The sequence below is a fragment of the Cyanistes caeruleus genome, chromosome 4 (genome assembly GCF_971803275.1).
Source record: "Cyanistes caeruleus chromosome 4, bCyaCae1.hap1.1, whole genome shotgun sequence".
Lineage (NCBI taxonomy): Eukaryota > Metazoa > Chordata > Aves > Passeriformes > Paridae > Cyanistes > Cyanistes caeruleus.
The window spans coordinates 61,876,644-62,019,137 of record NC_141704.1 but is presented as its reverse complement, the minus strand read 5'-3'; the positions used below and the strand labels follow the sequence as shown (position 1 = coordinate 62,019,137).

The 142,494-nt window shown below is 41.5% G+C and overlaps 4 protein-coding genes across 11 annotated transcripts; 3 read left to right on the top strand and 1 right to left on the bottom strand.

Annotated features, from left to right (window-relative positions):
- Positions 1–1,755: 1,755 nt before the first annotated feature.
- Positions 1,756–28,801, bottom strand: SULT4A1 (sulfotransferase family 4A member 1). Of its 2 annotated transcripts, XR_015285727.1 has the most exons (8): positions 28,378–28,801; positions 12,036–12,166; positions 10,558–10,638; positions 10,327–10,453; positions 8,268–8,362; positions 6,745–6,883; positions 5,062–5,191; positions 1,756–3,431 (listed from the first exon to the last, which is right to left on the bottom strand). XR_015285727.1 is itself a non-coding variant. In XM_086885173.1 (7 exons), the coding sequence occupies exons 1-7, from the start codon at positions 28,544–28,546 to the stop codon at positions 3,319–3,321; spliced, it is 855 nt and encodes a 284-aa protein (XP_086741299.1). In that variant the 5' UTR covers positions 28,547–28,790; the 3' UTR covers positions 1,756–3,318. The 2 variants fall into 2 exon arrangements, 1 of the variants encoding a protein (XP_086741299.1); XM_086885173.1 differs by lacking the exon at positions 5,062–5,191 and having other exon boundaries at positions 28,378–28,790.
- Positions 28,802–50,780: 21,979 nt separating this feature from the next.
- On the top strand, positions 50,781–67,746 carry LOC111923366 (1-acylglycerol-3-phosphate O-acyltransferase Pnpla3-like). 3 transcript variants are annotated; one of them, XM_086885167.1, is made up of 10 exons: positions 50,866–51,150; positions 55,981–56,213; positions 56,597–56,662; positions 57,073–57,183; positions 59,316–59,525; positions 60,580–60,640; positions 62,708–62,926; positions 63,267–63,399; positions 64,580–64,696; positions 65,556–67,746. In XM_086885167.1, exons 1-10 carry the CDS (start codon positions 50,964–50,966, stop codon positions 65,845–65,847), a joined length of 1,629 nt encoding a protein of 542 aa, XP_086741293.1. In that variant the 5' UTR covers positions 50,866–50,963; the 3' UTR covers positions 65,848–67,746. The 3 variants fall into 3 exon arrangements, with proteins under 3 accessions (XP_086741290.1, XP_086741292.1, XP_086741293.1); XM_086885164.1 differs by lacking the exon at positions 57,073–57,183 and having other exon boundaries at positions 50,781–51,150; XM_086885166.1 differs by lacking the exons at positions 57,073–57,183; positions 59,316–59,525 and having other exon boundaries at positions 50,815–51,150.
- Positions 67,747–68,626: 880 nt separating this feature from the next.
- SAMM50 (SAMM50 sorting and assembly machinery component) lies at positions 68,627–83,369 on the top strand. The gene is made up of 15 exons (XM_023919110.2): positions 68,627–68,838; positions 70,553–70,663; positions 71,717–71,818; positions 72,270–72,357; positions 72,924–73,030; positions 74,931–75,061; positions 75,262–75,349; positions 75,816–75,944; positions 76,590–76,661; positions 77,713–77,799; positions 79,108–79,178; positions 79,570–79,637; positions 80,447–80,593; positions 81,664–81,805; positions 82,552–83,369. Exons 1-15 carry the CDS (start codon positions 68,818–68,820, stop codon positions 82,595–82,597), a joined length of 1,410 nt encoding a protein of 469 aa, XP_023774878.1. The 5' UTR covers positions 68,627–68,817; the 3' UTR covers positions 82,598–83,369.
- Positions 83,370–89,348: 5,979 nt separating this feature from the next.
- On the top strand, positions 89,349–141,899 carry PARVB (parvin beta). Of its 5 annotated transcripts, none has more exons than XM_086885168.1 (13): positions 89,349–89,655; positions 108,977–109,066; positions 110,925–110,995; positions 117,524–117,626; positions 121,060–121,200; positions 121,553–121,668; positions 126,717–126,775; positions 128,387–128,406; positions 129,639–129,700; positions 130,888–130,956; positions 131,869–131,970; positions 135,000–135,072; positions 138,865–141,899. In XM_086885168.1, exons 1-13 carry the CDS (start codon positions 89,541–89,543, stop codon positions 138,939–138,941), a joined length of 1,098 nt encoding a protein of 365 aa, XP_086741294.1. In that variant the 5' UTR covers positions 89,349–89,540; the 3' UTR covers positions 138,942–141,899. The 5 variants fall into 5 exon arrangements, with proteins under 5 accessions (XP_086741294.1, XP_086741295.1, XP_086741296.1 ...); XM_086885171.1 differs by lacking the exon at positions 89,349–89,655 and adding an exon at positions 101,523–101,543; XM_023919111.2 differs by lacking the exon at positions 89,349–89,655 and adding an exon at positions 106,488–106,592.
- The last annotated feature ends 595 nt before the right edge of the window (positions 141,900–142,494 follow it).

Here is a 142,494-nt window from a genome sequence, read left to right as displayed (position 1 = left end):
CAGCACACATTTGCTTCTGCTGTCTCTGCTCCGTGGTGGCCATTCCTGGCAGAGAGACAGCGTGGACAGCTGGAGGTGGCAGTTTCTCAAACTATTCGAGCTTGCACTGCCAGGGCTTATCATCTCTGCACAGAGAGAACTCCAGCAAAAGTTGTTGTGTGGCTTTACAATTTTGCCCATGGATGAAGTGTCAAAATCCAGAAAAATTATGCTGGCATAGTACAGTTCACACTAAAAGAACCTAATGTTCCTGCATCAGCTCTTCACCCTTTTTAAAACCACCTTATGGTCAGGAATCCGGCATTGATAATAGTTATTCTGGCATGTCAGGGTTCTAAAGCACAAAGACTTGCCCTGCATTTTTGTAAATTTTTCACACATTCATTTTTACAGACCAAAGAGCTCAGATGCTGCCAGGACATTGGATGTTACATGCACCCAAGTGTGATTCAAGCCTGGGAGCTGTAAGGACGAGTTGTTCCAGTCTGCCTGTAGAATTTGCCATCACTCTCTCATCTTCAGGAGGGGTGATTTTTAAGCTGATAGACCAGAGCACAGTGGCATCAGTTTTCTTGATTTCCTTGCCACTCTCTGAGGCTAAACCAGCAGTTTGTACTGGAGTACGACTTGGCACTCAAGGTCTAAACCTCATTCAGCTGAAACCTAGGTATGTTCTATTTTTTAAAAAATGCTCATTTTTGCTGATTCTCTCTCCATTGCCAGAATGAAGCTGATTACTGGGTGCATTTCTGTTCTGCATGACACACACTATGTCAGCTAGAGAAAATACTCATCTGCACATGTTTTATGATTCAAACACTAGATGACACCAGTCTGCAGATCCTGCAGTTAAGAAATCAAATGGATTATGTATAATTTGTATCATAAAAATTATGTGTCATAACCATAGTGAGGTTACACATCATCATTTCTATGTTGTGCCCTTCCCACAGGTGTGGTCACTGGGTTTGGGATTTTTTTTTTGTTAGTTGAATCTTGGTTTAACCTTTTTTTTTTTTTTATTTACTGAAGCAACAAATTCTCTCTTTAAACCTTTGCTGGTAAAGCTTTTCCTTCAGCAGCTCACCAAATTAGAATGTTGAGGGGAGAAAAAAGAAACTCTCTTGGTTTTCAGTTATTTTTGTTCTTCTTTTGCAGTGCTTTGGTACCAATGAGGCATTTTCTCCACAGACAATTTGGGCCAAGGGGTGTCTGTGTTTGTGCAGAGTCTTGGTAACATTGGGCTGAGTCCTGAAAGTTCAAGTTGTTGAAAAGAGGATGGAGCTTAACTACCTCTGGATTTTTATAGAAAAACTCAAATCCTTTCAAGTACCAGAGATACAAAGGTAGAATTTCAGCACAGCTAATGTGGCCTGGCAGCTGGTGGCCCTCTGCACAAGCAGTGGCGTACGGATGGACCTGGCTGTTAGAAATGTGCTTGTGGGACATTCCTGCCTTTGGGCATCAGCTGCAGCAAAGGAAAGTGGCTCTGGGAACCAGAGCAGGATTCCCTGGTGTCTTCAGAAATGTTAGATTGTATTGCCCATACATCCTTGGGATTAAGCAATTTAAGTAGATTTTTTTGTGCTAATGAAATTTTCTTCTGACTCTAATCTGCAGGAACTGAAGGGGAATTTTGTCTTCCTCTTGTAGCAAGAGGGAATTCTCCTTCTCCCGTGTTCTCGCAGTTTGTTTTAGTTTGTCTGCAAAGACCACCTGGCCTGAGATGGAGGCCTAGAAAATGAGCAGCCACAATGCACAGAACATATCTTTTATTCAGTAAGCAAGCAAGCACAGAAGTATAATGTGTAGTGCTTAATATTCATACAGTACTAAAAATATAAAAATAGAAATAAAATTTCACTGAAAGCATTTTCACTCACAAATATACAGGGAAAAGTGCTGTCAAGCCACATCATGCTACACCACTTGCCAGTGCTGAACTGACAGTTTCCCAACAGAACTGAAACACTAAAAACTAGTCTTTCCTCAGTTTTTGGTGAGCCTGAACATTTGACTAGCAAAAATGGGCCTCCTGCAGCTGAGAACCTAAAAAGCATGGGTGTCATTACATAATGGAACGATAAAATAATTTGTGAGAGTTCTGTAGCGATAGTAGCCTGCTTCAGGCAGTTTATGTAGAGATGAAAAAAAAGATAAGAGAAATAAACTTGAATCCTGATTATAATCCAGATCAGTCATGGCTAACAATTCCTGGAACTTATTGTGCATGGATATTTGTGCAATACTCCCACCTGCTGGCATATCCATCAACTCTTCTCCTCGGATGCTGCAGTTCCCTTTTCCTGCTTTAGTGGCACAGATCTTCCCCTTAGGTCTGTTGGAGTCCAGGAGTACAACCCATAAACACTTCTAGGTGCCCTCACCTTTTAGAGGAACTAAAGGAGCTTATCCAGCACTTTAATTTCTGGGGTTGCCCCTAAAGGGAGAAATTCACACAGCAAAGTGACATGGGTTGAAGACTGGTTCTTCAGGAAAGTCCCTGCACCAGATTCCTGGCTTTTAAGCCCCATTTTGAGGGAGTGACCTAGAACTAAGGGCTTAAGAATCATCTATCTGCTGTCTGTCATCTATCAGCTCCAGCTCTGCATGGAGCTGAACTGCCTGCATTAGGAAGCCAGCTCTGAGCTGTGTCCATAAAGGCATGGGTGGGATTTGGGATCAGGCTGACAATCACAGCTGTAAATCAGAACAAGCCCTGTCTTGCAGAATGTGCCAGTGCACAGAACCTACTCAAATCACGCAGATAAGGGTGTGCAGAACCTAATGTGAACCCCACTTGGATCGGTTCCTATTTTGGAATGGGATTTATTTATACTTGGTTATACCTGCTATAAAAATAAATGTGACAATTAACCCCTGAGATCATTCTAGCGTACCGTTTTGGCCTGTTACTTGTTTCCCTCAGAAATAAATTTTTATTTGGTTTACAGATGTTTATTTAGGTTCTAGTGACAAGCTTTTATAAAACACATTAAATAATCAATGTGGGGCTGAAAAGGTGTACATTCTAGTTGCATATATGATACATACCTTATACGTATATAATACATTCCATAACAGCTGAATGTTCTAGTATTGTCTGGGAAGTTCTTGCATGTGGACAAAGGACTTAAATACTAGAAGATAAACAGCTGTTCAGGATCAAAGATAATTGTATCTGATATGGTTTACTTAGATTGTTTTTCTTTCTTTAAATTTTATTACACATAATAGCTACAATAGTTTGTCCAGCAAGTAATAAATGAATGCATAAAGCACTTTTAGCTATATCTGGATATCATATGCATGCATTTTTTATAAATAAAAATCAAATGTGAGGTCACATTTTCCCATCTTCTGTTTATAAACTAAATCAAATTTCTCATTCATTGAAACAGTGAAGATGTCTTTCCATAGCCCAACTCGTCCTGAAACACAGAAAAAGAAGACAAGTCAGAGTGGATGTAACAGGACACCAAATACCCACAGCCTAATTGTGCAGGGCACCAAGTATCAGCTGTGAGATTCGGATCTGTCTGGGCTTTCTCTAAAAGCTTAATGAGACCTAAGGCTGTTCATTGTCTGGCACAATTATTCTGGCACTACCCTTGCAAAGCCTTTCAATAAAACCATACACATCTTCAGCTGCACCAGCCCAGTGTTACACAGGAAGAATTCAGATTTTTCTGGGACTTTACTCTGGCCTTAATCAGAAATGAACACAGATTTTGGGTTGGGTGTTCACTTAAATGTGGATTTCTGCTTTCAGTGCAAGCACTGGCTGTTTAATAACTCCAACAGCTAACAACACATTTCAAAATCACAGTGCCTCCAGCATCCACTGCTTAGAGAACTATCCAAAAGGTAAAGGGAATGTGGGGTACAAAACTGACTGTTGGATTGTAATATTTTCGCTGCTAATTTCTATTATTTTATGTCTAGAGATAAGTCCAACAGATGAATTTCCATTTCTCAACATGGAGATTTGTTTGCTAAATAAAAGTTTCTAAATATGAAAGAGAACAAGTGCCATGCACTCAAGTTGTACCTCTGACATTTTAATTTTGAACACAAGGAATAGGAAGCTTTTGGGGAATGCAATATGGACAGTGAACACCTTCCTCATATGAATTAATCTATGGAACCCAACCAATAACATAATCTGTGACCCTGCTGAACCCTAACAGCCAAAGGCAGCAACCCCTTAACAACTGTTTTGATGCTGCCCAAAATATATTTAACTCAAAGTCATCCAGGGTTACTTGTGGCTGAATAAGCCCAAAGGAATAACTAGACTGAGAGGCTCAATTAGCTTCTCATTTATGCTGGAGATAAAGACAAAATCCAGACTTCTTCAACTGAAATAAATGAAAGGAGAATTGGGACACTGCTACCAGAGTTTAATCATAACAGCAAGAACAAAGCTACATGCAGGGAGCTTAATTATGCATTTAATGCATAAGAAGAATATCCATTTACTTCAGTTACCATTGCTTTTATGAAGCAACTTTGTAGTTGAGACAAAACACAAAACTGTCTGAAATATCTACATATTATTTATTAATGTGATGGTATAGCATGTGTGGCAAAGGCCATTTCATGAAATTGTGGCTTTTCTATAACTCCTGCAGGTATGAAAGTGTCCTGGTTTCTTTTCAGGATCCAAAGACCAGAATAACCGGACACTGAAAATGCTGTTTATTGTTTTCACCAAATTTCTCATGTATTTTTAAAAAAATAAATTAAGGAAATGTTACAATCATAAACATCTGATACTAAGTTAAATTTTGCTCTGGCAACTATAACTGCAAAAACTGTAAAATTTACAGCATGAAACCTGTTCATGAAACCCTGTATTTCCCATACAATAATGATAATAAAATATTTTTTTCCTCTTCTTGGTAAAAAAAAAAAAAAATATTCTATTTCTGAGTCTCCCTAAAAACATGTATGGACAAATGACAAGTTTTACAAATGACATACATACACTGTGGATTATTTGTAACAATTTTTTTCTTTTTATCATATGAATTGATAGCTTGTCAAAAAGTCACCCACCTGGTTTATGATTTGAATCATGCAACTGCGTAAATTAGGATGTGATAAGAGTCAAACACAAGTAACAAATCTAATCATTGTTCTGCTTTCACAGCAGTTCAGGGTTATCTTCAGAGTAAAGATCAATGTGCTAAAAGAAAAAAAAATGAAGAACTAAAATAAAGCAAAATAATAAAGTAAATGTAACTAATGACAAATTAAAAAATTTGAAACAAATTATGATCAGCTGTCATGTCACCATTCTTTGTCACAGAAACAAACAGAGAAGGAACAAAGCACTTCTAATGAAGCTACATTCTGGAGTAACAAAATATTGCAAAAGCCAAAGACAGCAAAGAAAAGAAAATAAGGATATTTATACTAAAAAGCACACAGCGAATAAATGACAAAGAATCACATTAAGTGCTTGTAGCTCCCTTCCTTCTCTATTACAACATTAACGCTTCTTTCCAAAACATTTGTAGACAGTAGATGCAAGAGGCTATATGTGGGCCAACAAGAACACAGCCCTGCTGTTTGCAAAGCTTTGCTCCCACATGAGCACTTTATCCAAGGACCGTGGGAGGCCCCAACAAAATATGCGATAACTGAATAAATAACCAGCTAGCACAGAATTAGTAGTCAAGAGGGACTGGTAATATTTGGCATTTTCATCAGAGATATGAAAATCATTATAAAAATTACAGCTAGTATAATTTGCAGATCACATGAAGACTGGCTGAAAGTGGTAGTATGGAAAGGGCTCCTACACACAGAAATCTTAGATCAAAGTATTCCTGTCATAATCCCTCAGTAAGGGATAATAACATGCAAATCAATTCCTCTGAGAAACTTTGTAGTCATGATAAACATGTGCTTCATGTGTGATGCTGTATCATAAAGTGCAACCACTGCTATGGGTAGAAAACAAGGAAAAGTTCCAAATAGAACTGGATTAAATTAGTGTATGAAGTGATTTTATGTTTGGATAAGGCATATGTAGGGATAACATAGGAACTGACCATCTTGACCAGGTTCCCCCACTTTTAAAAGTGATGTAGAGCAGCACACAGAAGATAATTTGAGGGATCTTAGGTTCACTCTTATGCTTCTCGAAAGCAACTGAAAGGACTTGATTTAGGACAAATGTATTAACAGATCACACGGCACCTTCTGGTGCCTAGAGAAAGAATCTCACCAGAATAAACATCTGGAAGATAAACACATTTTAAACAGCTGAGGTAGGAAACAAAAATAAAAAGCTTATAAGGGAAGCTGTGGTTCCTTGTAATTTTATTTCTTCCAGACGAGAAATGTCTGCTATTCTAGAAACCTGATCTACTTAAACCCCAGGGCTCAGGCAAGGATAAACCATATGAGATGGTGTGGGCTTTGGCAAGCCAAAGGTCAGAAGGAGCAGGGCAGAGTTTTCAGCATGAAGAGCTGAATCCATCGAAGCAAGACAAAGACTCCCTGACAGAGTGGTTTGAAATGACACTGTTGATCTTGGATTCTTACACCCTTTTCAGTCACTTCCACCTAACCTGACTTCAAAACAACACAGCCCTGAGATTGCACCAACAATCAGTTCCCTCCCATCCTTTAAATGGCAATATTTTGCCAACATCTAACTCACCCTGGGGGTTACAAAGTTGCTTCTTGCAACTTCTCCAAGAAGCATTTTTCTGTGAGTTTTAAACATACCCCTGCCAACAGGAAGAGCCTCTGCATTACAGCACTGATCAATGAGTTGATGGCAGTGTTCCACCATGGATTCCAGCTGAGCTTTGTCATAAGAAACTCCTAAGAACCTCACCAGCTGCTCAACCATTGTTGCTAGGTCCTGTAAGAAAGCATTTAAAACCCAGGTTATTTCACAATATTTAAAATCACATTTTTAATGAGTTTAAATATTTCAAAGTAATTATATCCTGGTGAGTGTGAAAAATACAAGTTCAGAAGTTGTAGAAACACCATTTCCAATTTGCTGAAAAAAAAAATAAATACGTTCTGATTAATTGGGTTAACACAGGTTGGCAGCAAGCATGGCCATGTAACCTTCAGATGCTGGAACATGGAACGACTGAAAAGTAATTGTGTTGCTTCCCACTACAGAGAACACCCCACCCTTGACTGATCCCTTTGGAATACCAGTGCATTTCAGAGGACTTAAAAGTTACTTTGATTTTGACCTTAGTCAAATAAATGACCAGAAATGTTAGGAGAGCCCTTCTTCCTTTGTCAGCTTCTGGGACTGCATTTATGTAGATGGAAGGATCTGGGGAGGTGGCTTCTGAAAACAACCATGAATTTACATCTCCAGAATTCCAGGGCTCCTCAGTATGAGTTGCAATGACAAAACATCAGGAAGCAGGAGGATGCTGTGATGCCACCAGCTGGTGAGCACAGGTAGGAATACATTAATTATTCAAAACTGTGGGATTGAAATAATTTTGACTAAACTTTACTTACTCTGATTATATCACACCTTCTTTTAGAATCCCACTCCATCAGAAGGCACAGTGAAGCTGGAATTATAATTTACCCAGCTTCACTGAATCTTGTCCTGATTTTTTCTTTTTACAAGTTTAGAAACAGGAGCTGGGTTTTTTCTATGTTTGCATTAGTTTTCCAGTCAAATAAACATTCTGAAGTACTTTCACTAGCTCTCAAAAAGATATTACTGCAGTAAGAAATATGCACTATTTCCACTAGACTTCTGATTTAAGTGGATTTATTAGCCAGCATACTGTAAGGACTCAATAATTATATCCACATTACGCTACATGATTATATCCTCATTGTTTTCAGATTTGTTTATCAGAAAGCACTAAGAACAACCAAATAATCGCAACAAATGCCAAATAGGACAAAATAGTGTTTATTTATTTTTTCCCTCATTGATACAGCACATACAGCAAGACATTTCTTTTAAATGAATGCCCAGGGCTGAGTGTAGCAAGTACTGAACAATTTCACATCACTGCCTTCTCTGCAAGTAGTTCAGTGCCTATGGATGCAGGCAGATTCCCCAGTAAATTAATATGGATAGGAAAGTGCCTAAAGTCCATTGAAGCTACGGAATTTTTAAAGCCAGAGCTTTAAAAATGGAATGAGTAATTAGGGAGCCCAAATGTGGACATAAGAATGTAATTTTGTGCTTTATGTATTTTTAAAACTAGGATGCTAAATGTGATTAAAACACCATTTTGCTACATCTAACCTACCTTATGCATGTCTTCATACTTGAGAAAAAGTACATTGGCATCCATGTGGTGTTCCCAAAACTCTTGCACATGTTCAAACCACGAACCATATCCTACTACAGAAACATTATGATTGGCATGAGGAAAATGAGCACTTTGGTTATTAAGTAGTTTTCAAAAAGGAAAAAAAAATAAAAAAAGAAAAATTAAATAACTGGAGTGGTTCATAGCCGCAGGAGAGCAGTGTCTCATTTTGACCCATGTAATGGGGGACCTAACCCTCCCCCCAAATCTTTACACATTTGTTTTCCAGTTCTCTGACTAAGTCCACATTTGTACTGATATCAGTCAGTTTATGTGTCTCTACAGTTCAGACACTGGTACTTGGTACTTACAATCTCAAGAATCTCTTTTGTTGCCAATATTAGAAAACAATCCCATGAGAAATGTAATCTGCAATTTTTCTCTGTTACCAGTGACTAATTCCCACAAAGTACTTCACATAATCAATGTAGGAGTTAAGAAAATAAGGAGTTTTTAAATTCTTTCCAAATACTTTTTAGTCAATTATATCTTTTCAGCAAAGCAGCTATAGGAAAATTAAAAAAAACCAATTTTTTTAGGTTTGTATTTTGAGGCCACCTTTTCTCTTTGAAAAAGAATTGTTTCATTCTGGTAGCTGGAATACTGATGTATTACCTTCATGCATCCCATTCTTATGGAATGGGAGTAACAAAAATGGAGTCTTAGTGACTTTATAAGAATTGAAAATTGGCCAATTGGCCAAGCTGAATAAAACTGTTTTCCTATGAAACTGATCTCTTCGTTGACTGGACGAGTGGACAAAGAGATCAATTTTGAATTACCAAGATTCTGTTGAAATGTAAACATTCAGCTAAATGCTAAATTCACTGTATTAAAAACATCTCATTTGCACAATGATGGCCATAGAACATGTTGTGATGTTTTATTGGCTCTGGGAGGTTGTGATAAAGTCAGGTGGCTGCTACAAGATAAAGAGACAAATAACTTCTGGGACACTTACATGGAAAAGAGTGCCCAACCTTTCTATCTTAGAAGACCTTCTAATGTGTCTTTCTTATGTCTCTGGTCTAGAAGTTCCTGATCAGGGGCTACAGGCAAACTTTCCATTCTCAGGGAATGCAAATGGAAAACTGAAGCTGGGCTGGAATGGGAGGAGAGCATTATTCCTGCTCAAGCTTGCAGGATAAGGAGCAGCAAAGGTTTTTTAAGGCCTGTTAAATAACCTCCATTGGTAGGCTTTACTTTTTTCTTCCCTTTGGTATTACACAGCTCCTTCAGCATCAGCTCCCCTAAATTCCAGGTTTGCTGCTCGGGATCTAGAGGAGATCCTGCTCTCAGAGCTCAGGGTACCTGGTGAATTCTTAGTATCACATTAAGGTATCAGAGGAGATATTGCAAAGAAAAAAAAGGCAGCAAGAATTTTTTCTCTTCTTTAGCTAGAGAGCATGGACAATCCCTTGGTATTTCATTCTCCTCACAGAGCTGCATTTTTCAGGCCACAGCAGCCTGCAGCTGCCTTCTCATGGGTTCTCACTCGAGCTCAGTGGTGAACTCCAGATCAGGCCCATGCAAACTAGAGAATTTTGTGTTAACTTGCAAGGTATGAACTTTGAGTTTTTGACATTCTGAAATTTAAACATTAAAGAAATTACCAGGAAAATAACCCCAAACCTGGGGAGCAGAAACACTCCTGAGAAGTAGCTGATAACTGAAATTGAATGATGCTGTGAATATTCACCACTTTTTGGGCAGTACCTGGCAATCTGCAAACTGAATTTTAGAAGAGTAGACCAGAGTTTTGCTCTAGTTCAGGTGGAAAACTGCTGAACCCAGGGGGTCAAATACTGTAAGGCAAATATTTACAAAAAGCACAGTTCATAGTTTGCATGGACAAATCTCAATCCCCACAGTGCTATCTGTAGCAACCTCGTTGCTGTATATGCAAAACAAATGCACCTTTATCCAGTTCACTTCTGTACTTGCAGAAGGAACGTAGAGATGAAAATAAATGTGTGCAGAGAGAACAGCTCCTTACACTTGTCATTCATAAACCTTCTGCAGAACTCCTGAAACGTTCCTCTGTAGCTCATGGTCCTTAGGGAGCGGTGGAACTGGTAATAAGACACCACCAGGTCTTTGGGGTTTCGAGCCATGTATATTACCTGTGATGGGGGGAAAATTATCTTATTGAAAGCTTTTTCCTCATCCCAAAGCACTCACACAACTGCTGCCAGCAGAGTTAAAACAAACACGAGCTCATTTTCACCTTTGAGTTGCCGTTGTGGAGGTCTGAAGGCAAAAACCGATAGGGGAGGTGGCTTTTGATGAGTCGCGGGGAGGTCAGTTCCTACAATAAAGCAGAGAGAATAGTTTCCTATTGAGCACTGCTTCAGGGAACATCCTCAGCTGTCCTGAACTGTCACACTTGAGGCCCTCTGCTGCAGTGACTCCCATTCACAAATTCACTTCCTAAAATTAACAAAAGTTCGGGGACTCAAAATCGGGTCAGGGAGTCACATCTGGCTTTTAAATATCAAAAGGCTGGATAATGTGTTGGGGGTTTTGTAATTTTGGGGTTTTATCCCTTTTGTTTTCAAAGTACTTCCATTTGCAGGACCTTCTCAGAAAAAGAATGTAACAGTTGAAGATTCTTATCAAACTCACTTTATTTCCAGTGATGCCTCCACTAAAAATCCTTGATAAATATTAGAAGCTCTGAAAACATGACCCCTAACTTCTTCCAAGTTTTACCTTTGCATTTTATTTTATACTTAGAATTTGGCCCAAAGCTTTATCTGAGTGTGCAAACATTTTTCAAATAATATTTTTTCTGTAATTTGATACAAAATTCTCATGACACACATCATGCTCTGCTATTAAAAATGGAATAAATCCATATTGAATCAAGCTGCTAGCACATGGCATAGATAAGAATGTGTAATCTCAAACTAAACCTCTTACTGTTGCCACCAGTTTTTTGCAACAGGATAGCACTGAGGTCTCACTGGATTAGGCATCACAGATGAAAAAGAAGAGCAATCTTGGACCTCTAAATACTCTCAGCTTGAAGTAGGCTGAGGCTGCAGTTGTCATTGACCACAAGCAGCTTAATTCTATCCCTGCCAGTCTCAGCTTGCTCATTCCAAGCAGCACTGCAGCTGTTACAGGATGGTCCTGTATAGTTTTCCTAATAATTCCAAGATGTTTCTCTTTCAGAAGTGGTTGCAGCAAGGCCAGGATCACACTTATGTGCCATGCAGCTGGACTTCAAGGGATTCTTAATAGCATGGAATTTTATGCAGGATATTCCAGACCCCTCAGACTACACCCACAGTGCCTGTAGAGAGCCAGGATCTGTGGATCTAAAGATCAAGATGTCTAAATTCAGAGCAGTGGGAATACAGATGCATGGATATCTGCATTTTTAGTTACTCTTTAACAAATTCAGGGAAGGAATCACAGCAAATTTGCCTCATTTGGTCAGTTCCTGTCTACATAAGCAAGAGAGGCCTGGAACATAGATTCAGAAAACCCACTGTCAAGATATTTAGGACATGGAGACACATTTAAAGTATTAAATAGAACACAATGAAACTTAATAAAAGCAATTTAAAATAACCTAATAACACTCTGAATCAATGCAACATTCTGAACAAGTCCAGTGATGAAAAGGAGAAGGATAAACATGGAACCAAGGAAAAAGTCACCCAAATGCTGGAAGACTCTCTTTGCAATAAATTGTACCTTGATGATGTCCAGACCGGGCTGAGGGTACTCTAGGACTGGGAGTTGCTCATCTATATTCATTAGTCCAATCTCATCTGGATCAGCTCCCTGACTCACTAGATACACCACTTCCTGCAGCAAGCCTGTGCCTGCATGAACCAAACAATGAAAGAGAACAGATTGTATTACAGTTCTTATCTAAACACAACCATATGAAGGGAGACCTAAACAGAGAAATAATGGCAACTTTTGTCCTCAACAATCTGCTGTGAGCTAAATCTATTACTACTGTTTTAATGTAGTATGTCAGCTCTCTTGGTTTTATTTTAAATACATGTAGGTCTTTCATGCAAAAGACCTGAGATTTTTTTCTTCACTAACAATTTAAATACACATCTGTCTCCAAATCACTTAACATGTGAATTGAAATGCATTTAACAAAAGGTTTTACCTCTGTAAATGTTACCTTGGCAAAACACTCCTACTTCCATTTTAGAAACTAAAAAAAAAGGTGAACACAAGTCATCCAAGTTCACAAAATGCACTAGTGGCTGTGCAGAGAAACCTTTATTCTAAATCTTAGGCAAGGCCCCTGTTACATGTGATTTGAGAGTCTATTTATGCCTCCAGGTTATGGAGTGGATTAAGCCCTAACACATCCACGCACAGTGAGTCAGTCACAAGCTTTAGAAGCCTCAATTATGCACCTCTCCACACTCTGAGGACATTTACAGTGCAACCATTAGATATCATGGCACTTTGGAAAATTAATAGATACTTCAATTACACCTTTGGACAGGGAAATTATTTCAAAGTGACTTTATCTTCAGGCAGGTAGGGAACCCTCAAAACAGAGATATTTGACAGAGAGTTAAGAAGATAAAGGCTCTTGGTGAGATGGAGGAACATGTGGATGCTAAATGAAAAAGCAAGCAGGGAACAGAGCCTGTGTGAAACTCATTCTGACCTGAGAAAGCATAAGAAAGAATCCAAACAGTCCTTGGTAAAAGACAACAATCTTTACAGGCGTTATTTAGGAAACAATCAAGGGGTTGTGATCCACTTAACCAATGATGGTGGATGTGTTGCTTTAATAATCAATGAGAGTTTTATCTCTTGGACCTTCTAGAACATGTGTATAAAAGAAGATTAAGAATAATAAACTTTGCTCTCTTGGACAATGCAGCTAAGAGAGTCATGTCATACTGCTTTGCCATTCCTAATACAGTGCAATAGGAGCTGAATGGGGAGATATCACAGTGAGCCAGAGGAGGGACCCCACATTTTGGATGAGAAGTCCCAAGGATGTGGGACAGCCTGGAAACTGCAAAAGACACACCTACTATTTATGAGTTGTGAGCAGAAAGGGAAATGAGACCAGTATTTATTCACTCTCTCTTGTTGCCTGAAGGAACAAGTAATGGTTCCAGAACTGGTTACAAAGCCCAAGACTGCTCCTGCATCCCAGTCCTTGGAATGATGAGCTGTAAACTCTGAAATCATGACCATTAGAACTTGAAAATAATTTGAGAGTTGCAGGTCACTTGTAACAGTCACTAGTTAATTTATTTTGACTAAAAAGATAATATACACAAACAGGCACCTTTATACCAATCCTGTCTGTTGTTCCAACACCAAAAGAAACCGCTATTGTATCATTATTCTGGTTCTTTTTAATCTGAGACACAAACAGTTAAGTGAGACCAATGGTTGGAGTGAACACAGCCTGGATACAGTGTGAAAGAACACACACAGAATTGTTTTGGATAGCAAGCACTTCAAGATTCCACTGTTCCCCTACTGATTGATGGGTAAATTAAAAAGGTTTGAGACAGGAAAAAAAAAAAAAAAAAAAAAAAAAAAGACACTTTTACATTATCATCACCCACAGAGACAGCTGTCACACACTTAATACACACTTGTCCCCATGGCTGTTCACTCTACATTTTTAAGTTCAAGCATATATTGTATGCATTAAAATTAACATTCATACAGTACTTTAGTATCAGTCCTTGTGAGTCTGAATGAGCACAACACAACCCTTGTTCTCATTAAATATTTATTCTGAGTGGAAACACCCTGGTTCTCCATAATTTATTTCTGTATTTCCAATTCCACTTGCAAAGAGAAATGCTATTACAGCAGCCCTATTTCCATAAAAGGAAAAGAAATCACTCTGTGGGGATACACAATAAACTATTTTTTCATTGCTCAGCTGCTCTCTAGGCAAAAAGCTGCCATCGCTGTTGTGCCTCTGAATACAGAAGGGGCCACAGGGTTGAGGCAGAACCACACTGAAACTTCAAGAGAGCAGCATGTTCCCTACCAGCTCTTCACAAGACCCACCAGAAAACTTAAAAGTGACAGACAGGGAGCACAGTCCCCATGGCCTTACCTGGTTCTTCTCAAACCTGTGGCTGTGCACCAGGCTTGGCTTGACTGCCGTCAAATCCACTGAGAACTGTGGAGGTGGGAAATTACATATTTCCCAATCAAAGTGGGAGTTTTGGAAGCTCAAAAGTTTCCATCTAAAAGTGTTTCCACCAAAACCAGTGATACACTGAAAGAGGAATCCAGTAGGCTGGAATTTCTCCTCCCTACACCTGCAGCAGTATCACTGATTTCAACTTCCCTCACCCATGAAATCTGTGCTAGTTTTCTCTTTTGTCAGTCACTGCATTAGCCTGATTTTCTCCCACATTAGCACTCAAGCTACTGTACTTGGAAATTCAGGATTTTAATCAAAATGAAAACTAGGGAATTAACTTTTGAGGGAACAGTGATTTTTTTTTTTTTTTTTTTTTTTTAACTTGTCACCCTTAATTAATTATTATTTACCACACACACACACACACACACACACACACATTCCAAAAGCTCCAGGAAAAAAATTATCATTAACCTGGTTTCCTGTTTAAGAGAACAAATTAAAGCATCATATGCTTATTTCTTTAAAAAGGAAAAAACCCAAAAAGCTTTTATATGTATTATTAGATATTGTATGACCTCCTCACATCTCTACTAGGACTAAAACCAACTCAAATTAAATGTATCAGAGCTAAATGTTCTTTTGGTTTAGAAAGGATGACTTAACCTAGCAACAGGCAGCCCAAATTCCAGACCTGGCTGCTAGGGCAACATATTCAACCCCAGGAACACCAGCTGGCTGAAAAGCCAAATAAAGTGGGATACTGGGATCCACAAGATGGAAAGCCCAAGCCTAGACCTGGGCTAGCAGAATTTATTAAAATGCCTTAGTATGATGGGATGTGAGTTTTCTGCTGCAGCCGCATCTGTGTGTAAAACATACAGAAATTTGCCATTTGACCCAGCTGACTTAGTGATCTCTGTGGAGATTTGCAAGAACCATCATTCTATGGATGGAAGGTAGAGTAAATTCCTGAAACTGAGATTATCAAAGGCGATTATGTGAATAACGCCAGCAATCCCAGTCTATCCCAAAACCTGGCCAGATCTAAATGTCTCAGAGACTTTTTTAGTAAAAGGGAAATTATGATATCTGCTGGACATAAAAAAAGGTGAGGCAAGCTAAAGAAAATAAAAAGAAAATAGAAGTGTGCAGAGCTTCTCTCTGTACTTCCTAGATTTCTGGCCCTGCTGAGGCAATGGTTGTTGTGCATCTCTGATATCTTCACTGCTTCCTGCCTGTGCTGCTGAACACCTGTACATATACGTGCACACCTCACTTGGGATGGTACAGAAGGATAAACACAACAGGATAACACACTGAAAAACAGGTTTAGCTGCCAGCCTTTGGACATGGGGCACAAAATGCCACATTAATAAGTTCCCAGCAATTTTACCCTGTCTTCTTTCATCTGCAGCATTTCATTTGAGAGGAAGACTGCTCACCCTGCTACCTCTAAGGTCATATTGCCAAAACAGACATGGAATTCATGAACACTTTTCCAATTTCAGTTAAAATGAGGGCAGTCACCATCTGAGGAACTTCAGTGCAAAGTTTCTGAGAAATGCTCTTCCTGACAAGCTCCTCTGCTCTGTCAATACAACACCCCAGGAGAACACAGAGTGTTCCAGTTTATCACACAATATCTGGAAAGAGAGGGGGTGGGAAACAGCTGCGAGAAGCTACTGCCTGCCAGAATCTGCAGGTCTTTAGGAGAATTTTTAAATTATCTGTGAGTGTGCTGGTGGGGATGCGCTGTGCTTTCCTGTGCTACCTATTGACACACAGAAATCAGGACTCATTAAAAATCCCACCACATCACAGAAGTCCCTGTGAGGACAGGAACGCTGTTCCCTTTCCATGGCCAATGCCATGGCAATGCTCAGCAAGAACAGTCAGACCAGGGCCACTCTGCCTCTGCTCATCAAGAGCTGCTGCAGTAGCATCCAGGCAGCAGAGGGACAGACACGACTTGGGAACACCACAGCTATTCCTTCTGGCTTCTGTGTGTTAGATGCCTTCCAGTGTCAAATTTAGTCACTGTAGAAGGGAGAAATATTCTCTAGTGCAGATATTCTCCGGCTTCCCTCAATTCTTTCTGGCCACTGGCACTCCTATGAAGTCATCAGACATCATAGATGTGTTCAAAGTGAAGTGGCAGATGTAACACTCTAAGGTTTCTGGTGAAATTTTGCTTCTCTATATTGTTTCTAAGGCAGTTTCTTTCAGTTTCTTCTCTGTTATCAGCTAAGACAGGACAAACCTGCAGCCCAAGGATGCAAAGGCCTTTGGTGTATTGCCTTTATTTGCCCCTTGTATGGAAACCACATGGAAAATTAAAATAAAGAAATACTAGCACTAGTAATCTAGCAATCCAAATTAACTGTATTTTGGTTGATCTGCCAGTGCTTGACCAAATTTTGGCTAATCCAATGCAGCAGATCCATTATGATTCATATCTTTTTTATAGCATTGGTAGATGCAAGTGCTCATTAAAAGTGAGGGCTGCTAAAGCTGCCATACTGGTCTGTAAGTGCTGTACAGCTGAGCCTCACACTGTTCTTCTAATTGCCTGCTAGCTCATTCCCCCTTGGCTAATTTCAGTGCAAATCTGCAGGTCAGTATGACAGATTCATCCCCACCCTAAAATACTGGAGGGAAAATTAGATTTTTCCATTAGAAGAAAAAAACCTCAAATTTCCAAAACATTAAATTATCTCCTCTTGAGGCTTCTAATACTGAAGTTCTCCTACACATTCAAATTCCACCCGGCTTAAGAATAGAGGTTTTTATTAACAACTAGGGTTTTAAATATAAAAATAATACATATACCTTGATACCATAGTTTCCAATTCTTCTGTCTTCCTAAATGAGACTGGGGATTCAGAATAAAGACTGAAATTGTGATGTTATATTGCCACACTATTTTTTTTTTTTTTGACTGACCGATTAAATATTTATTAGAGGGCCCAAGGTTCAGAAAGGTCTGAATACTCGTCTTCTAAGACTAATGCCCCTCTTATGTGGCCTAAATGCCACACAGTCAATACTGATCGGTCAAGGGAGTCTGTGGGACACAAGGAGCCTGAATTCAGATTTTCTGAAAGGGGACAACTTAAGTAAGGCTGGATTTAAAAGAAGTGTTAAATACACAATTTCCAGCAACATTGAGTAAGCACAGAATGATTTTAGATCAATTTGATTTTTAGACTTCCTAATCATTTATTTTTCTGCTTGCAGCTACCAGCTTTTAAACCAAAACCAACAAGCTAAATTCTGCAGATATGGGTCCATTAATTCTGAGTTGTGTTTTGAGTATGTTTTGCCAGAGGCTATAAACAGCACACTATGAAAACCTTATTCTATTTAGGAGGAAAACCTACTTTCTGTATGGTAAAAATGCTGTCACTGAACTGTTTACACACACATATTATCCACAGAATTATTGCTGTTATGTCCAATACAGTATCCTAAAGCCCTGCTTTAATGAACTGGTTACAAAGCAGGGCTATTTTTGGCTAATGCATTAGTGCTATTTTTTTAAAAAGCTGTCTGAGTCATGATTCTCCCTTACATTAGCACACTAAGTACTCAATAGAGGACAGGACAAGAAGTGCATATCGACCAGAAAGAGTCTGGGACTTGGCTCTGACAGCTGGGGCAGCCCCACTCCCACACAGTGAGACAGGCAGCCACTATTGCCCACACCAAACACCAGCTTGGAGAAAAACACTTCCTTTGGAGCATGCTGGGTCCTAAAACTGGAGCAACACTAGTAAATAAAACACACCAGGGCCTGTTCTCTGGGAGATTCGTGGCACAGCCAAGCCCACACCCAGAGAGATCGATTCCCTGAACAAGAGCAATTCATCTGTCACTTTCTAGCAGAGGTCTCTTGCTGAGGAGAGCTGGCAAATAGCCTTTCTTTTCTGTCCTTGTCAATAATCCACAACATCCTCAAGTGCTCTGCAGCAAGGGCTTGGTAACAGCTCTAGGAACTTTGAGTCAGGTCCACAGATCTACTGTTAAAAACATCATCAGGCCACAAGTTTGCCTTCCTTTGCCTTCTGATTGAAGAGTCATGATCTGTGTCTTCAAGCTTGTCCTGACATCCATGACTTCATTATATCCAGGTGTCCTGGATTTTGTCACAGGTCCTTCACAGACAGCTGCTACTGGTTGCAGTACTGGTTGCAGTACTGGTTGCAGAGACATCTCTTGGTACCAGATATTCAAAGGGAAATTGTTTTACTCTTCTCTTGAAGCTTTAGCTGGGCTGTCCATATCTGTGGATGCTCATCCTGGCTTGCACCAGGTATCATCCCTAATGAAGTAACTTCGCACAAACTGCTCCAATCCACTTAAAATTAGCTTGGCCAAATGAGCTGAAGGAGTTTCTACTTTTGTCATCAACTTACGTAGCAAATTTTGCATAGGACAAACCAGAATCATCCACCCAAAATACTCTGCGGGTTGCTTTTCTAGCAGGAATGATGAAGAGCAGGCTAAGGGCACTAATATTCCCGCACTAGCACAGACACCTGTAAAAGCAGACATCTGCCCATATCCTTAGGTTCATTTTTCTTCCAGTTTCTACTCACCAACCAAACACCATTGTAAAAGTGAGCATGACATCCATCACACTAAAACAAAAAACCGTAACATAGAACATGCAGGAACATAGAAATAACAGATAAACCTGCTTGCTATGACAGAATGACATTTCTTTTCACCCTTCCCATATCTAGTCAAGGCTGAGCAGGTCTAAAGCCAACACAGCACATTAAATCGTTAGCTCAGTTGGAGCCTGCCCTCCTGCATCCTCTGGCAGTTCCATTCTCCCATCGTTTTAGAGCCTGTATCAAAACATGCCAAAATTGCATAGTACATTACCCCAGCAGGAGCTCGCAAACTCCAGCTGAAAGTCTTCCCACTGTGCCTAATTTCCCTTAGTTTTCACACAGTGTACCAAGGACAACAATGCAGGAAAGAACTTTGCTGCAATGACAAGTCATTGGGTTTTAAAATCATGCTCAAGGACTTCATTACATCGAAAAGAACTGCATAGTTACCCTCAGCTCCATTGATTTCTAGGATAACTCTATCAATCTCTGTTCTGGTCTACAGTCATAATATGGTCTGTGGGTAAATGCAGAGCTTCACAGCAAGCTCTGCTGACTGAGGTAGGATCAGAAATCAGGAAACAACAGGGCACCTCTATTTAGGCACTTTTGTTGAGGTACATCTCATAGCCTTGGCTGTGAGCATACTCCTCTCCCCATATAATAATGTCAGATGTCTGTCACTACACAAAATGCAATTCTCTGCCTCAGTTTCAACCCCTTCCAGGGAAATTGTTAGGCAAAACCTCCCTGCACATTAGCATTTGCACGTATCAGGTGGTCAAGTTTCAAGCAAACCAATAATATAATGTGAAACAGCTAAAGGTACAGGTTATACATTTAATAAAACCCAACACAACCTGTCCAGTCAGCTATTGCTTGTCTAAGGTCAGGGAGTAAAGCATTTTGTCCCACACAGAATCCCACTCACTAAGTAAAACCATTCTTCTCAAGGTACCTATGTCCCCACTCATTTAGCTGAACTGCAGTTTTAAGCCAGCTACAGGCCTTTCCATTGCTGCTCTTCAGAATCAGAAATGGAAAGAGATCTGTTTGGGAGTATAAAAGGGGATCAGCCAATCAACATCACCATGGGTTTGATGCCTAAAGATTTTAGCTTTTTATACATTTTTCGTATATTTGTAGCTTTGTGGACCAATAATACATGGTTATATAGCTCCTGGTATTTTTCCTATCCTTTCTTTTAGATTTTAGAGTAATAACCTAATCTTCTAACACATTTCTGAAAGACTGGTTTTCAAGAAGACACACTTCAAGGACATTTTGTTTTCCAACCAGAATCTGAGAAGACGCAACAAGAAATGGGGCACAGAAGCCTCTGGACCAACTCTAATGTGGAACAACCTGGGGGGAAATTAACCAACTACTCTTCTAACTAACTCTCTTCTAAACAACCTAATCAACTTCTCCTAACCAACTGCTCTTCTAATTGGACAATATTTGTTCGATATAATAATTTTTGAAACTTAGAAAAAATGTAGAAATCTGATGCTGGGTGTGCCCATAAACATGGGGGAACCATATAAAGACCTGCTTTTTTATCTTACCATTTTAATACTGTAACAAGGTTTTCCCTTTGAAATCAGGCAACAGGTTTACAGTATTACAGCAAAATAGTTGAAGAGAAGACACTTTTTCTGACAGAAAGCACTGGTAATCCCATAGAAGCACTGACACTGATCGTTACTAATGTGCATTTCAGCTCTGCATGTAGGGAACAATCCAGCTTCAGAAGTGCCTATAGCTGTTCTGTGCTACTTTGGCAACCCTGACCAGCAGTAAACAGTCTTTTAACTGAATGGTTAATCTGTGTTTCTCATTGCCTTGCATCGGCAGGTGGGCAAGAGGCCAAAGGCACCTGGGCTGTGCCAGCCATGGTGTGGCTGCAGGGCCAGGGCAGTGACTGTCCCTGTGCTGGGCACTGCTGGGGCCACACCTCAGATCCTGGGGCAGCTTGGGAACCTCAGGACAAGATGGACATTGAGGGGCTGGAGCGTGTCCAGAGAAGGGAATGGAGCTGGGGAAGGGTTTGGAGCACCAGGAGGGGCTGAGGGAGCTGGGAAAGGGGCTCAGCCTGGAGAAAAGGAGGCTCAGGTGGAACCTTCTGGCTCTGCACAACTCCCTGACAGGAGGGGACAGCCAGGGAGGTTAGGCTCTTCTGCCATGGCTCCAGCAAAAGAATGAGAGGAAATGCTTAATTCAATTTCAGACCTGCAATTTACTAGTTTCTCTGCAAAAATATATATGGTAGGTGTTTGCCCATAAGAACTGCTTACACTCATATATGAAAAATTCTGGTAGAGAAGAAATACATCCAGTGGAAAATATAGACAAAAAGATCATATGATTTATCCCAGGTCACAGAATCTGCAGCAACAAAGTCACATTGCATGCCCAGTGTTCCGAAGCTTGCATTGCTTCTAAAGCAGCATTTCTGGGACAAAACAGGGTCTAGTTCCTTCCCCTCAGCATGGGGTATGAGTCCCTAATATACACAACAAGAGAAAAGCCTTCATTTAATAAGACTGCATAATAAGAATAAAAAATGAAGCATTTTGCTTCCTTACATTAATATCTTCACTGTGACAAATGAACATTAACATGAAATGAGAATGACTGGCTGGTGGGTTTGGCTGATCTACATAATTTTCTAATTCTTTAGTCCTTGAGGTCATTATAATTTAATACAGTCAATAATGATCTCACATGCTCAGAATACACTTTTTACCCAGGGTAAAACCGTTTTTCTTTTTTTTTTTCCTATGCCTGTTTACAGAGGAAAAAACAAGTTGATTTTTGTGCTACTTAACAGTGGGGAAGCAATTATGCTACATTTGCAAAAGACCCAGCAAAACCTATTAGATAACTGGAGAATTCTTTCTCTTCTGAACCATTTGTTCTGCCTCTAGTAACATCTCTTCACTGGTTTGATAAAAGGGTCATGACAGAAACACTGCTATCTAGATAATAAAAGGAGTTTCCCTTAACCACAGATCTTTTTTTTTCTCCGCTTTTATTTCAAGTTTGAGGCATACAAGGATCTATTCAATTCTACTCACATTGAAATCAAGTCAAATGCATCAGTGGCAAACTTAACATTGTCTTCAATTACTTTTTTTTTTTTAATATAGTTTTATTTATAATTTCTTTGCCTAGCAGCATTTAAGAGTGAGTCAATATCTGAAGGTATTTTGAGGTATATATAAATAAAAAGATGGACCCATTTCAGAAGGACTCACAAAGCACAGGAACCCAGTGGCTCTAACCCCCAGAAATATTAATCTACAGGAGTCACTTTCTGCACCTGAATGGTCCTCAATGGAGTGAGTTTAAGCTGTGGAGTATTTACTCTTCTCAGCAGTGGAAGGAACATGATTTCAGTCATCAAGAGCATGTAATCAGATTCAAACATAGATCCTGTCCACCAGTCTCTAAAGAGGCAGCTCACAAAGCATATCTCTATCACACACTGCAGTTTGCTATTCCCTTCCTGCTTGAAAAAGAATTCCATTCATTCTGGCCAGCTGGTATGGGAATTGATGCACATTCATCTGTCATTGAAACAAAACAATATCTGAGCTTTATACATTGCTTAAAGAAACCAAGTAACTGTGATGTTACTGTCAGAGAGAAAAGGTTACATGCTCTATTCTGATTTTAAAGATATCAACTCATTCACCCAGATTCATGAAGCTAACAGAGGTTTCTCATCATTCCACGTTACAGAGCATAATATTGCTTCAAAAAACAGAGGTGAAAGGAAAAGAATCCCAAATGTATTTCGTGTAAAAATTTGATTTTTAAGCCAACCTCATGATTTCTTGAGGCGTGCTTCTGGGCCAGTTACATTTGCATTAATTCTTTAAATGAAAGTGGTTAAAGCCCAAGGCAACAAAATTCTGCAGAGGTTATAGCACTATAAATCCAGCATGGCAGAATCTGGCTCTTTTGCCACTGCAAAGCTGTTGTTATAAAATAATGCCAACAAAACTGCTGGGAGGAGTTCCATATGAGAACACTGGAAATTAAGGCAAGTCAACCAATTTAACACATATGGATGCTTGTGTACCCTGAGGAGCCTTTGCTACAAAGGCCACTCAGACCTTCCACTAGGAGGGAAACCTCTGCAATTCACTGCAGCTGCCACACGTCCCTCTGACAGCTCCCAAACAAATCTTCCACAGCTCAGGAACATCCTTGGGCAACCTTTCAGCCTGATTTTTCCTCTCAGACTGTGCAAATCAGGACTGACTGTCAGCAGTGTTCGACCTGTGCACATCTGGGTATCTGCAGCCATGTGAACTTAGTCAAGCAATAATACTCTGTATATTGAATAATAAGACTGTTACTGTGAAGTACAGTAATACCAATCTCACCTGTAAATATAACCTCATTGCAAGGAGATTTTTACAGTCTGTGGAATACATGAAAAATGGGATTGAACAAGATAAACAAAGCAAGATTTTGATATGCTTACTCGATACATTTTCTTTGTAATGTATTTCTTTACTCAAGGTTTTGCCAATCTGTTTTAGAACATGGTCCCACAAACAGCTAAGGTTCATTGGAAGGGGAAGAAACAAGATGCCAAAGATAAGAAATCCTTAAACCAACTTCATAGCCAAACAAAAAGCATGTATGTCTACACCTCCAATGGCTCGAGCCTCTCTTTGTCTTAAGTGTAGCAACTTTTCAGTGCCGAGTCTAATCAAAGAATCTTTTTGATGAGCTGAAGTCTATTACTTTTACTGGGGAATCAGACAAACAGGAAAACTACTGTTTATATTGTACCCTCTGTATCCCACAGTTTAACAGTTGTCCCTGTCATAGTTGTTTGACAGTTGTTCAATGCATTGACCATTACAGACTGGTCAATAAATCAAACAACTCTTTCATCATAACAGAAGAAAACCCCAAAGCACACAGAGTCCCTCCCCCCAGGGATCATGGGATGAGAGAAATGAGCCATGGAAGAATGCAGAGACTGTAAGAAAGAGCAAGGACAGAGCTCCTCCATGAGCCAGGGAAGGGACTCGCACAACCTGGTGATCCAGCAAGAGGAAGTGTTGGATTCAGGAGTGCTAGAAATAGGAGGATAAAAGAGGTGTGCACACAGTGGGAGAGGCACTCAGAGCAGAAGGAGAATGGAGAACACAGCCAGAGGCATGACCTGTACACACAGAACCTCTCAAACAAATGATGAAGTAGACAACTCAGACTGACTTTCCCTGGTTCGATTCACCTAACACCAGAGGTGAGTGTGAAAGAATTCCAAAGAGGAGAACTCAGTAAATATACACACATGAAAGCTGTTCTTGGAATGACCCACAAACTCACTACTGGCACTTCATTAAGGCAAAGGTCTAAAGCCATCATATTCCTTAACAGCCAAAGCGTAGTTACAAAAATCCAGTGCTACAAGGTAAATTGAGAATCTATAAAAAGACACACCCAGACAGGTATGGCCATACAGTAAGGTCAACAGCACTTGCTCTTTTGACCCATTGTCTGGCACCAAATGCAAGTTCTCATGAACTGCCTGGACTTGAAGCTGGTATTTGCTCAACAATTGGCACCTTTTCACATATAACTCCAAAAAAATTATTTGGCAAAATAATCACCATGGGAGAGAGAGCTTCATTATTAATGTAAACAGCTCGCTTTCTCAAATTACCAGTTCTGCAAAATGCAGGAACTTGTGGGTTTTGACCCAAGAATGCAAAGTACACATTCATGTAGAACACACACAAGGTGATATTAAGGGAGCGGCTGTGCACCACTTCTGAGTAAGGACATGGACAGATCATGCCCAGTCAGGGTGACACTGAAAGACACAATAAAACACTGGGTGAACCTGAACTAAACACTACACTTCAGGGACTGATTTAATTCCACTGATATCATTGATGTTAGCAAAGAGCTAACCTGGTTCTTAGCACGGTGACTGAGGGAATACCATGAAAAAAATTTGCTTCTCCATTAATTCTGTAGCTTAAGTTCAAAGATGAGAATTTCAATTTTCAGGTAGGGTACAGGAAATCCACAGGATGAGAGGGTTCAATGCAAGTTGTGACAGACGCACAGTGCTCCCTATAAAGAGTGCATCTGTAATCAATGGCATTCAAATGGGATCACGTTTTATCCTGCTAATATGTGTCCCAGCCTGCTCACTCTACACTACAAAGTTACATGGGAGATGAAACTTTTGGCTTCATTTCTTCAGTAGCACACCTGATTTTAAATTATGTGTCACAACAAAAAAGGTTTTCTATAATTACAGTACTCCCATATCTGCAAACATAGACACACATTCATATATCTGAGTCTCTGGCTTTTAGGCATAAAGTTTCTCATAGTCCAAAAGCTCCCAAAAGCTGTTACCATTGATTGGGCACAGGTGTTAAGAATAATTAAAGATATAAGGGATATCATTATTCAGCTATCCGTCAGTGGAAATCACATTAAAGCAGAGTCACTTTCCATTAGGCTTATTACATTACTGCCAGTAAGCCCACTGGTACATTTCATTTTCTACCATTATTGGAACAGTTTCTTCCTGGGTCACTCCCAATTTACCAATAACTGCAACTATTTCCAAGCACCACCTCCATTTCACGTTTGGAGCTGCATTGTCTATTCCTGCAGTGTACAGAGTCTTCCAAATGGCTTCCAGACCGCTTTACCAGTCCTGGCCCTATGAGCCACTTGTGGATTTTCCTTGCCAGGTAAGCCACCATACGGTCAACAACTACTGCTGGAGCCTTCTGCTTGTAGCCATAAGCTCTGGCCTCTCACACATCCAGCACACAGACTTGTTTGGGTATTTCCGCAGTTTGAGCAGATGGAGAGCTGCTGCTACACTGAACAAAGCTGATTTTCTTAGGAACAAGAAAAAAGTTTTCTGTTGGACCTCTTTGATATTGGTGCATTTTTCTTTCTTGAAGTATTGTTCAAACACGGTATTCACTAGGTAAGTGGTCCCTGCTGTGTTCTACCTCTAAGTATTACCAGAACAAGCTGAACAGTTTCACCCCAAATAATTACATTTTGTGTATGAAATCTGTTTTGTGAGCCTGTGTTTTTACATTACATTTCATTTTCATAATGAAAATTCTGTTTGGGTCCAGTAAACAGAAAAATCTTTGTCAACACTATAGAGAGGCAGAAAGATGAAGTTCAAATTAGGGTAATGGGCTTCTGGATTTAATCCCTGGCTTTGCTGTAGACTTTCGGCATGACCTTGGCTATATCAGTGGGAACCGTCCTAGGGAAGCCCAGTTTCTGCTGCCATGCCTGTCCCTAGCCAGCAGCCCCTCTGAAGTCCTAAATAAGCTGTAAGTCACAGAGGAGCAGCTGAAAAAACAAGCTTCCAAGGGTTTTGGTAGAGTTTGGGCTACAAGAAGGTGGAGCTTGAAGATGCTATTATTGTCCAGAGCCTATTCCCTCAACAAGGACATCAGATTACTCACCACCCAAGCATTCTCTTTCCTGGCCAATAAAATCCTATTTTGATCTCAAGGCTGCTCTTCCAGTTAATCCACACAATACTGCGCCTTCAGTTTCAGTGCCCCATTTCTCACCCATCTTATCCTTCTCCCAGTGGCTGCCAGTAAATCCTCTTGTAGCATCTCCATACTTGGAGAGGGCAGTTCCCTGCCACTGGGGCCCCAAAAAATCTAATATTATGTTGCTATTTGCACAAAACAGCAAATTAAATATGATTATGCAAGCTGTCTTTCCACAGCCAACTGTCTAGCCATCAAAACTAAGCTATTGCCAGCTATTAATGATATTGTGGCTGGCTGGCTGAGATTGGCTTAACAAGATGCCACTATAAAACTGGAATGCAATTCTAACACAGGAACATTGTAGCCTCAGATTCTCAAAACTGAAATCTTAAACCACAAAGAATTTAACGGTGCTGGTGTTGCATGCTATAAATCTTGAAGACAGTTTAAAAGACCAATTTAAATGTAGCTGTCTACTCCTAATCCTAGTATTTTGAGAGCTACATCTACATATTTTCTCTATGTGTTATCTGTCAAGCTCTTGCCAATCTTTAAGAGCATAGTTAGTAACAAAATATCAAAAAATGTAAAGACAAATGCTTGAAACTGCTTGAAAAATTATAAAAGCATAATAGATGCTACATGGTAGAAATATGCAAGCTTGAAACAGCACACCAGGAAATTGAAAAGCATTAGCCATTCACACAACAAAAAATGAAGTAAGTCAGAGGCCTACAATACCGAAACATCATTTTACAATGACATTTACAGAGCTGACATCTGTTATCTCCAGTGGACTTTGGATTTCCTAGCTAGAGATCATCTCATTGTGAGGAAAAAAGTCACTCAAGAATGAACTTACAAAAGAGTTTATCTGATTTTATCAGGTGGGCTATAACACTCCCATATTGTCTATCTCTTTGCAGGCAGCACTATATCCATGATAATTCTCTTTAAATGTTTTTGCTTGGAAACAGAGAGGATAAGAAATCAATATATACGACATTGCAAGCAGACACACAAACGGTGTGCAACAGCCAAAGGACGCATTTACTGGACAAAACATTCACTTGTACTGCAAACAGGAGGCCTTTCTGGTGATTCAGACAGTGCAGAGAGAACGTACTTGGAGCACATGTTCTCCCAGAGCGATCTGGGCAGCTGCCTCGGGAGTGCAGCACGCAGAGAAGGCTGTGGAGCAGACACCAAACCTGTGCACCACAGCAGACATTCACATTGATGCCACAGACCTGTTCGACATCTCTGCTGAGCGAGATTTCCCCTGCCCGGAGCAGCATCGTCGTACTCCAGCGGTTCGGGATCACCCAGGCGGGGTCACCGGGGCAGCGCTGGGCGCCGGCGTGTACCCACCTTCCGTGGGTCCCCCACAGAACCCCCGAACCCCTTCGTGCCCGGGACAGGCTCTCAACTCTGCAGAGCTGCGGGAGCTGCCGGGCGCAGAGCACCACACCCGGCCCCAGGGCGCCATCCCCGGATATAGACACAATCTCTGGATACAGGACACTCCATCCCCGGCCCCAGGGCTCCATCCTCGGATACAGGGTACCATCCTTGGACACAGGGCACCATGCCCGGGCACACCCGTGGTGGAGAACGGGCTCAGGCCTCGCCCCCACATCCCGGGGGGCACCCGGGGCACCTCCAGCCCCCGCTCCCTGCCCCGGCTGCCCTGCGAGCGGGGGAGAGGAGGAGGACGACGAGGAGGAGGAGGAGGAGCCGCCCCACCATCCGCGGCAGCCCCGGCCCGCCCGCCCGCCTACCTGATTTGGGATAGGTGACGATCCAGACGTCGCTGTCCCTCACCGGGAAATTGGCGATCTCCTCCATCTTCCCGCGGCAGAAGGGCGGCAGCCGCACCCCATTGTACTCGAAGTACTTGCTCTCGAACTCGCAGGGAGTGCTGGGGGTCTCGGCCTCGCTCTCCGCCATCCTCTTCCCTGTGGGCCGCGGGGGAGGCCGAGGTGTGCGGGCCGCGGGCGCTCCGGCGGCAGGGAGGGAGGGAGGGGTGGATGGATGGATGGATGGATGGATGGAGGTGGGGAGGGAGGAAGGGAAGAGGAGGGGAGGGAAGGGGAGGGGAGGGAAGGGAAGGGGCGGGCGAGCGGAGGGCGCCGCAGCCCCGGCCCCCGGCACAGCCCCGCGCACGGCGGGCGGGGGCTCCGCGCACGGTGACGTCATTGCGGGGCAGCCGCAGCCGCGGCCGGGCTGGCAGGGAAGGGGAGGGATGCAGGGATGGATACAGGGATGGATGGATACAGGGATGGATGCAGAGACGGATGGATGGTGCCCTGCTGGCCGCACCTCCCCACTCTCCTCCAGTCACGGCAGAGGCAGCGGGGGTGGAGAGAGGATTGCCGCCATCCCCATTTCCAACCAGCCTACGGCAGTGCAGGTGCTGTGGCAGTGCCAAGGCCTCAGAGAGGGCAGGTGGAAGGCTGGGGAGTGCAGGGGAGAGGGATGAGCCGCCAAATGCACCAGGGGCTCATCCCCAACCTTGCACCAAGACTAGGCACGATCTATGACAGGGGCATGTAAGACAGAGAGAAAGGGGAGCACACTTACTGCTTTTTCAACAATACAGATTATTTGTTCCTTGCACCACTCCTGTTTAAGCCCGCACCTGCTTTCCACACAGGATGCTCTTTATCCTGGTTCCCTCATCCCTTGGATGCCACCTCTGTGTATCCAGTGGGGTAACAGATTTCATTACAGCCCGGGGCATCTTTCAGGTGGGGTTCAAGCCCCAGCACTCAGTGGTACCCAACACATATAACCTCCCTTAAAATGTGCTTGTGCTGCCAAAAGAAAGGCTGGTGTGGCTGTCTGGTCTCGCATGAATGAAAAGCCAGCAGCATTTCAACAGAATTAAGATATCCCTTAGTTCTGGAAGCATCAGTGAAGATCTTTCATTTTGTTTACTCTTACTTATAACAGCTGCTTTATTTTTTAATTTCTGTGATGGCACTAAAACACAGCAGAATTTCTTTAAAAGCTTCAAACCATCTGTAGCAGATCTCTTTCATTTGAAAGAAATAAAATAAGCATATAAAGGAGCAGCAAAGTAAGGGAAGAAGGTTCAGTTTCCTGGAAAATACACGTCTAAGTACTAGAGAGTAAATTACAATAGCTAACTTCAATTGACTTTTCTAAATTGTGGAATTTGTGTGTTCTGTCAAATTCTGTCTTCTACAGAAGCAACCTCGGGAAAAGTAGCAGCTCAAATGGCTGAGCAGTAACTGCTTTCAGGCTTTGTAGACCTATCCACCAGAATGCATAAATCAGTGCTTTTACTGTAGTTTACTTATATCTGTTCATACTAAAAATAAACTGCAGATATTAAAGCTACGGTTAGGGCAGGTGGGAAAAGTATGTCCAAATCTAACCTCAAAAATATTATTTCATTGACTGAAAATGCTTTGCAGGGATGTATCAGGAGAAAAAGTAACAACAACAACAAAACACCCCCAAAACCCAACAATATAATGTTTTAAATGAAAGAGCAATTGTAATGTGGCCAAGAAAGCAAGTCCCCTGGATTAATTGCACTTGGGATGACTGTCTCTGTGTGGCATGTGCAGTAAGTGAGGATGTTGGAGCTGTAGTGCATAAATTGCAGAGCTGATGTATGCATGTGGATATTAAACATAAGGGCTTAATGCCTGTGTGCAGATCACTGGCCTGGTGCTTACTCAGATCTGACATACCTGGGTATTCTAAGACAACTGAACCACAAAGTGCATGGAAGCTGTTCAGGAACTCCCTGTTAAAACCGACTGCTGTCAATAGATTCATCATTCACAAACAGGGTGAAGCTGGCAGACCCTCATTCAGGTACCCAAGAGTTTATGCAAACAACCAGAGGATGATCCAGTGTTAAAGTGAAATAAAAATCAAATGTGCTGTAGCAGATAACCATCCTGGAATGTTCACTTACCCTCAAAAAAGGCAGGATTCATAGAGTGAATCAGAATATGTAGCTTGCAAAGTGATGGAGGTACAAAAACTTCAGATTCACAGTGATGTAAACTGGGACCAATCTCAGCAGACCCATCTTTGTATGAAACTTGGCTAAGAGGAAACTACAGAGTAAATCTTAGAGGAAGAATGAGACATCAGCCTTGGGAAAATACTGTCATTTTCAGACTTGTAAAAGTAGAATTTAACCCTGGAAAAAAAAGCCTGTTTGTTCCTGTGCAGCTTTTCTATGTCTGTATTTCTGTGGTCTGTCACTACACAGAGCATTCCTACACCTTTGTAATCCTGAAAAGTCAGGAGTGTCTCCCTGCTGCTGCTGCTGCCAGATGTGCCTAAAGCTGAAGATACTCTAAAGAATGTCCCTGTCTTGAGGTGTGTGCACACTGATGCTCACACAGAGTTTCAGCTTTTGAAATACATCTGATGAACAAAGCTAAACCTGGCAATATTTTGCCTTGCATTTGTATTAAAGCATGGTAATAGAAATTTGCATCAAGGCTGGATGGGCATGTTCACAGAAAGATAAACTGCACAGGAAGGTGAAAGCTAACTGCAGTTCATCTTTATACATGACATCTCATGAAGGCTCCTGTAGGTATTACATGAAGCTAATGTAGTGTTACCCTATAACAGCACGTGATGTTGTATTAATGCACCAAGTTGGTGTTTGCAAAATGCTGCTGCCTGCTGGCCACTGGCATTTGGTCAGTGAGGACACATGAACTTTCAGGAATGTTTCTCACTGACTCACACCAAATGTGAGCCACAATCATGGGAGATTTGGGCACATGATCCTAACACAGCATTTAATTCTTCTGCTGTCAGTGAGGATGAGAATCAAGCTGTTAATCAGCACTCACCATCTTTTTTTTCTGTTATATGTACCTGTAACCAGGAATGAGTGCTCTGGCCATATAGCAAGGATGTTAAGGAATATGATCCCTTTCCTGCTGTCTTTCTGATTTTGGTGTAACCTTAAATAACTCAGTCTCCCTTGGCTTTAACTTCCACCTGTCAAAATAGTGCAAGGATTGTAATCAACCTCAGAAAGCTGTCTGAAGACAAATCTCTTGCCTCCCATTACCTAATCACAAGACACATGGTCTTTCTAGGAGACAAGATCAATGCCAATCATGATTTCTTTGATGTGATTCTGATCAATGTGAACAGGATTCTAGGGTTTGTATTTCTCTCTGAAATGTTCTTGGCTGGTACTTGACAGAACCAGTTGCTGAGTGCCCCGGGCTGTGGGAGTGTTACACTCAGTGTTACTCAGTGTTACATTCAGGAGGAATGCAAATCACTCGCTGTGGAGCTCTGAGGCAGGTCCTTATCAGAGAATATCTTCCACAAATTTACAAAGTTCCTAAAATTATACCCTAGAACATTTCAGGTTCAGCAGACTCAGATCATGACTACATGTAAACATCATAACACCACCCTTCCCAACAGGCCAGGCAGGGACTTCCAGACAGGATGAGCTTGCTGTACCACCAGCTTCAACAGAGTTAAAAAACCACGTAATCCCTTTGCATCATGTACATTGTGCAAGAAATGAGGGCAGGAAGACAAAGATATCAGCAATGAAAATATACAGCAAGTTGATTTCTTCAAGGGAAAAACACTGGCGAGGCATTGATATTTTCAGTGCCTCAAACCAAGGATCACATGAGACGAAGATGAGCAGTGAATAAGTCAGCACTGCTTTGATTTCCTGAAAGTTCAAAACTGCAGTTTTTGTAGACCCCCAGCACAAACTGTGCAATGGTAATTCCACTAGAGAAGATGATATGGGATACCTTGCATACCTTAATATTGCATAGCTGTAATTATTTTCTCCACTGGGCTTTAGCTATCTGCACATTTCTGTCTCCATTCCATACTCCTGCGGTGTTGAATTTTTGGCTATTTTTAATATTGTAATTAATTTTTTCAGAAAACAGGCACATTTTTAATTTGGGATAATTTTTGTTGCTTAGCTGTTTATGGCTGGGACTAAGCCATAAGGAAAGAAAACTTCCAACTCAATCTTCTCTAGTTCTGATTGGAAATATTGATAATGTGCATAACTGTAAGTATTTAGTGCACTAGGAAAGGCAGATGATTGAGTGGCTTTTGGACATGCTAATTTCTTTCTTGCTGCATAATAAAGGTTGTGGAGCTATCTCATGTGGAGCTAATTTATTTTTGAGGTACCTGATGTGAGCAGTAATGATTCAGTACCACACAAAAAACCAAAACCAAACCAGTTCTATGGGGGTTTTGTGGTTGTTATGATTGCAGCACCACAGGAACTGATAGGAGGTGAACAGTATGTGGCTGCTTTAGCCTTGTGGGCTGAGAGTTATTTTTCATTCTGAATTTACCTACCTCAAAGCAAGCTGGTTTAGAAGTAACACAAGCACCTAATATTGTTCCTGATGAGAGACAATGAGAAAACAGTAATTTGTATTATACTTCTAAAAGTATGAGTTTGAGTAACATTTCTGATTATATAAGTCGATTGCAGACAGGATAGCTGTTAGCACTTGAGAAATAGCAGCCTAGATTTTTTCCCATGTTTTGCTGAGGCTTTTTGGTGGCACCCACTGTAGAATTTTCAGGATGTGTCTTCTTTTTGACCATGCCTGTTGCTCCTTGTGCAAAGTGCACTCCCTGGAGTCTTGTGTGGCATAGGAAGGGAGAAGGCAGGCTCCTCCTCTCCTCTTGCCTGTGCTGCTTTGGGCTGGAGTGGAGTTTCCTTTCCAGGGGCTGGAATGGGGCTGTGGTTTGGAGCTGTGCTGCACACAGGGCTGGTAACACAGAGATGTTGTCATTGCTGAGCAGGGATTGCACAGAGCCAAGGCCTTTCCTGCCCCTCAGAGCCTGCACTGGGGAGGGGCTGGGGCTGCCTGGGAGGTTGGGAGGGGACACAGCCAGGACAGGTGATCCTGACTGACCCAAGGGGTGCTTCAGACCCTGTGACATCATGCTCAGTGTGTAAAGGGGCAGGAGGAAGAAGTGTGGACATTCGGCATGATGGTGTTTGTCTTCCCAGATCACTATTCCACAGAGCAAAGACAGGATCCTGCTCTCCTGGAGGTGCAGAACACCTGCCTGCCCATGGGAAGCAGGGAATTAATTCCCTTTTTTGCTTTGCTTGAATGTGAAGCCCTAACTTTTCCTATTAAGATGTCTTTACCTCAACCCATATTTTTCATCTTTTACCCTTCTGATTTACTGCACAATCCCACTGGTGGGGGAGTGAGTGAGCAGCTGCCAGGGCCTTGGGTCCAGCTGGGGTTGAACCATGACATTACCACAAAAAGTCTGTTCAATAAGGAGCAGGAAGAGATGTGAGTAATGCCTACAGCATCACCTGCATGAGGATTGCATAAGGCATGGAGGGAACAACAGTAGTGTTGTCAGGAGTGGCTACTAAAAAACCTCACTGAACCTTCCCTGTGTGTAAGGCACCACAACTGGTTCCGTAAGAGCAGCAGTGTTACTTCACTGTGCCCAAGAATCTGTAAGAGGTTAATAACCACATTCTACTGCACGTTTCTGCATGCCAGACTTCAAGACTACTCTGCTCTGCAAGTTCTGAAGTGATGCATAAGTGGAAAAGAAGGCTTTTTGCCTTCTTGCCTTTTTGCAACTTGCACTTGCTGTGTTTGGGAATTAGGCAGTTCATCCTTCAGCTGCCAAATCCACAAGCTGACTATTACAAAGTTAAAACCATTCTTGGTTCCAGACCACCTCCAGCTCTACTCTAATCCTGATACTTACAGCTAAGAATATAGTTCTTCAGACAATCAGTCACGAGGACTCTGGTACAGTACCTGCTGGCATGTGGTAGTATCATGACTTTTCTGGATACATTATCAGCTGAAAGTGCTCAGAAATGGTTCAGATGTAACATGCCTTCTGCTAAAGGCTGCAGTCACCTCCTGTGAGTGGACCCATAATGAGAAGAGAGGTCACAGGCCTTCAAGGGTATGTAATATGTTCAGGTGTAACATGACTTATCTTACTCAGACTCATTAATTAGGCTGACAAATTATGTGTTTTTCTTACACCATACATTATAACTTCAGTTTGTCAAATATAATTTGGAGCCTTTGGAATATAGGTACCTGTGATTATTTCTACTTACTTTTATAATCACAGTTTAAGTACTGAGTGTTAAGAGAGCACAGGTGCTGGGTTAACAAAAAAAAAAGGTTACAAAACATTAAGACTGCAATTTAAATGCTCAGTCCTGAGTCTTTTCTCATTCATTTCCATGGGACTGATCATGGGAATTAGGGATGGAAGGTTAGTGTCTAAAAGGAGGACCATCACAAATCAGAGGTATTCCAGCAGGGAGAGAATTGTTCTGAAGTTTAAGCATGGCAATGGGAAATAGATGTCTTAGTTTCTAATCCCAGTTTTGCTCTAATTTTCTTGATGTTTCCATTCAAGTTCTTAAACCTTCTCTTTCTGTACTTATAAAATGTAGTGAATATCTTAGTGTCTTGGAGTCTTTTTTAAAAAACATGTAGATGTGCTTATGGATGTGGTTTAGTGGTGGTCTTGGGTGAGAATGAAACCCACCCATGCTTCCTGTGGAAGCTATGTGCTAGAAAATTTTGGCTCTTGCAGTAGGGAAAATTCAGAGGTGCAGCTCAGGAGTCTTAGGCTTCTTCCCCCTGGTGCTACAGAGTTCTGGGGTCATTGGCTGGCTTATAGTGTTATGGTTGTGATCAGCCTGGGGTTTAGCATCCAGCTCTAGGGCCCTGCAGGTAATGCTTTTTCATTTAATTTGTGGTTTTCATTTTCCTATTTGTTCTTAAAAGAAACACTTTAGAGAGTTTCTCAAACTGCCTTGAATTGCCCTGAGTAGTCATAACAAATACTGCTCAGGCTACAACTGAAGGTCTGCTACAAATAACTGATGTTCTATTAAGCAAAATAACATATAGAAATCATGAAAGATTCAGCTCTTACTGAATCTTTGCCAATACTTTGAGATGGGTAGCAAAGGAGATTTCTTTGGATGCCTTTGAGAAATCAACATGAAGTAAGCCAGAAGCCAGTCTCCCAGGTGCTGTATGGTCCAACTTTCATAACTCTTGCTTAAACTATCCTTTAGTTACCCTGTTGCATTTACAAAAGCCAGGCACATGTCAAATGGGGTTATGGGAATTTAGCAAGAAATTCAGCCTGCCAGACTGAAAATTTGACTTGAAAGGGAGTGTTTCTTCTTGCCCAACAAACTAAGTCCATTTCTAGTTCTCTTACATCTGGCGTTGATTTCACTTGGTTTATGCCAGCATTACATTCCATGCTGTTACATGTAAATGAAGCTGGAAAAATATTCATAAGCTACAACGATTTGGCTTAATAGGTCTGGCTTTGGAATTGAGAAACCAGCACCCACATTGCCTGTGTATGTGCCTTCCAGCTACTCTGAATGTAAATTCTCTGTTGGGAATAGGACTGCGTTAATCTGTTCTAAATCTGCTTTACAGATTGATGCTGCTGTTGTCTTCACAAAGGAAAAAAACATAGGGAAAAGGAAAACAATATTTACTGGACTACTTGTCACCTTTTAATTGTAAATACTATTAACACCATCTACTTCTTGCTCTATGACAATTTATGTCAGCTAAATACTTGAGCATTATGTTTTTCCTCCTGTAAATGTCTAGTGAGGTATTGCCCATTAGATCATGAGAAAACTTAGTTTTAAGTGCAAAGCCTCAAGCAAAAATGATTAATTTGTTTAATTTCTTGTGGTTTGCACAAACTGAGGGAGCAGTTAGGTCTTAGTCTGCTTTTTGTTCCTTCTCTGTAGAGGAAGGCAAAAGAGAATGAGGAAAATAGAAGCTATATTTTGATACACTAATAATAATGAATAGAGAGGCAACATTCTGTGGTCCTCTCTATCTGCTGTTACATAGAAAAATCAAACTACTCAAGTGCAGAAAATGGACTATGAGTCAAACAATGTTCTGAGATTTTAACTGGATCTTATGAGCTGCAGCAAGGATTTTTTAATTAGTACGTAGATTGTACTTGCAGATTCAAATATGCTTGAGATACATGGCTCAATGAATTAATGAAAATTACATTATTGAATGCAATGTTCTGCCCTATAGCCTGTTTTCTGGTATTTTTAAGAGTTGTTTCAAGATTTAAAGGTCATTTTATACAGTCTTCTGTTGCCCTGAAAACTCAGCTTTTGAGCTTGCTGACATGGTTTTCTAAAGACTTTCCCAGGACAGTAACTGTAAACATAGATATGTGTACATTCTTTCTGTTACATGTCTTACGATGGGCATCTCTCATGGCCAGTGCAGTGGGAAAGTGTTATCCTGACCATCCAATCCCTGGCCATGGTCAGAAGCCTATAAATCCTGGGAGGAAAAATAAACTCTCTCTTCTTTTCACCATACCTCGACCTGTGTCTGTGTGATCTACTCATCTTCAGTGGCAACAGTCTTTCTCTATATTTTACCCTTTTCTAGTTGCGAAATACACATTTGACAAGGTTGGTTGCATAGGTTTGCAGCATTCCTTTGAAGATGTAGCTTACTTTATCATTTCAGGAAACTACAAATTAATCAAACTTACTTGACATCAGGAATCCTTTTGGAAAAAAAAAAATCACAGAATTAGGACTGTCTCCATCTCAATTAAAGCAGATATTTTGTGTACATTAAGTTTTAACCATTTCTGTTCTGAAGCAGTGACAGCAGATATCCCAGATCCCCCAAAAAGCTGAAGAACAGTTTCAGATGGCTGTTCCACCATACTTTCTCTTTGTCAGTTATCTCCCCATCTCCTCCTTTTCCCTAAACTCAGTTGTTCATTCTTGCTAATTTGCTTCTGTACCAGCTTCTCAGTTGTGTTGTTTTGGCTGCTTCTGTGGCTTCTCATCCATGTTACAAAACAGACCACAATGACAGAGGATTGCAGTCTCCTGTCAGATCAGAGGTTTTATTGGGAGGAGGAAAAAAAAGGTGTTGACAGCAAGGGCTCTGATAGGCAGAATATCAATGGATAAAATACAGAATTTATACAGACCAAGGTTTAAGAAAAGCAGAAAAATATCTGTATTAGGAGCATCCTCTCATAGAACTGGTCCCTGTTGGAACTACAGGGCACTGTTTCTTTGACCTAGACTCTGTGCACTACTGATGGGCCATAGTACAGGGAAACCCACAGAAATCTGGTTTTCTTGGAGGTAATTTCATGTCCATTCTATCTGGGGAAAGTAAAAGGATTTTATAATCTAATACTTAATTCGTAGTACATGGTGACCAGGATGAGAATACTGAACGAATCCCCTAGATTCATTAGGGAGTGGCATGCTGTGGATTCAGTCAAGAGATCTGGTAAATTTTAAGGACCACTTTGGTCTGGTGTAATTTCTTAGGAAGGGAAAAGGAATTATATTGTAGATTTAAGCAGAAGACTGAGGCTGAAGCTCTGAATTCACTAAAGCCATAAATACAATAGATAACAAGAAAGGGAATGGATTAATCCTCTCAGCAGGGGACATCACAGCCAATTCATAGGACAGGGAGATGAAGGAATGTCTTATCAGTTTTAGTTGCATTTTGAAAGGCTTTTTGAGAGGAAATTGGGTTGTGAGAGGAAATTGAGGATAAAGGATCTAAAACTCAGGATGAATAAAGTGTTTGTGAATGTGTGGTGTGAAGGGTTCATACAACAGGCCACCATCTGACACTAGACCTCTTATACTTCTAGGATTCAACAATGAGTGATTAACAGCTGGACTTTTCCATAAAACTATATGCTCTTTCTGTGGGACATTGAATTTAAATGTAGATTATATGAAATTGTGTTTTACAAAGTTTCTGATAACTTCAAACTTATCTAAAGATGCTTTCAAACTAATTACACTGCTACCACCACCAAGTTAGAAACTGATCCAGGAGCAGTGATTTGCCTTTACATACTCCTTAAAAGAATTATAGAATTAATCTTTTTGACCCATCGGTAGTTACCTATATGAAAATACTTTTAGCTGTAAACTCAACAAATCTCTTAATGCGTCTTTAAGAAGACATCTATGTAAAGTATTTTTCTGGATTTTTAATTTTCCATGGGTCAGACAGCCTTTGGGTATTGTTGCTTTCACAACTTGCCCCTGACAACAGGAGAAAGCCCCATGATTATCAATGTTGCCACTTTGAAAGCTTTTTTGGCCAGATTAGTGTGATCAGGGTTGCAACATGTGCTGGAGGAAGGCTGGAGGGCTGCCTGGAGTTCAAACAGCAGGACAAGCAGTCTGCTGCCTACAAAGGCTAAGAGCAAAGGAAAAGGGCAAAGCTTTCAAGGAAAGGCAAGGAAAAGGGGGGTATTCAAGGGCACCACAGCACACAGCTGTCAAGGACCTCCTGAAGAAGTAACCTCTCCACATGTCTGGTTAGCAAATAGAAACGTGAAACTTTAGTTCATTTGCTCCCTATTGTAATCTCAATTATGTTACTAAACATGCTTCAACCTCTGTAACCATGAGACATGAAATGCAAACATGAGCATATACATATAGAAAAACTAACATAAGCACCAAAATACAGTTTTAGGTTTGTCACTTCATCATAGGAGTTTATAAACTGAGGCTTTATTTTTTCACAAATTTAGCATCAATGGTTTACCCACATAGGCACATTTATGCTTTACATTATGCATTACACTTTTCTAACCTTGGTGTCTGCTTATATTTTGCAGCCTTTTTCTGAGTACCAATGTATATATATGTGTGTATATATACATATATACATATATATATGTGTGTGTGTGTGTGTGTGATACCTGTGTATCATTTTTTGTGGTATAATAGAGGTAGACAAAGCCACTTGAACATCTGTGAGTCTGTGAGTCTGTAAGAAATAACAAAATATGTGACTTTAATTATGCTAGAGAAACAGTTTATCCTGATGATACACTGAAAGTTCTTGTCTATAAGGCATGATTATTTAGCTGAATTTTGAACTGCCCCTAGGAAATCATGCCAAGCTTCTAGTTCTGCTTGGCAAATTTAATGCAAAATAAAGATTAACACTACTAAGTGTGTTGCTTTTTTGTTTTCTGAATTTGCAGAACTTGGGCTTATGCTGTTCTTGGCAACAAATAAGATTAAAAGAGGTCATCTAAAGATAAGATTGCTTATCTCAACTACGTATATTCTTTCTTCCTTCTAGTCTCCCAGTTAATCTTCACTTATACTCTGGATGCCTTGCATTGAGCAGGGAGGGCAGTAAAGGAGTTGTGTTTCTTCTGAACTAGTGTAAATTATCTCCTCCCTTCCACAGAGAGCATCCAGAGATGACGGAACACTTCAGCTGTGCTAGGAAACTGCCTTTTTCTTGAGATTGGAGAATAAAACCTAAGAACTTGCTAAGGGGAATTAATCCTCTGCCTGCACGTACTGCAGTCTTCATGAGCTTCCTGTGACATTGCTGTGAATTTTGGAAATAAGTATTAGCCTCGTCTCTTGTGCAGCAGGTTAAATATTATCCCCTTTCTGAGATGGCAAAGAAGGGGTTGATCTGCTGGCAGTCAGAATATCATCTTTTGCTGAAAGCAGGAGCACAGTTCAGTTAAATGTAACAGGGACTGCTCTTTGGGTGTGTGCACATCTAGGAGGTCTCAGTGGAAATCAGTGGGCAGCAGGCAAGCAGTGACAGTGTTCTCTGGAAAAGGAGTGAATCAAATTAGGAAGTTTTCTTTTTCGGAACTTGTTCAGTGAGATCAAACTTCGTGCTTTGCTTTTGAAATAGACTGAAGCAAATAACCTTGTTTCTTCAGCTGACCAAAGTCAGTATTTAGTTAGGGAAAGTATATAAATTCTAAAATGGTATTTACTCCTATTTTTGGAGTATTATTCATTCCACGGGGGTCAAGTAAGGACAGATATATCACTCTGGGTAAATGTGAAGTTAAGAGTTTCTCTGCCTTTACCAGCTAGGAATTAAGATCAGAGTCTGTCTGTTTCACAACATAACTGACATCATGCCACAACCAAATTCCCAACAGCAAGCCAACATTCAGCAGCTGGGAAAGAAGTCAAGGGAATGGGGAGTAAAGGCAAGTGGTGTGACATGGTGGCCTAGATTCCTAAATTAGAAGGGGCTAGGGAAGGAGAGAAAGTTATTTTGTGCCTTTCCATTGCATGAACAAGAACTTAAGGCCTGAGAAGATGACAATTACTGTTTTGTATATAATTTAAGATGGTTAAAAGTGTAACCAGCATGGCCTTCAACAGCATTTCTCAGAAGGCAGATGTACAGACATCAGGGGCATCTCTCTGGGATATACAGAGAACAGACTGGGTGGGTAAGAATGGCCAGGGCAAAAAGCCCCTGCCCCTTGGTCACTCTTGTGACCAAGCACAGCCAGAAACTGCAAAAGGTTCTGGACTTGTGAAAGAACAGGCGCAGCAGCAGCCTGGTTCCAATGGCCATTTTTGGGGAATGGCAGAGGACAGAGGTGGAGGTCAGTCCCTCTCCATGTCAGAACCAGCTCCCTGACCCACTAAGCAGCTTTAGCTGTCACGCTGCTGTGCTCTCTCTCTTGCACAGCCAGGAGAGGGAAGCAGGGGCTGCCCGCAAGTCACAAAATATTTGAAAATGTGCCTCAGCACCCACAGCCTGTCCTTACCCTGCTGTAAGGCTACAGACAGAACCAAGCCACCAGCTGGCTCATGCCAAGGAGGCAGAGCCTCCCTCTGGTACCTGATTACCCTCTCCAATTCAGCTTTCTAACTCAGCTACCTGTTCACTTTTATCTTTCTGAAGTTAGCTAATAGTGTTGGATAAGCCTAAAATCAGAGAAGTGTAAGGACAAGGAAAGGAAGACAGGGATCATACAAACATGGAAGCAGAGGAGGAAGGAGCAGAGCAATTGAGAGCAGGACAAAGGACAAAAGAGATGAAACATAAAGTAACAGGAATTGAAAAGTCCTTGGTCTTCCAGCAGAGCAGAGCAGAGCTGGGAAGGATGTCAGGACAGGATGTCTCCTGTACAAATTTTATACTGTTTTTCTTACTGGAAAACATCACTGAAGTAAAAGGGAAACCCTCCAAATAAAAGTATTATTCAAGCAGAAAAGTTTTGTAAACCAACTCACCAGGAAATTTGAAAAGTGAATGCAGTGATTCACAGCAGTTGAAGATCTTGACCTGGAAATTATTTTTAAATCCTAATACCAGTATATAGGGAGTTGTTGGCATTTCAGCAACTGGTAATACTGGGAGTCCACAGGAGCTTTCTTGCTGATTGTAAATGACTGAATCACTGAGGTTGGAAAAGACCTCCAAGGTCACTGAGTCCAACCTGTAACCAATTCCCACCTTGTGACCCAGCCCAGACCTGGCATGTCCAGTCTTTTCTTGGATGGGGACTCAACCACCTCACTGAGCAGCCTCCTTCTGGTGCCTGACCACCCTTGACATGAAGAAATTCCTACTGATGTCCAACCTGAACCTCCCCTGGCACAGCTTGAGGCTGTTTCCTCTTGTCCCTGTTCCCTGGGAGCAGAGCCTGACCCTCCCCCAGCTGTCCCCTCCTGTCAGGGAGTTGTGCAGAGCCAGAAGGTTCCCCCTGAGCCTCCTTTTCTCCAGGCTGAGCCCCTTTCCCAGCTCCCTCAGCCCCTCCTGGTGCTCCAAACCCTTCCCCAGCTCCATTCCCTTCTCTGGACACGCTCCAGCCCCTCAATGTCCATCTTGTCCTGAGGTTCCCAAGCTGCCCCAGGATCTGAGGTGTGGCCCCAGCAGTGCCCAGCACAGGGACAGTCACTGCCCTGGCCCTGCAGCCACACCATGGCTGGCACAGCCCAGGTGCCTTTGGCCTCTTGCCCCCCATGGCTCCTGTCCAGCTGCTGTCCCCAGCACCCCCAGGGCCTTTCCCAGCTTTCCAGCCCCTCTGCCCCAGCCTGGAGCTGCAGGGGTTGGTGTGAGCCAAGGGCAGCACCCAGGACCTGGCCTTGTTGACCCTCAGACCACTGGCCTGGGCCCATGGATCCAGCCTGTCCAGATCCCTCTGCAGAGTCCTCATATCCTCCTTAAACTTCTTAGGATTCCTGGTTAAGTGGGGAGTTGAACAGGTTCTTGGTTTCTGCTGTACTGATTGTTTGCCTAGTAAAAAATTGGATCATATTTACATGAAAATAAAACCAATCAATCCAGGTGAAAATTAGACCAACCAAAGGAGTTGTGTATTGTTCCCTACACCATTTCATCAGCTCTCTTGAAATGCTTGATCCCTTGGCATAAAATTTACCTATTTTTAAGGTTGTGTCTAAATTTTCTATGCAACATTTGGGTACAATGGTGAATTCTTCAAAATTTACAGCAGCCAGGGCCTTGCACAGGTAGCTGCTTACCTGCAGCCACAGGAGGATGAGGAGAACAGATGTTTACTTTGACCCAATGAGAGATGTACAGATTACATGTCTTGCTCACTGGATTTGTACAACATCCATCCTCTACAAAGAAGCAGAAAAAGATCTCTATTCCTCTTAGAGCAGAGCTACAGGACAAAGAGCCTTCCTCAAATCCTCCTTCTTGCACTATAATTTAATTATTAAAACAGGTCCAGTCTGAGAAAGGTCACTTAGGACAACTCCTGGAACACAGTGGTGAAACTGTAGCCAGTTCCAATGACTTTAGCCACTCTCCTCAAACTATATTCTGGAATAGCTTCTGCAAACTTCCATCTCCACAAACAAGAGCTTTGGAGACTTTCAGGGAAAAGGCACGCTTCCTAAATTGTCTCTTCTTTCTTTCGTCACAAATTTTTGGAAGCTTGGTGGCTACAGAATGAATTTAGTGTAACGGGCCACAATGGGCAGTAAGCAGTTGTCCAACACTTTCACAACACAAGGTTACCTTGAACTAAGTCCCTCAATCCTGCAGCACAGCTGAGTGAGCAGTGAGTGAGCGAGCTGTGCAGCACACAGGGACATCACCCCTGCTGAGGCTGCCTCCCCTCCTACCTCATGTCCCCTCTGCTATGTATCAGGGAATGACTTTCCCCAGGTCACCTGGATTACATAAACCCCAAGGAAGCTTTTCCATGCTGAGGCCACGGGTGGTTTGCTGTTCAGCAGCAGAAAGTTTTAAGTAGACAAACACAGAGGGAAACAGAGGGGAAAAAAGGCTATTTCCTGGCACTGCAGTTCTCCCACCCAGTCCACTGCACACTGATGCTCATAAAAGCACAGCCAAGGGTGGCAGAGGGCTGTCACTGACTGCCTAGGTTGGTATTGTTGCCCAAAAGCTCACTAGAATTTTTTGCTTGCCAAGCCAAACTTCATGAAGTCCTTTGGGCAACTTTCTGTGGCAAAGTAAAGTAAAAGTCGCTGTCCCTTTTGTGCTGACGTGCGGTTCTGTCAACCAGCCTGTGGTTTGGCTTAGCTATCTGCAAGGTGCGATAGGCTTCATACAACTTCCTTCCCTTTTCCAACTGGAAGGGAAAAAACACAGGAATTTCAAATCCCTGGTATTTAAAGAATTAAGAGAACCAGGAACAGAGGGCTATATTTATGCACAACCTGTATGTTTACATCCCACCCACACACTCTGTTGATGATATCTTTGTCTATGTTCAGCTCCATAATCTCCTCTCTAGAATTTCTTAATGCATTTGCAAATGTTAAGAAGGTGCTAATGCATGCTAAGTGGCTTACTGGTCTCTGTTTACACAATCATTTCATTTTATTACAAATATAAGTTTCATATTTTTCTCATGATCTTTACCTCTCAGGGGTGCTGAATGAAGGACCAGCTGTTTCTCTGCAGAATGAGAACCTCTGTAAAGAGGTCAGTATAAAAAAATCATGTACATTTCCTGGATAATGGGTCACTGTGTACAAGACAAGATTCGAATGCATCACAACTCTGGGAAATATTCTGCCAGAGAAAGTGTTCCTTATACACATATCTATATCTAGAATAATTCCCTAAATATTATTGGTCTTAGAGTTGGGAAAACAAACATCTACTCTTCACAGCAATTACAGATTTGAAGTATTTTCTTAGGTCAAGGCCAAAAGTAATTAATAAAAAAAAGTTTGCAAGTCGGCACTGGGCATGGTCATGGCTGTATCTCATTAGCAGGATGTATAAAGCTGCATTGGATCTTTTGCAAGAAACTGTTGTGACATGCATACCAGTCCACAAAGTTATGAAACAAACATACAGTAAAAATATTTTTTAAAAAATGGGCCATGTTCCTCTGAAACTGTATTTGGACTACGTTCATGTGAAATAGTTCTAGGCTATTTGTTTCACGCAAGAGTTTTGAAATGATGAAGAGTAAAGGCAATGGCTTTTGATATCAGACCTAAGAAGCAAATTTTAATTCTCAGGATTTTTCTGTTTGGCTTTGAGAAGGACAAACATAGCTTACACCAAGGAATTCAAGATACTAAAATTCTTTGTTTCTCCTACGTGAACCAGTTACACTGGTTTCCAGCCACCCTCGGACATGAAAATGTGCTGAGTGCTGGAGGCTTTTTCCAATAAGTTGATAGAGTAAGTTTCCGGTGCCAGCAGTCACTGTTGTCAGTCCTTTAGCATGAGGTGGAAGCTCTTGGTGATCAGTGAGTGTGTTACATGCACTGTAATTAAGCAGACCCTGGCCAGTGATGCCCAACACGTGCCCTTTGTATGGTGGTCTTCTCTGCTTGCTGTCACAGCATGCTCTTGAGAAAGACCTGATTGCAAACAAGTTGGCCAAAGGCAAATGTGCTCTGTATGTTTTGGTTTTTTTTAAGTAACACATCTATTGGATTATCATTTCTAAATTTGCTTTACTGTGTTTCTCCCTCCCACATCACCTAGAGGAAGAAAGGGATGGCAGTAGAATTTGCATTTCAACAGCTAGAATTTTTAAGGCATTGGATGCACCTAGATCTGAGAACCTCCCCTATATTTTAAGGTTCAGCAATAGTCACAAAATGGTTTGTGCAAGTAAACTACAAGCCAGGTAGTATTACACTAAGTACTAAACACAAAGCAATCAGAGAAAGTACTTCCAAAACAGTTTCCAAAATGAAGATCCTTGTTTTGTAAGAGCATACAGCGTTAAACAAGACCTGTAAAGAGATTTTTTAAAAAGCTACCTCTACAATTCCCATGCTTCAGCCACAGAGAGCACAGGGCTCTGCCCCTACTGAATGACTTAGCGTGGGTTCCTAGCAAAAGGTATGTGAAATGGATGCTTGATTTTTGATTTTCTTGTCCTTTGGAAAAGATCATGGCAGAAACCTCTGGAAAATACCAGAGGTTGCTTTATCTATCTGGTTTTAGGTTTTGTACTGTCCTTTTCAAATAGATCTTCACAGCTGATTTCCCTCTGCTCAGTCTGTTAGTCCACAGTCACAACTGCAAGTCAGAGAAGAAAACTCTTGGCTTACTTCAAAGGGTTATGCTGTGAAGTTTGGAATCTTTACTGAAACTGCTCAAACTGTCACCATCTACTCTATCAGACATGTACAAACCAGTTTTTGAGCTCATACTCTCAAGTTTCTTCAGCTTTACTATACACAAAAATAATGACCTAGAAACACTCACCAGAACCTGAACTCCCAAATCCATACTCAGATGTTAGAAGATCAGGCCCAAGGGAAAAACAGCTCAGCAGCTTTCACAAAAACAATCTCTTGCCAAAGTAACCTGAGAGTAGTTAATCTGAGACCTTTGCAAGCTTAATGGGCCATAAAACACACAAAGAGAAAAAAATCCCCACCAAGTGCCTGAGTCTTTGCTGTTCCATATGGTTTGAACAGACCTGGAAGCCAATAATGGAACAGGAAGGATGCTTGTGCTTGTGAGGTTTACAACAGAGTGTAGTGAAGGGATTTCAGTTGATGCTGCAAATGGACTAAAAACCATTGAAACTTATCTTGGCAGGACAATTTCAATGTCCCTTCTTTGTCTCTGCTTCCCAGTGTACAGCCCTGCCAGTGGTGAGTGTGTATGTGGGGCCTTGGCACCAGGAATGTAATGACTTTCCTGTCCAGGTTATGGTCTGTATTTGTCCTCAGCTTACTTCCCTCTTAACTGAACACTTCTCCATTCCTGCCCTGTGGTTCCTCATGCATTTTAAAGAGGAAAAGCTGTTTAAAAGTCTCCTGGCCATTGATCTAGTAGAATTTATCTTATTTTATCCAGCCCTGGTGAGATGATCCCATAAAAGGAGTAGAATTAGTATCTGTTATTGATTATAACTTTTGTGACAAGGTAGCATCTTCAGAGGAGCATAAACAGCAGTTACCTGAATAAAAAAGCAGATCTCATATTCTTTCTCCCTTGCATGCACCGAAACAAGAGGAGTAAACTTGCAGCATCCCACATAAGAGATCTCGAAGGGAGAGTAAAGCAATCCCTTGGTTTTGCTTTTTGGCAGCCGAGAACAAGGCTTTTTATCATGAGCTATGGCTGCATCGCTCACCAAAGGCACCTAAATTTTGCCAACAAATGCTTTGTGTTTCTGCAGAAAATTTTCACAGCAGAGCATTTCCAGAAAAGTGTTAGGCAGAGATGAGGCTTTGATATTTTTAGATTAGGTAGATGATCACTTGACAAGGTCTCTTGACAAGGACACACACACGCACGACAGACTGCACTGGCAAGCGTCCTGGGCTCCAGAAATTCTAGCAGGTACTTTGTTATCCTTCTGGAAAAGTTCTATGCTGTAGATCTGGCTTAGTAAATCAGTAAATCAGACTTCCCCTCCCACTTTGAAACTAGACTTGCTGAATGATACTGGGCCAGTTTCATTACTGTATCCCTTTACACTTCCCCCATGAAAAAGGCTATTGTGATACATCAATCTCTTTTAAAATGCTTTATTAATGAATCCCTGAAAGTAAAAATAAGAAAAAAAAAAAAAAACCATTTGCTATTTCCAAACAGGGCTTGATTTCTTGGACTTCTTTCTCTGTCTGATGACAGAAATTGTTGTCAGATTTACACAGCTAACCAAGATCTCAGACCTGATAATTTGTCACCTGTCCAGTGAGTGCTCGCCACCTCCTGCTGGTGCTCCATCCTATGCGGTTCCTTTTCCTATAAATGATGTGCCTTCAGCTACCTGCAGGTACCTAAATGGTACTTTTCTTCTAAGGAGTTAAAGGCACCTTACAAGTGCACTATCAGTTTCTCTCTTTTTGCATGAAAGATTTTATTTAGTCCACATCTTAGGAAAGTGGCCTGCCTGTATCATAATTAACAGCTGCTAAATGGAAAGGATGAAGCGTGATTAAATGACAAACAGAAGGTGTGTCTGTTGAGTTTATGTGCCAGACATTGGGTTGGGTCAGTGTCTGCTTACAGAAATTTGCAAGCTACATGCAAATTTCCTGGTAGGTTATAACCCCACTGAAATACATTTGATTTTCCTCAGGAGGCATTTCAGGCCTTACTTCATATTCTTGGAATTATGGCAAAGTTATTATGGCCTTGATTCAGTAAAAGATTTAAGAATGTGTCTGCAACATAGATTGCAGCATATAGTACATGAAGTGATACTTGGTAAGACCAGGACTTGATACTTGTCAACAATACTTGATATAAACCATAAACTTGATAAAAAACTTGATATAAACTTGATATAAATCTTGAAACTGTATCTTGTACAATTGCATTAGGGTTGGTAGTACTTTTGACAAGGTTTTATCACCTTTCTTAGATGGGATCCATCCTGTCATTGTGCACCTCAGCTTAAATATATTTGTTGGTTGCCTTTCTCTTTTTTTTTTTTTTTCTTTTTTTTTCTTTTTCTTTTTCTTTTTCTTTTTCTTTTTCTTTTTCTTTTTCTTTTTCTTTTTCTTTTTCTTTTTCTTTTTTTTTTCAGGATGTTATTTGATAAGCTAGAGATGGTCCAGTGGAGAAATTGCACTATCTGTTAGAAGTAGCCCAAGAAGACACAGATACTGAACAAGGCTGGGCATATGTGGGACACCAGTGTTGGGAACAAATTTGGTATTGTGTACTGGGGAAATTGCAATACATTTAAAAACATTGATGTAAATTGAGATAGGGAAGGACCTGGATTTACCAGTTCATTACAGTACAAGTAATCAGAATCTGTGATTCAGCTTCCCTAGCAAGGACTGTGTAGAGCTCTAGAGAAGCCCTGTCTCTAGGGGAAGGACCAGTTGCTTTACTGGTTGGGGAGCATTTGTAGTATCTGTGTCATGAGGGAAAGCCAGAGGAGCTCAGCTCCCTGAGTGTCATGGAATGGAGGATGAAGGGAATAAAACTCAGCATCCTTACCATTGTCAGAATTGTATAGAAGATACTAATGTCAAAGGACTCAAAGCAGAGGAGCAGATAATTATGAACTGGTCATTTTACAGGAGAAATAAGACTCCTCCTGACTGTTTGGGAAATGTGGTTCAGGAACAGCCTTCTAGTGACAGTTTAGGGATAAAAAACATTTTCAAACAGAGTTGATATCTACCAGCAAAAGTGAACTTAGTCCAGAAAAATCTATTAATGTGATAATGTTCTGAAAATCCCTTGCTTGCCTGCCATTTAATTGGCTCTGTCAGATATCTGTAGATGTCCAGAAATGTCCTTCTCTGAACACCTTGGTGTCCATTTTCCAAAACATGGATTAAGCAACTATACTCTCCAATACCTAAGGTCTAAGTAAAGCATGAGAGCACACATGAAGCAAATACAAAATACAGCACAGCTGGGTAGAAAGAACCCTTTAGAAGAAAATGTAAAAGTTACAGGAGTCACAATCACATTTTTAATGAAAGAGGAGTCTCCTAGGAAGTGTGATATGTAGTTTCATCTCTCTTTTCAGATTCTACCTTCCCTGTGAAGGGAGTTCAATCTCACACTTTCCTTTTCCCTAAATAATATGAAGCACTCTAAAGACAGGAAGGATTGGGATTAGGATACTCCCTGCTCTGCTCATTGAAATGGTGAATGAATGAAGCTGTATGGCTCAGCAAGACAGAAGTGGCTACAGAGCTAACTTAGAAGTGGGAAAACTGGAAGTATGGCCCAGGGCTTTTGCTGCTCACTTAGAAGCATAATTGCAGCTTCAAGTCCACTCAGATTGAAAAAGAGCTTGAATTCTGTTCTCTTCATGGCGGTGCTTTCTATAAAAAAAGATCTTACAACATAAGGTGTACTCCTAGGTGTATTTGGAAAGCATTAATTCCTCTTGGACTCTTCCTGATATGTTATAACATCCCATTGTTATGATACAATGCTGCATATGCAGGTAGCTAAAGAGGATTTCTGCAGTCCTGAGTGAGGCAATTAAATACTGGAGGATTTCAGACACGCTGTTCTCTGGTTTATTTTCATAGTCGAGTTTCCGGAAGCTCCCTGCTGGGCAAGGTAACTGTTGTGAATTCACTTCTGAGCTACTCAGTCGCTACCAGCATTGCAGGGTGAGCCTAACGGGAGCTCAGGGATTTGTGGTGACAGAGTCACATACAAATGATAGCTCTTAGAAAAGGAAACCTGCCCCTTTTACAGGGAGCTAAGCCCTACCCAGATGTGTTCAGGTGCATTTAAAATGATTATTCTATCATCTTCCCGTTATTAGCCTAGCGTTGTTATCATCACGAATTTCTGTAAGTTTCAGGAGTATTAAACGGAGAAGCTCATCCAGTATGAATGCTTGCACACGCTGGCGCAGTGGATTCCTCTGAGCCGTGGATAATCGGGGCGATTGCTAAGCCCGCACCTCCCACGGTCCGCATAGGCCGGGGAGCGGTGCCTCCTCCCGCTGCCCTCCGTGCCCGGCAGATGCCGGATCCCCTCCTTTCCCACCTGCGGATCACAGGGCGCGATCCGCCCGGCCGGCTGCCGGCACCCCAGCTCACCGACCCGGACCGCACTGTGCCTCAGGGATCCCAGTCCCCATGTGCCTCAGTGACCCCGGACCCCACCGCCCGCCGTGCGGCTTTGGAAGCGCGGAGGGTGGGCCGCTCCCCTCTGGACCTCTTCGCTCGGGGCGGGGATTCAGAGACAGGGGCGCTGGGGGGCCGGCGGCGGCTGCCCGAGGCAAGGGCTCCGAGTGATCCGAAGGGCCCGAGGGGACCGAGGGAAACGAGCGGCGGGAGGCTCGGGGAGCGGACCGCATCCGCGGGGGCGCGCCGTGCTTAGGGCGGGTGGCGAGGAGGCGGGGCCTTATTTGCATGTGCTCTCTGGTTGGCTGGGGCGCCTTGTGCCACTGAGCGGCGGCGCGGGATTGGCTGCGGCGCGGCCGGCGGCGGGGGCGCGGCAGCTGTGTAACGCGCAGGGCGGCCCCGCCGAGCGCGTACGGTCGCCGGACAGCGGCCAGCGCCACCGGAGCGCTCCTGTCCTCGCTGGCCCCAGCGCGCGTCCCCCCGGAGACCATGCTGGACCGCGAGGGTGGCTGGAGCGTGTCCTTCGCCGGCTGCGGCTTCCTGGGCGTCTACCACATCGGCGCCGCCACCTGCCTGCAGGAGCGCGCTCCGCACGTCATCCGCGACGCGCGGCACATCTACGGCGCCTCCGCCGGGGCGCTCGCCGGCGCCGTCCTCGTCGGGGGCGGCTCTCTGGGTCAGCGGCGGGGCCGGGGGGAGCGGGGCCAGGCGGGCGGCGGGGCGAGCCCCAGGGAAGGGGCAGGTGCGGCGGGCAGGGCCCGGTGTGGCGCGGGAGGGCGGCGTTTGGGCCACGGGGTCCCTCGGGCCGTGCCGGACTGGCTTCGATTCTCTGCTTCTCTTCACCCCTAAAACGTGTGCCCGTGGGTGGAATTAAATCCGAACGCGGTCCTTGGCGCAGGGAATGGTGTTGGCGGTGCTCGATCCTATACCTACACTTGAGTAGCCGAGGGGTCGGAGTTTCTCACGTGCGTGTCCCTCTGGGGGGCTGCGCTCACCGCCGCGGTCCAAAGTCCAGGAATTACCTGGGAGAGTGGGAGGCAGCCGAGCACTAACACCCTCCAGAGCGAGTCGGGCTGCCCTGTCATCAGCTGTAAACAAAGTGTTTGCGCCTCGTTGGGAAATAGAGCATCTCTCAGTACATTAAGTGCCGGGTAGCTTTATCTGTCTTCCTCCAAAGCTGCTCCTTTCTGGGGTACGACTAAGAGAGTTAAGGTCAGGGTTTTGGTTAGCTTTAACGTGCTTTTCCTCTAATCTGAGCGCAGTGAATGTCGCAAAGGTTGCTTAGGTTTGATTACAAACAGTGGAGTGATTAAAATCGCTGATTTTAATTGCCGTTTGAATAATAGAGGTAATCTTGTGTTGTGTTTATGCCGGATGTTAGTTTGAAACTAAATGTAGTGTGCTTTGTGAAATACACACTTATTTTCTAGGAGTAGGAAAAATACACCTTTTACCTATTTAGGGTTCACGAATATACATTTATCTAATGAAGTAAGCTGGATAAAAGCTCTCAAAATATCAAGGTGTTTAGGATAGGGATTTGATTGTAGTTTAAAAGACTGTATGGAATATCTGGAAATCTGAAAGTGGTTTACTCTTTATACTAAAGAAATCCACTAGGTAACACTTGTCTAGTTCATGGCTTCGCATTGATTGTTTTTGCTAGCAGCACACTTGACTGGTTTAGAACTAGAGGATTTTATAAACTCAGATTTCATCTTAGAGGAGGTGGAGAACAATGAGCACCTGTTTTGAATTTGGAGAGGTTTGTTGGTTTTGCTTTTAAATTTCTGAGGAAGAAATCCACTGACTAAAACAAGCCGAAGTTCTCTATAAGTACAGGACAGCAATGCTTGTCCCTGCTGCTTTAGCCCCTGAGCTCTAGCACATAAGATTAATTTCCTCAAAGCTTTAGAAGTAAACATGTGCTACTTAATTTAATTTTGCTGTAATATCCGAATGTGACACACTTGAGTTATCATTAGCCTGCCATCAGCTTTTGAAACAAATCATATTTTTCCCCAATAGCTGGTATTTTTAGAACATACCCAGTTTTAAGTCTTAAGTCATTGTAAATTATTTGCAAAGGAAGCTGTCTTAAATATTTGAAGCACTCTTAAGCCCAGAAAATGTATATTGTTTATTTGGCACTATGAATTAATAACAGCTTTTAAATGACTTAGCACTTTAAAAATTAAGTATTATTATTTAATAATTGTAGAATTCAAACGAATGCCTTTCCCAGTTATTACCAATCTCATATGCCAACTGAGTTTTTTTGATTTTCTCTTATAGACTGTGTGTGTGGTCACTGTCCAAGGTAGCAGATTCCATGGGCAAGTGTGTTTCTACTAGGAAAAAAAAAAAGGCATCCCTTGGGAATGTTGATAGACAATTCAAAACCACCCATATTCTAAAATCTGTGAATTGCTGTAAATTGATGAAATTAATAAGGTATTCCCATGCCAGTTCTCTGAATTTCTGTCTGTGGTATTTTGTGAGTTTGTGTGAAAGCAGAGCATGGTAAATAAGCTCTAAAGAAACACTGTTTTACAATGACAGGATATATTTTGTGAGTTTGTATGGTATGCCTCTGTTACTCTATATACTTAAATGTGCAGTATTTGTTATTCCTGCAGTTGGAGGTGTTAGCAAGTCCCATGTTTTTTAACACAGTTGCATTTTACTGTGGGTAGACAGAGCCCAGCTCTTCCCAGAAGTGAGTGGAAGGATGAGAAGCAGCAGGCACAAGCTGGAACCTTGTAAATTCAGATGAGGTATAAGTAAAAGACAATTGCTATGAGAGTGGTAAAATAATAGAGCAGGTTCCCAGAGAGGTTGTGGGATCTCCACACTTGAAGATGTTTGGGGCTTCCCAGGACCCTGCCCTGAACTGGTCTGTGTGTTGGTGCATGCAAAACAGGGTGTGCAAATCTGTGAGTAGGGGTTGTGGCTGTAATTGAAGAGCATATTCCATTTCTTGCAGCCTTGTAGCCAGATGTTTTAGGTGAAGGGTTTTCTCTTTGATTCAGATTACCTGCTGGATAGGGGGGCGGTCTGTGGAACATCAAGTGTGGATAAATATAATCATTAGCCATTGAATGGGGAAGAAAAGTGTACTTTAGTAGACTGACAAAGAGGTTTCTGTCATTAAATCTGGAGGAGGTTGGGGAGCTTAGCCATGAGTATTGTTTTGAGGATGAAGTGCATTCCAGGCTATTCCAAACTGGAATGTTAAAGCTGCACTCCTTGGATGTCCTGGAGATCTGGTATTTTGGTGATCATCCATTCCAGTGAGGCACTTAAAGAGAGCAGGTTTAGTGGAGGCTGCAAATATAAATGTCAAGTTTCAGGGGTAAATGTCTTGGGTTTTACTCTGTGAAACAAATGAATAGTTAACAAACAATTAAAAATAGGAATACAGAACTATAAGAAGGAACAGTTCGCATTTATTAGGAAGATTAATTTCTTTAGCTCTTCTGGGTTTCAAAACTAAAACAGATGGACCAAGACCTGCCTAAAATCCTAGTTTGACTTAAGCTCTAGCCCTTAGTCCCTTTTGGAGAAGTTCCCATTTTGGAATACACCAGCCTAAGAGGTAACTTCATTTTAGTCCTGTTGGGAAAGGAAGGGAGAAGGAAAATAAGTTGGACTACTTTGAAGTCTGTTGAATTAATAACAAAAAGCTGCGTAAATTTTCAATGTTGTAATATCACATACTCTTAGAACTTTTTTTTGTGTTTTTTTTCCCTTGATTTGGAGCCCTTCCTGGGTGTAAAATAGGTAACAATAAATAAAATATGTCAGCTTTTTTTTTTTTCTATGAACTACTTCGAGCATAGAAATTCTTGTATGTGGAGGCGATGGGTAACTGCTAAATCAAATTGCATGTATTTGTTTGCTGTTGGTTTGTATTTTAGAACAGGCAAGTGACTTGCCTGGTGCATAAACTGTCAAAATAGTATTTATTTTGGGAAAGGTAATTATTGCATATGCTCCAAGGCTGCTCTTCCTAGCCAGAGTTCTGGTAGTTCAGTATCTCAGACTCCTGCAACATGTCTATTTTTAGAAAGTTTAGAAGACTGAGCATTGCTAAATTAAAAAAAGGGAGTTGGTAATGAGTGTCTGGATGCAGGAAAAATTAGAACTTCTAGAACTGCCTGATTCTGCTTTTGGAAGTCACTTTGTCACTTGTCAGAATGTGACTTGTGCAATTTTTTTATTTGCCTGTAAAATGTGTTTACTAAGATAAACATATATTTGACCGTGAACACTGAGCTGTGTCTAAATTGTTTGCTGTTGTCTGGGGTGGGTGGTGGTGTCAGGCTACTGTTGTCTGTGGATTTGTGGCCCAAAATTTCCTCTATGAGGATGGAATGAAAGAATGGAAGTGGTAAAGATAGAGTGTGTCTGATAACCTCAGATTTTTTAGAGATGCTCTTTTGGACATAGACTCTTGGTTGAGAATGATAAATGTTCAGTTATTACTAATTGAGGTGGGGAATAACACTGTAGAAGGGTAATAGTTTTGGAAATTAATCTGAGCTCAAAGGCTTAGGCAGAGTTGATGCCAGTGCAGTGCTCACGTGTAACCTGATAAATTGAATTTTAGCTGTTCTAGTAAGTTCAAGTATGTAAGTTCTGAAAATATTTTTAGGAGACCTTGTAGCCTATCACTCAGATTGATAAGGTGTTACTTTGACCTTTCCCCCCCTCTCGTCTAACAGACAAGCTATTTTCTCAAAGTGTGCCCTGGAGAAATGTGACATTCGAAGTTCAAACAAAACATTGCAGGTGGATGAGCTGTTCTTCATCCTGTGACTAAATGTTGAAAGGATTTTAGTGTTCTTCAGGAACAGTCCTGTCTTCTGTAGTGGTTTGAAGTTCCCAAACATAGATTTAATTAGAGATTATGTAGGATTAATACAGATTAATAAAATAAATAAGATTATTGTGTCTGCTGCTGTAAAAATGCACCTATTTAGGGGGAGATCTCTGTGGTGTATTATGGATCTCCTCCACATTCCTTTCCCACTGCTTTCAAACCTTCCCTCCTGGCATTCCTGCTAGATCACACCTCATGATCCTTTTAGTGTTTTTATGTATCGATGAGGAGAAATGGTGCCCTGAAACCTTAACTTTGGTTCATCTTTTTTGCTTTTTTTCCGCCCCCCCCTCAAAAAATGCATTTCTGGAATGAATAATTCCTAATGCAAGTATCTCATATGGGTATTTTACACTTAGAATCTACATCTTAATGACATAGCTTTAATTTTAAGTAGCTTTAATCTTCACCAGCAGATCTTTTTGAACGTTTTGAGTGAGTTTTTTTTCTCTCAGAAACCTCCTAAACTCCTTAACATGTTGGACAGTTACTTAATCTTTTAAAAAGCTCTTGCATTTTCATTCTAGCAATAAGAGAGATAAGTTGGAGCTCTAGATATGCTTTATCAATCCAAGTGTGGGTTGTGGTTCTGCTGATAAATGCAATGTGTTTTCTTTCCAGCTCAGGCTTGTGCAGATGTTCTGGCATTAGCCAAAGAAGCTAGAAAGCGAAACCTTGGTCCTCTTCATCCTTCCTTTAATGTGATAAAGATAATAAGAGATGGGCTGATGAGAAATCTTCCAGAAAACACGCACCAGTTGTCATCGGGCAGACTGTGTATTTCACTAACCAGAGTATCAGATGGAAAAAATGCCTTAATATCTAATTTTAACTCTAAAGAAGAAGTTATACAGGTATGTTTCTTTCTGGCAACTTTTAGAAATTTCTATAATCCTAAGTACCTTTAACATCTACTGTTGGATTTCTGCTTTAAGCACTTCAGGTATTGTTACTCTGACAGTGTAACTTTAAACTCTTTAAAAAAACGCTTTAAAAAAGAGGAATTCAAGCTTTTATACACCAGATTCATGTACTGGTTTTCCCAGTCAATGTGTCTGTGAAGTTTTAGAAAGGAGGTGCAAGGGATCAGTCAAAAAAAAGGATAAATGCCTTAAAAGTCCAATGGATCTAATGAAACTACAGCCTTAATGAATAAGAATTTATTTTATAAAGAGAAGTGTTTATGTCAGTAATGGAACAATTAACATTTATTTTTTATGGTCCCATTTTCTTATAGGCTTTAATCTGTAGTTCATTTGTCCCTATTTACTGTGGCCTCATTCCACCATCGTTTAGAGGTGTGGTAAGTCTCTGTTGTTAAGATCTGAAAATAGTTCTAGCTATTCTGAAAATACTAAGAATGCTTGTGTTTTGGTTTTTTTATCTTACTGTAAAATAAATACTTCCATTGTAGTTTCTTGTACTGTAGCTGTAACAACTTTTCAAAAAAATTAAGGAACACTGAATATGTGGAAGATACTATGTGTATATTAACACACATATATTGGTCTCTCTGTTCCTCCTCTGCCCCCTAAAATTCATTAATAAAAGAAAAAGATATTATAAGGTAATGAGTATGTAACCTGTGGGTAAATATTTATTGAGGGAAGTTATGCTCTTTCACCTGCACAAATTTACAGAAAGAGTCACCTATAATAGTTAAAAAAAATCTTGTTATATATTTTGTTGTATATCTTTGTGTTCTGGCTGTAGGAAGATCTGCCTTACAACTGGATTAAAGTGCTGTGTTCAGTTAGGTGCAAACAAAGCTTTTCAATACCTTTTGGCATTCGTACGCAGTGTAAGAAAGCTTACATTTCAGAGGTAAAATATCCACCTATTAGTATGTTCTATTGCTTCCCAGGACCTGCTGGTTACAAAGCCTCTTAATACTTCATGGCTGTACTGGGCTCTCTAAAATCCGCCCTTAAAGAGACAAAAACTGCAGGAAGTTGGCATGGTTTGTTGTAGGTGTTATAATTACAAGTCTGGAAGCAGGTCTGCATTTCAAATCAAGGAAGTGACATCGGTGGCTTTTTGTTACCGTGTTTTATTCACTTGAATTTGCATCCCTTCCAATTGTGGTGCTTTTTGCACAAGGAGAAGGGAAAGAAGAAAGAAAACTTTAAACATCCTTAACAGTGATTACACCCTGTTCTCAAGGCAATTTGCAAGTATTAAAAGGTCAAGAATACACATGAAATGTATTTTTTTTCCTTCATGTTGAAATTTAAGCAGAAGTGATTAGAACTTTATAGGGATTTTCGTTATCTGTACTTCTAAACCTTGTATGTCTCTTTAAACTCTTCCAGATTAAAGGTGTTATGGAAACAGGCTGTTGGACTGAATCCAAGGTTTCGGTGGATCCAGGCTAATCTGGCAGTTCAGTTCTTGTCACAAGACCACAATGTTATTTTAAAAGGCTTCAGAGTACACAAACATACAAATGATGCTTTATTTGGCCATATTTTGAGGAAAGGAAGGCATCATTCTATTCTATTAATCTTTACAATGATTTTGATATGATTTTAATGCTTAGGAGGCATATTTGGATGTAACCTGGTAAGAATACCACAGTTACTATGCTTGGCATGATTCCTATAGGCTTAAGCACAATAGAATGTCAAAAATGTAAACTTTGTGGTATCTTGCTGTTGACTGCTTGGCATTCCTGCCTGTATACTGTATAACAAAAGCTTAAGGATAACATTTAAAAGGTGGATCTGTCATTCCAAAAGCTTTTGGGTGTGATGGCTTTTGTTTGGCTTTTTTACTCCTTTCAAACACAGCAGTGGTTTTAGATTTAAAAAATTACTTGGAGGAACAGCTGAGCAGATACTCCAAATCATGAAAATAATTTAGATCAGTAAAACAGTGACTCAGATAAGTATTTCCACCTTTTAATAATTTCATGAGGTCTCTGCCAGACCTGTTGTATTTTATTTGTGTCACAAAGGACTTGGAGATTTTACTTGTACTTCAGTGATTGCATTACACACCTAAAGTTTGGCAGGAGCTCCGTGCTGCTGGGTCCAGAGGGTATCCTGGGAAGGAGACAGGTCATGAGCTGCCCTCTTCCTAATTCCTAATGTGCTTCCTAATAATGGTTAGGGCCTGAGTATCAGGGCAGCTGAAACTGATAATCCAGGTTGCTCCTGCTCAAATCACTGCTCTGTTACATTTATGTTTGACAAGGACCTACAGTTTGGGTTTGCTGCTCTTTTAGGAAGAAGGAAAAAGCAGCCTCTGAAGCAGCAAAGCTGGTGGTGTGGGAGCAAACCAGTTCCCTGTGGCCCACTGGAGAGCTGGGTGCTGTGAGTGAGTGGAGGGGCTGTCTGTAGCCCCTGCAGCTGCTGCACTAGACAGTAGTTACCCCAAAACAGAGCACTTTGGGGCTTGGATCTTAAAATGCCTGAGATGGTGATGCACTAAAAGTATAGAAATGGGTGATTCAGTGGGAAGGAGACAAAAGCATAACCTGGAACTTGCACGCAAAGCACAGAGTAGATGTTTGTGACTTGGCAAAGTTCCTGAAGCACTGTCCATTTTTACTCACACTTTCCTTATGTCCAGATCTCTTTTTTGACACTTTTCTATCAAATTCTAATTATAAAGAGTACTTTTAAGTTAGAATAGTTTACTATATTGGAACTTGAACTTTGAACTGTGGAGCTGCTTTTCTCTGCGTGTTGCGTAGGATTATCATCTTATCATGATATCTTATTATTATCAGAAAAATCCCAAATGGAATATGCTTGCACTGCCTATGGAACTATAGTTAGGAATGTTTATTGGCATTAGAGAACAGATCATGTTCTCTACTCACTCAGAATGTTTAGCTTGGGAACACAAGGCTTAAGTTACTGCCTTAAGTTCTGTTGCATTCTTGCGTGGGGGACTCTGCTGGTCAGACATTGTCAGCCCTTGAGATGTGTTGTTTCTGTTCCTTTTGGTAGCGCTACGTGGACGGAGGAATCAGTGACAACTTGCCTCACTATGAGTGTAAGAACACCATCACAGTGTCCCCTTTTGCTGGGGAGTGTGACATCTGTCCCAAGGGGAAGTCAGCCAACTTCCATGAGATGAATGTGACCAACACCAGCATTCAGTTCAGCCTGGGCAACCTTTATCGCTTAACACAAGCGCTCTTTCCACCTGAACCCAAGGTCAGCCCCTGCCTTCCTTGGCTTCATCTCTCCACATGAAAGCTTTTGCAGAAAGTTGCACTGTTTTAGCATTTCATCCAGTCACACAAACTTCTCTGGTGGTGTATCTTATTTCTATTTTTTCATATTTGTCTGTGTCCTCCTCAGTTTTAGTCTCTCTTGGACTTAAAATGCATATCCTGCTATTGACTTTCAGTATTTGGGAATCATCACAGGATTCTGCCGTAATACCAACAATGGGAAATTAACTACTGCCATTTTGTAGTCCTTTCCTGTTTACCTGCTAAGAAATTGGAAGTTCTAAAGCTTCCTGGTTTTGTAAAGGTCTTAATTAGTACCTGGCACAGGCAAGTTGTCTTTAGACTTTGCTCAGTGCTGTTAGTTTCAGATCTGAAGAGGGAATGTTCTTGAATTGCTGTTGTGGAAGTTGGAAAAAATAAATAAAAGCAGACCTTTTCAGTTGGCTTGGGATATAGTACAGCCAAGGAGCAAATTTTCTGACTACTACAGGTATATTTTAACTGAGTGCTTTTTGATCACTTCAAGACAAATGTGTAATTCTAATTATGCAGGGGTTTTTTGGGGTTTTTTTTAACCCCTGTGTAAGTGAGCTGGTGTGGCGTCTGGTAAAAGATATTTTCATAGGGATGATAAATCTAAGCCTGAGCATAAGAATTGTGCTGATTTTGCAGAGCTTTGTAAAGTGAAAAGCACTGGGAGGGAAGGAAGGGAATTGGCATACTTTAAACACTGTTTCATTGCTGCTAGCAGCTCCTGATGAGCTAATCAAGGAAACAAGAGGAGACAGTCTTCCAAACTGTTTGAATGCCATCATTCAGTGCATGTGTTATAGCTGAAAGATAAGTTAATGTACATGATCATGTATTCATCATCACTAACCATATTAACCTGAATCTGTTGAATTCCAGCAACTATTAAGGTGGCTTTTTTCTTAGAAGAGTGGAAAGTGGCTGAAAGTGGATTTTCATTCTGCAAACTGTTGATCTGAAGTTGAAACTCTTTTTTGTCTGACTCATTTACTCTATATTTGCAGGTACTTGGAGAGATCTGTGAGCAGGGATATTTGGATGCTCTTAAATTCTTGAAGGAGAATGGTATGTTAAACTTTTAGATAACTATTGATTATATGGTCTTAACCTGAGTTTAAAAAACAAACAAAAAGACCCCAGATCAAAACAAACAAAAATGGTGAGGAGGTTTTGTGTAGCTAAGAAGGGGGTTGGTCTTTGAGAATTTTGGAGGGATCATGATAGTTTCATTCTCCTAGAAATGCCATAGTCGTTGTTCACCTGAGGTGAACTGTGCCACACAAAAATTGAACTTTTGGAGTTTTGTCAAATCTGTGTGAAGTAAATGTTAAGTGAAATTTCCAAAGAATTCCAGTTCTAGGCAAATCATATTATTACTTGGCTTTGTCATTTGTGCAGGATGAGAATAGGCTACTGCTTCCCACTCCTCTGAAACCTGTGTCTTCTATTGCCTCCTCTCTGCTGTCATCCAAGTGATTTTCTAGTAGTCCAGAAGTGGCTAACACCAATAAAAGCTCAGTCACAGACAAACTCTCTGTGTGAGAAAAGACTTTAGAAGATGACAACTTATAATGGAGCAGTTGTTGACACCCAGATAAGTTTAGGAAGAAGAATTATGAGTTCAACCCTACTCCTAGAATTCTAATAGCATGTTTTATATTGATAAATATTACTGTTCTGCAATCTTTGAGACAAACAAGTTGAAAATAGTAACTTGATATTAATATGTGTTAAATGTGCCTGGATGAAGAAGCAAAGTGGTCCTGGGTCAGATCAGACGAATGGGAATGGAAACAGGACTTTTGCAGTATTACAGATAGTACCAGCTGCAGGATGTAATACAGTCATTGATGTACTCTGCTGATGCCTTGTTACTGAATATTCAAGTTGTCTTGAAACAATTCTCTTCACTGAAGAACCTCACAGTTCTGCTTAAGAGCTTGATTTTCTATAATGTTATTATTAAGTATTATTATTTAATGAGAGAGTCTTGCATTATAGCTTTTTTGTGATTAAAAGCACAAGCTCTACAAAGAACCTCTGGTTTGTGGCTGTCTGTGCTAAACTAGGTTCTGTTGCTGCCCTGCACCCACAGGTTTCCTGTATGCAGGATTCCATCTGACACTAATATCTGACATTTCTTGCAGTTTTTCCTTGGTCTCTCAGTTCCATGTTCTCTCTGTATTGCACTATTGTCCTCCTTTTCACACTGCTAATCCTATGAACAACTTTGTTTTTATTCTGTCACAGGGTTGTTTTGTTTCAAGCTTAATGAATGATAATTATAACCTTTCCAGGGTCATTCATTATGCCTCACCTTTCTTATTATTTCAGCTGAAGGAATTAATTCCCCCCCTCCATCTGTGACACTTCAAATACTTTCCTTTGCTAAATTCGCTGTATATTCTTTTGATATTTGTCTTTTACTAGTACTTGCAAGTAGGATATAAGTTGTGTTGTATGCAGGTATAGATTCTAGTCTTTTTTCATATGTAATTTTATAATGATTTTCTGGACACCAAGTGTAAATACACTTCTTGTGTTTTTCTCTTTGTACTTAGGATCTAGTGCTTGTTTCTAAGGTAGTTATTGTGCTATTTCTTAATTGGCACCAGTTTTGCAATGCAGCCCATGTTGATTTGGATTTGTACTTTGGATGCAACTGAAAAAAATATTGTAACCTAGTTGCTTTCCCTTTTCAACCCTGTTGTAGTAATGCCTCAAAGTTCTCTTGTGATACCTGCCATGTCAAATTTCCCATGTATCTGATGTGTTTTAGGTATTCTTTCAAATACATGTTAAATCAGTTTTCTTCCTCTCCTTTAAATCCTTTACTTTCTTGCAGGAAAACAACTTTGGTAAATGACTGTATGTTTCCAGGACAGTTTCACTTAATTGTTCACTTCTTTCCTTTTCTTTAGAGCCTGTTTTAAATTAAGACCTAAACCTTCAGAAGAGCCATCACTGTGATTAAACATTTGTGGGATCCTAAGAGCCAGGTGCATTTGATGTGGGGTAGAAGATGACGTTCCCTCAGGACAGGTCTTTGTTCAGACACACAGACCTCAGGTGCTGTCAGGTACTCAGGAGTCTTGTGGATCAAACCTAAGTGAAAGCTCTTGACTCTTTCAGGTATTCTGAATGACTCAATTTATATCCACTTGTCCTACACGAAAAGAATCCCTCATGAGGCTGAACAACAACATATTGACCATGTGAAGAGAAGAAAATTGTCAGAAAATAACAGAGTAGAAACCTTGAAAATGACCAGCTTAAATGACCAGCTAAAGCAAAATCCATGGCCTTTGGAGAAGAGCATATTTGAGAGTCTACCTCCCAGACTTCGTAGAGGTGCATGCTTCAGTCTGTTTACTGTAAATCTGAGTGGCAAATTTTGGTTTTTTTGGGGTTTTTTCCACATTAATTCTTAGATCTATTGCTTAGAAGTTCTGGATAATGTGTATTGTCCCTGTGGCATGAGTCTGTGTTCCCATATTTTAAAATATCATAGAGAAAGTTTGTGGTAAGAGTGCCTTGAGATTAATTCTTTCGTTTTCTAACTGAGCCTTATTCAGGAACAATGTTGTAATGTTGTAATGTTGTAATGTTGACTGGATATTATAAAACTGAGAAAATTATCAAAACTGCTTTCAGACAGTGTAACATCTTTTCCCTAATATTTATTCTTAAGCTCTGCAGGAAGCTTGTAAAGAACAGAATGGATTCTATGCTCAGTTCTCTAAACTCTTCCCCATGCGGGTGATATCCTACCTGATGCTGCCATACACACTCCCAGTGGAGTCTGCTTACTCAGTTGCTTTACGGTAAGGAACTTGTAAAGAACTCTTCTGGAATTATCAGCATCTTGGAAATGTACTCATTGAGAGCTTATTCAGCGTTGGCATTCTGGGAATCTACAATTCAAGTGGTAACTGTCAAAAGACCCATTATTTCTACCTACGTGATGCATCCTCCTAAAGCCTATCTAATCCAAAGCTGGATAAACATATTAGAAGATTCTTATATAAGACTCATTTTACTAATAGCTATCTCGTAATTGCTCAAAAGAAGCACCTTTAGTTGTGCTTTCCAGGAGTACGTTCTTCATTGCTATATTCTGCAGGGGTATCTGAACTCTCTCCACATCCTTCTTATGCTTCTTTCTGAAATCAGGAGTGAAATCCACTGTTCACTCACCATGTAAAGTCTCTTACCAGTTCTGTTTAGGTTGACTGAAAGTTATGCTCTTGAAACAGGGCTTAATTTGGTAAGTTTCAATTCTTGTCAAGAAGTTATGCTCAATGAATGCACCATGAATCATAAGTTTTGTGCTTGCTTAAGGGAATTCCAGTTCTTGAGCAGTAGATGTCATGACTATCTTTAGAAAATCTTGAAAAATCAATTCTGGCAATCAAACCATATACAACTCCAGTGAAGTATTTTATTTATGTGCTGCTGAGTGTAGCACTTTTGTGCCATTTTTGTTGGATGGGGAAGAAGCAAGTTTCTCTAGATTACTCGGTGGGGTTTTCCTCCTTGTCCCACTCTGATGTAGCTGACTCCTGTTAAAGGTACCACAAGGAAAAAAAAGTACATTTGGGACATTGTTCTTGTTTTGCCTTCTCTTTGTTCTTCCATTGTGCTTTTCCTTTATTCTTCCTTCCTCTTCCACCTTGCTTTAAACTGAGAAGAAAGTTCCTACCACAAAGGTCTTGGAGGCAGGAATATTTTGCAGGATCCCTATGCTGGTCATAGGGTGTGGCATGCACACACTGTCAACCACTCAGAGATGCAGTGATTTGTGCTGCCCCTTTTCATAGCTTATAGAAGAGAGATGAGGGGGCTAGATGGGAATTCAGGGAGGTTGGGAAGAAATTGACACCTTGGTTAGGGGAGTTGATTTGGGGAGTAAAAAACTGTTTTGGGTATGGGAAAGGGTGTGTAAAAATATAACTCTGATTAAAGCTCTTGCTTACAAAAGCTGTGTTTTGGTTTTGCCTGCAGGTTGGTGAACTGGTTTCCTGACATGCCTGCTGACGTTCGATGGATGCAGGAGCAGCTTTTCCGGATTGCTGCCACAGTTTATGCCCAGGCTAAAAGCAAGCTGTTCTGTACAGCCAGGTGAAGTGGAGTGCTGCTGCATGCAAATGATGCAGTTTTAGAAATTCTCTCTTGCTGAAATGATTAAGGCCTTTTCTTGAATAACACTAATTGGCTTTTGAGGCATCTCTCTGAGCAAAAATGTAGTTCTTGGTATATATTTGCTATTCATCCTACTATCCTCTCTTCAGTTACTTGATAGCACATGTAATCCAGTGTCTTTTCTTCTTTCTTTTCTTAATGATACTTCTGATTCCTTTTTACAATAAATTTGGGGATCACCACCTTCCTGCTTTTACCATTATTTAGCAGTTTCTCATATTCCAGACCTACCAATCCTGAGTCTCATCATCTGAGACAGGCCTTGGGAAGACACAGAATCACAAATTTGTCTCAGAAATAACTTCTAAGAGGGGTTATTTGGTCATTGCATCATGATTAAACACACTGTTTTTCTTTTTGTGGAAAAGCAGCTTAAACTGTTTAACTGTCTGTGGATGGCAAGTTAAGGTATTTTTATTTGTGAGAGGTGTTGCGGCATGTTGAGTTTTTGTTGTTTGGGGTTGCTTTTGTTGGCTTTTTTTCCCCAAAAGCACTGCAAGAGAGAAGAGGAAACTTAAAAAAAATAGGGGATTCTTGGATAAAACTTCAGTTTCCTGTTTCTCAGATTGGTAAAGGCTAACCTGGTGATTCAGGTGCTGGTTTAGAGTGTAGCCAAGTTCTGTTCCAGTTGTTCAGGTTGGTGATAACAAACTGATTGTAAAGTGGAATGCAGAGATGGCCTTTGGGAAGGTGAACAGCTATATTTGCTACTTGTAAACATGACAAAAATGCCATTGAAACACTAATAATCTAATTTTCCTTCTTTCTTTTTAAACAGGAAAGACAATTATGCATCACTAAGAAAATGTCAAACTGTCCCATCTACTGTGGAATTTCGTTCCTCATACTGCCACCTTAAAATGCCTCACTCTGCTGCACACATTGAGAGCTGGCTCTGGGAATCTTCATGCTTTATGCACTCAACTATGAAAAATGCTTCTGCTGATACCCAGGAGCAGTCAGACTTAAAGTCCTATCCTAATTTCCTCCCAAATCCTGAGGAGTCTGCATTGGAAATAGATGTTGACTCTTCCTTAGAGACAAGTTTCCAAACTGCTCCAGAGTATTAATTGGGAAGTAGGTTCCACAGTTTCCAAAATTTAAATTTGGCACAGAAAATGAAAACCTAGACTAGGGATCACTTTGTTTGTTGCCAATAAGTCTTGGGAAATTACTTGTGTACATCTTCCTGGCAAATCTGCCTTGGGAATTTTACTGTTTCAAGGATTATAAAAACAGTGGCTGCTACACTAAGTAACAGATTATAGCTCTGTTGAAGCACCAGCTCAATGAACTCTACTAAGACTTGTAGTTAAATACTGTCTCTCTGGAAATAAATCTTTTTAAAAATTACTTTCAGCATAAAAATGTAAATTCTGTAAACATATTGTTAGACAAACAAGCATAGATAACAGAACATTTTTTAAAATGTAATTCTTAACAATATTATGTGTTAGGATTACTTTTATAGCATTTAAATGAAATTGGACTTTTACTCCCTTAAGAGGAATACACAAGTGAGTTTCTTAGTGGCCTCCAGTGTCCATTTGCCTTATATTTAAATACTGTTGTGTTTATGGAAAGTTGTCTGCACAAGACATTGTAGGAACAGTATTATTCTAGGTTGTTGTATGTACTCTGCAGTTCCTAATACCTTTCCTCTGTGTCTATTTCCCTCCTGAAATACTTCAGGTGAAAATGACATGAGAAATGGGGCACCTTCCCCCAAAGTGTAAACAAGTATGCTTTCAATGATTTCAGAGGACTTCTTTTATTTTATTTTTTTTTTGGAACTTAATATAAAGGCTTAATAGTTGATCAAGTGTTGAAAAGTAGATAAAATAGTGATTGTGGTTAGTAGCAAACATAGTTAAACTTTGCAGAAGATGTTAGTAAGAATCATTGTATGGCAAGTGGTGAATGATTAGGTTGTCTCTCTAATTGTTGTCAGATCATTTTTTATTTTTTTCCCCTCCAGTTTCAGATTTTTCTTTTCTTCTTTCATTTCCCTGTTGCTAAAGAAAGAAAGGTGTCCTGTCTCAGTGAGGTAGGATAACCCAAAGGAAGTTTCCCAAAATTGTCAGGAGCAGCAAAAGTGTAAGACTTGGTAGAGGTATCAATATTCAGGGATCTCTGCAGCTATCTCAAATAACAGGTTGAAAATTTAGCCAAATCATACCTCTATTGAGAGCTGGCAGCTTAAACCATTTTCACTACAAAGATTCTGCATGATTTTAACAACAACAATGCATCAGTAGATGAGGGCATCTGGGAAGGAAAGTGGTGTTAGGATTTATCACTGTTCTGATGGCTTTCCAGGTCTTGTACAATTTTTAAGTAGAAGGAAACAATAATGGCTTTAAAGTTGATTTGCACATATGTTTGGGGGGAGCCTGTGAAACTTCCCAATCAAGAGAGGGAATTCCGTGCAACCCAGGGAAGAGCTGCTTGAAGGCCTCTTGTCCAGGGAAAGAGGCTGAACTGTGATGCTCAGGAGCTGGGGCCATGGGAGTGTGAACTTTGGGCAAAATGTAGCACTTGAACTGGGCCTGCCTGTCAAACAGTTGTTTGATTTCCCTAAGCTTGGAGTGCTGCATTTTACAATATTCAGGTGGATTTTAGGTTGGGGAGGAAGTGCTGTGCTCTCTATTTCCATGCTCTACCAGGCTGGTGCTACTTAATTTTAACACTTCTGTTCATTTCTGGGGTGTAGATAACTTCAGACTTGCAAAAAAAAAGTTGGAATTGTTACTCTAACTACAGTTAAAATATACAAGATCTGTTTTAATTTGTCTTCACTCATTAGTTTACTATTATGTATTAGAATTGAAGCAGGAATGTCAAGTCTTTGGTCTTTATTGGAATACTTCTATTAACTACATTTAAATCAACCTTAACCACTTTTTCTGTTAGGCACAGCTCCCATTTTGTCTCCCTTTTCTAAAATAAAAACACAATCTCTTCTGTTAGCAAGGTCTCTGAGCTTTCTTGAGTGTAATTCACTCTAGTGCATATTACATCAGAATGTGTTGACACCATTGATGGCTCAAAGGTGGTTTTTTTAAGGGTACTAGTCTCAAGTTGGAGCAATGCTTGTTCAAACTCCAGCTGGACCTGAATGTCATCTCAATTTAAAATTTTGTGGGTTTTTGGTTTTTTTTGAGTTTTGATAGGATTTTTTGTTTGTTTTCTGCAATCAGTTATTTTACAAATACCTTGTTGCATTTAAACAGAAAAAATTTAAAAAATAGACAAAGTTGGGTCTGAAGGGAGGAAATAAAAGGGGGTGTTGTTTCTAAACTAAAACTGACTTAGCAGATAACTAAATCGAAATAATACAATAATAACCTATTAAATAATTTGTTCTGTGAATAATAAAAGATGCACTAAAAATATGTATTTATAGTTATATAAAAATATATATTTATATTTAATAGAGATATTTAAGAACACAAAATATATCAGTAATGCAAAATATAACTATAATAAATAACTTTTAAAAGTTATATATAATAACTGTATTATCTATAAATACATAATACAAAAATAAAAATGAAATATAGAACTAGCTAGAGACAACAATTTAATGCAATGTAAAATAATAGTAGTAATAATAATTTACAATACGAGTTATCAGTTTAAAGTGCCCAACCTGATTCCCAGGGTTTGGGACGAATCCCGTGGGTTTGGGATGAAACACGTGCTTTTGGAGGAATCCCCTGGGTTTGGGTGAATCCGCCGGGGCTGGAGTGAATCCCCGCGTTGGTGTGACCCCCCGGGTTTGGGATGACCCCTGGGTTCGGGTGAATCCTCCGGGGCTGGAGTGAACCCCGGGTTTGGGATGACCCCTGGGTTCGGGTGAATCCCCTTTGGGCTGGTCTGGAGACCCAGCGCCGGAAGTTCTTCCTGGTCCCGCCCCTTCCGCCATCCTGGCCAATGGGCGCTGGGCTGGACCGCCTGTCATGGCTGCCCCCGTGCTGCGGCCCTGAGTGCCCCGAGCTCGCCACAGTCGCCGAGGCCGCGCCGCCGCCGCTGCCGCTATGGGTACCGTGCACGCCCGGGTGAGCGCCGGGGCCCTGGGGATCCGCCGTGACGGGACCCACCGGGGGTGGGACCCAGGCACCCGCCCCGAGGCCGCCCGAAGGTCGCACGGGCCCGCGCTCCCCACTGCGACCTTCGGGCCGGGCACAGCACGGCCGTGTCTGCGGTCTGGCGCCGTGTCCCGTCTCAGCCGCTCCGAGCCCGCTGCTGCTGGCACAGTCGGGCCGGGGCAGGGAGAAGGGGTCAGAGCCCATGCCTGTGCTCGGAAGCGCCTTCCCAGCTCATTTCTAGGTGTTTTTATAGAGTCATAGATACTGACGGCTTAGAAGCGACCTTTACGCTCATCTGGTTACACGTCCCCCTGCCGTGGGCAGGGACACCTTCCGCTGTCTCAGGTTGCTCCAAGCCCCGTCCAACCTGTCCTTGGTCACTTCCAGGGATGGGGCAGCCACAGCTCCTCTGGGTAACCTGTGCCAGGGTCTCCCCACCCTCACAAGTGGGAAAAATTTCTTAGTAAGTACAAAATTTCTTCCTAGCCTGGGTCTTTTTCACATCTTTCCTGAAGCTTTCCCGGAGCTGACCTCCCCAGAGACGTGGGCTGGCAAGAACGAGACTGGGGAAGTGAAAACAGAATCAAAAACGACCCAAACCTAACAAAACCTAAAACCAAGCGGCTGAAAAATCGCAGTGCAAAGAGCAGCGCCCCTGGTGAGAACTGGAGGCTGGAGCATTGCGTGACTTGGAGAGGGCTGAGGGGCCTCATGTGCCTGAAATCATTGTGAATAGATGTACAAATCTCCAAATCCATCTACCAGTGCTTACAGAAGAACCACAGAGTTTCTTCTTCTTCCAAGTGTTAAGTTTTAAGGCAAAGAACAGCTTCAGGGAGCTGTCTTCAGTTAAGGCTCTGGAGTATATAAACACCATGACTAATGCAGATTGTGTTTAAAGACTTCTTGCTTGTATTCTCTGTGTCCATCTCTGGTGTGAACTGCTAGACAATATTGTGAGGATACAGAGTGTTTCACACTTGGCTGAAATTTGTGGCAGTGGTAGAAGCTTCCGTCTTCCTTTAGATGGATTTTGATATGCAACAGCAATTTAATATTGGATAGCAGCTATTCTGATAAGTCTTATTGTAGGACTCTTTCAGGTATAATAAATACAATCCTGCTGAGTGTGTAATTAAAGTGTTTGGCTCTGATGGTCAGAGCCTGAAGTTCTCAAGCTTTATTTGGAAGGTTACTTCTGAAAAGAATATTGAAATATAAAGGCCAATAAATAAATGCAAAGCAAACTGACATTCTGAGAACACCCTTTTTATTTTACTGTTCGACACTCATATTCTTGTGCCTCCTGAAGCCCAAACCAGAGAAGTGACAGCCTGATATTTTAGATTTTTTTTTTTTTTTTTTAAGAAGGGGGAATTAATCTTGTTACACAGGAAGCTTGTCTTAAAAGTTAAGGTTTTTTTTTGGAAGAGTACAGAGTGGTTTTCAGAAATCATTCAATATGGAAGCTACTTAGCTTTTGTTAAAAATTTTACCAAGCAGGTAGGTGTCAAGTGTTCTGGTAATTCCTTTCATTTTGGTTCTCTTTTGCTTTTTTTTTTTTTTTACCTTAGGATTTGATGAGTCCGCTGTTGAGAGCCATGGGTTTTTCTCATTTACAAAAGGCACAAATCACAAATCCGTGTATCCTATTAACAAATGCCGTTTTCTTTTATGCTTTCAGAGTTTGGAGCCTCTTCCAATGGCTGGGCCAGATTTTGGTGCCTTGGGAGAGGAAACTGAGCTGGTTGAAGTTGAACCTGAGACCAAGCAGGAAATTCTTGAAAACAAAGATGTAAGTGTCTGAGCAACATTTTTTTTTTAAATTTTTTTGTGGCGAGAAATAAACATTTGGGTTTTTTTTTTTTAACAGTTGGCAGTAATAGTAGGTTGCTGTTGCTTTGCTGTTTTATTATACATGAATACATAGGGTCATATAGATATTTCTAATAGAGGTAGTATAATCTCCATAGTCTCTTTTACAAACTGATATAGAATCATAGAATTGTTTAGGTTGGAAAAGACCTCTAAGGTCACAGAGTCTTAACTGTTAAGCCAGCACTGCCAAGTCCAGCACTAAACCACGTCCCAACTGCCACATCCACGTGGTTTTTAATCCCCCCAGGGGTGGTTACTGCCCTGGGCAGCCTGTTCCAATCCTTGACAACTATTTAAAGCAGATTTTTTTTTTACATTTACTCCTAAAATTATAATTCACTGAAAAGATTGGAAAAATAAGGGAGATGAAATCTCTGTAGCCCATTTGTTCTCCGGGTAGCATGGTAGGTGCTGTGATTTTTACAATAAAATTGTCTCAGGTGATTATCAAGATGAAGGTATAAAACCCCATAATGGAAGTGTTTTTCAGCTGCATTTGAAACTGCACTGCTTCTATGGTGATGATTTTAATGGAGTTTAAATATTTGTGGCTTGTACACTTGTTTGATTTTATTCCTTTAATTCTTTGCTTATGTATAGCTGATAAAAGACGTAGCAAACAGCTACAGCTAGCTACATAAGTCTGTCTTATGTACTTAATACTTGTTTTCTGCAGTTGTTTCTTTGACCATACAACATTTACAATTAAAACCACAGCAGCTGTAATCTATCAGTGTTTCTTCTGCTACAACCATTGTTAGCTTGCTGTTAGAGATCTCTTTTCTCTCATTTTTGTGTTATGGGAACAATGTCCCAGAATCTTAGCACTGATTTCTGATAATGTAGGTTAGCAGGAATTAGCCCTAAGAATCATCAGGGTTTCTCACAATAATTCTTGTGCCTTGGTGACCTTGATCCTTGTTGTTAGATGCAAATCCAGTACTTGTGTGTAAAGATTTATTGTGTTTAGGTGGTGGTTCAGCATGTGCACTTTGATGGACTTGGAAGGACCAAAGATGACATCATCATGTATGAAATCTCTGATGTTTTCAAAGCAAAAAATCTCATTGATGTAAGTGCTGCAGTGCATAAGAGACTTGCTGTTTAAAAGTTAATTAAAGTTTTTTCTCTCTTTTTACTGCTTTGGGCTACTGCCTACAGACATGGGACAACTCTGTCATAATAAATAAATTATAACTCTAAATAAATTGTAACTACTGGAACCTGTTTGAATAATTGTTTGAACTATTAAAGTAACTAGGAAGCAAACTAACAAAAGGTATGAAGGTAATGAGCTGGATGCTCTGGGTTTAAATTACTTCTGCAGATGCAAGTGTTAAAGTGGTTGTGTTATGTTTTGAAGGTGTACATGTATGTCTTTATATACAAAAATCTGTGAATATTTTACGTCTTGGCTCCTCATTGTTTTTTGTTAATCTCAAAGGTACTAGATTATCTTGAAAGCCTCTTCCAACCCAAATATCCTCTGATTCTATGACTGAACTACTTTTCTCATGGTGTAGGTGATGAGAAAATCACATGAAGCTCGTGAGAGGTTGCTTCGTCTAGGAATCTTTAGGCAGGTGGACGTTCTGATTGATACCTGCCAAGGTGTGTATTCCCTCATTAATTCTCATTTTTTTGTTCTCATATATTCATACCTGTAATATTTATTTCCCTGTGTAATAGGCTTGACATTTTTTATGTGTGTAACTTAGTCTTGTATACTTTACTATAATTTTAGATGAACACGTGGGTGTGCTGTGGATACAAATGTATCTACATCAGTTATCCCTATGAAGGAAATCTATTTGCATGTGTTTGCATATATGTGGATGTGTATTTAAATATTACTTGTCCATGAGTGAATTTTCAGCACTTAAAATAATTACAGTAAGCTTTTCTTAATCCATAGCTTCAAGGAACATGTGAGGGAAAGCTTGAAAATGCATCCTGTACTTGTATCGCACATTGCATGAAATTATTTAAGCCATTCATCCTATGATTGAATAAAATTGTTCACTCACATCCAAACATCCTTTCCTCAAGTCATTTCACTTTATAACATAGACTTGTATTATGCCTTAACTCAGTTTTCAAATAATTCAAGTAACTTTCTGTCTGCAATTATTAAAATAACTCTTTTGAGATAATATGCACTTCATTTATTTCTTTAGGAGATGATGCCCTTCCAAATGGTTTAGATGTGACCTTTGAGGTAACAGAATTGAGAAGGTTAACTGGGAGCTATAACACTATGGTTGGCAACAATGAAGGCAGCATGGTATGGATTATTTCAAATTATTAGTAATGCCTTTTGATATTCCTCTTACTTTCAGTTTCAAGGCTAGCAAGGAATTTGTTGATCCAGTCTTGATCTAGCCTTACTAAGACTTTATCAGGCCTTTGTGTCAGGCTTTCATTCAGCAAAAGCCTGTTTTGAGCTGGGGGACAATGCTGTAGCTTCCAGCTCAGCATTAGTTTTCTAAGTTTTGAAACTTCTTGAATTATTTCTTGCTACTATTGAAGATGTTTCATCTACTGGAGAGATTAGTAAGGAATATGGCATTTTGTTTCCATGAGATATACTTGAAGTATTTTCTTCTCAGTCAAAATGCTTTATATTTGACTTAGAAATTGTTCTTGTTTTCACTTTTAGCCCAGTATAAGTTATTCTGGGATGTAGAACACAAGGTTTTCATTAATTCTACAAGCTTTGGAACCTGTTTTCATATGACTCAATTAAGGATGCATCCAATTAAAATCTATGTGACCAGTATTTACCAATTGCCATAGGAAGTACCAGCTGTACTGCTGGTCTGTGAATGTACTTTTACCAGGAGTGCTGCTGTGAGCAGATTTTGCTTTCAGGTGCTCATCCTGCACCCTTTTTGCCCTCTCACTTGCACAGGGCCGCTGTGCCTGGAGCTGGTGGATAAGCCAGATCAAGGGACTCATCCTTTTCCTCTTAGGGGTATTTTTAACCTGTATAAGATCCCGCATGACTCAGGTGATGTTGTTTTCCATGTGCAAGAGGAGCTGGAACTGGATGAGTTGAGAGCTGCTTATGCAGCTCCACTGCCAGGACCCAGGTGCAGGGTGTTGTGGCCTGAAGGAAACCAGCAGGGAATCCTACCTGTTGCTTCCAGTGCTGCTCAGAGCTGACTGAAGGCTGCTTGGGTTTCTCTTTTTGTGCTCAGCTTCCTCTTCTATTTGATTTTAATTTATCAAAGAAGTGAAACTTGTGAATACTCTAAAAGCATGACTTGTATACACTGATGCTGGCGACATGGATTATGTTCCCTTAAGAGTTGAATAGATGTATTTATTCTAATCCCTTAAATTCAGTTGAAGCTTATACATCTAGTACAGCATAGTAAAAGCTTTTTCTCTTTATGGCATAATAACTGTCATTACAAAGCTCAGGTTACTAGTTTGCTTCCAACAGCTGTTAGACAAAGGCAGTCAGGATTTGGGAGATTTTTCGTGTTCTTTTCCAATAGAACACACAACAATAGTACAATGGTAGTGTTTGTGCTGAGAGGAAACTTTCTCCATCTTTTCTGCCAGAGGGACAAAAGCTGCCTGAGGGATGCAAGGAATATGTGTCAGAATAGGCAGTTTCAGTAGTTTCTGGAGAATTGTAGAATTGTGTTGTACCGCCATCAGGTCCCGTTGCGAAAAGATCTTGCTCAAAACAGAACTATAGGGAGGTGGCTCCATAATGATAATTATTCCTTGCTTTGGTTCTGATGAACCCTCCCTGAGGAGTTTTTCCTGAGGATCAGTGGGCGAGTTTGCAGTTTTAGAACAACTGCTTGTTGTGCCGAGTATTTGTTCTCCAGGGCTTTGAGACAGGCTTGGAGATTTTGCTTGAAGTAACACCAGTACTGTTGGCTTAAGTCAGAGTGTGGATTAAGTCAGCAGCTACTAAACAGCAATAAAAGTTGGATGTTTGATTGTAACTTGCACTGTTGGCTTTTGCTGCCAGTGCAGAGAGAAAACTGAGAAAAAAAGCCACATTCAGTTACAAGTATTTTTAAATAACTTCTAATTCTTGTGATGTCCTTGTCTTCAGTGTGTGATTAAGATGCAAGAGAGCAAACAATATAATATGTTATGATATGAGGAGGTTTTTGGTTGTTTGTCTAGTGTTTTGGGGTTTTTTAATTTATCTTCTGTAGGTGCTTGGGCTCAAGTTCCCAAACCTCTTTGGACGTGCAGAAAAGGTGACCTTCCAGTTCTCCTATGGAACAAAGGAAACTTCATATGGCCTGTCCTTCTTCAAACCACGGCCTGGAAACTTTGAAAGAAAGTAGGGGATGCATTTTTCACTACTTCTTTTTTAGTGAAGGAATATGAAACAGTTAATATCTTTCATCGATTAAGAATTGCATTTGTTCTTTCCTGAGGCTCTAGTAATGATGTAGCAGAGCTGGTTTCTTAATTTTTGTGGTTATTTAGAGCTGTACCTTAAATACCTCTTTCAAACCTGCCAGTAATGTTGTGTTTCAGTTTTTCAGTTAATGTATACAAAGTAACTGGACAGTTCCCTTGGAGCTCCCTTCGAGAAACCGACAGAGGAGTATCAACAGAATTTAATGTGAGTATAGCACAAGTGTAACACATGCTTCATCTACATTTCAGTTGAGCTCTTGGAAATATTTGGTTTACTTTTTGAATGATTGAATCACTCCTGCACAGGGCTGACTTCTCTTTATTTGAAAGAGGTCAGTGATATGAAAATGACAGAGGTCGTGCATCTTAGGCTTTTTGTTGCAATTCAATCTAATTTTTTTCTTCATTTTTTTTTAAATTATCATTTCACAGAGGCAACTGACTGCCTAGTTTACTGTATCAGCCCAATTCAAGATATTTTTCATATGGAATGGATTAATTAGTGTGCATCTAACTCTCTTGACTGGAGCAGAATTAACATAACTCTGAAATGGAAAAGGGTTTCTCTATTTCAAGAAGTTGGGAAGAAAGCCATAGACTTAAATATAAAAAAATATTTATTTTAATTTTGTAACAATTGTTTTCATGACTTTCTCAATTCTTTATTGTAGTTTCCTGTCTGGAAGACCAATCACACACTGAAGTGGGAAGGTGTGTGGAGAGAGCTTGGTTGCCTTGCTAGAACAGCATCCTTTTCTGTTCGAGAGGAAAGTGGACACTCTCTAAAATCTTCTCTCTCTGTAAGGCTTTTTCATAATAATATTTTAAAAACACTCGACTTTGAGTCATCTCATCTTAGGAGTGATACCAAAGGAGCTTTTTGTCTTTGGAGAGAATGTGTATTCCTTCAGACATCTTTTGCTGTGTTTGGTCATTGCCATAGAGTAATCCAGGAGGCCCAGAGGGAGAACAGGGAATCATAGTTGACTGTTAGGCTTTGGCTTGTTCTCCCTCTGTCTCACCTGCTATCACTTTTTGCAAAACTGCTTTGTTTTGTAGCAGACAGGAAGAGTAAATTTCCTCATCCTAAGCCTTTGGTAAACATTCCAGTTTCTGGTCACTTGCCATCTTTCACTTGCAGCTTACAAAACTGTAAGAGATAAACTCTTTGCAGATTGGTGGGTTGCAGTTGGGCTGCTGTCCTGTTTCTGGTGCATGCCATGGGCAGAAGATACAAATGTATGGATTTCATGTGGCCTGTAAATGTCAAACAAAGCCAGTCTGTAGGGATATTGTTGCAAAATCCATGTAGCTACACTAATCTTAGCTGGTGCTGTGGTTATCTTCCACTGATCTCATGTTTTGGAAGGAAAATAATATGTCACTCTGAGGTATTCAACAGAATGCAACAGAGAACCTAACCCAAATTTTTTTGTTCTTTTCAGCATGCCATGGTAATTGATTCCCGGAACTCCTCAATCTTGCCAAAACGAGGTGCTTTGCTGAAAATTAATCAGGTAGCTTTAAATCACTTGTGCTGTTTTTGGGGTTTATTTGTGTGTTTTAATAAGTCTTAATTTATGTAATCGATGTTCATGTAAAAAATGTCTAAAGTTAGAAATTAATCTAAAATTGACTAGAAGACAATGAGGACTGATAATGACATTTTCTGAGTGTGCCTTTTAATATCATGAACCTTTTTTTATGGTGGAAAATTTTCATTTGTATGCCATTAGTCAGAGAGCATATCCTCTCCATCAGCATTAAATTATGTATTACCTTAGAGACACTATCCCTGACAGTATTAGCACTACACTTTCAGTGGGTATTAATCAGCCCTTCTTTTTTAACATTGTCGTGAAGAGATTGACAGGCTGTAGTCCTGTTGCTACTTACAAAATTTCTGAGACTTAAAAATGAAAGACTGGGTAAAAATAACTCTCCAAGGTATATGCATGTATCATTTTGGCACAGAAAATTATTTTCTTTCTTGTTACAGTCAGAGCTTTTCTAAAAGCTAGCTTTTCTGCTGTATGGGTAATAGATCAGAAACACTAATTTGTCTAGTGCTTTAGAGGCAAATTTGAAATGCTACTGGAACTAAAAGTAAGCAGCAGTGAACTGTTGTGAGTGAGAAATTCAGGGTTTAGGTACGGTGTTATTTGTTAGATCCTGCCCTTAACACTAAGTTAGTTCAGTCACTAAATGAGAATTGAAAATAACAAATAGTGTCATGCTCTTCTTTACCACATGAAGTCTTCTTAGATCTTGGGAAATACAGTCTTGATTTTGGATGCTGAATTTTCCAGCTCCATTCTATCTTGCCTTCATTTACAAAATGGCTTGGAAAGCAATAGTTTGGTTTAATATTTGGAAAAGAAAAAAATGCAGCTCATTCTTTTGATGTTCATGCATGCCTCAGTCCAAAATTCAGCTGCCTCACCATGCCACTGTTTCTGTATTTCTTGTAAAGGAAAACACTGCCTGTGCTGATGCAGACATGCTGAGCTTTAAGAGGGAAGAAACATCTAATATCTGCTGCACTTCCATAAATTTATGTCTTTGCAGGAGTTGGCTGGCTATACAGGTGGAGATGTGAGCTTTCTAAAAGAGGATTTTGAGTTTCAGTTGAATAAGCAACTTCTCTGGGATTCGGTAATTTTTTTAAAGATATTTTAGTAATTAACCTGAGGTTTTTCTGGGGCTAGTAAACTTATGTGTTATGATTATTTTTCACTATGGATTAGGAAAAAGATTGTGAAAAATGGCTGGAGTAGATAAGCTGATTTTGTTTACTGGAAAATGGACTATCTTTATTTTTAACTTTATGTTCCTGCTGTGCACAATCAATTGAAAAGTGGGAATTTTGGAGAGAACTTGTTTCACAGTTAATTACAAGAATAATTTTCCTTCGAGAAGTGATCTTGGTTATGTCTGTTCTTTGTGTCCTCCTTAGGAGAGATTTTTCAAAAACCTTGGAAGTTCTTAAAAAACTTAAACATTTTAAAACCTTCATGAATATTCTGTATAATCTTGGTTTAATTTTCTTTTTAATTGAAATTATGAATATATTACTGTTCATCTTGGTATCATAGCATATAATTGTTTCTTGTGTGTAAGATTATTGGGAAAAAATGGGATGACTGATTTCAACAACATTGATTTAGTATTAGGGGGAAATAGGATTTTTAATTGAAATACTGAAAAACTGAAATAAGAATTTCAACATATCCAGGAATATTTCTAGCTGCATTTAGAAAGAAGTTTGTTGGAGATCATGCACTAAATTTTTCTCAGAGCTGAATGGGGAATTAAACAGCAATTTGCATCATGAAGGGTTACAGTAATTTGTATCCCAAAAGTATTGATAATAGATTTCACTGTCTATCAGTAATACTTCTACCTGGCACTTCTACAGGCAGTGAGCAAATTATTAAATCCATTTGTTTCAGTGCTTTGTGTTGCAAGTATTACTTTTCATAGATAAAGAGGAACTCTGTATGTGTATTTCATGTCAGTATATTGAGTTGCAGAAGGTGGTTTCATGTAATTATAAGATTAATTTACAGATAGGTAATAATTGTACATTTTTGGCAGCTGCTTGTTGAACTCAGTCTCCTGTGGGTTTCAAATTGCCAGTTAAGGAATAATTGATGGCAGCAGTGCTGTCTTAATTCGAGACATGAAAATTCTCAAGACAAGAGGTGGTGGATGAGGTTGAGTGCTCCCTTAAGCTGTTGAAGTAGCATTTGGTTCAAATGTTCTATATTCACGTTTTCAAGGCATAGCACTGCATAAAAGAAAGAGGGCAGCAGCCATCAAGAGTTTCCTGAAAATCCTGTTGCGAATCCGACATAGAGGGTGTGATATCTATGGAGTGTGAGCAGCTGTAACTCTGGGAGATTGATGGGAGCTGTGCTTGAGGAATAAGTACAAATAAACAACTTGTTTTTCTCTCCAAAGGTTATTTCTACATCAGTCTGGGGCGGAATGCTGGTACCTATTGGAGACAAGCCATCCAGTATAGCTGATAGGCAAGCTTTTTAAATGTTTGGGGTTTTTTTTCCAGTCAACATGGTATATATAGAAAAATCTGCACAAAACAGTAGTAGTTCTGAGGACGATAAAATGTTTGTACTTAGCTATAATTACATGTTCATACTCAAGCTGTTTTCATATTTGGCTGGTAAAAATTTGTGATTTGCCATGTAGTAGCTCTGCCCATATTTATGGTTTCAAAATGGTTTTTACCGCCTGCAAAATTCTGTAGGAGGTAGAGGTTTAGACACAAAGCCATATTGTGACTCTGCTCACTCTATAGCCAATTTTGCCTTTTAATGCTGGCATTTAAAGATCACATTACTAAACCTCTTACAAAGTTACCTCTAAGTGAAGCATTAAATTAAATTTATCTGTATTCACTAGGTTTTACCTTGGTGGACCAACAAGTGTGCGTGGATTCAGTATGTACAGCATTGGACCCCAGAGTGAAGGTCTGTCACTTTTAAAACCCCCTCCTCTGACAATACTGTAGATGTTAGTGTGTCACAGAAAGTCCTTAAACTTTGTATAACCTGAAAATAGTTACATTCATTCTGTCTATTGAGAAGTGTTATAGTTTTGATCTGTTGTTACAGATTAGTTCTCAATGGGATAAAGCCAGGTGGTTCTTAGTTAAGCCATGATTAATCACTAATTTTGTAAACCATGTGTGTGTTCAGACTTGCACTCTTCCAGTGTGTCATTTTAATTAGTAAGTAACCTTCAAGCTGGAAAAGTTCCCAAAACATGTTTATAGCAACAGTTTGTTTGATACAGCCTATGCTCAGGTAGCTTAGAGGAAAGATAATCTGCTCAACAGAGGTGTTTGGAGAGCCAGGAGCTTCCTCAGTTCTGCTGTTACCGGTGGATTCAATATCCAGTATATTTTGAAGTTAATTTTTCAATTATATTAATTGCCCATTTTTAAAACCAGGGAAAGTATTGCAGAGGTGGTGAGGAGATAATTCTGATGAACTGCCATGAGTAGCTGCATGCCTCAGGCTGTTCTGGTGATGGAAGGAAAAAAAATGCACTTCCCTTGGAAGGTTTAAAGAAATGTGGAAGTGCTAATTTTTCAAACTGAGTTTGGATAGTGGTGAGTTTGGAGAGAGTTGGAAGGAATGGGAAGAGTTGTAAAGGGTGGAAGTAACAACTTATGGCATGTAAAACAACTTATGGATGTGGTTTTGTACCTTTAACAAGTGTTTCTTTTAATATGTTCCACAGTAACTGCCTTTATTCCAACATTTTGCCCAAACAGGTGATTATTTGGGAGGAGAAGCCTACTGGGCTGGAGGGGTGCATCTCTACACCCCTCTCCCTTTCCGTCCTGGCCGTGGAGGGTTTGGAGATCTTTTCCGAACACATTTTTTCCTTAATGCTGGAAATCTCTGCAATCTCAACTATGGTAAGACTCAACAGAATAAAAAGCCTCTCATTTCTTCATAGAAAAGCAGAAAGGAGAATTGTTCTGTCACTCAGAAGCACTTTGTGTACTGCATATATTTTGGTGCCTTTCAAAAACCTGCTGCTTTTAGCTTATATATTTGTAAGATTGCCAGAAGTTCATTTAGCTCTCTCCATAGTTTCCAGCACAACTTATAGGAAAGAGAACAAGTATTACTTGTAGGGTATGGTAGTGTCTGTGAACAGGTATGTTTTCAGACCAGTGTGTAACTAACACTTGCTATCTTACACCATTCTGAAGGGAGAATGAAAGATGATGTTTTAGTGGAGTTCTGGTGTTCACTGGGATGAACAAAAGAAAAAGTAGTAGCATTAGAAGATGAGGGTGTGGTAGCTGGGGGCTCTTTTTCCTCCCATCCCTATCTCTATTCAGGATACATTTCAGTGCATTAATGTATGGCTTTTCAATATGATTTCAGCCTGTTTTAGAATATAGTGATATTTGATGTCTGCCTCGCTTGATGGAAAAAAGATGACATCCATTTGGGAGGGAGATACTTCAATCAACTTAAAAATATTAGAGACCTATTAAATCATAGAACAGGATCCCAGAATGGTTTGGGTTGGAAGGGACCTTAAAGCTCCTATTGTTCTCCCACGTGCCGTGGGCAGGGACACCTTCCACTATCCCAGGTTGCTCCAAGCCAAATCCAGCCTGTCCTTGGACACTGCCAGGGATGGGGTAGCCACAGCTGCTCTGGGCAACCTGTGCCAGGGCCTCACCACCCTCACATTAGGAAGAATTTCCAATCTAGACCTGCTCTCTGTCAATGTGAAGCCATTCCCCCTTGTTCTGTCACTCCAGGCCCTTGTCAGTAGTCTCTAAGTTCCCTTCAGGCACTGGAAGAGAGCAGTAAAGACACTGAAGTCTTTACTCATTTTCTCCTTCTTGCTGGCAGGTGCCCTATAGGGGGACATAGAGACCAGCCAACAATCCAACTAAAATGACAGTATTTTTATTCTAATTCTGCTCTCTTGCTCTGCTGCTCATCCCTTGGTGTTTGACTGCAGGTGACGGTCCTAGGGCGCACTTGCAGAGGCTGGCAGAGTGCATCCGCTGGTCCTATGGCGCCGGAATAGTGCTGCGCCTGGGAAACATCGCCAGGCTGGAGCTCAACTACTGCTTCCCCATGGGAGTACAGGCTGGAGACAGGTTGGTTTAGTACACCAACTTCTGTAGAGATTCCTGCACTCCTGTCTGCTTTCTCAGAGAGAGTTCTGCCTTGTGGTTTTGTTTAGTCCATACCAACAGAGACATCTCGGTGCTGCTTTCCAAGCCCACTTTATTCACCTCAGTTTCACAGCTGGGTTAAGACTTTGCTGCCCAAGTGCCAGAATTCGTTTATCTTGAGAATATCTGTTGAAATGTGCAAATAGTTGTGCAGCAGCTTGATTTCTTGTGGAGAAGTGATCACTCAAACCATTTGTGGGGTTTTCTTAAGCCTTCTAAACCCAAATGATTGGATAAATACCTCATCTGATGTCTTTGATAAATACCTACTTTAATGTCTTTGCTTGAAAAATGGAAATAAGTTTATAGATAAAGAGAAAATAAGAACATTTGTTAGCAACCAATTATCCTGCATCAAGCTAAATATCATAATATGCAGTAAAAAAGCTTCAGGAGGCCCACTGTTGTCTGAGTATTGTGTGAAATAGTCTTTCATACAGGAGTAGGATTGTGTTTCTATGGGCGATGCAAATGTAAAATAGCAATTTCAAAATTATGGACTTTATTTGGAAATGTAAATGCTCCATATGGATGACAGATTGTCAAAACATTTATTTTAAAAAGCCTTTGTCAGCTAAAACCTTTGGAATTTGGGGATAGGGAGAATTGATTTTCATTTCATCAGTACCTTATGTCACTTACACTGTTTATTGTTTGTTTCTTTTCAGGATATGTGATGGTGTTCAGTTTGGAGCAGGAATAAGATTTCTATAATACAGAAATATTTTACATCGCTAAATGAAGTTGTGCTCTAGAGATGAAATCAAGACTATTACATACTTCAAAATGGTCTTTTTTCCTTGAAATGCAGATACACAGCTGAGTGATTTACCTCTTGGACTCCACAAGAAACTGCATTAAATAATTATGCTCCAAAGGTTCATTGTATCTCTGATTCTTATCAAAGATGTAAGTGTCTGTAGGAGTCTTATCTTACAGCTTTTAGTTGTTGGTTTTTACTTCAAGTATTAGAGTTTTGTCAGATATTGGCTCTTGGATATGGTTCGTATCATTAGAGTTTTATTGGTCTGCACAGCCTTCCCTGTTACAACCACAAGTCCTTGAAAAAGCTGTTACATGTCAAAAATGGTGCCATTCTAATGGTTCTAAATGAATCAAAATGGTCTGATTTGAATATATTTCACTATTGTAAATCACCTCTGTTTAAATGCCTCCTACAATCTGAATTGCATACTGTAAAAATTCAAGTCATGTCTAGCATAGTAAATACTAAAATTATAATTTTGAAAGGTTTAGGGCTCTGAACTTTGACTGTTTTAATGCTCTCAGCAAAGCTGTTGATTTATGTCTTGCAAAAGCAGCTTTTTGTAGCAGTTGCAAAAAGTGACTCCAGAATGTGTGGAACTACCTGGTTTTTCTTTGTGTCTCTCTCCTGACTTGTTGAGATGGTAATTTCACTTCAAAGTTATCTCTGGCTTTGTCACTTGAGTTATATTCCAGTTTATAAAGATGAACTTATTCATTATTTTGGTCCTAACATCTTTGGAGGTAATGACATACTGATTATTTTTATAGGTATCAATCCTGTGTGGTCATGCTGAGATAGTCTGAACTTGGAGTTCACTTTCCCTGTATCTACATTCACATTTTTTTGTTTTTAAGTGTTGGAAAGCTTAAAATCACAATACAAAGAAGATTCTGGGGAAACAGAACAGAAATACATGAACTGCTGAACTGTTTTTTTTTGCTTAGCTAAAGACAGCTTTGGACATGCTGGTGCTCTACTTTGCTGAATATGTCAGGACTGCCATGAAAGCTCATTCCCAATCAAGTCAGCACTCAGACCCCTCTCTTTAAAGAGAACACAGTTTTATACATTGCTTTAAGCATTGGTATGAATTGCTGTTGGTGTAATACAGTAACTAAATCTGGTTTAGTTGATAATTCTCTTCAAATGTGAAGGCTAAAATCTGGACTGCCTGGATTTGCAGAGCTCTGTTTGATTAAACATCCTTCCCTCCTTATAAAGTAGCAGCAGTAGGCTTACAGATGTTCAAAATGATGTGATTGACAGAAGTCAGCTGTTTCAAATAGCAAAATTTGGTATTAAAAAAAAATTTCAGTGTTTATCTAACAGATACTGTAGGAAGTACATATTTAACCAAGCATTTTTGATGGTTCTTTTATTGTTATGAGATAAAATATAAAACTATGTTAAGAATGTCAACAAATGTTATTAGTTTTTTCCAGCACTATCAACATTTTGACATATAAAAATATTTTTAATGTGAATGTTTAGATACTAAAATACTGTTAGGGTTTTCTCCTAGGAGCTCAAAACTGTATTCTGCTGCCTTAAGAGTTCTATTTTGTGCACGCTGTGTTTTACTCAAGGCTGCTCAAGTGCCATACTTTAGTATGACACAAGAGCCCAAGCTCAGCTGGCTGTTTGAGAGGGCTCAGCAGTGTTCTGAGTTGAGCAGGCCTAGGGGAAGAGCCCCAGACTCAGTGTGCACACCACACAGCAGCCAGAGAGAACTGAGCTTCGAGAGAACTCTAAGAAAATCAAGGGAGGAATGGAAGAAACTGCTGAAGGCTGAAAGACTTTTTGAGCACATCTTCTGACAGACCTCACTGTGCCACTTGCCAGGGAATTATCCAGTCAGATAAAGAGAGCAAAATCATGTTCCATGAGGCTCCACCTGGGTCACTGTTTTCCTACTGGCATTGCACTAAGTTGAAAAGCAACATTTTCTTACAGCATACCACAAGTGCACAAAAGCTATCCAGAACAGAAAGTAGTCTGAATTCCTCTGGAAGAAGCATCTGTATTACGTGGTTGGTTCTATGGAATATTGGTATAATTAATATATTTCCATTTGAATTTTACTGCAGAGGCCCAGATACTTAAAATGGATAAGGTAGAAATCAGAATTTCAGTAGAAGCTGCCATAGTGCTCATAGGGAGAGCAGCTTTGGACAGATCTGAAGCCATCTTCTCGGTGGTTGTGTCTGGTCAGAGTTGAAACGATAAAAGGAGTAAGGCTGGCAGTCAGAACTGTGATTCAGAAGCTTGGTGTTTGTTTAAATGGAGAGTTTTGGTTATCAGTTTACTGTGGAGTACTGAAGATGCTCTTGCTTTTCAGGCATGCCACTGTTAGGGACAGCAAGGGGGCAAAGAGTGCCCCCAAACTGCACACGTGGAATGTGCTTGTGGCCTCCTGATTTCATGTGAGCAGTGCTGAGGCTGTAGGTCCCACCAGGCTCACAGAGTCCCTTCTGCTGTGGTCTTAATTCACTGTTTGCAGCCCATTCTGGGGGCTGAGGGAGGCCTGGGGAGGAGAGGACTGTTTTGGGACAAGGTTTGAAGGGTCTCAGTTTTGTGTCAGGGCACTTGCAAGCCTGCAAGGTGGCAGTAGCATGTCAGAGGTACGGCAAATATTTCCGTCATCACTTCTAAGACCATGGGTGGTTTCCAGCTGTTCTGCTTGTATAAAAATGTTTAAATTGCTCTTCATATTTGGAAGATCTGATGTTGTCAGTTGCTGTTAATGAGTAAGTTTCTAGGGGGCTTAGGTGAAAGTGGAAGAGGAAACTGTGAGGTTGTGAGAATGTAAGGGGCAGGTTTGCTGCCATAGTAAGGGCACAACTATTTGATTTATATAATAGAAGCTTTACAAATAAATTGCAATGCTGATCTCAGTAATACAGAAGTGTGCTTCAACATAAGCACCTTTGCTCTCACTCTGTGCCTTTTTTCATACAGGTCTTGCTGCCAGTCTTTGCAGAGGTGTAGCAACTAAAGCTTAGTATTTCCTACCTACCTTTGCAAAATACCTGCTGGTTTTGTGAGGCATCTGTGTAGAAACAATTGTCCCTGCTCTGCCCTTTAAGGGAAGTGTTCCAAGTCGTTCCCATGTGTGATCAAACAGGGAAAAGTGATGGGAGGTCAGGTTGGCTCTCCCTTCTCTGGGCTGGGTGAGCACTCACATGAAAAAGTGAATTTTTGCTGTGGTATTACAGGGAAAGAAAACACCATGAGTCCTTTGTGGGACTATTAAGGAGCTGGTCAGATGTCTGGAAGGTTATACTAAATTCTGTATGGAAGAGCATAAGAAAATAATCCCAAAATTACAGAATTTGAGTGTACAGTACAGTTTGTTCTACTGTTCTTGTCTTGTTTTCAAGAGGGCTGGAGCCTGCAGCCACAACTTCAATAGGAATCTTTTCCGGGAGAATTTTTGCACAGCTTCTCAACCATGGCAAACTTATTGAGATAGTGGATGCATGTTTTATGAGAGCAGTGCTAAATTGCTGTAAGCTACTGCAATGCTGTTGGATGATTTTACCGTAATTGGGGTGAGACTTTGTGCTGAGTGTATCCTGTGCTTTCTTCTCTTGTTATGCAGAAAATGCAACCCAGAGCCAATGTCTGCATGGAATAAATGGTCTTTGTACAAGCTTTTCAGTTTAATAGAATACGTAATAGAAGGCACTCTGAAGCAAATCAGTGGCATCAGTTGGGCAGTACATTCCTACCTCAGTATTTAAAAAATAACATTATTAATGCTGCAACACCCCCCCCCCCCCCCCCCCCCCCCCGCCAAAGAAAACAACAAAAAAAAACCAACCAAACCCAAACACCAGCAGTCACACCCCCAACACATTTTCATTCATCTGGCAGACCAGGAAGAAAAATTAACTCTGTCTTGTGTTCTTAAAACTTCTATCCAAAGTCAGTACAGGTGGTGTTAGAAAAGACTGTAATGATTTGCTGGTTTAAGAAGTGAGTAGGTTTGTCTTGTTTCAGTATCTGAGGAAGAGAGACCACATATATAATGCCACTGTTACTTTGTGATACATCTAATTACAGTAACCTCAGGTAGTCTAAAATTTTGAAAGCAGTATAAAGTGCTATGAGGTTATAATAAAGGAAGAAACACCTCCATCAAAAAGAAGGTGAGCAATGTTTAAATGAGCAAATGTGGATTCAGGCTTTTAAGTGTTCAGCTAAATATTAAAGTAGGAGTTCAGCGCTGGAAATAAAAACAGATTTTAAACAAGGCTTAGTCTTTTCAGTGTAATTCTCTAAAATGATGTGTTTATGCTCTGGCAGTTTTCTTAATTAATATACACTCATTATTGGAATGAGTATATTCCAATTGGAATGTATTAGAATGAATATATCCTTACAGAAATGCATAGGAATCTCATCCCTAATGAGAGGAAGGTACCAGAGAGAATTTTCTGGCTGCAGGGGGCTGGTATCTCATTCATTATGGAGGATTTAAACCATATAGCTAGGCATGCTCTGAGCTGCAGGCCACTGACGTGGTGCAGCAGCAGTTGTCTCCCTGTTAGTGGCCATTAGCAAGTTAAATTACTGCACACTAACACTGATCAAAGCAGCGGTGGAAGCTCTTCATTTCCTGTTTTGAAGAGCCCTATTTGTTTGATGAGTCTTACAAAGGCTCCAGGTTTTCTTTTGGTGTTACTGAAGTGTAATTTGATTTTCTGTTACCATGGGCTCTCTCTTGTCTCAAATAACCCTGCCTCCTTTTTCTTTGTAATAGGCTGAATGTTTTTTTTACTTAGCTACACATTGAAGCATTTTATAAATAGATAGGACATCAAAGTCAAAGGTGAATGGATCTATTTGTGTGGCTTTATTTCAATTATTGAAAGACACTTCCTTTTAAATGGTTACATCTTGAGTGCTGTGCTGGAGTTAGTGAAGTTTTATTTACCATTTGTTCTGTGTGTGTAAATTAACCAGTTTGTTTGCTTTCTTGCTCAAAGTTTGTAGTCACACATCTTCTGATTGCAATTTCATTTTAAAAAAATCTGGTAGGACAACTGATCGATTTTTATGGGGCTTTTTTCCCCCAGAGGTTGGATAAAATGCTTTTTCCACACTGCCTTAAAGCTAAATGTAATCTGAGACTTCAGTATGCACTTTGTGAAATGAAAATATCCACTCTGCTAGTCCTGTTGCAGATCAACATTAATGTGTGGGTTTTGTATGAATTCAGGTTATTGATGAACTGAAAGTGAAGCTTGCACTTGTAAAAGGTCTCATGTGGTTTATGCCAGGAGAATGCAGTTGACATCCTTGCTAATAATTTAATTTTGCAAAGTAATTTTGTAACCGGTATTGATCCCACCCCTGGTAAATTCTCATTTGCAATGTAAAAGCCTCTGCTATGGGCAACACACTGTTGTTGCAGGAAATGAAACTTATTTGTTCTTCCAAAGAAGAAGTTTCAATGAAGTTCACAGAAGACTGCACTGCCATTCGAAAGAGTCTTTCCAGCCTGATCATGTGTGCCCTCCACTTCCCTTCTGCTGGCACTTGTCCTTGGGTGACTTCATGCTCAGTCACACTGGAAAGCTTGGGCTGGGTGATTTTGGTTTTTGTTTGTTGGGTTGGGTTTTTCTTTTAGTTGCCAAGGTGACTGTAGAAAAGCAGCTGGAGGGAGGGACAACTGGGTCTGGGTGACAGAGGGGATTAGCTTGGGATAAATCTCGAGTGAAACTGACTCAGAAAATGATCTCTGCTACATTCTGCTCTGGATGTGTCCTGCAGTGTTGCTTCTGTGTCAGGTCAAGCCTGCAAATCTGTCCCATATAAGCTGGGTGTGCAGCTCCTGAGCGAAGCTTTGTTGGTTTGAATGTGGTCCTTTGTTGGGGCAAGGGCTGCTGACAGGGAGGCTGCTCACAGGAGCACTGACAAAGGTTGTGCCTGCCTTTGGGGACCCAGCAGTCCCGTTAAAATCAGTGGGACCACTTCAGGGGCTTAAACAGGATCAGACCCTAACACTATAAACTCATCGGGACCTTTCTTTAACGTGTATTCCACAAGCCCCTTATCGTGCTCCTAGCTGCTGTGAAATGATAAGGAATAAGAAATTCTCCCTGTGGGAGCGTCGGTTTGGGGCGTTTCTGCACCCACACACCGTGCTGATGGCAGCAGCAGTGCGGGGAGTCCTGAGAGGTGGTGGCTTGGCAAACACAAAGCCTACGGCCCCCTTCTCGATCTTCCCACAAAGGCGATGTCAGACCTGACCGGCAACGTGCCAGGAGAAGGCAGGCTGGTCTGACAGAAGGGGCGCGTAGCTGCAGAATTAAGAGGCACACCTGAATGAAGCCAGCAAGGAATTGCGGTGCAATTCGGCACATGCCGAGCGTTTGCCCCCAGTTGTGTCCAACTGTTGCAAAATGTGGAATATGTAAAACTGTGCTTAAGAAAGGACGTCATTTCAAGTTGGACCTTCGTGTACTTTCAAGCCCAGCACCACTCCGGTCCGGCTGTGGGGGGACCGGGGGTGTTATTTTGCCGCAATGCTTTTTAGCCACTTTCCCTGGCACCCCACGTGGGTCCGGCGCACCAGGTGCCCCGGAGGAGGTTAACCCATTACCGCCTGGCCGCAGGTAATGCTCGGGTGGGCTCGGTGCCCGCCCCCGGGGGTGTCCGAGGCTCGTCCCGCCCCCGCCTCCCGCGGACTTCCCGGCCGTGGCAGGGCGCTGTGGTCGCGGCGCCTTCCAGCCCGCCCCCAGCGCTGCCAGCGCACATCGTGGGCTCGCCCCGCTCGCTCGGGCGAGTGATTCCCCGCTCCCGGACTCGGTTCGGCTTCGCGGGCCCCGCAGCCGCCGGGCGGGATCGGGCAGGGCCGGGCGGGCTCCCCCGGCAGAGCCGATGTCCGCCGCGCCCGTCCGGTCCCCGACGCTGCGGCCGCACAGGATGAAGAAAGAGGAGTCGTTCCTGGGCAAGCTCGGCGGGACCCTGGCCAGGAAGAAGAAAGCCAAGGAGGGTGAGTTCACCACCGGTGCGGAGGGAAGGAAGGAACGTGTTCGGGGCCGGCGTGACTTGCGGCGGCTCCGGCGTTCCGTCCCGCCCCACCCCGTCCCGTTCCTCCGTGGGAGCAGCAGCGGAGCCCCCGAGCCGCGCTTTGTTTGGCGGCACCGCGGAGGGGCCGTGCCCGCCCTCAGACCCCGAGAGCCACAACACGGCTGGACACGGGCGTGGGGGGAGACTGGCAGGGATGGGGGAGATGGGAGATGGATGGCAGCGATGGCGGGCGGCTGGTAGCAGTGGGGGAAGGCTGGCAGCAATGGGAGGGACTGAAGTGATGGAGGGTGGGACATCAGCCCATGTCACATGTCTGGAAAAGTAAGTCCAGAACCCGTTTTGTGCTATAAAATAAATTCCTAGTGAGCAACGAGACCGTGACTGTCGTTTTCTTGTGGTCTGAGAGTCGAGGAAGCCATGAGGGAATGGTTAAGTCCGCCCGTGTTTCATTCCAGGTCCACTTCATCCATAAGCTTTATGTTGGTGTAGGTACTGTGCCCAGCTCCATCCATCCCATCCACCTCGCTCTGAAGGATTCTGCATGGATGAATCCCCCACATACCCCAGGCTGTATGAGTGTGTCCACGTGGGATCTCACTGCTCCTGCAACCTGGGCAGGGAGGAAAGAGCCTTCCCTTTGCTGCAGAGAGCCTGAAGAAACTCCCCAGCCTGAGCCCAGTGGACCAGCACCCACACTGGGGGGCTCAATCCCTGTTGCACAGCCCGACCTGGGGCCGCCGGCCCTTGCCAGGGGCTGTGCACAGATAGCAGCATTGCTGCTGTTGTAGAAAGGGAGGTGTCTCATTGCTAGACTTGATAAAGCTGGCCCAGTCCCGAATGCTCAGTGTGCCCTTCCTCTGAGTGCAGTGTCCTTTGGGGATGGTGTGCGCTGTTCTCTTCAGCTTCCCCAACTCACCAGTACTGCTTTCTGTGAAGAAGCTGCCCCTGTGTTATCCCCAGACTCCTGCTATCTGCCAACAGGAAATCTGTGTGTAGGGTAGGGATGTAATTCAAGTTTCAGCCTCCTTTCAGTTGACTGTTGAGCATATTTTGCCCATATTGAGTCTATGAATTGCCAGCAACATTCAGGGGACAGTTTTTAATATTTGAAAACACAATATTAGGCCTTGAATCTGGTTCAAGGAAATTATTTCTCTTTCCTTCTGCTGCCTGTTCTGGTGTGGCTAACTGGTATTTCCTTTATTATCTATTTTTAATCAAGTTTCCCTGACGTCGTTCTATTGAGGAGCAGCAGAAGCTGTTGAGCCTTCCTGAAATGATCTCATTTGCTTCCAAAAGAAGATGGTGGAAAAAACTCATCTCTGGCAGGGAGGCTGAGCACATGCTTTGAAAAAGTGCATGTCTAAGGTGGCTTCTAAGCTGAAAGAGGTTGGCAGCTCCCCTTCTTAGGCTTACAGCATCTCTAGGTGGTGATCTTGAGGTGACAACTTTCAGAAGGGGCCACCTGCTGGTTTTGCTGAGTTTGCCTGTGGTTTTACCTACTTGTGGGGCCACAAGGGGCCCTTGTGGTAACGGGAGGGACTCTTTTAGTTGCTGTGCCTGGTACTTAGTGGGGAACCACATCAAAACCTCACAGCCCCGCTTCTGCTGGTCTGGTGGGGAGGAAGCAAGGGGCAGCTTTTCATGAGAATATTCCTTCCAGTCTGAAATGTGACTGTCTGCAAGCCTTTGGAGCCACTGGTGGGTGTGATATTTCCCTGGTGCTTCAGGCACCTTTGTTATGAAAGGAAATGGCTTTTTTCCCTTTGTGGAGCAGCTCTGGGAGGCTGTCCCAGTCACAGCTGTGCAATGGGAGGGGGCCAAGGGGTAAGAGTTATGAGCTGGGGGGTCTGCATCAGGGGAGAGGGGCTGGAACATGGCTTGTGGTAAGGTCTGGACAGCCTCAGGAGCAAATTTTAGGGCTAGAAACTAATTTTTTTTTTTTTTTTTTGTGAGTGTGGAGCAGAAGTAAACTGGAAGGTCGTCTGAGTGGCATTCCTTGAAGGAGTTGGTAGGAGCAGATGTGGTCAGTGTTTCCCCATGTGCTCAGCCCTTGGGAATTCCTGGCCTCCCTCCAGGTTTCTGCTGGGTTTGCCTGAGGGGACCAGCAGAGGTCAGAACAATCTTCCCAAAGTAAATCCTGGCCTCCACGGCAAATGAGAATGCTGGCTACTCATTTGCCACAGCCTGAAATCATCCTTGCCTCTTCTGCCTCCATCAGCACCAAAAGCTCCAGCCTGTGGGCTCTTTATACCTTCTGCTTGCTTTTCACTGCCTGTGTTTTTATTACACTTGTCACTGTCTCAGTGGTGCTCATACAGCAACCTTTAATGGGGTCTGTGTGAGAGCTAAAATCCACTTACATCAATCCTTTTCCTTTTTGTGCACAACTTCTGAGCCACACAGCTCAAAGCTCCTTGTAATGATACTGAAAAAGTTTGGTTTTAATTTCTTTAATCACAGGTCATAAATAACCACGATGTTATGTGAGCATCTACATTTAAATTTTTGGGGTTTTTTTTGCTAATTACTTCATAACTTGCTGCAATGTATTTTTGGAGAGGGTTTTTAGGCAGCCTTGACTCAAGAGAAAGAGCAGCTCATGGGGAAGCCTTTTTTACCCTGGTTTCCTATGGGAGGTGGGTGAGTGATCTCACTGTTTGTTTGGCTCCTCCCTTCCTTTTCCTTCCCAGGAATATTTTTAACCCCTAGTTTGGATAAAAATGTCCCAGGCAGAAATGTCTTGCTGATTATTAATGCCTGCAGGCTGTGTCAAAATGGGTGACCAGAGAGCACAGGAATACTTTAGTGAAGCTCTGCAGCAGGAAACCAGCAGATGAGCTCAACCCTACCATGCTAGTACTAGAGAGACCACAGGGGAGGGACTTGGCCAGAGAAAGGACAGGAAAGGCCATGGGACAGCATGGAGGGAGATATGTGCTCCTAATCTTACAATCAGTCATGATGCACATCCTTAGAAAAGTGGCAAGTGTCAGTTCCAGTGCTCTGCTACTGCTTTGTTTTTTTTGATTCTTTCCCTGTCCTCCATTTAGACCATGTGGAAATCTTCAAATATCTATGTTTGCCTGATGTTACTGTTCCATGGCTCTGCCTTGGCATATTTGAGGTTTACATTAGTTATTAGGAAGAAATTTTTCACCATGAGTGTGCTGAGGCCCTGGCACATGTTGCCCCTAGCAGCTGTGGCTGCCCTATCCCTGGGCAGTATCCAAGGCCAGGTTGGATGGGGCCATGAGCGGCCTGGGATAGTGAAAGGTGGGGATGGCAGGGAATGGGCTTTAAAGTCCCTTGCAACTCAGACCATTCCATGATTCTGTGATTTTGGTCTCTCAAGATGTCCCACCTGTTCAAGAGTTCCAAAATCTGCTTTAAATACCTTAGAAAACTGTTGGGGTGCTGGCACGGCCCATAGAGGATATATTTTTTAAGCCAGATGATTCCTTAGCTTCTTTTCATATTTTGTAAAAAATACAGTTTCAGCTAATGCTGTATTTCAACTTAATCTGTGAAAGGAAATTGAAAAAATCTGCCCCTTCCTGTTTGTCAGAGTGATGTTGCTGTACCGAAATAAAGGGGGGGGGGGGTTGCTGCAAGCTTCACTCCCAGCCTTCTTGCAAAGCTTGGTTTTTCTTTTCCTCATAACACACTGTGTGGAAGCAGGTGTTTGGCTAAATAGGCTTCCTATTATTGTATCTATGTATGTGTATAGCTGATCTGGGGGAGTCAGTGAGAGAAACAAAACAGAATCAATTGCTTAGTGCTGTGTCCCTGTGACATGATTGAGGGTGGGCACAAGGGTAAGAAAACCGCTCTGGAAAAGTGCCATTTATTTGTGCCTGATGAAATCAGTAGGAGAGGGGAGTGAGAGAGGACAGCACTGCAGAGGACAGGATTATTGCAACAGGAGCTGAATAAGGGGGAAGTTTTCTGCATATCAAGGGAGGCTGAAGTGCTGTTCTTGGGATCTGTGCCTCAGTGTTACAGTGGGATGTCCTGATGGTGTCTCACCCCCTTCTTAATTTACTTCCCATACTCACAGGATGTGGCAGTGAATTTTAGGCAGATGGAGCGACAAATACAAAATTTGTGGAGCCTAATTCTGTTGTCCTGCTTCACACAAATACATTTGCTGCAGACTGAGAGGGTGCTTGGCTGGAGAAGTGTGCCTGTGCATTGTGGTGTGCTACTGCTGCTGAAATATCCCCACAGAAAATGAGTCCTGGTTAAGTAGAATTACTTTCTCTTTAAGAAAGGAATTTGCAGTTCCTTTCTGCAGTAGTAGTAGTAGTTATATTGAAGCTACATACTGTTCCAGATATGTATGTATATATAGAAAGTCTGTGCAAACACATGCAGAATCATATTTCAACCTCAGTTTATTATCCTTTCTGATTTAAATACTGGTTTAAACAGACCTAAATTTCCAGTTGGAACCTGTGTAGCCTAATTGCTGTTTCTCCTGTAGGGCTTAGGCCTGACCAGGTCTGGTTGCAGTCTTGGTAGAGCAATACTGGTTTGGGGTCTGTGTTCTATTCTGGCAAAAGCTGTACTGGGAGTATATTTTTTGTCAATTTATCAGCTGAAATAAGCTTTGCATGAACAAGAATTCTGCTTTTAACAGTATCATAATCCCCATGTATTCTTCCTGTAGCTGTACTTAGTCTAGGGTGGTTCACCCAGCACAGTCTCCTGATGAGACAAGAGAGTTTGGAATTACAGCTCCAAGTTTTCTTCCAGACAGGATGCAGCAAGACACACAAAACAGCTCTGTAGCTGTTCAGTAATGTTGAAGGTTTGCCTTACTTTCCTTTAAGGAAAACAGACATTTAAAAGTAATTTTATTTCCAGAGTTGCAATCTTGAAAATAAGATTCATTGCAAGAATACTGTTATGCTTCATCATAAAACCTTAGCAGGGTGGTTATCAACACTTCCAGTTTTCCAAAGCCAGAATTCCAATCCTTTGTTCTATAAAGTCTCACATATTTCAGAACAGTTGTTCAAAGTTACCTACTTCAGTTTCTTCTAAAGGATTTATTAATTATGACAGCTGGAGAGAGACTTTCAGAAGGCGGCATCTGGCTGTGTCTGTTGCAAGGAATGTGTGGAGTCTCTGCTGTGAGACTCTGATGTGTTGGAGAGCTGCACATGGACTTGATGGGAATGGGGGGAGCTGCAAAGCCACAACTCACAGAAAATCTCTGTGAAGGAGAGACTCTTGATCTCACTGGTGAATCTGTGCAGGGACATCAGGCTGCCCTCTGCAGTGCATTGCCATAAATACATTAATCCTACTGATCATGTGCTCGTGTTTGTAAGAGTTGGGATATTTAGATAATTTTATTAATATATATGTATCCTACTGATTTGCACATCGGCAGTCCAGAAGAGAGATTATAGTTACTGATAACTGTGCTAAATGCCTTTTTATGTACTTCAAGGACTGTTACAGGCCAGTGGATCTGAAAACAGACGGAGCTGATGGAGTTTTCCAATGCGCTGCTCTGAGCTTTGGATTGTACTTTGATGTGAGGAGCTTTGGGAGATTAGCTGGCAAGTTTTTTCATTGCAAAAGTACGTCAGAACAACTTGCTGCTAAGGGATCCAGGCTTATGTGGTCTGAGGGAAACAGGGCAAGACAGAGTCTGCTGGTTTCAGGAACTGGTGTTTCAGCAGCCATAGCTTTCCTGTTCATCTGGAAGGAACTTTGGTGTTCCTTATGCACATAAGTTTTGTGGTCACAGCTGAGGAGATTCAGGTTTGTAGCTGTGGAAGTCCAGTAGAGCTGCTACTTTAGAGCTCCCCAAGTGGGATTTGGATGCCAAATTGCTGTCAGCTTTCAAATGCAGCCAGTCAAGTGTACAAATCTCTCAGGCATCACTAGAAATCTCAGCCTGCAAGATTCCTGAGGTTGTCTCTGTCAGGGTTCCTGGGATATGATGTCCCATACAGACATGTTTCACAAGGAAAAGAACTTTTCTGCCTCACCTGTAACATCATTGGTTTGTGATCCTTGTCAGTCCTGCAGTGCAGGGTGGGCTGTGTGTGCCTTCTCAACCCTGGACTCTTGTTCTCTTTTCAGCTCCAGCTCCTCTCAGTCATTTCAGGAGACCTGAGGGTCAGCAAGGAGGAAGGGAAATCGACCGTGCCTCTGAAAGGCTCCTCCTTGTGCTGACCTCTGCTCATTAGAGCAATTTTCAGAACACCTCCAGATTCTTTGAACTAACAGAGTCTGGGTATTCTGTTAGAGAAGCCAACTACCTGAAGATCATTGAGGTGGCTCCAGAGAATGATCTAACCTGTGCCAGTGTCAGGATTTGGCTGGTGGAACGGGCTCTGCTCAACTCTCACAATATCCATGTGCCTTACTCTGCACAGCCCTGAGCTGTTCCACATTGTGACCTTGGTAGTTGCTTATCCGCACCCTTGTACACCCTCTGCCTGCTCTGTGAGATGTGTTGTGGATGTGCACTGTCACTGATGAAGCTCAGCTTTTCTTCTCAGGGCACAGTCCAACCAACCGAGTTGTTTACTCTCACTTACAAGGGATGTGCCTCTGTGGCAGGTTTTCCCTGGGATCTGTATGATGTGTGTGGACTGGCCCTTGCTTTGCCTGGTGGAGGCCTTGTGCTGAGAAGAGGGCTAGGAGTGTCCAGAGGAGGTTACTAAGATGGTGCAGGGCCTTGAGGGGAAGCCTTATGAGGAGTAGCTGAGGGCACTGGTCTGTTCAGCTGGAGGAGACTGAGGTCAGAGCTCATCAGGGGCTGCAGCTCCTCCTTAAGGGCAGCAGAGGGGCAGATGGCCCCAATCTCTGCTCTGTGTGACCAGGGACAGGACCCAGGGAGCAGCTGGAGCTGTGTCAGGGGAGGGTTAGGGTGGATATCAGGGAAAGGTTCTTTCCCCAGAGGGTGCTGGGGCACTGAACAGGCTCCCCAGGGAATGGTCACAGCCCCAAGGCTGCCAGAGCTCCAGGAACATTTGGACAACACTCTGAAGCACAGGATGGGATTGTTGGGGTGTGTGTGCAGGGCCAGAGTAAGACTTTGATGCTTTGTGGGTCCCTTCCAGCTCAAGATTTTCTGTGATTCTGTGGTGGCTGTAGCATACCTGTCTCTGGTGGGTGTCATAGGCTGCATCCGCTCTTCTGCCCTGCTGAGGAAGGTGTGAATTGTTGTGAGGAGGATGGAGATGGAAGGGGATGATGGGGAGTGTGATCAGTGGGGCAGCACTGCTTATCAAGGGGTTCTGCCAGGCTGCCTCAGGAGGAGTTCCTGAACTTGGATGCTGGAGCTCTGCTCAGGACAGGCTGTTCAGTGGCTCCCTGTGGGCAGGGAGTCTAAACCAGCAGCTGTGTGTGACCCTATTTGCCTTTGGGAGTGGACACAGCACTGATGGGAAGTGGGAACAGAAGCCTCTGTGTTGCACAGCTAATAGGCCAGTGGCCAAGTGATGGCTCCAGGATTACTCATATTGTACTCAGGTGTAGATTTCCTAATTTGTACTCTTCTGATGGCCAAGTAGAAAGCTGCAACCTGAAATTTGTGCCGTCTGTTGTGTATATCTAGTTTGGCTGGAACAGGATGATGAAAAACACGTGGTGTCAGCCTTTTGTAATTTGAATCTGGTGAAGTCCTGCTCTGAAAACCAGATGTGGAGAGAGAGCACACACCTGGCAGCATGTACTGGGAGCAGTGGGTCTTTGTGTTCTGGGCCCTTAAATTGCTGTCACTTCCTCTTGGAGGAGCAGTGGGGCTCGTTATTACAAATCCTGTACACCAATTTGTTTCCTTTCACTCTGTGCAAACTCCTTTCTTTCCAGAGGCCTTAGGCTGAGATGGGAGGCCATGGAATGAGATTCTGGTTTTGGCTTTTCTGGTGGTGAGTAAATTGGGAGTTCAGTTCTGCCTTTCAATGATAGTTTCTCCAGGTCAAAGAAGTTTTCTTTATAATCCCCAAGACCTGTCTGGCAATCAGATACAGACTTTTATAAAATTTTTTTTCAATGTATGCTGCATTTTGGTTATAAAACTAGCAAACTGTTTTGGCTCCTGGAATTCCAGTTCCTTCTTTAGCACTTCTTTCATTGTGTGGTTGAATCATAATGAAATCCTCTGAAAAAAGAAGTAGTGTTTTTTCCATTACAGCTGCCATATGGTCTTACTGCTAATTTTTAATTAGCTGTGGGATGATTGAATACACAGTTTACTTGGAGTAAGGAAGGAGACTGAGAACTGCATGAAGAGATGTCTGTATAGAGGCATGGTTTGTGTCTTTTTTAGTGTCTTTAAATAGAAGAATGTGTAATCCTCAGAAAGTGTTGTTCCTCTAGGTCTCTTTGGCAGATGCATGCATTTGTGCCATTAAACAGATGCAGACACTTATGCCATTTTAAAATAGAATAGTGTTGTTTACTCTCTGCCTTGCCTAGTCCAGCAGATGGATCTGGAGGCTTTGCAGAATTGACAAGATTTTCTTCAAAAATGATATGAAAAAGTAACTGCTTGCACTTTCCACTTACCATTCTCTTACAGGAGCAGGGTTATGAAATTGTGCTTCAGGATTGTTGTCTGCCTTCTTCCCTGTGTATGGCTCCCAGTGTTGTTACAGTGAACTGGTTCCAATGGAAATTTAGGTAACATTGCAGAATTTGGTCTGACAGGAATCTTGATGCTCTACTTAGAATTCTGGAATTGCAAAAGTAGATCATTGAGTCTGATTGTTCCCCAAGTCCATCCATAAATCATGTCCCCAAGTGCCACCTGTATGAGTCTTGTGGGTACCTCCAGCAATGATGACCCCAGCCCTTCCCTGGGGAGCCTGTTCCAGTGCTTGACAGCTCTTTCAGTGAAGATCTTTTTCCTCATATCCAATCTGAACCTCCTCTGGCACAACCTGAGGCCATTTCTTCTTTGTTTCATTATTTGTTCCCTGGGAACAGAGCCTGGCCGCCCACCTGGCTGTCCCCTCCTGTCAGGGAGTTGTGAAGAACCAGAAGGTTCCCCCTGAGCCTCCTTTTCTCCAGGCTGAGACCTCCTCAGCTGCTCCTGGTGCTCAAGATCCTTCCCCAGCTCCTTTCCCTTCTCTGGACACACTCAATGTCTTTTCTGCCATGAGGTCCCAAAACTGATTCCAGTATTTGTTCTGCTCCCTGTCCCTGTCTTCCAGCTCAGGGGCTGGGTACAAGGAGAACAACTAGCCTGACTGTTAAAAAAGAGTGAGGCAGGGAAGGCATTAAGTACCTCTGCCATTTCCTTAAGCTTTTATCATTTTGTGTCCCCATTGCATCCAATAAAAAGTGGAGATTTTCCTTAGCACTGCTTTTGCCACAGATGCATTTGTAGAAACATTTTTTATTGTCCTTTATAGCAGGAACCAGACTAAGTTCTTGTTGGGTTTTGACCCCCTTAACTTTCTCCCTGCATAATTTTATGCCATCCTTGTAGTCCTCCTGAGTTGCTTGCCCTCCTTCCAAGGTGATAAACTTTTTTCCTGAAGAATGCCCAGCCTTCCTGGACCCGTTTCCCCTTCAGAGCTGCCTCCCAAGAGGCTCTATCCCCCTTTGAGACAGATGTATCTCATCTGTCACCACCAGGCTTTGTGTCATGCAGACTGATCTGTGATCAAAAAAATCCAAAATTCCAGACCCTAACCAGACTTGGAGTCAGGTATTGATCTACTGGCTCTTCCTGCTACTTCCATCATTGTTCTCTGCAACTGGAAGGATAGGTAATTACATACGCTTGTGTAATGGAGCCCTATCATTGGGAAACTGGATTTTAATTGCATCCAGGGTATCATGCTGCAAAATGGCCCTGCCATGCCGCGAGCAAACAAGATGTGCTGGCTGTAAAGCAGATCTGATGCTGTCTACCACACAAACTGTGGTTGGGTTTTATTTATGAACGTGGAAGAGAACAAGCAGTCGTGCCTGGCCTAGGCATTAACCTAATGTAGCACCAGTCCAGCTTCAACCTGAATTTTTTAGGTCCTTCCAAGGGAGGTTTCTCTGATTGTATTCTCTTAGTTTCTGAGTTTCACTCTGAGTTTTTTGAGGGTCTCTTGTCAGGGAAAGAGACAGATGGTAACAGGAAGATGAAGGGGACTGGCCTTAGTGCCCATCCTGCTGTATGGTTGAGGGAGAAAGTTATATATTTGTTTCCATGTTTCCACATGGTAAAAGAAATTGTAACTTTGAGTGAGGGACTTTCTTCCTGCGAATGGCATTAAGTATAGGTGCCATGCTACCCAGAATCTCGGTGGAAGGCGTCTTCAGTGGAGTACTTCATTTGCTGTTGATCCAGTGGTTGGTACGAGGTTTCTCCAAGGCTGCAGACACAATTTGAAACTGTCTGAGCTGGGGAATTTCACTCTTGGGCTGAAAGCACAGGAGGTGGGCACTATTGTTTCAGGGGGTTGATTCAGCATGTTGCAACATAGCTGGCCAGATGATTCTCTCTGGGGAATGTGAAAGATTCCATATCCATTGCAATCATGGACAGACTAAGAACACATGCAAGAAGAGGAAGGAAAACATCCTTCTGGCTGCCCCTGTATTGCATGAGCTCTTTGTCTTACATCTTGGGATGTGTTCTGTTCCCTGGTTTGGGACTGATCTGTAACTGAGCTTGAAAGTCTTTAAGATGTCTAGCACCACAGAGACACCACCTTTTCTTGCTTACAGGACCTGACATTTCCAGTGCAAAGGCTTTGAAGAGGACCACAGAAAGCTAGAATTGCAAATCCTGTGCAAATCCTTTGGTGTGCTGACTAAGTGGTGTGCTGACTAAGTAAATGAACAAAAACAGGGGCAGGTCTTTTTGATACTTTGTGAAATGTGATGTTTTCTTGTGCTTTGGACTTGTTTTGATTTGATTCTTTGGCTGGCGCTTGTTTCGTGATTGCATTTTTATATACATATACACACACACACACATATATATATATATATATACCCCTTGAGGGCTGTGCTTGGGAGACTGGACTGGAAAGTCCATTGATTGGCTCCACTGTTCTACGTAGTTTTCAACAACTCCATTGGGAAATGCTGGGGGTATTTCTTACTTAAACCTAGCAGAGTTAAACATCTAAATGCTTTTATGGCAGCCACTATCTCTACTGTACCTTCCCTTCATGGACTGGCTTTTATCTGGGTGTAGGCTCTGAGTTCCAGGCTTTTACTGTGAGGTCTGTGTTACTTTTTCTGTAGTGCTTGTCTTGACAGGCTTCTCTGGTGCTCAAAGAAACAAGTTAAATAATTTGTCCCATATGATGTGTTTGGAAGCCACTGAGGAAACTCCCTTGTATTTTGTAGTATTTCCTTACACAGATCTTTCATCTCAGTTTTAATACACTGCTTTACTGCCCTGAGTGCAGGCAGAACTCAGGAAAAGTGAAGCTGGGCATGAGCAACCTCGGGATATGGTACACTGAAAACTGTGTGTTGAGTGTTTAGGGTAAAGCTTCTAGTTTGGAGCATGGCCTGTCCCTCCATTGGTCCTCTGGTATTTACTAGCAAACTCTCAATGTGTGTGTTGCAAGTAGAATTGCTGCATGTAAGTGTTTTTCAGGGTTTTTTTTGTCTCTCTGGGTGACATTTGGGAAACTGCAGCAATGAGGCATGTGCAGTTTTTGTGGTCTGCAGAACCATTTATCTTGGCCTGCTCTTCCTGTAGAGTCATGTTGCATGAGCAAAATAGTCGCTTTTTTGGAAGTGCAAGTCATATGTGTAGCCTCCTTTCCATTCCCCTGAAATTTGGCTGTTGAGCTCTGTCCTGTCAGAGGTGGAAGACAGAGCCTTGCTGCTGCTCACCTGCCATCAGCACCTTCAGAAGTGAGTCTGATGCTCTGTACTTCTCTTGACATGTCCAGAAGAAGAAACAGCATAAAATATTCTCATATTTGCACAGTAGATTACTTTTGGTGGTGGTGGTGACCTTTTTCATCCCACTCTGCAAAGCATATGGGGAGAGGTGAAACTGGCCTGGCAGCTAACTAGGTGGGGTTCGTTCATGTACTTACCTACAAATGAAGTGTCAAACCATGTGGAGGAGGTGAAAGGAAGTTGGTGGAGGAATGGAAAGCTGGTCACTTGTAAAATGTGTTAGCCTGAGCTGCAGTAGTGACTTTTTTGAAGCCGAGTGTTCTGTTTGATAAAGTTTGCAGGGTTAGATGTGTATGTGGGATCCAGAGGTAGAGCTTGTAGGAAGCTGTAACTGAAGTGCTGTTTTCTCCCATATTTCTTCATGGTGCAGAAGACAGGAGTGGATTGAATGGGTTGGGTGTCTCTCTTCCAGAGTAACACTGTTAGCTTTGCTTCTGACAGCTTCTGTTGTTTCTCCCTTGGTGGTTTGCTTTCACTGGACCCATTAAATGGGTACCTTAAGCAGTGAGTCGGTTTTGGTTTCTGGATTTGCTTTTGGCTAAAATAGCCTTGTTGGTGCTTGGCATCTTATGGAAATATGCTTCATTTGTGATCTTGAGCTGAGTTCCTAGACACGAAGGTGTTGTTCCTTTAGCTGCATGGTTGTAAGAGTACACCAAAGCCTGAGGGAGCACTAAGGACTTCCTAGGAGAACACAGCATTTCATGGAGAATGGATAGCAGTAAATTAAAAGTGCCTTGACAGTTTTCTATTGGGACTGGACACTAGCCCAAAATCTCCTTCAGTCCTTTCCTTTTCTTACCAGAACTTGTCTTTCCCTGTGCTCTCATACATCACATTTGATTCCACATTCCCCTTTCTGTTGAAAATTGTTCTGGTGCTCATGCAGTGTCCTTAGGAGAACATAACCCTCCACCATTTCTTCATGGGGAGAAATGACCCTTTCTTGTGTTGAGAGGGAATTATTCCTGGGGGCGGCTGAAAGAGTACATTTTCCCCATTTTCAAGTAGAACTTGTGTGCAGGGGGAGGAGTATAGCTTTCCCTGGCTGCTTTTAGGGTTCTCTTAAGCTTCAGTTCTTGTCTGGCTTTTCCCAGTCAAAAAACTTTGGGATTGAAGCATGTTCAGGACAAAGCAAATGAATGTCCTGGAGTGTAGAAGCTATCTTATCCTTGAGGGTATCCACCTATTATCTTTTTAAGTGTAACTTTACAAATACTTTAAAACATCATTCTTGTCCACAATAGTATTTCTGCTGTCTGGGGGTGGAGTTGGTTGTGGGGTTTTTTTGTTTGTTTGTTTTAGTTTTGTGTTTTTTTCTGGTGGTGAATTTTTGTTTGTTTTTTGTTGTTGTTATTTCTGGGAGGGTTTTTTTTTTGTTTTTGAGGGGGGGTTTGTGGTGTTTTGTTTTATTTTATTTGAGATTTTTTGGTTGGCTCTTTTAATTAATTTTGCCCAGCATTAATGTTTGTGTGTCTACACAGTCAAAATTAGCTTTATATTTTTTTTCCATTTCTTATCTGGCTAGTTTTCTGACACACAGTTTCCCCACTCTGTGACATAATGTGGCTTCTGGAACAGTAATTCCTGCAAAAGGAAGGGGTGAGTTGGCAGGTCGGGCTCAAGATGAAGTCTGAGTGCCTCTTTGCCATAATGGATCCCTCTGCCTGATGAAGACAGCGACATAACACCAGCAAAAAATGGAAATCCTCTTTTCACAGACACCCCCCCAAGCAGCTCCCTAGAAAGATGAGAACATTCTTATTTGTGAAAATATGAAAGAAGTATTTTACTCTCGCAAAAAAAAAAACCAACAAAGCCCAAACTTCTTACAAACATTTCCAACTGGCTCAAGTGTTGAATATGCTGTTACTATGCTAGATACATATTTTACCTTTGGCAAAAATAAAGGGGAAATCTTTGTTCTGACAGTCACAGAGTACACCACTTACCTGTGCAAATTTTAACACATCCATTTAAGCAGGTGTGGCCTGATCTTTGTAACTAAACCAAAAGTGTTATTACAGCCCTTTCCTAAAAGTTGCCTTAGGCTTTGCTTTTGCCTTTTATTTTTACACCTTTTCATTTCTTTATGTACCAGAGTCTGGCCATTGCAAGTGCCTTGCCTCCTGAGGCATATAAATAATTAGCTTTATTACCACAGTTCTGCTTTGAATGCAGTCCCTCGATACAGTGCCTTTATATGGATTTGGTCAAGTCTTTGCCTTTGATCAGCCTGGGATTATTAATTCTCTTTCATAGTTAAATGAATGGTTTGTCTTTCTCCCACAGTCTCTGGGAAAAGATCTTGGGGCCTTTTGTAAAAGTGCAGTGATCAGTAATCTGAGCTGTCTCTAGAAAAGAGGGCAGTGTAGCAGCATGTTTGGGCCTGGTTCTGCAGTTTATCAGTTTTTTGTAGAAAATGTGAGATTTAGCAAAACTGCCTTTTCTTAAATGGGCTAGAAAGCTTGTGGTTTTGAAGACAACATTTTGTCAGATGGAAATTTAGTTGTAGGCAGTGTGTTAGCCTGTGATAGGCAGAGGAGCAAGTTAAGACACTGCAGAGTCTTCAGGGACTTATTGCCTTCGGGTCTGACCTCCCCCATGGAAAGCAGGAGCTCCGGCTGATACCTGATCTTTTATGCAAGGGTTTGCTGCTTAACCAGGGCATAACCTGTATCCATGTTCTCCTCTGAGATGTGAGTGGATGAATGTTGTGTGACTGCTCTGAAAGGGCTAAGAATGCTCTTGAATATGGGCTTTCTATTCTGCACGTGGTGATCTAGACTATAAGGATATGAGTGCAGGCAGGTCAGTCGCTAAAAAAGTGCATCTGGTCACAGTTTTGTCTCTGGTGAGAAGGAAACTTGGGAAGCAGTAAGAATTTGGGGGCAGGAAGGGAGCTTCCCTTGCAGTTGGAGTTACCTGGGCATTGCACATTTGCTGTCTGTGTGCTGTTCCCACCAGAGAGGAGGACAAAGTTACCTGAAAGGATCATCTGCAGTGGAGCCAAGGACATCAAAGCAGCCTGATAGCTTCCAAAGCTAGCATTGACTCATGAGACGGAAGCGCATCATGTAAAAGTTGTGGTCAGGCAGCATTACTGAGCCAGCTGGGCTGAATGGGATGAATGCAAAGGAAAGCACAGAAACCCTGGGATCAGTGTCACAACAGCTGCTGCAGGGTGGGATTCAGCCTTGCAGTCAGAAATAACCAGAGCTAAAATTAAGTAGCATTTCCCATCTGTGTTTGTAAGATGCAGAGGCTTACGGTCAGTTTTTAATAACAAGGCTGTGAATGGCAGTGACTGAAGTGACCTGTTCTGTTGCTGATACCTTTTTAAATTACACTCAAATTAAGAGTGAAGGTAGAAAGCTGTTGATATCAGTTGACTCTTTCTTTTAAAAAGGAGAAAGCTGGGGACATCTTTTTATAGTGCTCCTGCTGATCTTAAAGGCCGTATCCCGGCTTTTGAGAAATCCTTGACAGCTCTGGTGGCGCTCTCAAGTTTCTGTAGCTAATTGCTTGTGCTGTGTGCAATCCCATGTCTGAAACAGCCTGCCTGGCTTACAGATGTAGTGCTGTATTCCATGTGTGTGATCTGCTCATTCTATTAATTTGTTTCAAAGGCCAGCACAGCTTCCAGTATGACTTAATCATGTTGACTGCTGGCACTGCCAGGATATTGTCAAAATATTGCAGAGCTGCCAAGAACCCTTGCTGCTTTCCTGAAGACCGGTAGAGAAGTGATCTTTTACATGTGAATTTGAATTTCTAGTTTAGGGGAAAACATAGGGTTTTTGCTGAAAGCCAGCCTGGACTAAGCCATGCTCCTTCAGCCTGTTTTCAATGTCCTACCCCTTCCTACTTTCCCCTGCTGCAGGTTTGCTGTGACTGGTCTCTGAAATGGAATCTGAGGCTTTAGTGAAAGGTGTTTTACAACCAGCATTGGGTAGGGAGCAAGACCAGTGCCATTACCACAGGGGAAGCTATGTTCTATGTTGGCAAGGGAAGGGAAGGGGAAAAGGAGTCCTGTGACTGGGCAGGCAAGGAGCAGTAATACCTCATGTGAGACCTATCATGACTGTAACTTGTGCAAGCACAGCTCTGCTCTGCCAGTCAATGCCTCTTGCATGGACAGTTCTGGTAAACCTCACAGCAAAGCTGCTGCTGCCAGTATGAGGAAGCTGGCTCTTGCTAATCTGTTAATATCCATAATCTTCTACAGTACCTTTGAGTTTACAAAGGCACAGGCTGAAAGACATTCTTTGTTGTAAATTTGCATTAAAATACCTGTTGGATTCTCAGAAATGTACCGGTTGCTCCATCCTGATTAACTGCTTCCACTTGCTCCTTTGTGGGCTCCCTTTTCTTTCCAGCATTGTGGCTCTGTTTCCTGTTCCTGCTTCTTTTTCTTTGCTCAGCAGTAGAAGTGAATAGTGGGAGCAGTGAGCAGGGAAAAAGTCCTCATCATTGTTCCAGTGCAGTGTGAAAGGAGTGCTGCAGGTGTGGGCAATGCCCTGGAAAGTTAACATTCCTGAGTGCAGGTGCCTGTCTGCATGCTGCCTCTGTGAACCCGTTTGTCCCTTGGGGCAAGCTGTGGAAACCCAGCTGTGCCTTCACCACGAGGTGCAGGTAACTTTCTTGGGAAGCACAGAAAACCCCGTCCCTAAGGTGCCTGCCCTTAGGCAGCCAGGGTGGGCCAAGTCAGGCACTAGGCTCTCTTGGGACGGGGAGGAATTCCTGGCTGGGACCATGGCCAAGTGCTGTGTCCTCCCTCCTGGCCCCCATCCCTGGCAGCTGGGAGTTGACCTTAGTGCCTGCTACTGTGTCACCAGGCCCAAATTAGGGGGGTTTGGCAGTCTGGAGGTGGCAGTGCCTTATCCAGTTGCTGCCACTCCGTCAGTATTCAGACACCCCATGGGCTTTGTCTGTGACCTGTCCTTGCTGCTGGGGCCAGGATGGCCGGACTGCTATGTAGGAGGCGCAAAAAAGGAGGTAGGAAACAGTTCCTTTGTGAAAGGAATCTCTTCATAAGGACCTGGTGTGCTGGTCTCTTCCTGGGAAGCAGTTTTGGGAAGCTTTTTGCTGGCAGAGCCTTGCTTTGCTGGTAGAGGTAGGAGAGGATGTTTTGGTCCCATGGGATCTGGCACATCTACACATGGTCTGAAGATGAGCATGAAGGTTTTATGTGTCTCTTCATGTCATGAGGGATGGGGGCTTAATACACAAATTTGCATTAATGTTTTCTTCCATTCTAGTAAATTGCTTAGAAACAAGGTATTTTTGTTAGGAAGGGTAGAGATAATTTTGTATTAAAATAAAAGAGTAAGTGCATCACCTTATTTGGACTTTTGGGAATAAATCTAGTTTAGCTGCATTTTGAAGTATTCTGGCTTGAAGTGTTTACATCATTTTTTTCATATACATACACTGTATGCATTGTATGGCCATGCATTCACGTCCAAAGGAACTTAGCAGCTCTCCTCTACATTTGCAGAGCACTGGGAACAGTGATGCCCTGAACACTTGACATTCCCAGAATGTCAGCACTGCTGTGATAATGAAGAGTGCTACACATAGAAATAAGGCTGGTAGTTCCTATATAAGTCTGACTTACTTGAAGTTTGGGCATTTATAGTCCTAGCAGGGTTTTAAAAATCAAGCTTCAGTTTCCAGATGAATTGTCTTGTGCCTCCTGGCAGCATCACAATGTAGGAGCTGTTGGGGTGAGAAAGCTCTAGTTGGGAGCAATGCAAACAAGGCTGGATAAGGCACATTGTTAGTTCTGGTTTGATCTGTTGTATGATGCCTTCTTGCTCCCTGACATTTTTGTGTGGACTTTTTCAAGAAAACGAGAAGGAATGCTGAAAAGGGGAACTTAAGAATTTCTTTATCAGCATCTTTATTCAGAAGGTTAAATCTCAGCCTGAGGATGTTGTGTTTTGTTTGCAGGCAGGAACCATCAGGTGTCAAAATATGAGACTGAGGTTTGTTGCTTGCACTCCATAACGAGGATTTTAGTCATGATCAGCATCATACTGTGAACCAGAATTAATTAACCTCTTGGGACCGCAATTAAGAAATGTGAGAACTTGTTTTAAGCGCCTTTTCATTTTTTCGTTTCAATTCTTTGTGAGGGAAGCAATGAGGATTGCTTCTTCCCTGTCCTCCACTGTGGCAGTAAGATCTCTGGCTTTTCCACTTCTATGAGACAGGAAAACAGCAAGTCCTGATGCAGAATTTTGTAACCTTCACAGACTGCATCCTAATGTCAAGCCTGGTATGTTTGGTAGGTGGTACGTTTTTCTAGTGGAAAAGGGGAATAATAACTGCTCTTGAAAGGGAGAGCTTGCAGGAATACTGTGACCATAATTTAACTGTTCCTCCTTTTCTTTCCTGAGAAAAGTTTGCCTAGCAAACCCTATTTATTTAGAAGTTCTTGCTTTCCTCTGAAAAGAGTGTGGGACCCCTCCCAAAGGAGACTGGACTACCACAAATGCTGCCACAAGTCATTTTAGTTCATGCTTACACAGAACGATCACTGAAAATATGGGGCTCTTGTGGTTTCATGCCTTGTATTCAATGTCACCTGAGTTTAAGGGGAGATGAGCCTTGGAGAGTGTGTTACAGCAGTGCTGATGTTTTTCTTACTGATAAGCTCCATGAAAATACTGCAGAACTGTTCAGTATTTGTCCTCAAGTTTACTTCCTTTCTAATGGTAGGATGCAGGGAAGTATTTTAGCTTCCATTTTATTTATGAAGTGTGCTTTACTGAGTTTTCCAATTAGAGTTGTAAGTTTAGGACTGCTTGAGGTAAAAAAATTCAGATTTGTGTTCACCAGATCATGGCACTCTATTTTATGAAGTGGCAGCATTTGAATTAAATACATTTTCATCTTTATTTGGTAGGTCTCCCTGGGATTCTCTGAGGATTTAATAAGGACAATAGCAAGCTGCATGTTCTGCAGCTGGAAAGGGTGGTAGTGAGTGGTGGTCATGCTGTCAGAAAAAGGGTTTGTTTTTACAGTTTGATGACTGCTCTAGGTTGGGGCCATCCTGCAGGCAAAGCTCACACCCCTTCCTTCTGGAGAAACAAGCACTCTGAGCTTGTTCTTACCACAGAATTGGGTTTTCTGCTAAAAGTTTCCAGCCACTTCTGTGGTAGCTCTGTTTAATGGGAAGCTATAAAAGGATGTTACTTTGATTTTATTTTCCACTGTGGCTGCAGTTCTTCATGCCATAAACTGTGGTCCTGTTCTGAAATGGATCTACCAGATGTTGCCTGTTATTATGAACACCATCCCCAACCCCTAAATATACACCAGCTTTGCATTTATTACACTCTTTCTGTTTGTTTTTTTTTTTTTCTTATATTCAGTGAGTGACCTCCAAGAAGAAGGTAAAAATGCCATCAATGCACCAATGAACCCAAGCACTGTGGACATCCATCCAGAAGACACACTATTAGGTAAAGTTTTGTCCTGCAGAGGTGGTTTGTGAAGGGGACCACTCTGACCCCCACATCATTGCTTCGCTGCTGAATGTAGACTGCCCAGTTGGAACTGAGAGGATTGGAAGTGACAATTGAAAAAGGTTACATGTTACTCATAGACTAGAAATTAATAAGGCTAAATAGAGTTTGAAGAGCAGTGCTGAGTGAGGTAGTTTATGGACTCTACCATGTCCATCCCCATTCCCTCACTCTGAGTCCCTGCAAGAGAAATAGCATAATTTAATAGCAAAAAATGTTAAAACTTGTTGAAATAAACCACTTTTGTTTTTCCTGTCCATATGTCTCTTAATCTAGGGAATTAGTTGAAGCAAGATAATTATAAAACAGTAAATCAAACATCAGAACAAATAATAAAATAGTAAATTAAAACCAGAAACTGTTAGTCATTTGGATTTTCTGATTAGGTGAGTAGTAGGAAATGCAAAGTACTTTTTTCCTAAGATGTGGACAAAGTGTTGGTTGCTCTTATGTTGATATGTCTGGACCAGGAGAGTCTCCAGTGATTTCTTCTGGATACCACTAAAGCTGGGTATGTCATTAGAAGATGCAGGACTTCTGCTGAAGGCCTGTCCTACAAAGACATGATCACCAGTGAATGCTTGACCAAGTTCTGGGGTAAATCATGCTCTGTTATGGGTCTTGTTCAGAGTTAGTGTTTTGGATGTGTAGTGGGTGTCACTTCCTATGATGGACTGCCTGACTCACCCTAGGCAGTAATGAGGAAGTAAAGGAATGGGGAGGGAAAAAGGCAGCAAAAGAATTAATGTTTCTTTCACTGGTTTGTGGAAATTTTTCAAGTGTGTTTAGGTAGCACAATCTTATTTTTTTAATAAAAATTAATAGCCCTGGAAAACACTGACCCCAAATGTGTGGGTGAGGTCTAAGGTGACCAGTTAGGTGCTGGCTGCTAAATACTGTGTAGTCAGTCTTGTGTCCAGGGTGTGTCATGTTTCCCATGTGACAGCTGTGAGGTCTGGCACTGCAATGGGAAGTCACTGTAGGCTGGTCACTGCATGTTTTTAAAGGTTTCACTGAGCAGTGTGACAATGGCCTGACCAAAGGTGATACCAAAACACTTCCTTTGTTGTCCTGATAGAAAGAATTGACAAATCAGTAGGAAAATAGGATTGCATATGGCCTGCCTTCTGGTCATTAGAGAGCATTTCTCACACAACTCATCAGCAGGAGAAATAGAGGACTTGACACCTGTGAAAACTATTTTATGTTCTTCCCCCTTGCACTAGCACAGCTGATACAAAGTGGGGTAATTTTATTTCATAAGCTTAATCAAAGGTTGAGTAGTTCCTGCACTCAGGAGAACATGCGTGACCAAATTTTGGGGAACCAGAGGGTGGAGGCACAAACTCTCAGCCCAAATCTCAGCAGCTGCACTGGGTGTAGTGCATTAAGCTCACTATATTCTTCCAGGTCCTTCAATCTGGGACAGGTGTTTTCAATGAGAAATTAAATTCAAACTGAGGAGAAGGAAAAAAGTAGCTCACTATGGTTTTTGGTGTGTTACTATGAATGTGCCCCACATGAGGACAGGGATTTTCCTGAAGCATTCTGCATGGGGCAGGGGAAGGTCAGGGGAGACAGTCCTGGTTTAGGGAAGTGGGGCTCTGCTATCTTTCTGTGTGTCTCTAAAATTGCCTGACACTTGGATCATCTGATATCCCCTGGCTAAGAGGATGAGTAGGCACTACCATTTCTCAATCAGCTGACAAGCCCCTTCATGGTGTGGAGTTGTGGCAGTTTCAGCAGTGCACATCTGAAGTGGATCTCACTAAGGTTTTCTCTCTTACTTGAACAGAGGAGAATGAGGAACGCACGATGATCGATCCTAACTCAAAAGAAGACCCCAAGTTCAAGGAACTGATCAAGGTAGGAAATCAATGTTTTGTTGTTCTTCAAAACTTTAACTAGTGAACTGGAGTAATTTGCAAGGTGATCACCAAAGAACACAGTTGAGGAATGGCAACTTGTTACTGGAGTATAGCTGTGGAAACTGAGATGAAGGTCAACAGCAAGGTAAGGCTAAAAGCAGCAGGGCAAGGAAAGGCTGCCTGAATGTCAGGGTGCTCGTGGAGTTATGGAGCAAAGCTCCATTGTCCATTTCCGTCCTTGTGATTATTACAGCAAGGATCAGTGCTTGGCTTGAGTCTGGCTGCAGTCCTTACACATTAAATATAGGTACCTTCTGTTTGGGAAAGCTGGGAAGGAGCTTTGCACAGCATCAGTAGGACTGAAATGTCAGGGGACAAGGAGGGGACCTCTTGTGTCATGGGGAAGTTGGAACTGAGATTGTTCTTATCCTATGTTCTGCCCCCTGTTTACCTGTGTCAGGGACAGGTAGTTCTGAGTCTGTCTTGTCACTGGACACACCTGCCCAAGGTGTTGATAAGGTGTGCCCAGATGTGCTGATGATAAATGAGACTTCCCAACTCAGCAGTGCCCATAGTCCCTGCCTGGCACTACAGAGGACTTGCTCTTGAAGGGCTCGTGTTTAGGAGAACCTTTTCCATGCAGAAAGTTGTTGGGGTTAACCTAGTACAAGCTTGAGCATGAAGAGAAGGGATGGCGAGCCTGAACAAGTGTGATCCCTTTCAAAAAGGTATTTGTGCTGGTGTTACACTTCTCACTACACTTTCCCTTTATTTCTTTAAAATAATTGTAAAAATAATTTTTGTTGGAAATGACAATACAGCTATGTCTGTGTGGCTGTGAAAACTTTGGATAGTGTATACCATTTCCTGAGAGGAGGCTGAGCTTGGGCATATTCCCTGCTGGAAACTTGATGTACCCTGGCTGCTTCCCCAAATTAAACTGCTTGAGCAAATGCCTCAGCAAACTGCTCACCTGGTACATCTTTAAAACAAGCCCACTGTTCTGTTATTACCACTGCAACAATGTGTTAAGCATCACAAAACCATATCAGACTGACTTTAGCAAGGAGCAGTGCTTAAATTTCTGCTTTTCTAGTTCACCATGGTTTTAAATTAAGTGACTGCACCTTCTTTCTTTGTTAGTACCTAAATCCATTAATTCTCTCAAAGGTGCAGTGGGTCTTGCAACACCCTCTCAGGATGTAATGTGGTTTCTCTGCTATTGGAGCAGTGATACTGTCATCTGAACAAGAGTCACTGCAGTGGAGGAACCAGATGCACTCTGTGATTCAGGAGACTTGATACAGAGATCGCAATTGCTTTTAAATTGTGAATTTTCCTGCTGAGTTTAACACAAGTTTCTGAGTCTTCCCAGATGCTGTAATCCAGCAATTATATTATATTTTATTTTTTCAAATTAAAAACACAAAAATTTCCAGGAGGAATGAAAAACAGGGCCTGAACAGTGCTTGAGGATAATGTCCGAGTGCATTGCAAAATCAGGTTCAGGGTCACTAGGCCAGTTCACACTTGCACAAGGAGAGAGATCCCAGTGGAACCAGATCGCCTGGTGCAGGGACCTGCATGGAACTGGAGGTTGTTTACTTGTGATCATCCTCAAAGGAGAGATCTGTTCTGTAGAGTGCCTGTGTAATTTAGGTAATGGCTAATAACTTTCGTACCTCTAAGCAGCGTTAGATTTTTTACAGGGATTCAGTGACGTGGATGTGAATTCACACCGTGTTGGTGTGATTCTGTAAGCCAGGGAGAGGTTTGAATTATGCTGGCAAAACTTATTTTATACTACAGAGTTTGGATAATGAAAAAATGATTCCTCATTTTTCTGTTCTTTGGTGGTTAATAGCATTTTCCAAAGCCCCAGTGCTGAATGAGAATTGCTGTGCTCTAGAAACCTAGCCAGCAGAAAAGTGTCTGCCCCACAGAGCCTGAAAGGAAAGCTCTCCATGGACTAGTGAGGAGTGAGAACTTGAACGGATGGAGGTTTTTATAGTTCCAAGTGGTTCCTTCTCTCTCTTTCTGCTCAGAGAGGAATGTGCCAATAGCAGCAGCAGACCCTTGTGCCTTTCCAAAGCTGGCAGTGGGACTCAGTTTCACTGGGGCCAGCCCAGATCTCTTTCAGCACCAGAGTTAGACGTGCCAGTGGTTTGCCATCACTGATGCTGAGTGTTTCTGTCTTGCCAGTCACATGCAGTGACGTAAATGGATGTCAGTGCAAAGAAGCAGCAGAGATATCTGCTGCTGACACTGCTTTAGTACCTCTTTGTCTCCACCAAATGTTGGTTTAATTTCTGCTTAACCTCATGCCATAGGAATTATATGCATTATGGATTGGGCGTTTGGAAGTGATTTTGAAAGAGCCTTTGTAACTCTAGAGGAACAGACTGTACAGCATTGTGGTAATACAGAGACCAGCAGATTAAAAACACAACAAAAAGCCTCGTTCCTGTCTCTTAGTAAAGAAAATATGCAGGGAGTCTCTGTTGAAGGATGCTTTTAGTTGGGGATGTGAAAATACCTGTTTAAGTCTTTTTGTACATATACCTGGAAGTGTTGTTTGTTATCACCATGGACAGTTTTTTAAAAATAGTCACAATTTGTCAGTATGAAGTGTTCAGCAAAGTTCTCTCTGGTCAGCAGCTTTTTAAAACTCACTTCATTTGCCCTTTGTGCACTGAAAATTTGGTACATGGCTGAAGAGACCTAACGCTGAAAATTCAGATCAGGGAAAGAGAGATGAGTTACTGACTTTATTTATATGTGTGTATAAATATTGCATTCACAAAACACTCTATTTCTAGTGTCTGAAATATGTGAGCTTCTTTTACTTATTGTCCAATATTTGCTCATTTTCTGTATTTCAGTAGGAAAAATATGAAAAAGAGCTTCTGCTAATTTAATGCAAAATTTTAGGGCATCAGCTTGCAAGAATTGTGTCCTGTCTGAGAGTGCCGTGACCACAGGCAGCAAGCCACAGTTGTAAGGTGGTTTTCTTCCCTTCAAAGCCTTCTGTCAGATTGGCTTATAACTGCAATAACTTCTGGCCTTTAAAAGACTCATCTAAATTTTATACAGATCTAGACACTGCCTGAAAAGAGTAAACATTCTCATTTGTAGTAAAACATTCACTGTCCTGGAAGATACCGACTTTTCCCATGTCTGGTTTTATGGCTTTTTTTAGATTTATTGAGGTGAAGAGAAAACCAAAAAGCAGCCACTGTCCTTTGACATGTGGTTTGTCACATGTGAACAGATGAAACTGAGCTCCCTAAATGCTCTGTATCTGCTTTTGGCAACAAGAAGCCTTCCCCTTGGTTACAGGATGCCAGTGCTTTGTGCTTAGCCACAAGGCCTGAATATGAATTTTTGCTATTAATTTTCATGCTCAGCTCTGAAGCCAGTTTTATACCTTTGATCTCTGCTTCCTAATTCCCCCAGAAGCTGAGGGGAAGTGGGTCATTGAAGCCAGGGGTTTCTTTTTGTGCTGTTTTTGGTGGTTGGGCTTCCTGTTTTCCCATTGTGCCAGATGTGTTCATGTACTTTGTGTTGTTTGGCATTTTTTCCACTGCTGTACAGCGACGACTGAGGGGTCCTTATGCCCTTGAACTCTGAATTTTTACAGCTAGAAGTGCATGTGTCTGAGTATTTGGCCCAGTTCAAAAGTGCCTTAGATGAGTGCAGATATGCATGAAATGTCAGCCATGGTTGTGAGGATATCAGAATATCATATTGAATTTTTAAAACCCCACTACTAGTTCCAAACATTATGGAAGGCTATAGAAAAGCAGCTTTTTATGAGCCCAAAATTTAATACTGAGCTGTAGCTGTATGAAGTGCAGGCACAGGAAGGAAGAAATGGGTAGAGGAGTGGGAGATCAAACATGTTGAGATTAAGCATCTTTTCTTACAAAAAAAGAAAAAAACAAAAAAGCTCTTGTCTGTTTCCCACTAAGCACCAACGTGCCTGTGTCAGGCTGCTAAAATTTTGAGACGTTCAGGTTATTGAATATTTCCTGCTTCTACATTTTTATGAAGTCACAAAGAACTGGAGAGAGCTTACTTTCCATGAGCAGAGTCAGAAAATATTTTGAAACACGTTCGTTGTTTCAATAGGCAACGTGGTGTTTCCTCTGCAAAAGTTTAAAAAAAAAAAAAGAAAATCTGTGCTGAAATTTTTTTCCATGTTTCTAATTAAGACATAATCAAGAAAGGCTTGGGATTTTTTTTAACTACAGTTCTTTCCAGTCTTCAACAGCTGTTGAAAAAAACAACCTGGATTTTTTTTCCTTTGCAAATTCATTTTTTCTAGTGGAGCTGGAATTGTAGTCTGAATAGTAGAGAAGTTAGAATGTTCTTTGGGATATTTTTCCTTCGTTTAGGTACTAAACTATTAAAATAATAAAATAATTATGGCAAGACCTGTTTAATTTTTGTCTTTTTTGTAGTTTTTTACCTAAAATTTTTCAGTGCTAAATTTTTGTGAAACATTTAATTAGCACATAGTGTAAGTATTTTCCTTTTTTAAGACCCTGTACTTTGATTCTTGTGTATCTCCACTCTTGGAAATGGGATGTTGGATCTTACATTTTTCCCTTTTATTTCTAATTCCTTGGCATTTTCTAAATTCTGACTTCAATACCATTCAGCACAGAACAAACAAAATAAAATGTTTACTAGTGGTTTCAAGTAGTTTAGCATCCTGAGTCTTCCTTTAACAAAACTTTTGAGGACTTCTTGAAATCCAACCTCTTCTTATAGTGACTGTAATGGAATCTGGTTTTTAAATATCTTCTGCTGAGATTCAGATAATTTTTGAAAGTCTGTTCTGTAAATCTCACAGAAGACCTAAAACTTTTGATTTTTTATCTCTTAAGTTGATTTTTTTAATGGATGTCTATGTGTTTCAAGTTTGTATAATTATGGAATGAGGCAGTCACCTTTGAAAATCTCTCTCTGGATGATGTCTTGTTATCTAGGACTGATTTTTCTGTATAACTGGTGAAGTTTTTGAGGTGAAAGATAGTATTGTGCTTCTCATTGGCTTCCAGCTGTGGTAATCCTTTGCTGACTTGTCACAGGGGAGCAATGGGATGGTGGTGATGCTGCTGCTTCAGAGCTCATCCTTGTGTATCCATATGTCCTCAGTCACTTCCCCTCTTGTACCTGTGTGAGAGAAGACCACTTCTGACACAAGTGGCTGACATTGAATAGTGACTTACTTACCATAAAACCTTTCTTTTCAAAGGCAGGTCTTTTGAAGAGTCATTTTTATTATTGAGATTTTAATCCCTCTGAACAGCTTAGAGGGCAAAGGTGATTTATACAGGTGAGCATTGATGCTGATCCTTGTTTTCCATGGGTTGGGCACTCGCCAAATCACTCAGCTAAAACTTGCCACTTACATACTTTCTCTATTTTTAGAGCTGACTTTCAGCCCTGCGTATTTTAGTATGCTTTGGAAGTACTAAAGATGTGGATTTGATGTACATGAAGCATTAGTATTTCATGTTTGGATTGTGAACTTTTTCATGGTCAGTAAGCCTAGCCAAATTTATTTGAGGTTTCTAGGTTGAATGAACATCCGTAGCCAGGTGGAATAACTTAAATGTCCTCATGACCAACATATTCAAATGCTCGTGTTCCTTAGGATTCCCAAAGTGGGTGTTTTCCTCTGCACGCCTGCATGTATTTTATTTGCTTTTGTTTCATGATTTCTTGTGTATTAAAACCCCAGAACTTTATTAGCCATTGCAACTGCCAAGAAGAGGCAGAAATATGAATTTCGCAGAAAGTGAATTTAAAGAATCCACAGCTTTACATGATGCAAATTAAAGATTACAGAATCTTTAAATGAAGCTTATTGTTTTTAGGTGGCTCTGGTTAATGGATTTGTCATGTCTGTGATTAGTGATACTCTTCTCCTCTTATAAAACTAAGGAAGTAGAAGGAATTAGCATTGTGTCTCTTCCCACATAACTCTTATTTTTGCAAAAATTATTTAATTTTCCAAGTAATAGTTTGGAGGAGAATGCTGCTACCAGCTTCAAACAGTCAAGGCTTGTTTTTCTGTAACTGTTCTGAAATAATTGTCTTTGGCACCTGGAAAATTTAGCTCAGTTCTTTTTCTTTCTTCAAGATTCTTTATGCTCATTCCTGTTTTACAGGTGACTGAATGATTTTTGTAGTTATGGTTGTCAGCATATGGGAACTGTTGAAATTGTAAAATTATCATTCGACCAAGATTTTAATTCTGGACTTTTGTATTCTGCAATAGCTGAAGATAAAAATGCTTTTTCCTGTTGTTAGGACCTGAGATAAAAGCACTAGGGGACAATGAGATGCTTTTATTCTATTTTTTTTTTTTTAAATTCAGGTCTCATCTCTGCAACTTGGAAATACATAGACGTGCTTATACTTCACCTGTTTTATAGTCCTGATTACTGTCCTGAATGAAAAGAATGTATTTCAGTTAGGTTTAGACACTTGCCTCCTTTTTCTGTGCTTGCAGGTTCTCATTGACTGGATTAATGATGTGCTGGTGGAGGAGAGAATCATTGTCAAACAGCTTGAAGAAGACCTTTATGATGGGCAGGTGCTGCAAAAGCTGCTGGGTAAGTCCACACAAGAGAAAGGTGGCCCTTGACTGGGAGAGCCTAAAATTAACCTCTTCCAAAGCTAAAGACTGTGCAGTAGCTCAGCATCTCAGGGAGATGGTTGATTTCACTGAAAACTGCCTCAGCTTCTCCATCTGTTCTCCTCAGCCTGTCTGCTGAGAGGGGAAGAAATCAGATGATTCCTAGGTATCTGTTTCAAGGACTAACTGTAGCTGAAATAATAGGGTAGAAAAGGAGTGAAGAGGTTCATGTTGATGGTGTCAAGCCGAAGCTGTGGGGTCAAAAATTTTGTCAGTGTAGTTTGCTTTTGAAAGCTTTTGGTCTGAGAGCTGTTTTGAGTTCCTGGTAATATTACTTTTGGGGAGAAAAAGAGAATGCATGGCAAGAGGCATGTGCTCAAAATGTGCTCTTCTGTGTGAATGACACATGAGGGGACACTTAGTTGAGAATTTGGAGTTTTGTAGCCCCCTTCTATCTTTGCAATGTGTGTGTTGATGCAGGAAGTATGGTGGAGAAGACTCAGGTTAATGCAATGATTTATGGGGGTGCTTTTATAAAAGAAAGAGGCTTGAGGCTTCCAGTACCATGTAAATCCACACTTTTTCTTAGCCAGACTTCCCTCAGCTCATTTCTGATGTGTTTTTAAGAGTGGGCCTGGGCTGTGGGGTGTGTGTGGGTGTCAGAGTGGGGCAGGAGGACCTAGTGCTGCTGGTTCCACTGGTTACTGGATTTTCTGCACAGGCCCCTTAAATGACAGGTGTTTTGATGAATATCCACAAGTTTTTAAGATTAGTTAATTAGCTTTGCATGTAGTTAAAACCCCTCAAAAATTATAACTTGAGGAATGAAACAAGAGTACTTTTAGCACTTCTGGCTTAGCCTGCAGCCGGGAGCCTCCAGATGTGGTATGGATCAGTATTGTACACAGGTAATTTTAGCTGGGGAGTATTTGTTTGAATCCAGTTGTTCTTCATAACTGTGCCTCTGCAGCTGGCAGTGGGTTTCACTGTAGCTGTCTCAGGTGTCACTGCTTGCTCACACTCCCTGTGGAGCCACAGCTGCAGCCTCAAGCCTGAGGACGTTTAGGAGGTGCTTAGTTGTACCTAAGTATGTGTGTATGTAAGACATTGAGGGGCTGGAGCGTGTCCAGAGAAGGGAATGGAGCTGGGGAAGGGTTTGGAGCACCAGGAAGGGCTGAGGGAGCTGGGAAAGGGGCTCAGCCTGGAGAAAAGGAGGCTCAGGGGGAACCTTCTGGCACTGCACAACTCCCTGACAGGAGGGGACAGCTGGGGCTCTGCTCTCAGGGAACGAGGGACAGGACAAGAGGAAACAGCCTCAAGCTGTGCCAGGGGAGGTTCCGGATGGATAGTGAGAAAATTTTTGCGCTGAAAGGGCAGTTAAGCCTTGGCACAGGCTACCCAGGATGGTGTTGGTGTCACCATCCCTGGAGGTGTTCAGAAATCATGCAGATCTTGCACTTGGGGATGTGATTTATTGATTTAGTGGTGGATTTGGCAGTGCTGGATTAGTCCTGTAACTCAGTGATCTTAAAGGATTTTTCCAACCCTCCAAATGGTTCTACGATTTCTGTAGATCAGTCAGACTTAGCATATCTTAGAGGAGGAAAGATGGACCTGGACATCTTGCAGCCCGAGATCTTTAACTGCACCAACTTTTACTTGTTTACTTCGTCTTGGGCCTCTGACTGGAGAGCCAAGGCATCTCCCCTGACCTGGAGCTACCACAACTCAGCCCCAGTCTTGTGCTATTCTTCAGTAGTGTCTTTGTTTCTTCCTTCACCTTTCAGGAAAAACTAACAAGGTGTGGTCATTAAACCTCAAGTAGTATTTAACCACTCCTTGTGAGTGAGAGGTGTTTGTCTTGATAGCCAGGCCCCACATAAAAGGGTGAAAAACAGCTTTGTCACTGGGCTTATGCTGGAGCAGTTTGAAATAAGATATTAAGAGATGACTGATGGAGGTGGAACTCCTTCTTTAGTTGATTTTATCAAGGTGCAAGCAGTGCCATTCAGAGAAGCTGGAATGGCCTGGTACACATGATGTTGGTGTGAAAGGAAATTTATTTGTTTGCTAACTGGGCTGAGAATAGTCAGGAGCCTTAACATGTGACTGAAAAATTAATTTGCTTGTTTTGATAATCTTGATAAAATAATTCCCTACTTTAGATTGATAGAAACAGCCAAGATGTTCAAAGTATTTGTTAGCTGATAACCTGCAAGTCTCTTCTCATTGGGTTACTAGAGTACTTTTATATTGCTACCACTTAAAAAAAGAAGTAAAGTCTTCAGCTAGATAAAACATCTAGAAGAAGCATACTCTTGAACTTGAGAGCAGAAATATATCCATTATTGGAATAAGAGGAATTTTGACAACTTTGAAACATTTCTGAAAGAGTCTTCAGATTCTTGAGAACCTCATTTTGTGAAAACAGTTTTGGTGAAGTATGTTTTTTGCTTTAGAGAGTGGAATGGTATATAACTGGAATATGGCCAACCAGTCCTGACCTCCTAGACAGATCAGCACAGTGAGTTTGGCCACTTATTTCATGGGTATGGAGAGAGAACAGAGATGAGCTGTTCCCACTGCTTTGATGGCTGGAGGACTCTACCCCACCTTCCTCAGCTCCCTGCTTTTTCTTTTTTTAGAGAATTTTAGCTCCTGTCTCTTTTGCGCGGGCCACAACAACAGAGGAAGAGAAGAATGAGTTGTCTACAACTTCGGCCACAAATAACTATATTATGTAAACAGAACTGAAATTTTAATGATGGAATTTTACACATTTTCCTGCATTATTTCATTTTGGCAACAATCAACTATGATGTGACAGTGTCAACATCATTACAAGAGTGTACCAACTTTTTAAATTAGTTCCACTAAGCTAATCCTGGGTCATATGAATCTTGAGGGTTTGAGGATGCAAAATATGCTTTAGCTTAAATTCATACCTTCAGCTAACCTGAAATAAAGCATATCAAGCTGAACTAAATGTTCACACAAAATAGTTCCCATTTATTTTCCTAAACTAACTTTAAAAATGTCCTTTACACCTGTGCAGATTCCTTGTGCAGTGAAGGCTGTGTTGTGCTGAATGCTTTTCTGCAGTGAAAGAAATGGGGAGGTATCATTAACATTGCTGCTAGCTTGATGTCTAGCTGAAAGTTGTTACATATTTTGGCACCTGAGTGATGAGCATGTTCAGCCAGACTTTACTGGTTTTGTCACATTTTTATTGGAACTGACACACTTTGGTGAAAGTTTTACTTTCCCAGCTATTTTTCCTCTCAAGGAAAAGGATTCTCTTAGAAAAGTTCTGGTGGACTCCAGTGGTCTGTGCTTATTATCTCCACACAGTTTAATCTGGTTTTGTCTGTCCTTTTTATTTATTTATTTTGTTTGTTTTTCAAATGCAGAAAAATTGGCTGACCGTAAATTGAATGTGGCAGAGGTGACACAATCTGAAATTGGTCAGAAGCAGAAGTTGCAGACGGTCTTGGAAGCTGTCCATGATTTACTCCGACCCCATGGCTGGACAATCAAGTGGAATGTTGACTGTAAGGACTCTTACTATGTTTTCTGTCTCAGAAAGTGTGTTGTCACTTTGGAAGTCTGCTAAGAGCACTTTTCCTCAGTATCCTCCAGGCAAGTGAAAAGCAAGTGGTTGGGCCTGTCTGTGATCAGAGAGGGTTTGGACTCGTAAGTTAGGTTTAAAGGAAGGGCTGAATCTAGGCTTTCCTACCTGTGAAGTTGCACTGTAGGCTTTACTGATTTGGGAAAAAGAGGAAGAAGGATAAAAAGACTGTGTTGACCAAAAGCATTTTTCACTGCCTTTTCCCCCCAGAGCTGTTTATGTAAAATAACACCTCAGTATCCTTTCACTGGCTTCATTTCCTTTTTTCCCTGCAGCCATCCATGGCAAGAACTTGATTTCCATCCTTCACCTTCTGGTGGCTTTGGCCATGCATTTCCGAGCTCCCATCCGGCTGCCGGAGCATGTGTCTGTGCAAGTGGTGGTTGTTCGGGTAAGTACCAGCTCCTGGGAGGAGCAGAGGGGACTTTGCAGTGCTGGGCACTCCCTTCCATTGCCTCCCATCTCTTGTCATTCAGAAAATGTGTGTCCCAGTTGTTTAGTGTGTCCCATGCCCAGAAATGCGTTTTTGGATTGTACATGCTTAAATGAGACCCCAAGAACAGCACATCCTTTGTAGGTTTAGTGCCACCCTTTGCTATTGCAATATCAAGCTCAAAGTGTGCAATGGGATTTTGTATAAGGGAGCACTGGGCTTGTAATTTCTGTCACTCCAGTACAGTTTATTTTTGCCCTGCATTTTTTGCAGAGAAGCCATTGTAACCCACACAGCACAGGAAGGAGTTTCAGCCCATAAAATCTCCCTTGTCTGGAATGCCTGTTAGCAGTGTTGTTTTTCCCCAATGACTTCATGTGCAGACTTAGACATGTTGTTTTTAGTTGTTTTCCTTGGCAGGCCTGATAGACTTTCATAATTTCTTTTACAGTCTTATGCTTTTGTTAGATTTCCTTAGATATGGGGAAGAGATCTGACCTAAAGAACCCTGACTGTTTCCCCCCTGCCCCAGATACTGCTCTAGTTATTCCTTTCTCTGCTTGGTGCCAACCATTTCCTTTCCCTCTATAAAGACTCTACTTTCAAGCATCATTTTGCTTTATATTTAAGCAATGGTGTTTTCCAGGTTGCCTGCCTGGATGCTCTAGATGTGCAGGGTGTGATGCAAATGGGAAATTGATGGATGCTCCCTGGTTCACAATAAATGTGTTTGTTGTGTATAGGAGGAAGTTTTTTAACTGCTTTAGTTCTTTCAGAAATAAAGCCAGAATTTAAGAACAGTGAGTTAGTTATATAGTGACATGAAAATAAATAGGAGACAGATTTATTTTTAAATTTTTTTGTCCGTCTTGGAAAGATAAGGAGGAATATGTAAATATAAGCTGGTCAGCAGCTCTCTCACACCATGATGATAAAAACCTCCTTCTGCCCTTCAGTGAAGTGTCTTCTGTAACTGATAAGGCAGAAAAAATAATAGGTAGAGAAGTAAAGCCTTCCTTTCTTTGTCCTTAGTTCAAGCTTCAGAACCATCTACCTCTACAGCAGAGGGAAGGCTGTGGAGAAGGTTTTCACTTCTTTTCCTGTTGGAGGGACATAGAGGAGACACCACCTGGTTCACCAGAGTCCCTGGATCTTGAGACTAGGATGACATAAAGACTGACAAGAAACTAGGCAGGGGAGAGAGCAACACCTTTGTTCCCGAGGGAGTCAGGTATAGTCCCCTGAAGGTGTCAGGTGTAGTGGGAATTAAGTCAAGTCCTAGAGGCTCTTGCTCTTGGATCTAGAGCCTGAAGTCCTGGAGTTGGGCATGGCTACAGCTGGCCCTGTGCAGGAGGAGGCTTCTCTCAGCCTTCAACCCACCACTAGGAAAAGCTTGCAACCCTTCATCTTTGTTTATTTAAATGGAAAGAGAGGGGTGGTATGAAACAGAGCATGTTTGTTCTGGGAAAAAAACTTTTGCCATGTAGTTTGGTAAACTGAATTTTTGTAGTTTGGCATCCATAATCTAGTCTGAAAATACATGCTGGTTCAGTAACATAGATCTCTTGAAATGGACTTTGTTTAGCCTTTGTTATACTAATGACAGGATGGTGATCAGGTGAATATTGTTCCTAATCTAAATAAGAAAACTACTATTAAGATTATTGCCACTATTACCAATTTGGTTTTAAGTGATCTTTTGTTACATATCCCAGTAATGAACAGGGTTCTGTTAAACCAGATCACACTTAACATAAGGTGTTAACTGAGGGGTTTTTATTTAAATGCCTCTTTCTGCTTGGCTATACATTTGAGGGGATAAATAAACAGTTTAAGTGACTTCTGTGCAAGTCTTTCAGAACTGACCCCACAGCCAGAAAAATGTGCAAGATGCTGTGGGAGTATGGTGCAGGAAAATACCCACACTGAAATTTTCAAAACTAGCTAAGTCTCATTTTCATGGGTGGCTTTATCCACTTATTGAGCTGTACTCACACTGTGCAGATCCTGAGGTACTTCTTCCTCAAAAGGACTGTGCTTACACCATGAAAATAAAGTGATTTAGCAGTTACTGCTCAGCCAAGATGTGTGCATTTCCACAGCCCATCCCAGAGCAATGCAGAACACTTTATGAGCTTGTGTAAGTGCTGTGGACTCTTTTTTCTCTTACTTTCACTGTCCTGATCCATAAAGTGAGATAATACTATGACAGCACTGTGCTACATGGAAGGTATTTATCCAGATCTCCAGAGTTCCATGGTGATTCTTCCTTTTCATTAAATTATTCTCTTCCTTTAGGATCTTGACATGACAGACTGAGACTTTCTTAAGATGCTGCTTATTATTTTTTTTAATTATAAAGATTTGATTTAGAGTCTGAGAAATATCTGTAGCTCAATCTGAGTCTGTCAAACAATGCACTATCCTTTTTTGGTCCTGCACTGTTAGTTGGTCAGAAGCCCACAAGCATTTTGGAGACAACTTTCTGGTTTATCTTCCTTGGCAGGAAGAGCCTTTAGCTATCTGTCTTTCCATATTATGTGGAACAACTACAAGACCAACCCAGCAGAAAACCACTTCTGTTTTTATTGTTTCATAATGGTCTCCATGATGTAGCCCCTCTCAAGAGCAGAGTTCCTGAAACAGTTATTTGGAAGTGACTTAAAAGCTTTTTTGAAATCAACCTCCAGAATTAGTTTTCTTGCTGGTTTCTTTGTGTGAAATAGGAAATTGGGTGACAATTGGTAATGTATGCACAAGTTATTCAAGAGGGGTCCTGGCAGAGCGAGGGTTTAGATGGGCCTTCTAGTTAAAATCCTGTGAGTAGCTACTCTAAGTGCTGAGTTGAGTCTAGGGTGATACATGCTTTAATGCTGGTGTCACTTAACAGGTGCCTGTCATTCCAGCCCTCCTCAGGGAGGGCAGGGAGGAGAGAAACTCTCTTGGTTTTGGTGGTACTTCCAGTGAGAGCTGAAAATAGTGAGATTTTCCAGCTGACTCTACTGCCTGCTGTTAGAAATGTAAGCTTGCATGGTGAAGAAATACTCTAATTCAGGAAGACAAAAAAGTTCTTAGAATTAAGTGTAAAAATTGTCCTTAAGGCTCATTGTGTTGGTTATTGTTGCAAGGCTCGGGAATCGTCATCTCTTATACTTAACTTGCCTCAGCCTTATTCTTAAAATTGCAGCATGTCCCACAGTGGTGCTGCTGGGAGATCTGGGGTATTTTTTACAATAATTCCCTTTTAGTCTGAGTTGCAGACTGAAAGGTCAGAGTCAAGGCAGAATGAAGAATAAATGTGTCTGGTGCCAGTGGTGGAAGGAATCAACATTTTATTAGGACATGACATTTGCTTTTGGATTGCAAGGTCAGGAGACCTAGGCTTGCTGTAAGAGCAGCATGCTCAGCTGCCTGGGAGGGGGAGCAGAGCTTCCTTTTCCACCAGCTGGGGAGCCAGTGTTGGAATCCATTCCTCTTTCTCATCAGGCACTTGGAGGCATTACTCATGAGTCATCACTTTCTGAGGTTTTGTTCACAGGTTTCAGCATCTTCTCCCTGGGGTTCAGGGTGCCTGGAAGGTCCTGAGCCATGTATTAATAAAGCAGAGGCATGGTGGGATGGAATAAAGACAGCATTGTTTTGTATGCAGGAAAATACTATTCTGTCAGATGCCTCCTCACTTTTTCATCCATGTTGTCATGCTGGCTTTTGCCCCAAACCTCCTGGTGCCATTCCCGTGTCTCCCTCGGGGGAGCAGGATGAGATAGGAGTGTGATAGGGAAGTGAGGGCTGTGAAGACGTGGCCAGCTGGCAGCACAAAACCCAGGGCCCCGTCAGGCATGGAGTTGTAACAGCTCCCCCCTTGCCTCCAGCCAGGCTCCCTCCCTTCCAGCAGCTCTGCCTGCCTTCATTTCTTCAGTAGGGAGTGGAGGGGCAGGAGTTTCTCTTACTGGCTTTTAGACTTCAATTCTCATTTGTCAAACTGCTTCTGGGGAAGGATGTGTTTCTCCTCAAAGCTGTTCTCCCTAATAAGTTCTTGCTTGATGTTAATCTGGTGAAAACGATTGATATGGTAAAGGTGTACAGAGCTTGTGCTTCGGGGTGGCGGGGGAGGGAAGGGGGTGTTTCCCTGCTTACCTGAGCTGGAAAGCTTTATTGACCCTCCCCTAAGTCATTCTGACAGACTTGGTTCCTAGATGGCTGCTGAGATTTGAGCTCTTTCTGTCAGCTTTTTGAGCACAGAAAAGGGAGCAAAGAAATTCCTCCATTCAGGCATAGTTTTGAAAGGAACCCATGGAGATACAAAGCAAGTTTTTTACTCAGGTGAAAGCACTTCCAGCCTCTGAGGTATTTTGAAACTGTCTCAACACATGCTGTTTCTCTTGGGTAGAGACTCCTTATTCATGTAGAGAATTATGCTCAGGAGAGCCAACCTGGCCTCAGGGAAGTACTATTCTTTGTGAAGTCATTAGCTGAGCTTTTTGTGCTCTCCCGTGTTTCCTTGGAGGATATATCCCTGTCAGGTGTGTGGCAGTGGCCCCAGTGCCATACCTGCTCTAGGAGAGCTGTGCCAGCCCTCTGGAGCCCTGGCCTAGGAACAGCCATCCGTGTCATTTCTGTCCCAGAAGAGTCAGGCTGCCAGATATGGCAAACTGCTGATTGATACCGTGACATGACCAGCTGCCCTGCAGGGATCTAAGATGGGGCTGACAAACTCTAAATTGTGTTCCAGGCATGATATTGACTGTAGTCTGAGGGGAAGAATTGTTAGTGAGGCTGTTAGCTACAAATATAGGTGTAAATATACATTTCCCAAACATCCCTGTTTTTTGGCTGTCAGCCTGATCCTTGCCACTGTTCTGGGGGTGAATCCTCCTGTGTTGGCTGTTTCACTTCTGCTCCTGTGAAACTTGGTGAATTCATCTGTTATGTCCTCTGGTGCTCTGAAAAATGCTGAATGAACCCCTGATGAGCTTCTCCTTTGCTAATTCCATCTTCCTTTCCAGAAACGTGAAGGCCTCCTCCAGACCACTCATGTTTCAGAGGAGCTGACAACCACAACAGAGTAAGTACAAAATGCTTTGGTGCAGGATGTGAGACCATTTCTGAGGATGAGGGAGAAGTTTAATTGTCCCCCACCCTTGCTAAATGAACGAAATCCCTTCATGTGGTGCTTTTTTTAACTACAAGGAAATGACTTAGTCTGTGAAAATAGGCTACAAGGGAGAAGTGTCTTCTGGAAATTCTTGTGTCTTAGAAGCTTTTAACTGCCAGTGACTTCTGTGAGCCTTTTTTCCCCCCTGCCTACTGGATGTATGTATCATATGTATCTGCTATATATACATATCTGCTTTCTGCTTAGTACTATTTTCTCTACTACGTGAAGGGCTAATGTAGATATTTTGGGGAAGAATTAGTTTGGAAAAAGGCAATTCTTTGACATAGCTCTCTAAACTAAAGTGATACCGTTCAAACTGTAAGGAGAGAAGAGGTCAGCAAAAATAAATCAATAAACCTCTTCCCTCTCCAGTTTTTGTACCAGCTTACTTTGCTTTATGTTTTTACAGTCCTTTATATAAAGAGAAGGCTAGACATGTATTTTGGCAACTGAAAGCTGAGGTTTTCCTTCACATGGCCTGAAGGCAGCTTTTCTAAGAGGGGCTTACATGAGCCCTCCCTCAGTTTATCAATGTATTGTCTCCCTGTACAGTTGGCTCAGCTTCCCATGGCTTTGAAGATAAATGAAGCACTTAGTGGGGAAGATTTTTCAGATGGAAGTGCTCAGAAATGAGATCATGATGTCTCTGTGTGGACATTAAAAATCTCATAGTGGTTTTTGTAGATCAGAGCTCTGGCTCAGGTTTGTGGGCCAAAATTCCTCCCCTCTCTCCTGTGCCCTTGAACAATGCAGTGAGCTTGTGCTCTGCTCCAGATGTGGTTTGCAGGATGTGATCTGCAGGCTGGGACTTGGACATTTTTTTAGCAAGAAAGATGTCTGCAGATTTGTATGTGTGTTTATACATATATTTTATGGAGCTATTTAATATTGCACAGTATTAAGAGGCTGCTGCTTTATGTGTTGCATATCCAGATACAAGTACACCTATGGAAAATGCAGTGATCAGCAAAATCCAACGTTTACTGAATAATTTCAAATTCCTCTGTGCAAATCAGGGCCTGATTCTCAGCTGATAGACATTTGCATATGATTGGTGATGTCACTGGCTATGTATGTATTTCATATGTGGCAGTTTTATTTGCATAATATTCACATAGAATGTGTTTTCTTCAGAGAAAACAGGTTAAAGTGATGTAGATGGCTTTGCTTCTTGTAAGGTGTGTGGTTTAGATTATATTTGTGGAAATGCACACACAAACACATTTAGTCATTCACCCTTCATCATAAAAAGTATGGCTAAGAAGTCATAATTGTGTATAAAATATAGTTAAACATTTCCATTAATTTCAAGTGGATTTCCCTGACATCACTGGTGCTCTGCTGGGGGCATTCCTGCAGCATGTCGGGTCTGGTCTGTGACGTGCTCAGCCCTTGAGTTTGCACAAGTTGTTGGCCCTCTGCATATTGAAGGAAAACTGCTTTTAGGGCTATTCTCTTGTCTTCCCAAACTGATTATTCATGAACTAACTTAATGTTTTTGAATTCTCTGACTTGCAGGATGATGATGGGAAGATTTGGTATGTAACAAACTTGACTCTGAATTTCTCTTTTTTTTTTTTTTTTCTCGATTTGTGTCAGGCACAGAAACCTGGTCATTTTTTCTTCCGGCAGATCAAGACAATAGGTTGAGCAATTCCATGAGGTTGGAATGTGTTGTGGAGACAGGTTTTGTTACTCCTTGTAGATGTGGACCATAATGGGTAGGACCAGATCTAACTCCTTTGCATGGAGAATCTTACCTCCTCTGTGTTTACTACACTTTGAAGTTTAGGCCTTACCAACTGTATGTCTGGTCTAAGCAAAATCCATTTCTTTTGGTGCTGCTGCCAAGAGATTTCCCTTTTTGCATTTTTTTTTTTAGTGGCATTAAGTCATTTCTCATTTTAAAGATGCATGCTCTTGTAAAGGATGAAAAAAAGTAATTTATTTTTTTTTCTTTGCCCATTATAATATGTTAAAACTATCATTTCTCCCCTTGCAATATATCTACATTAAATATTAATAAGGCACTGGAAAATAAGTAATGTCAGTGAGATATAAGGGCTAAATAATGTATCTTCAGATAACAAAATAATTTAGATAATAAATGTCTATTTGACAGTAGAAGGCTATTAAAATGTGTTTTGTAAATAAAAAGTATTTGATCATGGAAAACAGATTGGATTAGATATTGATAGACAATGCTTGGAAGGCAAAAACATAATTTAAATATTTACATTGTCTGCAGGTTTTGCTCTTCATACACTGCTGAATCAGTATTCACTAGAGTTCAGTTCTAAGCTTTACTGATGTCAGGGGTGCTACCAGTCATTTTAAATTAATCAAATTAAATTTTATTAATTTAAATCAGAAAATTAAATTTGATTAAATCAAATTTGATTATCTAAATGTCTGAATTTGACACTGAATGTGGATGCAACCATAGTTATTTAAGTTAGGATTGGGGTATTGTCAGAATTTGTGTTTCATTTTAATTTTTCTTTCACCCACATATTTTCTGTACCAATTTTGAATAGCAGAAAAGTGAAAAAAAAAGTGAGCATGTTTATTTTCAGTTACCTCTAAAATCCCCAGAGCAGTTTGCTCTGGCATGTAGCCAGACACCAAAACAGCGTGCTGACTTTTAGCTTGGGTCTCAGTTACATGACTTTCTGAAGAGAAAAGCCTTTAAGCTTTGGACGGGAAACCTGCTTCCCACACTTGTACTGTTGGAGGTGTTCTGATTTTAATTTTTTTCCCCCCAAACTAGAGCGTGATGCCTTTGACACGCTTTTTGATCACGCACCAGACAAGCTCAGCGTAGTCAAAAAGGTAAAAAGTAAAATCCTAGCTTTATTTTCCACATTGCATTTTTTTCTGTGCTTTTGGGAAGATATTCAGGAACATCCAGCAAATAACAGAAGTAGTGGAAAGGGTGTTTTTCCCAGGGATCACTGTCTCAAAACCAGGTGATGTTTTCCACAGTACCCTAAAATGTTTCATCCATAAATAAGTTTGCTGAATATAAAGCTTTTACAAAAGAGCTGCTTTTGTCCGAGTGCTAAGCACATCTTCCTATGGTCCCTTGGTTTGTCCTTTAAAGCTAAGCATCATTGAACCACACATCCATCCAGACATATTTTTGACATGGTTTTGTGTTAGATAGACTAGAGGGGTAATGTAGCTGTTTATCTCTCTCTGCCAGCTCTTGCTGCTTTGGGGGAATATATGAAACTCCACATAGTTCCATCAGATAGTTCCAGCCTGGCTGTTAAGCTGCTCATTAGGAGAGCAGTATGTGAGGATCACTGTTGTAAATTGTCCCTTACCCTTGTGTGAAACAAAGGATGTGTGCTTTTAAAATAATGCTTTGAAGTCTTGGTAAGATTTTTATCTTTCCAGCCTGAAATGTCTTCTAGAAAAGTGTTTTTAAGTGGATAAAGAACTAACTTAACTCCACACAATGAATGTGGTAACACTCTACTCTGTGTCCCTTCTGGAAATGGTGCAAGTGGGCTGACAGATCTCTGTGCTTCAGTCCATTAGCACAGATCTGGTTTGTAATGGCAGGATTTGCATCTGGAATAGAAATCCCACCTGGGCTACATCCTGGCTGTACTCTGTGTGCTAACTGCACACATCCCTCCAGGAACAGAATTGTGTGCACAACGCTGTGCCGTTGACACTTCAAAAACCTGAAAAAATTAGTGGGGACAGTAAATGCACTTACTACTTACTTCACCTTCAGGCACCAATGTCATCACAGCGTTTTCCCAGGACACTAAAATTTGCTTGATGTGCTGGGAAAGCTGCATGTAACAGCACCATCTGCTGAGTCCTGGCATCCGGTGCAACAAAAGTGGCCCTTCTTCGTACTTACTTGTCCAAAAGCAAGCAATAAACATGCATGTTGTGTTTTCAAAAATGTCTTTAAAGGTTATGTTAACCCTTTCACATCAGCACTGAGTGTAGTGTCTGACATCATTGTTTCTGCTCTTTTGGTTTGTTTTTTTTAACAGTCTCTGATCACCTTTGTGAACAAACACTTGAATAAACTGAATTTGGAAGTAACGGAGTTGGAAACCCAGGTAGAGAGGCTTTGTCTTCTTGGATGTTATCTGCGTAAATCGCAAACTTTCAGATGTGGGCTTGGCTAAGCAGAATCAGGTCTTGTTTCTGGAGTTTACTGAGCTGTGAGAGATGGTAATCTTACTGTCTTGGCAAAAAGATAAGCACAGCATCCAGAGAATTTTACCAGGAGTATAGGTAATTCATTTGATCCTGGCTTGGTATATAGCAGTCATTCATTCACTGCTACTTTACAGCTTTTCCGAAATGGGTGACCGGATCTGATCTGTCACAAGAAATTGTTGCTTCATGCCATAAAGATACCCAAGAATTTATTTTTTAGAGGATGTCACATATACCATATCAGGATCACAAGTGGGAAGTCTTAGAACTACTTAACATTGTCCCCTTAGTCAGTCAGTAGCCATCTGGTCTGGTAGGAACACTGCACAGGGTGGCTGAAAATATGTAGGATTTTATTTAGTATTTGTTGAAACCATAAACAATCTATTTTGACTTGGGGGGAAAAAAATACTTTTATGAAATTCAGCTTCTTACCTGTCACAGGAGAGACTTCATTTCAGATTTGATTAAGGGCAAAGATTCAAATGTCTTACACACACAATTTAAGAGGGGTTGTGGTTGAAATGACCAGATACTGTAGCACTAGGACTGGGGGTATATAATGTGCAAATGTGTTTCCCAGGAAGTTTGGTATTTTTTATCTAGCTGTGAAGTTGGCAGGATTCCTCAAGCAAATTAAATGAACACGAGGAAAACAAGAACAGACTCCTGAACCATCTCACACTTCTGTGCTAGCAAAAAAAAGAAAAAAAGAAAGTCAAAATACATAATTTGGGCCAAACATTCTTTGTCCTTATTTATGAATGCTGATTTACAAACAGATGCTTTCTCATCATACTTCTCTTCAGTTTGCAGATGGTGTTTACTTGGTTTTGCTCATGGGTCTCCTCGAGGACTATTTTGTTCCACTTCACAACTTCTACTTAACACCAGAAAGTTTTGATCAAAAGGTGGGTAGAAACTCCAGGTTATGTTTTTTCTGCATTATTATCACATTTTTTTCCAATTATTTTATCTTTTCTTCTTGTGCCAGGTGAAACAGAACCTGATATATCCTCTGCAGAAAATCTAGCAAAGAGGCTGTGGCACTTGATGGTTAAAACCACTAAAAAATTGTGAAATGAATGGATAAATTCCCCATAGTTAAGGAAGAAAGGTATTCTGTTCCTGGCATCAGACAACACATAAAGCTCACAAATATCCAGGATGGATAAATACAATAATGAGTGCTCTGTACTGTATAGTACTTTGCATAACCAGAGTAATTTTTTAGATTGTAGTACTGCCTGAAGCATTCTTGTGTGCATGTCTCTTGCTCTCATCCCCACACTTGCTCCATTGTCCTATGCCCCTCGTGTTCACAATGAGAAAAGTGTTTAGGTTGTGTTTTAATGTCACAACCAAAAGTTTACCTCTGCGTGCAGCTGTTCCCCGACTTGCACATGCATCTGTGTGTGTTTGGTCTTGGTGTATCAAAATACCCTGAGCCAGTCCTGCATGTGCCCTCTGCTTTTTATTCTGCCAGGTTCTCCAATGCAGAGACAGGTTTTGTGTTGGCTGAGCTGTAGCAGGAGCGGGGCTAGGTCAGGAGTGGAAACACTGGCTAAAGTTAAAAGATGGAATGCTGTCTGAGTGCTGTTTAAAATGGGGTTTTCATAGCAGCTTCCACGCAGATTGTTGCTGTCAGCCCCTCACAAAGGTACATCTCTGTGAGGGATGGCTCTCTATTACATCTTACACATCTTGTATAGCTTTCTCTTGCTTCTTTATCCCATCATCTTCAATTTTTGCCCTTGTGGAAATGCAGGGTGCTGAGTTGCAGCCAGCATCTGTTAGGTTACAATTTTATTATTAATGGTTGAAATTCATAAAGATTACCTGGAATTCCTGAAGTCACAATGTGATTTTGTGTGGAGACTCAGCCTCGAGGAATGGGGATTTGTAAATTGAAGAAGGCTCTGAGTTTTGGGGGAAAAAATATACCACGTTGTCATGGAGTTACTTTACCTTTAAGGGAGTTGGAGTTGCTGGGAAGTGCTTGGAGTCTTTTCTCCTGACCAATTATCGGTCATTGCTGGGAATCGACAACAGTTTAGGCCATTGAAAAGTAGGATCAACTTGTGAACCCTACCTTAAAGTGTAAAAGCAGAGCTCTCTGAGTTCTCTTTGTTTCCTGGCTGTGAAGGGTGGCGGAGCTCCAGGCCTCCCGTTCCCTGCCCAGGCCATGCGGCCGGGCGGGGATGGGGCCGGGCCTGCCCCGTCTCCTGGCCGGGAGATGGGGGGGCCTGGGGAAGGTTTTCCTCGGGGCCGGGCCGAGCCGATCTCTGGCTCGGCTGCAGGTTTTGCTGTAACTGCATTCACTAGAAACTGCCCAGTGAAGAGAGAGAGAGGCCCTGGACTTGCAGCGGGCTGGAGCAGCGACCACACGCTCCAGAGCAGCCATGAGGAACTTTCCATCGCAGACGGCTCCAGCTCCTGTTCAGCAGAGATCTCCGAACCATCTACAAAAGCCTGGGCAGGATTTTAACTCTTTCATTACCCAGATGAGACTTGCAGATTAATCTTTTTATCCAGAGAGAGAAAAAGAGAGTGATCAACATGAAAAGAGACTTTATAAACTACCAGTGACAGGAAAGAAAAGAAGCTTCAGGAAAGGTAGAGAATTAAGAAGATGCTTTAATTAAGCTGAAATATCTCTCTGTTAAAACTATGGAGATGGACAATGAAGTCCTGAAAAGAACTCCTTTAATTCATGATACAGGATCTAGAGAGGAATAAAATGTTCAAAGTGTAAATTTGAGTAAAAAGTAGAGTAATTATGGTATAGTGAAGTGCTGGGAGATTTGAAGCCTTGAGAGGCAATGAGAAAACTGTTTTCTGGTGAAGCTCACAGAAACAGATGAAGAAGACTTTTTTTTTGCCTTTGAATATCTTATCCTTAAAAATGCTATCTCTAGACTGTATATGTCTAGATGTGTATGGCCCATACACACCTCAGAGTGATGTGAAATGGGAGGAGTGAACTCTAATAATAGCAGCTCTGAGCAGCTAACATTAGGGCAATGGATAACTATAACAAAAATAGTTTTCTTGTGAGAAACTCCATTAATTAACAGGAAGAAACTTCTGTTTCTCTACAAAGACTGGTGAAAAGACTGTAGCAAAAATTGGGACTGTTTTAACCATCAAAGTTCCAAAGTTTTTGTCTCTGTTGTCATGTGAACAAGGGAATAGTGGGTAGATAGGGGATGGAAAGGTTTTTCTGGAAGCTTATTCTGGTGTTCTTATTGTTGTAGTTTGTCAATAAACTTTCTTTTTTTCCCTTTTAAGTTGTATGCCTGTTTTGCTCTTGTTCTAATCCATATCTCACAGCAAGAAATAAGTAATTTTCCTAGTTATTAGTTTAAAACCACGACACACGTTTAAAGTGATTGGTTTTGTCACAATGAATGAGGAGGAACTGCAGCAGGTAAAATTGATTAATGAAGTCCTGAGTCATAAGCAGTGTATCCCCAGAACTGTCATGGGCAGTAACAAAGCTGCACAGAATTCATAATGCTAACTACCTGCCTAAATTTCAGTAGGCATGGACAAGAAATCTGCTATGCAGATCTCTTTAAACTGTAATTTTTATTCCTCAGAGGAGAGATTAAATAAAGACACCTACCTTCTTTTGCTTTCCCTTTTTGTCCATTTTCTTTCCTCTGAATTTATGCTCCTATGTGATCTGTGGGGGCTTGTTCAGAAGCTCTTTATGTACAGCTGGGCTTAGCTTGTTTTGCAGGTTCTCTGCATAGCCTGCCCAGGAACTGCCATCACCAAGCACTTTATGGTTCTGCTTTGCTTAAGCATGTAAATATTTAATATTGATTTTAAAAGAATTATCAAGTGCAGAGAGAATAAAGCATCTAAAAAAATTTGATTAAAGGTTTTTGATGCTTATATAACTCTGAGATTCTAAACCATTTACCTCTTTCAGGTGCACAATATTTCTTTTGCTTTTGAGCTGATGCAAGATGGAGGCCTGAAGAAGCCAAAAGCTCGCCCTGAAGGTATGGACAATACCACATGGCTTTGAACTGTACAAAGTCATCAGAGCAGGTGTATTTCAAGTGCAATTCCATTCAAAGTAGCAATAGTACCACAAAGTGGAGCTGTGAATGGGCCCCTTGAGAGTTTTCCAAAGGATTCGCTATCTGTGCCTGGGGTATATCCTGCCCATGCTTCTTGTCTGGAGCAGATTCACCGAGGTATCCAGGTGGAGCTTTAGTGAGTCATTCAAGAGCTGCTCAGTGTACGTTATAAATTCAGCTGGTGTTTTCAATCCAAGCAGAAAGCTTTTCATGGTCTTTATTCTTGTAATTCTTACAGCTGGTGCTAGTCTGGACTCCTGTGATCAGATAACCGGAAGGCTTCAGGTTTTTTTAGGAGAACCAGTAGCAAACAATCTTCTTGATTTATGTGGCTGTGGAAGCCAGAGCTAGAAAGTGTAAAACTCAAGTTTTCCCTTTAAGTTTCTTAACTTTAACATTAATTATTGATGAGATCTGCTCTGTTCCTTGCACTAGTGATAAAAAGAGGAATTAAAACTTTATGACTGCTAAATGAGCAATTTTTATTCCTGGTGTTACAGACCACGTATGTGTTACAAGCTCCTGCAGAACAAAGAAAAATGAGGATGCCCCAAGAAACATTTGGTCTGACTTAAAATGAGACAAAGTGGTGATAATAGCTAGATTAACAAACAGTGGAGATGGTTGTAAAGAGGGGAAAAGGCAAAAGACAGTATTGAATAGCTTATATATGCTGTCAGTATTGTTGTAAACTGGGAGATGAAAAGTGCTCCTGAAGAATGCTGAAAAAAATGATGAAAACCAGAAGAGGTTACCTTTCCATAAGGCTTTCTTTCATCCTTATGCTATAGTGAATGGTAATACACTACAGTAGATCTTGCTTGTGTAGATCCGATAAGAAGCAAAGTACGCTTTTAAGTGTTCCACTGATTGAAAATTTAATTATTAATATAAGCTGGAGAGCCAAATTAGCTCATACAACATTCCTTTTCTGCTGTGTGCTTCTGCAGGATGTATCATCTCTTGTGTGTTTTCCTTCCTCATCTCTGTGTGTAGCCATTCCTGGCAGCAGTTCCCAGCTGTTGGAGTGGTTGTGCTCCTGTGGTATCTGTGTGCCTGAAACTGACTGGCTCTTGAAAAACTCCTCCCTTGGAGAGGACAGTCACTTCTTGGGAATGGCTTTGTCACCGTAGTGTCATTTGTAAGGCCTTGCCAGTAATGTATTGCAATATGTGATTCACAGAACAATAATTCATTTGTACAGAGAATGTGAAGCTCTTGAAAAATATTCTGTGTGTGGTTATGCTCTGTTAGTGCCAAACTCTGATCCATTGTTTGTTCATCAATAGCCTGGGAAACCTATCAGGTGAATCCACGTGCTTTAGCATGAATTGGATAGTAAATACCTCTTGGATTAGAATCATAGAATTGTTAAGCTTGGAAAATACCTCTAAGACCATTGAGTTCAACAATTAACCCAGCACCATTGTGTTCACCATTAAGCCACATCCCCAAGTGCCACATCTATATAACTTCTAAATTCCTCTAGACATGGGGACTGCAACACTTCTCTGGGAAGCCTGTTTGGATGCTTGACAACCCTTTTGCTGAAGAAATTTTCCCAATACCCAACTGGGAAAACATGCTCTGGTACAACTTGAGGCTGTTTCCTCTTATCCTGTCCCTTGTTCCCTGGGAGCAGAGCTTGTCACCCCCTGGCTGTCCCCTCCTGTCAGGGAGTTGTGCAGAGCCAAAAGGTTCCCCCTGAGCCTCCTTTTCTCCAGGCTGAGCCCCTTTCCCAGCTCCCTCAACCCCTCCTGGTGCTCCAAACCCTTCCCCAGCTCCATTCCCTTCTCTGGAAACGCTCCAGCCCCTCAATGTCCATCTTGTCCTGAGGTTCCCAAGCTGCCCCAGGATCTGAGGTGGTGTGCCTGGCTGTCCAGCCAGTCTAACTAGTTGTAGTTTTAAGGAAAAATGTAATTTTAAGGAAAAATGTTGTATAGAGCAGATAATTTTTATCCCTAAAACCCATGCTTTCTACAGTGCTTGCAAGAAATAGGTCTTGTTAAATCTTGTAGTGTGTCTGTGTACAGGTGTAAACAAAAATAGGACTATACAGATCTTCTCTGTTCTTCAAGCCAAATTCAGTGGATTGGGCCAGCAGCAGAACTACGTTGTGGTGGATTAATTTAGTATCCTCTAATGAGGTTGTTATGGACTGTGAAAGTCTTAAATGAATGGAATATTTTAAACTACTTTTAGAGTGTATGGCCACTTTCAGTTAACATTTTATTAGTTGTTGTTGGTAATATTATGGCTGCCTATGTTTTATCTTATTATAAGAAACAGGAGGCTGGGAATATGCTTATTCTTGGAAATACCTGTTAGACACATCGATAAGGAGCACATCAGTTGCCCACAGAGAGGGGATGCATTGCACACTCTGTACTCTTTAATGCAGCAGTCAAAGACATAACAAGGCCTGAAAGTTAAGAAAATGGCAAACTGGAATTACAGTATAACTTTTGCAATAGTAATTATTAACCATTGGTCTTCATTGTCAAGGAATGGAGATGGAATTTCCACCACTGGAAGATGGAAAAAAGGAAAAAAAAAAATTAAGAAAACATTCAGTGTTAAGCTTGTGTTTTAATTTGGGTTGGCTTGTTTTAATTTGGGTATCAACTTTCTATGATACCTGGAAAAATTAGAAGTTTTGTATTTATGGTATACAAATAGGACATTTCTTTTTTTAGGATGCATGACTTCAGAGCAATTAGGATCTTTCTTTGGGGCAGGAGAAGATTCTTCTGCAAAAGTGAACTGAAAATCATAAATGAAATATGTAAAATAATACAGGAAAAAAAGGTAGAAAGAATGTTTGAGAGATTACTGAATGTATCTGATGAAGTGTGGGGTTTAGAGTGATATTTAGTGTGGGGCGAGAGGGAAGGGTGAAGAGGTCCTGGCAATGATATTTCAAAGAAGACAGTGGGGATTTCCCTTGGATCTCTCATTAATTATGCTTGGTCTGTTAGCAGTTTGCTGTCTTCCTAGGACTTTTGATAATTTTTAATTATCAGTTCTTCCTCGCTTCTCCTTCCGTAATATATTGTTCACTGTATATTTTTTGCTTCTTACTACTATCTTACATGTTGTATCCAAACTTTCCTTCTACCTCTTCAGCCTTCTTACGCTGTGCCTCCCCCCAGAATCCCTGCATTATTGGCATTTTATTGCAGTATAGGTGGAGAAGTGCTAACAGGAAAGCTTTCTCTTGAGAGCTGTTCCAGACCTTTTCTCTGGCCTAGCGTGATAAGAAGCGTTATTAAATAATAAAAAGCTTGAGGATGCTAAGGATTCAGGCTTTGTTAATTCATGGACCATATCTTTGAGAGCTGTGGATGTGGTTCAGTACCTTAGGATGTGTGTGACTGCTTGTTCACTGCTTCTGTGGCCAGGAAAGTCCTCAGGAGTATTTCCCAAAGCCTTTATCCCAGGTCTCTGACAGAAGTAGACTTTCTCTATAGCAAATTTTAGCTGAGGAAGGGAATTACCTTCTGTTTCCCAGGGAGAAGTTGACTGTGCTGTATGATTGTAAAGCTGCTTTGAAGAACATCATGCAGGACATGTAAAAGGCTTGAGCAGATCAAAACTCTGTGGATTTTTTTTTTATTCACAATTCCATCAGCTCAGAGATGTGGGGACTTCTGTCAGGACAAATGAGGGAAAACAAAACGCAAATTAAGGATTTATCCTTTTCTTCCACAGATGTTGTCAACTTGGACTTGAAGTCTACTCTCAGGGTTCTGTACAACCTTTTCACAAAGTACAAGAACATTGAGTGATCCTGGAAGCTGCTGAGGTCTCATCATCCTTCAACCTCCTCAGAAAGAAGTTACAATAAACACGCCCTCTTGCATGCTCCCATTGTGCCTTATGATATGTACTTCATGCATTCTTCCTACAGTTGATGTGTTCTCTCTGTAGCTGTTTGTCAGACAATCCCACTAAAAATGATGCATATGTATTCTCTAGGTCACTTGAAAATGTGTAGGTGTTTCACACTTTTGCCAAACGGATCTGTTGTTTGCTATAATCCATGAATGTTCTTTTGAGAAAGGAAATATACCACTAACTACTTTAATAAGCAGGGAAAACATGAGACCTTCCTCATGGCTTGAGATTCTTTGCTTCTGCAGAAGACTTTCTTTTGCATACTCCTTGGTTGCAACAGGCATTTGATAATTTTCCAGGCTTAGAGTGCTAGCAGTAGAAAATCACCATTGGAATTTTTTTAGAAGCTGAGCCTTTTCTATTAAATAAGGGTTTGTGTGTTCTCTTGGTTTGGTTGGGCTGAGGGGAATTACAGGCACTGTGTGAAGCTAATGGCAAAAGCTTCCGTTTTTGTGTTCACCTCTTTCTACTCAGTGTTACTTCCATTCAGTGTTTACACAGAATAGTTGCCATGGGATGACCAACTAATCTTTTGATGTCTATTTTTTATTTAATCTATTTTCTAGGAGAAATTTGATTGCTAGGGCCACTGTCCACCTCTAAGCAGGCAGCTTCGGTCAGGTTGATCAGGAGCTGGTCACACAGGCACAGGCTGGATTAGTACATTTGCCCCAGTCCTTCCTGAAACTAACCTAGGAAATGTGCTGGAACAGGAGCCATCTGAGTGGGTTTTTGAGGAGAGCTTTGTGGAGGAAATGGGATTGGCATTTCCAGAGTATATGATATGTGGAATATGTGTTCAAGATCATCCTCTTCCTTTGAGCATGTAGAGGAGAGATTTCATTGCTGCTTTTATGTATCACAGCAGCAACTTTTGTTTTACGGGCAGCCATTCCTTTCAGTGAAACACTAGGCAGTGTGACCTGAAGGAGAGGAGCAGGCAGAATTGCTCTGCTCCATGGGCTTACTTGAAGCATCTTCTTTCCCTAAAATTTTTTTTTTTTTATACCAAGCATTATTTGGCTTTGAGCTCAAGTTCAAGAGGAAACATGCTATTTGAATGGTATAATTTTACAAATGGGATTTTTTCCTTCCCTTCTTAAACATTTTTTCACCTCAGAGGGAGATAAATGAGCTTCTGCTTCTTTACTTTGTATTTTTGGGTTCTAGTATTTGGATTACTTGGATCACCTCCCCTCGCACTCTAAAAAAAAAAGATGGAAGTTACCCTTTCTTTGCATGAAAATTCAGATTTCCTCTTCTCTGGGGAAGGCTCTCTGGGGAATCTTTGCATGCCTGTACTTTAGGAAGGAGCTAACCTCTCACTGTTTATACTGAGTCTGGAATAAGTGAATGTGCCGTTCAGATGGGGCCTCTCAACTCCACCACAACACCAACAGAGGAGACTTGCACAGCTGCCAAGGCTTGGTGGGACAGCTCTCCTGGCAGGTGAATAAAATTGGTCTAACTTTTGTTCTGAGAAACAAAGGTATCATGAGGCTGGAAGGTCACTGAATGGAAAGGTCTCTCAAACTTTTAGTTCAATGCAGGGTTATTTGCAGGAATCAAGTCTGTTCAAGAGTTGTTATTCCACTCCCTTTCAGGTGGGAGAGATGTGGAGATGCCAGCTCTGTTTATATTCTCTGAGCTGCTGGGAAAGCCCTCCAGAGAGTGTCGTTTTTGAAACTGCAAGCAGTATTAATAACAAAAGCAAGCAGAAGTTAGAAAGAAGAGATGGATGAGAGTGATTTGGCTTTAGAAAGGGGAATGGCTGTTTTTGAGCTGGGCATGTGAGCAGAGGTGAGCAGGTTATAACAGGTTGTAAAAGAGAGTCTGTTTTGTTGAATTATGTGTTTCTGGTCCCCTTGCTACAGCCATGGGTCTCCTTTAGCAGTCCTTCTGTTAACATCCCTATCAGCCAGGACTGATAGGGATATTAACAGACCAGATTAGGTGTCACAACCTGTTCTGTTGTGGCCTTGTTTGTTGGTAGATGTTGCACAGGGAAGATACTTTTTTCATTCCTTGGCTCCTGGCTGTCTGGCCAGCTCACTGATCTGTAGACACTGTATTTATTGTTAACTAGATTTGTGAGCAGGGTAGATTGCACTGGAGTGTGGCTTCATCCCAGACAGCCCAGTTTCCAGGCTGAGCCATGTAGGTAAAGCTTTTCTGAATGCCTGCTTTTGTCATCCCTTTCTGTGACACATGCACCAAAATCCTTTGCCTCTCAGAAAGTTGAGTCAGTGTTAAAAATGTGATTCTTGATATCTTTGTGTTACTGGGGTTTTACATGTGGATACTAGTCTGAATCCTGTTGAGTTCATCTGGAATGCTGAATGCTCTACAGCATTAAAGCTCCTGCATTTGTAAGTATTTAATGAATGTCTGTCTTTTCCAGTCCATACAACTTGACTTTCAGGTGCGTTTACTTGACACACTCAGTGAGCTGTATTACCACAGAAGCAGCTCAGATAGTCCTCAGCTGCATTCTGTTTTTCAAGATGAAAACCCGACAGTAGCAGATTTTTTAAATCAATTTAAACCTTATAGAATTTCTTCCTCCTCTTCCCCACACCCCAGTGCTTTCAGTATTAATGTATTTTTTAAGAGCCTTTTTTACTGTTTTTAACAGCGTTTACTCTGGATTTCTAACTACTAAAAACCAGCCTTGCAGATAAAGTTCTGGACTTGTCATACATTGGAGACATCCATCTTAGTGATAAGAGTTGTGTACTGTAAGCAAGTTACAATGCAATGCTATGTTTGCTAAAATTCACAGCACAAATGTTTATGCATGGTTTTTGACAATTGTACTATTTATTCAAATAAAAAAATAATGATCACTATGTTTTCTACTTTTTTTTTTCCTCAGTGGAAAAATCTGTGGGAAGAACTTATGAATGGTGAGCTTCCCTTTGCTCTGGTGTGCAGAGTGTAGCCTGGCTCTCCAGTACAGCCAGGGCCATGTAAAAAAGTGGGAAAATGCATTGTCAGAACTTGTTATTGCTGTTGAATCCTTGAATTGTTCCTCAGAGGCTATTTTCACATGGGGGCCAGGTGTTCGTGGTGAGGGTGTGTGCATGATGTGATGTGCTTTGAGGACTTTCAGAAACACCTGCCCTGGGTCAGCCCCTTGGAGCTGGTCCAGGGGCTTCTTTGCCCTGTTTTCTTGCGATGTCTCCTCAGATTCTGGTTGCAAAACTCAACAGAATTTCAGGAATGTTAAAAGGGTTTGCTTAGTACTCTAAAATCTAAAAGAAAGGGCTAGGAAGACTATATAACCATGTATAACCATGTATTAACAGTGCAAAGCTACAAATACATGAAAAATATATATAAAGTAAAAATCTTTAGGCATCATTGGCGTGAAATCAAACGCAACTAATACAGGATTGGCTTCTGCTGTTCTGCAGAAGTCTGGATACTCCATGCACTGGTCAC

What these genes read in the sequence shown, in the direction of transcription:
- PARVB (XM_086885168.1), top strand. Translation starts at nt 89,541, where the DNA reads ATGTCCGCCGCGCCCGTCCGGTCCCCGACGCTGCGGCCGCACAGGATG. An exon ending in AGTTCAAGGAACTGATCAAG is followed by an intron (nt 110,996 to 117,523) that starts GTAGGAAATCAA and finishes CTGTGCTTGCAG; the next exon opens with GTTCTCATTGACTGGATTAA. An exon ending in TAACGGAGTTGGAAACCCAG is followed by an intron (nt 130,957 to 131,868) that starts GTAGAGAGGCTT and finishes ACTTCTCTTCAG; the next exon opens with TTTGCAGATGGTGTTTACTT.
- SAMM50 (XM_023919110.2), top strand. Translation starts at nt 68,818, where the DNA reads ATGGGTACCGTGCACGCCCGG. An exon ending in TCTGATTGATACCTGCCAAG is followed by an intron (nt 72,358 to 72,923) that starts GTGTGTATTCCC and finishes TTATTTCTTTAG; the next exon opens with GAGATGATGCCCTTCCAAAT. An exon ending in CCATCCAGTATAGCTGATAG is followed by an intron (nt 79,179 to 79,569) that starts GCAAGCTTTTTA and finishes TGTATTCACTAG; the next exon opens with GTTTTACCTTGGTGGACCAA.
- SULT4A1 (XM_086885173.1), bottom strand. Translation starts at nt 28,546, where the DNA reads ATGGCGGAGAGCGAGGCCGAGACCCCCAGCACTCCCTGCGAGTTCGAG. An exon ending in CCGGTCTGGACATCATCAAG is followed by an intron (nt 10,639 to 12,035) that starts GTACAATTTATT and finishes GCTTTATTGTAG; the next exon opens with GAACTGACCTCCCCGCGACT. An exon ending in AGTATGAAGACATGCATAAG is followed by an intron (nt 6,884 to 8,267) that starts GTAGGTTAGATG and finishes GCTTTCTTACAG; the next exon opens with GACCTAGCAACAATGGTTGA.
- LOC111923366 (XM_086885167.1), top strand. Translation starts at nt 50,964, where the DNA reads ATGCTGGACCGCGAGGGTGGCTGGAGCGTGTCCTTCGCCGGCTGCGGC. An exon ending in CACCATCGTTTAGAGGTGTG is followed by an intron (nt 56,663 to 57,072) that starts GTAAGTCTCTGT and finishes TTCTGGCTGTAG; the next exon opens with GAAGATCTGCCTTACAACTG. An exon ending in AGAAAGCTTACATTTCAGAG is followed by an intron (nt 57,184 to 59,315) that starts GTAAAATATCCA and finishes TCCTTTTGGTAG; the next exon opens with CGCTACGTGGACGGAGGAAT.